At 34.7% G+C, this 144,179-nt stretch overlaps 5 protein-coding genes, 1 long non-coding RNA gene and 1 pseudogene across 7 annotated transcripts; 2 read left to right on the plus strand and 5 right to left on the minus strand.

Moving 5' to 3' along the window:
- Positions 1-28,947: 28,947 nt before the first annotated feature.
- LOC126722446 (nascent polypeptide-associated complex subunit alpha-like protein 1) lies at positions 28,948-32,134 on the minus strand (annotated as a pseudogene).
- An 8,142-nt stretch (positions 32,135-40,276) lies between these two features.
- Positions 40,277-41,424, plus strand: LOC126723438 (uncharacterized). The gene is made up of 3 exons (XR_007654299.1): positions 40,277-40,344; positions 41,214-41,292; positions 41,369-41,424. It is a non-coding gene; the product is annotated as an uncharacterized LOC126723438 (long non-coding RNA).
- A 22,163-nt stretch (positions 41,425-63,587) lies between these two features.
- Positions 63,588-66,900, minus strand: LOC126723436 (nascent polypeptide-associated complex subunit alpha-like protein 1). The gene is made up of 4 exons (XM_050426831.1): positions 66,734-66,900; positions 65,508-65,589; positions 64,213-64,346; positions 63,588-64,112 (listed from the first exon to the last, which is right to left on the minus strand). The coding sequence occupies exons 1-4, from the start codon at positions 66,791-66,793 to the stop codon at positions 63,780-63,782; spliced, it is 609 nt and encodes a 202-aa protein (XP_050282788.1). The 5' UTR covers positions 66,794-66,900; the 3' UTR covers positions 63,588-63,779.
- Positions 66,901-71,461: 4,561 nt separating this feature from the next.
- Positions 71,462-75,307, plus strand: LOC126723439 (protein FAR1-RELATED SEQUENCE 5-like). Of its 2 annotated transcripts, none has more exons than XM_050426833.1 (4): positions 71,462-71,677; positions 72,479-74,615; positions 74,723-74,829; positions 74,938-75,307. In XM_050426833.1, exons 2-4 carry the CDS (start codon positions 72,488-72,490, stop codon positions 74,971-74,973), a joined length of 2,271 nt encoding a protein of 756 aa, XP_050282790.1. In that variant the 5' UTR covers positions 71,462-71,677; positions 72,479-72,487; the 3' UTR covers positions 74,974-75,307. The 2 variants fall into 2 exon arrangements, with proteins under 2 accessions (XP_050282790.1, XP_050282789.1); XM_050426832.1 differs by having other exon boundaries at positions 71,463-71,677; positions 72,474-74,615.
- A 6,503-nt stretch (positions 75,308-81,810) lies between these two features.
- Positions 81,811-83,099, minus strand: LOC126722447 (uncharacterized). The gene is made up of 2 exons (XM_050425598.1): positions 83,080-83,099; positions 81,811-83,035 (listed from the first exon to the last, which is right to left on the minus strand). The coding sequence occupies exons 1-2, from the start codon at positions 83,097-83,099 to the stop codon at positions 81,811-81,813; spliced, it is 1,245 nt and encodes a 414-aa protein (XP_050281555.1).
- On the minus strand, positions 83,075-91,416 carry LOC126723441 (transcription elongation factor SPT6 homolog). Its single transcript, XM_050426834.1, has 15 exons — positions 90,665-91,416; positions 90,484-90,571; positions 90,309-90,390; positions 89,893-90,010; positions 89,473-89,734; positions 89,177-89,383; positions 88,970-89,092; positions 88,386-88,766; positions 88,182-88,292; positions 87,317-88,096; positions 86,659-86,800; positions 85,408-86,579; positions 85,099-85,308; positions 84,047-84,497; positions 83,075-83,640 (listed from the first exon to the last, which is right to left on the minus strand). Exons 2-15 carry the CDS (start codon positions 90,550-90,552, stop codon positions 83,195-83,197), a joined length of 4,554 nt encoding a protein of 1,517 aa, XP_050282791.1. The 5' UTR covers positions 90,553-90,571; positions 90,665-91,416; the 3' UTR covers positions 83,075-83,194.
- Positions 91,417-95,013: 3,597 nt separating this feature from the next.
- LOC126723442 (transcription elongation factor SPT6 homolog) lies at positions 95,014-106,294 on the minus strand. Its single transcript, XM_050426835.1, has 14 exons — positions 106,152-106,294; positions 105,540-105,657; positions 105,182-105,449; positions 104,856-105,077; positions 104,646-104,771; positions 104,178-104,555; positions 103,738-103,848; positions 102,881-103,660; positions 101,981-102,122; positions 100,749-101,896; positions 100,430-100,633; positions 99,275-99,758; positions 97,396-98,367; positions 95,014-97,140 (listed from the first exon to the last, which is right to left on the minus strand). The coding sequence occupies exons 2-14, from the start codon at positions 105,599-105,601 to the stop codon at positions 95,189-95,191; spliced, it is 6,849 nt and encodes a 2,282-aa protein (XP_050282792.1). The 5' UTR covers positions 105,602-105,657; positions 106,152-106,294; the 3' UTR covers positions 95,014-95,188.
- Positions 106,295-144,179: the final 37,885 nt, after the last annotated feature.

Genomic DNA, 144,179 nt, shown 5'->3' on the forward strand with positions numbered 1-144,179 from the left:
TCCATGCGTCAACACTGCCTCAATGTTTAGTCGATATGAGACAACTTTAGTCCCCAAAAATTCCCAAAATTACATTTTGGCCCCAAATTTTTCTAAAATTGTAGTTAAGCTCTCCATCTTTTCAAAAATTACAAAGAGGCTCCCAAACCCTTAGGAAGTTGTTTGAAGTCATTCAAACAACTTTAAGATCTTTTAATCATCTTTTAATCTACACTTTTTGCTTGTCTTCATTTAAGTTATTTGCTTTGCAACTCGTGAGATGTTTATGCTTATGGCTTCATGCTTACCTTTTGATGAGTTAATCATGTGCAATGCTTGAGTGCTTTATAGGTTTTAATATATTTGTTTGTGCTTCTTGCCATCTTTGTGTGTTTGGATCTACGTGTTCATGTGTTTAAAACCTTGTTTGGATGCTATGCCTAGTGCTTTATAGCTTTATATCTCTTGTTTATGCCTCTTTCTTATGTGGCTTTTGGATAGGGTGTAGATCTAGATCTAGATCTAGTGGTTTAAGCCTACGCTCATACACCCATTTTTCAATAAATGGTTTGGATTATTTCCTCTATGCATGTTGGTGCTTTGTTTCCCCTTTTTTCATGTGTTTATGTTTAGATCCTTGCTTGTATGCTTAGATCTAATTTCTTACATACTTGCCATGCTTCCTATGTCTTGTTTCCCTTTTGGGTTTGTGCTTGTTGGTCTTGGGGGCTTTCTTGTTTGTTTGGTTGTATCTATTCCCCTTTTATGGCTTGTTTGGATACAACCATGTGTGAGGATACATCTTCGTGATGTTTGGCTTGCTTGCCACTTGCCTTTTTCCTCCTTTGTTAGTTTGCATGTTAGGGTTTCTCGTGTTAGCCTTTTTATGTGCCTTAGAACATGCCTACCCCTTCCCTTTATGTGATAACATGCTTGCTTTATGCCATCTTGTTAGGCTTTCTATGCTTCTTTGCATCTTTACATCCTTACTTATATGTTCATGAATGTGTCTTTGTATGCTTGTTTGTGTCGTCAAGCTTAGTTCCTACATATAATCTCGTGTGGGTTTGCACTCGTCTTTTGTACAAGAGATCTTGAGTCCCTTTTAGGAACTTTGCTTGATGGCACGCGTGTCGTCCATACTTCAATGTAATGGAACTATGGACACCAATCCAAAGTTACATTTGTCCTTCTAGGACACCCTCTTTTGTGTGATAATATGTTTGTTTGATAATGTGGTTTCCAAACCTATGAGAGCTGTAATCTTGGGCAAAGGATTTGGGCCCCCAATTCATTTATTAATGGGCTTCCTAACAGTCCTATGAGTAGGGCTCCAAACACCAACTAGATAGTCCAAATTGTATATTTTTTGTGAACTTTTGGACCTATAAACCTTACCCTCTGGTAGTTCTTCTTCTTCCCTCTTTGCTCACACTACCTCTTTCTGTGTTTTCACTCTTTTCCCAGTATTTCCCCCCTTTTTTTCAAGTTTCCAACCAACCCTTCTTGTTTGCCTTCCCTTCCCTTTGCCTTCCCTTCCCTTATATAATCTCTCCTTAGTGGGGTACTAATCATTATTGTTTCACCAATTTTCTTGCATCTCCACTTTTGCCAGAATCCCGAGGAATCATCATGCCTTCTGAGGATTCTCTTGAAACTTGTTCCAGATATCAAATAGCATTTGGTAGCAAGTTCCCCAAAGGCACTAACAACTCTCAGCAACTGACTTTAGTTTAATCATTTATTCGTCAATTTCCCACCACCTCATCAATCAGTCGTAGGCCAAGCGCAATAGGATTCCCTTGAACGATAATTTTTATGTCCCAATACACATGTTGCCGAGTTGAGCTCACTCCAACCGAGTTCGAGGTCCACTTCCATCTTATGGGCTGGTTTTGGCTACTCAGGCCGATCTTGGGCCTATGTTAAATGGGTCAATACTGATTTTTTGGGCCCATACCCCTCCACAGATAACATGTGTGTTTCCCCCTTTATGTTCTTTCTTTGTTTCTTTGTTATCTCTTTTGCCTATCTACTGGCTTTGTGTTTCCTTCATTGAAGTGACGGTGCAACTTCTAAAATGCAAGTTAAGAAGGGCAAAAAAGTAAGCAAGAAGACGCAGGCCCAAAAAGGGCAATGTACAGTAGATTAGGAGGCTTAGTCTCTCCATGTAGTTATCTTTTTCCCTCTCTCAACCTTTTTCTTTAGAACCATGTATCTAGGGTAGGGTTACTCTCTTTGTATCTTGCTTGGGACACATTCCTAGGGTATGGCAATGTCTATTTTATCTTTTCAATATCTTGTTGGGCCATACCCTTTGGATGTAGGCATGTATGCTTTATCTTTCTTGTACCTTGCTTAGGCCGCGTTCCTTGAGTACGACATTTTCTGATTTACATTTCCCATACCTTGCTTGGCATACCCTTGGAGCGTTGGCAATATCTGGTTTGGAATTAAAGTATTAACTAAAAGAAATTAAAGTATTAACTATTAAACAATAAATCAATACAAGGCAGTGAAGGCAGACTACTCGCAAAGGACTAAAAAAGAAGAAAAGAAGAAGCAAAAAAGAGGAGAAGCTACCAGCTGTGAGGAGGTGGGTTCCTTCAAGAAACCAACAACGTGTAGGTGACTGCTACCACAGGATCATTTCATTCAGCAAAAATCGTTTAAAACGTAAAAAGGTATGTTCTTTCAGTACTGCCCGGAATTGATATATCGTCCAAAATTCAATGAAACAAGCCGGGCTAGAACAGGCGGAATGAACCAAAATTCAATCTGAGGTGGAACGAAGGGGTAATTGATACCGGCTATGTGACTGGAAAGAAATTTTGCAGCCATTTCGGCCGGTGCGAAACGAAATTAATCACAATGTTCCCAACTTTGTGTGCTTGCATTGTGCATGATATATGTGTGTGTGTATATATATATATATATATATATATGTTTGTTTGTTTGTGGGTAGTCATGCACTTTTTCTGATGGACTCCCATGGTTAGGAGAGCAGCCCTCTCGTGATCATGGGTGCTCTTAACCTTGTGGTGTGGGTATGCACTCAAGGCGACTGCTGTAGGCGCATATTCGTACTAAATCGTGTGCATGATCATCACGGTGTGTTTGTCTCGATCCATGTCAGCTAGTGACATCGGTTTCGCTGTATATGCGACATGCATCAACATGCTTGATGCTTTGGTGAGCTTCAGCTTGCCCTCGTACGAACATGCTAACACATGTTGTATACATAGGCACGAAACTCTGCTGGTGTGCCATAGCACACCAAACGCGAAACTCTACCAAATTTTTGCCATGAAAATGGGGCACCTTTGTTGTGATATTCTTACAGCGAAAGCTTAGTGAGGATAGCGTTTTGTGTGCAATAACGCACTAGAGGTGAAATGCTGCTAGATTTTCTCCATGAAAATAAGGCGAGATGTTGCTGGATTTTCGTCGTGGATATTTGGCAATAATTCCAAATGTACTAGTAAAACATTGATAGAGATCACACCTTTCCAAAATTAAACCTTGAAGCCCAATTCTTTGTAGCCTCATGAGCTAATGCCAATAGCTTGTTTTAAATGCCAATGTCTGAAAATTAAGATTTTACAAAAACAAAGGATTGTCTCCGGACAAGCACTGCGGGGTACCTAACACCTTCCATACACGTAATCGGATTTTTGAACTCAAGAATCAAGATTTTTTACTCGTCCTTATTAGATTAGTAAAAACAACTTTTTCTTAGCCTAGGATTGGTAATAAAATCAAATAGAGTCAGGTGACTAATCATACCTTAGAAAAAATTCAATGATTGGTGGCGACTTTACTTACCTTTGTAAATTATAGGTTAAAATTGACTAAATTCAAGTCACACACTAGAGGTACCCTTTTCACCTTCATTTCACAGCATCTAAGCTCAAACTTTCAAAAATAAGGGATTGAGTGTCACCGCAGTGGGTAGTCGGCCACTGTAAGGCATCAACACCACGAATTTTTGGGGAACCCTGAAATACTTGTCACGGGCGCTTGCGCCCACATGAACATGGGTAGTCAGCATTAAAAGAGCTTCCCATAAATAACATGGGTAACAGCTCACCTGAGAGACAGGCAAAAGCGTAATGGAGGGACCAACGTGCAGAAGGACATTAAATCCTACAATGCCCCAACATTTTTTCCCAACGGATACAAAACCATTAAGTTCAACATTTATCCCCATAATGAGGGACAAAGGCCTATAAAAAGGCATAAACAACCAGAACAAAGGTACGCAATTGTTTTGCAACATACGCACTACAATTCTCTAACCAAATAGCAATTCCTCTATACAGTTAAGCTTTGATCTTATTAACTAGCTCGTTGAAGGCCCTTTGGCATACACCACACCGTATGCTTTGAGAACCTTATCCTTTTCTGTAGGAGTTCGACTAAGGATTTTTTGCATCGTTAGTAACAATGAATTTTGAAACTAGAAAACTAAAGTGAAGGTTCAAATAAATGTCCTGTAACCTTTTATAATATATATATATATATATTTGTATTTTTCTATTTCAAATCTTGCACAACTTATTAGAAAGAGAGTGATATCATCTATATTCTCCATTGACTCATAGATATCCCTGAAAATTCCTAATTTCGTTAGTCTTTCACTAGAATCCATCTGGTGATGATCTTGTAGATGAACTTTCATAAATAAGGGATGCCAGTGAAGAAGGGGGAGTGGAAGCTCATCTAGAACTTTATTCATCTGCTTATCTTCGTTAAATAAATGGAAAAAAAATGATATTTTTCTTCTTTTTGGGTTCTCCAATTCCATATGCATTCTTCATCAAATTCTACATCTCAATTGATTTATGGTACTTGAATTTCACAACTTATAACCCTTAGAGCTTGGATCATACCTATAAACACATACTTCTCACTATGGTTATCTAGCTTGGACCTTTCTTGATCCGGTACATGCATATATGCAATGCTCCCAAAAAAACATAAGTGAGAAATTGTAGGATTCTTTGAGCTCCAAGCTTGCTATGTGGGGTTCTTCCTCATACAATCCTTATGTGAGACTTTAAATAGACTGCATGAGCAGTTTCATCCCAAACTTCTTTGGACATTCTCATGCTCTATAACATTCTTTTGGTCATTTTACCACTTACCACTACCTACCATACATGTTGGGATTTGAGAAACACCTTCCTTTAGATATTCCAATTATAAACAAATATAAAAAATTGGTAACCCATGAAAATTAAAAATGTTGCCATCTGGTTTGAAAAATGTTGTTCTCACAACTAAACTTCATAAGTTTCAAATTTTTTATTCAATTTTTTCATCTCTTAAGGAATAATGAGATTATCATAATAATAAAAATTCATCACAAAATTACAATGTTATCTTAACAAAAATTAAAATGAAAAAAAGGAATAAAAGACATACTTTATATAATTTATTACTCAAAATTGGTAAGTATATTCAAATTCATAGCCATGTAGAATGTGTTTTGACATAAACTCAAATTCCTATTTCTAAAAAACTAAGTATTAACCCAAATCAAAATTCAACCAAAGATTTAAAAGGGAGAGAGAAGACTCTGTAATGGGAAATTAAAAAAAAAAACCAAAACATATATTTAAAAATAAAAAACCATCAACCTTAATCAGAATTATAAGAAAGAACAAAAATCCACAAGAGAGGGAGAAAGAGAGTATTTACAATTTTTTTTGGGGAAAATATGGATTGAATGGAAGAAATGATATCAAATTTATACAAAATAAAATGGGGAGAAGAAGAGTCAAAATATAATATAGAGAAAATGATGAAGGAGGTATGACAATAAAGTAGAGAGTAGTGGGAAGATAAAGACAGTAAAGTAGAGAATAGTGGGGAGATAAAGAGGTAAAAATTTAATAGACCCTCACTCATACTAATTTCCATCAATGACCAAATTCTCAAACATGTGCCATTGATTCTACTCATGTCCACTACACACATTCATCAACGTGCCTATATACAAATCATCCACTTGCCATTACATTCATTTTATCAATGTTTTGAATTTCCACAAAGAACCAAAATAGTGCATATATGAATTGTAAGTATGTGAGTCACTTATATTATCATGATGTTGTGGTCAAAGTCAGTGGCAAACTTATTGAACTCAACCAATTGTTTTTGCCTTAGAAAAGATGGCTATTAGCATTCCAAGTCATGAAGTTTAAATGGCTATGGGAAATTATCATAATGTATCAGCTGCTATGCCCCAAAAATAGCAGTTGCTCCTACCTTCATTGCATCACATCAGCTATATCATATTATGTTTAATAAGGAAAGAAATAGAAAAATATGAAATTTAAAACTCAAGTATAGGAGTATTGTTATGTTTTGTCTAAAACTCATGTACACAATATTCTAGACTTTCAATAGGAGACAACTCCAAAAAGAAAATCAAGTAGTTGAAAGAAAGTAGAATAATCCAAAATCTAAAACTAAAAACCCAACTGTTGTTCATGTACACAATATTATAGATAGATATTCAAGAATCAAGAACCAATTAGTTTCTCCATTCGCATAACAATTAGCTTAAAGTTAGATACTAATGGAATTTTAAAAGAATTTAGTTCTTTGAATTTCCTCACTCCTAAAATCCCAAACGATTTCTCAAAATCTAAATAGTCCCCAAAGTTGTTCGTCAACCAAATAGGCCAACTAAGGTCCAAAACACAAAAATTCCGGCCACAACACAATAATGTACTTCAGCTGGTGTGCTTTGAAGAATTAGAGTTTCATTTAAAAAAGTTAAGATAAAAAGATTTAAATTGTTACACACCAAGTTCTATACAAAAAAATAAAAATAAATAATAATTTAAGCTTCAAACTCTACTTTGTTTTCTCTTCCATTGGGCCACAATTTCTGGGACACCAAACAGTCCAATTAAATAACAAACAACAAATTATTAATATAAGGAAAGAGAAATCTTATATAGCTAATGTGTGTTGAACCATAAAGAGCAAATTATCAAGCACCACCCAAGAAAAACAAAAAATTTATTTCCCTTTCCTTCAAAAGGTTCTAAGAAAAAAAATAATTACCAATTGATTGGTATGAACTTCAATAGAATAAAAAGCTTCTAGTGATTGCAAGGCTTAATTGTTGATATCTATCAAGAAATTGACAAACAAAACAAAGATAAAAATGAAACTTAGGTCAACATATAAAATGATAGGAAAAGGAGAACAATAACGATTTTTCTTTGATAAAAATGAATAACATGCTTACTATAAAATAAAGACCAAAATGGAAAACATCACATTAAAGTTAATTATCAAACAGAAAAACATTTTGGCAAACATATTGAAAGTAACATTCCTGCAATCTAGAGAAGGGCAACCATAAAGCAATTTATAACAAACATGATCAAATGCTCAATTCAAATCAATTTTGAAAAAGAAAAAACATATTTGAATAGTTTTGAGACCATGAAAACTCAAACTCATTCATCATGAAATCCCAAAATTGAATTACATTTTTTTTTCTAGTATTGAGATGGAAATAAATAAATAATAAGAATAATACAGCAATAACAAAAAGAACCATTAGTAGAAAAAAAAAAAGTGGTTGAAACAATTAAAAAAAATCAACCAAAAGAGAAACAAAATTGGAGAAAGAGAGAGAGTATTGACCTTTTTGTCATGGATAACTTGGAAAAAATAGGGGAGAGAAGTGTAAATGAAGTAAGAAGAAATTTATATGAAAATTAAGATGGAAGAGAAAGGGTGGAAGTAGATGAAAGGTTGAATGAAGTGAAACTATTGAATTTAAGAAGATTTAATGGAAAATTTTTTAAAATCTAAAGAAAATCAAATGAAAATTAAAAAAAATAAAATTATTGGAGGGGATGAAATATTGAACTAAAAAGACAATAATTGAAGAAGATGAAAAGTTGAACAAAGTTAGAATTGCAAATTAAAAAAAAAAAAAAAAGATGTAGTGCATAAAGAACTTTATAAAATTTATTACAAAACCCATTATTATATATAGTATAGATATGTATAGACATTATTTTTGGTTTTTTTTATTCTTCATTGATAATATTATTTAGTTATAATATCTAAATTAAAGTAGATAAATATGTGAAGGTAAAATTATATATAATGTTAAACCACCAAAGATGAATATATAAAGTCAATTATCTATTTATATTTTTTTTTAAATGTCAATAATATAAAAAATAGAAACGTTTTAAATATTTAAAAAGCATTTTTAGTAGATTGTAATATAAAAAAAAATAAAAATAAAAACTCAATATTTTATGTAACTTTTCCCATAAAATCAATATTGTTGACATCCTTTATATTCAAAAAACACTAAAAAACATAAACAAAGAGATTAATTGTGCAAAATTGCAAGAGTATATACGTGATATTAGTATTTCATTTACAACATATACATGATATATACATGATTCATGGTCAATTGGTATGAACCATAATAATTACATCATCTTTAATGATAGCAGCGGCAATTTCAGGTTGCATTAGTAACTTAATATCATCTTTAACAGTGAGGCCATCTCTCCCCTATAGCCTTTAATTTCATGCACACTTCAAGCATCGTAGTTGCTATGAACTGTAACAATTACATCCTCTTCAATGATAGCAGCAACAAATTTAGGTTGCATTAGTACCTCAAAATCTTCTTTAACAACGAGGTCATCTCTCTCCGATAGCCTTCTATTTCATGCACACTTTAAGCATCATTGGCCTTCTATAGGTACAAGGGTGAACACAGCTACAAGCAATCCTAGGGAACTGAAGTATTTCACCATCATATCCTTTCTACAACAAAGATTTATTAATGACATCATACAAACCAAACGGTGATTCCAAAAAGTTATGAAAATTAGTTAAGAATTATAAACCTAAAGCAGAGATGCAAGTAAAATAAAAAAATCAACAGAGAGAGAGAGAGAGAGAGAGAGAGAGAAAGAGAGAGAAATAACCTTTTTTTATGAGAAAAAAATATGCAAAGAATGGAAGAGAATGACAAATTTATAGTGAAATAGTGTGAATAAGAAGAGACAAAATAAGAGAAGATGAAAGGAGAGATGAAAAGTAATACTAAAGTAGATGGTAGTGGGGAGATGAAAAGGTAAGGGGGGGAGATGAAAAGGTAAAGGAGGGAGAAAGGTTGGAATAAGTGTAAATATTAAAAAAAATAAGTAAATGTTAAAAAAAATTGGAGAAAAATTGGAAAAAAATGGGATAATGATGTGGTGAAAGTAAATAAATAAGTAGTGGGCTGGATTTATTATAGGGTGATAATAGAAGTAAATAAATAAGAAGTGGGCTGTATTTATAGAGCTGAAAATTGTAAAAATCATTTTAAAATTGTAGGACAAATTACATTTATAAAAAAAAGAATGACATGGCAGTTGATGTGGCACAACGTGAGAGTAACAACATTAAACGCTAAGCTTCATATTTTAGTAATATATATATGAAAACACTTTCTACAAGAATTATGTTGTTAAGCATTCAGATAGCATACCAGGCTTTATTGAGTTTTACCGTGGTATCACTATGGCAGAGGATAAAGATAGTTGATGGCAATATGTAAGTCGAGCTCAATAATGTGAAATTTATTACTATTGAGGTTCTGTTTGTTTTGGAAAGGAAATATTTTTAAAAGATAATATTTTTAGAGAAATTTATTTATTTTCTGTTACTTGCTTGACATCCTAAATGTAAATATCTAGTCTGATAGTTTTTAGACCCCTTAAACAATTGATTAAACCTATGTAATTAGCCAAGTTGTTACTTAGTCCAATTAAACAAGTCTAGGTTATCACAATATAAAAGATCAAATCATGCAAAGCAGCGGAAAATAAATAAGACAATGATATGATCACCCAGGAAACCAAACCGGTAAAAACCTGGGGAGGATTTGACCTAGCTATCCTCAAGGTAAACTTGAATCCACTATCTTGAAAGAATCGAAGTTCATACAATAAGACTTACAAGCCCCCACGCTCGACTTCTTATTACTACCAACTAGTAGAACTTACTGACACGACCACGTACAAGCTCCGAATCCACAGACTCCTTTTTTCTTGGATTCCCACCAGCTACAAGCACACCCGCTTGTGTATTCTTTAAGCTTCAATGGCAGCAACTGAATTGATCATCAAGGTGTAGAAAATATCTCCTCCTTGAAAACCCTAAGTTTGTGTAAAGGAAAGCTCCTCTAGATCTCACAAGAGATTTACACAAACCGCAAATATGAGCAACACTAAAACGTGGCTAGGGTTTGCCTTTTATACTTAGGACAATTAAGAAATCCTAAAAATGTTTTAAAACAAATAGGGCTGAGTTGGACAAATCTACAGAAAAGTAATCTGCCCGAGCTTCGATCAGTTGAGCCTAAGCTTCGATCGATTGAGCCAGGCCGAAAGCCACAGTGCTTCCTGCTTTAAACTCGATTCCAAGTTTACATTGACACACAACTTTGAGCTAGTTTTAAACACTTCTAAACACATTGTTTTGATCATGGTTTGCCAACAATACACATTAGAGTTCTAAATACATAAAATCCTAAACTTTAGAACCTAACAAACTCCCCCTTTGGCAATCCGTGACAAAACACAACTTAAAAGCTCAAAGTTTACAAAATGAAAAGCCCTTTACAAAATAATGCTCATAAACCAAATTCAATCCTAACTACTATCCATCAGTTGCAAGTGTAGACAGCAGTTCAATTGAATCAACCTGTATATTTCCTGAAACACTAAACAAAATGCATAACCGCATGTGTGGAAATAATACAAGTAAACAAAATAACTTCTTGATTTCAAACACACAAATAAAGACATATATCAATGAATAACTCATAAATATAAATCAATAAGCAGTTTGAAACAAGAAACAAATAAAGTACCAAGAAAAACATAAAACTCCCCCTAACATAAATATCCCATCAAAAAACAAGGTAAGAGCTAAAAATGTTAAGTACACAGTGAAACACCTAGATACAATCTAAAACTCCACAAGCTCCAACCAAAAACAAATAAACTCCCCCTGAAAACAAAAATCCACAAGTACTCCCCCTTTTTGTGACGGAATGCCAAAGGGCAAACAAGATATCCATCATCAAAAGGGAGGTGGTCTAAACTGCGCCAACTCTACACGCAACGCACGGATCTCATCAAGCATGTCTGCCAAAATCTGTCCTTGAGCCGCTTGAACAGTCAAGACAAGATGCAACGTGCGACGAATGTCTGAATCATCCGAAACAGTCGGTGGAGGAACATCAGCATCAGCATTAGCAGCACCTGAAGTCTCAGCAGCAGCTGTACCTGTAGAAGAGGGAGGAGGGGGAACACTCAACTGAGCAGCCCTCTGACGAAGAAAGGTGGCACCTATGGGAGCAATCACATGAACAGGCTCACCCGACGGAAAACCATCTAGACCTAAGAAGAGCAAAATCCTATGAATGAAGATAGGATGAATCAGTGCATGCCCTACGGCAGAACTCCTATGAACCTCGTTCAAAGAACGAAGGAACAAGTGAGGAAAACTGATAGACGCTCTAGAAGCAAAGGCGTACAAAAACACACATCGCTCTAAAGGGATGGTGTGGAAGTGAGAGATAGGCCACAAGGAATGACGATACCAATTGAAAGTTCAAAAACGTGTACAAAAACACTTTTGAACGTTTAGACCCCCAAAAACCAACTTAACCAACACAAGCAATATGTCAAACAACAAGTGTGCGGAAACTTAACATATGCTATAATATGAAATTGGTTAAACAACTATCTAAGCCATAACAAAATAAACCACAGCAGATAATGTAAAGGCAGAGATAGAGAGGAAGGAAGATGCAAACACAAAGATAACACCCGATGTGTTATCGAAGAGGAAACCGAAGACCTCGACGAAAAACCTCTCCGCCGCCCTCCAAGCGGTAATCAATCCACTAGAAAATACAGTTGGGATACAAGGACAGCAATAGACCCTCCAAGCCTAATCTACCCAGTGCACCTAAGCCCTCCAAGCTTCTTGCTCCAACGAGGTTGCGCCGAACCTTTTTCTTTTCTAGCTTCCCGGATTCCGCTACTAGACCGTAGCATCAACCAATGAATATTGGCTCCTTCCTAACTGCTTCCCAGAACTCCAAACGACTGTCTCACAGAGATGATAATGGTGAGAACCAGGTTTGGTATAATGCCTCTCAAGGATTTGACAATGGAGAGGAAGAGAGTGAGGGAATTTGATGAGACTCTAAGGTATAGATTATGGGTGAAACAATCTGGTTTTTCTTTAGGGTTTCTCTCTCAAAATTCTCTCTGGAAGCTCTCTTTCAATCGTGGGTTAAAGGGGTATTTATACTGGAGTGAAGAGGAATGTGAAACGTCAGGTTTTTCCAAAACAGGGGTGGCTCGCGGCTTGACCTCGCGGCTTGACCAAGTCGCGAGATCCAGTCGCAAGTTAACCGTATGGCCAGTTGTCCTGTTTTGACCTGTAGTGCTCCAGCTAGCATGACTGTTCATCTTCCAGCATGCTTGGCACGTGTGCAGCTTCTGGCGGCTTGCAGCCGCGAGTCCACCCACGAGTCCCAGCCGCGACACTCTGTTTTCTTGCACACTCTTGAGCAATCTTCACTCTATCTCACTCACTACCCTTACAACAATCCCACCTAAATACAGGGTTACTAAATGCTGAATTACAAGCAAATTTGGCACGGAATAAAGCCAATTAGATGGTTGAATAAATTCAACCTTACAACACGCAATCCTAAAGAAGAGAGGTTCGAGTAGAACTCTCTAATCAGGGCGGTCGGGGGTGGATGATTTATCTCGAAGAGAGGCAACCAACCTCTAGACTTAAAATTGGCCCTAATGGCCAGATCAAGCTGATCTAACACAACTGCTCGCTCAGACCATATCTTACGCTTACAGTTCAAAGAGTCATAGGCTTCTCTACACTTATCATTCTTAAATAGCTCAACTCTAGTGGGAGACTTAGAGGAAGTGGAAGTGGTCCTATGAGCACTAGTTTTCCTAGGCATGGTGCTAAGATAAGGATCAAAACACAGAGCGAAAGGACAAAAACCACAAAACAAAAACTAAGGGCAGACTGCAAGTTAGCACAAAAAACAAAATATAGAATCAAAATCTATATGATGCATGAACAAGTTTAAATGTCATGATGCATGTTCTAATGCAGTGAATTAAGTCCAAAAGGTTCAAATTACAAAATTGGCTTGACCATTAAGAGTTTTAACACAAAACCCCCAAAATTTTAGAAAACCACTTGATCAATTTGAAAAATATTGAGAATTGATCATTACACATGATATAATAACAAAAATAATGACCAAATACATCAATTTGATAAGCCAATTTCATCAATTTAAGTCAATTTGACAAAATCCCCAATTCGGATCAAATTCAAAACCCTAGAATTTTCAATTTTTCAAAAACCACAAAATTGATCAAATTAAACTATAGGGAACATCAATATAACAACATAGCACAAAAACCCATTGATCAATTTCACAAGAATAGGCTCGAATCATCAAAAACCCCAACATGTTTGAAGATGCCGAAAATACCCATGAGAATGCATGAAAAATGCATGAAATAAAGAAATAAACTTGAAAAAGAAGGGCAAAAGGGACTTACCAGCTTCCAAAGACAAAAACCTTGCAAAAAACTTGAAGGAAAACGACAAAAAAATGTATGGTGGAGCCAAGAGCCAACGCGGAGAGAGAGAAAAGCAAGAAACTATTTGAAAAGTGACTTTGAAAAAGTCCAATTCTGCCTTTTAAAAAAAATTGATCCACGAGTTTCGATCGGTTGAAAATCAGCTTCGACCGGTCGAAACAGACAGAGACACCCTCTCTCAAATTTTAAAAAATTTTAAAAATTTCAATCGGTCGAAAAACAGAATGGACCGATCGAATCAGGCAAAGACTCACCATTTTTTTGGAAAAACACAATTTTTGAAAAAACAAGTTGATTTGACTCAAAGCATTGAATTTTAAGAACAAAAATGCATGAGTATGAGATGGTATGTTTTTCAAATCAAGAATTTTAAGTCCAAAATTCCCAAAAACAAAATTTTTTGTATTCTCCACAAATTTTCAAGCAACAAATTTAGTTTGCACATAATTCAAAGTAATTGCAATAACTTGGTTGGTCAGACCATAAACACACACAATAACATGTACAATGTTTAGCAAAGAGTAACTTGTGTAGTGTGTGCGACTAGCAAAGACTTGAGATACATGTGAGGTGATATGTGAATAGCAATCAATCAGAAAGTCTACAAAATTCATCACAAAGAATTTAAAAGAGACTATCACCTAAAGAGTTACATCATATAACTCCCACATCTCCTAAATCATAAGCTTGCAATCATGTAAGTTTCTTGTATTTATGCCTCATAATATACATTCCAATTTTAAGTTATGTGAGTTTGGAATCAAGCCTAATAGTACACACCAATTAGATTTTAAGAATTAAGCACTTTAACCGAGGCTTCACCTTATGTTCTTTTTGTGCATGTGCTACACTTTCTCGAGCACAAAATCTTATGATATGCACTAAGGTGTTCATGATTGGCTAGTGAACAGTGGTGAGATGGTTATTTATGCCTTTCTCTAAAAGTTCAAGTCCAACATTTAAAAACATGTGACTTCAAGATTAAGACATAGTAATCAAAAACCATACATATCTTTCCCACACAACATGCACTACAAATCTTCAACTAGTAAAGTGCAATAAATAAGCTCATCAAAGCTAAACAAGGTACAAAAGACATGTTTTGTGAAAATAAATTGACCAACCTTGTTCTCAAAAACCAAGAAGAATAGTGCAAAACAAAATGTGCTTCCTTTTTTTTTTTTTTTTTTTTTTTTAATAAAAATAAAAACCACCTAGAATGATGCTATGCAAATCCTAGAAACAAAAAGAACAACACAAAACCAAAGAACAATGGTCACAAAGGGTAGAGCAATGAAGCACAAGGGCTAAGAGGCCAAAGAGAAACCAGGGACACAGAATCACACCAATCACTTGACGAAGAGTCTCAAACTTACTTCTATTAAGAGGTTTGGTAAAAATGTCGGCATTCTGATGCTTAGTAGGAATATACTCAAGACACACAATTTTTCTCTCAACAAGATCCCTAATGAAGTGATACCTAATCTCTATGTGCTTAGTCTTAGAATGCTGAATAGGGTTCTTAGATATGTCAATAGCACTAGAGTTATCACAGTAAATCACCATGGTATCTTGGGATATCCCATAATCTGTTAAAACATTTTTCATCCAAAGAAGTTGTGAGCAACAACTTCCAACAGCAATATATTCTGCCTCGACAGTAGATAAGGACACAGAATTTTTCTTTTTGCTTATCCAGGCAACAAGGTTAGCACCAACATAAAAACATCCACCAGTGGTGCTTTTTCTATCATCAGCATTACCAGCCCAATCAGAATCGGAAAAGCCAGCAAGAGACAGATTATACTCTTTGCTATAAAATAATCCATAGTCACAAGTTCCAGCAACATATTTAATTATTCTTTTGACAGCATTTAAGTGTGAAACCTTAGGATTATACTGAAATCTAGAACAAACACCAGCACTAAAAGTAATATTCAGGCCGACTAGCAGGTAAATATAACAAACATCCAATCATACTTCTGTATAGTGTAACATCAACAGACTCACCTGATGGATCATTTGCTAGTTTTGCATTGGCAGCCATTGGTGTTCTAGCATGGGCAGCATGGTCCAGTCCAAATCTCTTGACTAGATTTTTTGCGTATTTGGCTTGGTTGATGTAGATCCCTGAATCCGTTTGCTTCACCTGTAATCCCAAGAAATATGTTAGTTCACCAACCATACTCATTTCAAACATTGCCTTCATTTCATCTGCAAAAGAATGAGCAAGAGAGTCATTAGTAGCACCAAAAACAATATCATCTACATAAATTTGAGCTACAACAAAACTGTTCTTATCCTTTCTTATGAAGAGAGTAGTGTCTGCAAATCCCCTTTTGAAGTCGTGCTCAGAAAGATATGCAGTCAGTCTATCATACCAAGCCCGTGGAGCTTGTTTCAACCCATACAGTGCTCTCTTCAATTTATACACATCATTCAGTCTATGAGGTCAACAAATCCTTTAGGTTGTTCAACATAAACTTCTTCTTGCAGCATTCCATTCAAGAAAGCACTTTTGACATCCATTTGATATAACTTGAAGTTTAGATGACTAGCTATAGCCAGCAATATCCTAATGGATTCCAATCTTGCTACTGGAGCAAAGGTCTCATCAAAGTCAATCCCTTCCACTTGTGTGTAGCCTTGAGCAACAAGTCTTGATTTATTTCTGATGACAGTGCCATGTTCATCTGACTTGTTCTTGAAGATCCACTTAGTTCCAATGACATTCACACCCGTTGGTCTAGGAGCTAATTCCCACACATCATTCCGAACAAATTGATGAAGTTCTTCATGCATAGAGTTCACCCAATCAGCATCTTGAAGTGCTTCATCTACCTTCTCCGGTTCAAATTGGGACAGATAGCATGAATGTGTAATTACACTTAAGGCTTTTGACCTTAATCTCATATTGTCATTCAGACTTCCCAATATATTTAAGGAGGGATGATTCAGCCTTACTCTAGAGGAAGGACCTTTAACCAGAGATCTGGATGTACCTCTCTGTTCTAATGAAGGACTAAACTCATGTTGAACCTGTTGAGTCTCATGAACTGGAGTGGATGGTTCAGGACTTGATGGCACAGATATTGCATCATTCAACACCATTAGCTCCTCATCACTATGTTTCACAACATAATCATTAGGGAGAGAGTCATTAACCTCCATAGGCTTATCTTGAACCTGAGTAGTACTTTCTGGATGTGCTTCTGGACATACTTCATCATTGATCACAACATTTGAAGATTCCATGACAGTTTTGGTTCTCAGATTGTACACTCTATATGCCCTACTAGTAGAGGAGTACCCTAGAAAATATCCTTTGTCACTCTTAGCATCAAATTTCTCTAGGTGCTCTCTATCACATAGAATGTAACAATCACTACCAAAAATCCTGAAATACTTGACAATTGGCTTCTTTCCTCTCAAGAGTTCATAGGGAGTCTTCTTGGAGTCAGGTCTGAAATACACCCAGTTTAGTGTATGGCAAGCAGTGCTAACTGCTTCTCCCCAGAAAGATTTTGGCAATTTTTTATTGTGCAACATCACACGTGCCATCTCTTGAATGACCCTATTTTTTCCTTCAACTATTCCATTTTGTTGCAGTGTCTTGGGTGATGAAAATTCTTGATGTGTGCCCTATTCATTGCAGAAAGTAACTAGATCGGTATTCTCAAATTCTCTTCCATGGTCACTTCTGATTCTGGCTACCACTGTATCTTTTTCAACCTGCAATTTCTTACACAGATGTATCATCTTCTCAGGAGCCTCAGCTTTATCCTTCAAGAGCACAACCCAAGTATATCTAGTAAAGTCATCTACAACCACTAGAATATATTTCTTTCCTCCCAAACTCTGAACTCTAGCAGGACCCATAAGATCAATGTGCAGTAACTCCAGAGGTCTTGAAGTTTGAACACTAGCCACAGACGGGTGTTTAGATTTTATCTATTTACATATCTGACATGGTCCACATATGCACTTATCTATCTTCTCAAACTTAGGTAAACCAACAACAGCATCACATTTTGAAATCTTTTCTAACTGCTTATGACTTGCATGCCCTAGCCGTTGATGCCACAAATCAACTTGATCAATCTTTGCACTAAAACACTTGTTGCTTATGCTTAGTGTCAATCCATAACAGTTGTCCGCTGTTCGTACACCAACACACATACAGTCACCTCTACCATCAAGTATCTCACATTCATGCTTAGTAAAGAGAACATTTAGTCCATTGTCACAAATCTGACTAATGCTGAGTAAATTTGCCTTTAGTCCATCAACATACCAAACATCTTCAAAGACCGGTAACCCTGGGATGTCCACAGTTCTAATGCCTCTGATGACAGATTTGCTTCCATCTCCAAAAGTGGCTGTCCCAATCTTTCCTTCAAAAAGAGTCTTGAATAATCCTTTGTTTCCTGTCATATGCCTGGAACAACCACTATCCAAATACCAAAGACAAGAATCACGTGCCTTTAAGGCAGTTAAGGCAGTATAACACAAATAATTATTACCACATATGATAAGACCAAGATGCTCAAGGAAAGATTTAACAAACTCAACAAGAGACAAATATACAAAGTAAGCAAGTTGATGAATAAGCAGAAAGAATTTCCAAAAATCCATACCAAAGGGGTCAAGGATCAGCTCAGTGATCAAAAGATCAACAACAAAAGAGCTACCCGCTCTGATACCACTTGATAGTTTTTAGACCCCTTAAACAATTGATTAAACCTATGTAATTAGCCAAATTGTTACTTAGTCCAATTAAACAAGTCTAGGTTATCACAATATAAAAGATCAAATCATGCAAAGCAGCGGAAAATAAATAAGACAATGATATGATCACCTAGGAAACCAAACCGGTAAAAACCTGGGGAGGATTTGACCTAACTATCCTCAAGGTAAACTTGAATCCACTATCTTGAAAGAATCGAAGTTCATACAATAAGACTTACAAGCCCACACGCTCAACTTCTTATTACTACCAAACAGTAGAACTTACTGACACGACCACGTACAAGCTCCGAATCCACGGACTCCTTCTTTCTTGGACTCCTACCAGCTACAAGCACACCCGCTTGTGTATTCTTTAAGCTTCAATGGCAGCAACTGAATTGATCATCAAGGTGTAGAAAATATCTCCTCCTTGAAAACCCTAAGTTTGTGTAAAGGAAAGCTCCTTTAGATCTCACAAAAGATTTACACAAACCGCAAATATGAGCAACATTAAAACGTAGCTAGGGTTTGCCTTTTATACTTAGGACAATTAAGAAACCCTAAAAACGTTTTAAAACAAATAGGGTTGAGTTGGACGAATCTACAGAAAAGCAATTCGCCCGAGCTTCGATCGATCGAGCCAGGCCGAAAGCCACAGTGCTTCCTACTTTAAACTCGATTCCAAATTTACATTGACACACAACTTTGAGCTAGCTTTAAACACTTCTAAACATATTGTTTTGATCATGGTTTGCCAATAATACACATTAGAGTTCTAAATACATAAAATCCTAAACTTTAGAACCTAACATAGTCTTCCATACCTTGTTAGATTGGAATGTTGCTTTTTACCCTTCTCCTTGTTTTACTCTTTTAGATTTGGTTGAGCATTGTAGTTTGAGAGCTGTTTGTAATTCTCCTAAATACACCCCCATTGTACCTAGTGCTGTCTTTTTTAATAAAATTTTCATTACTTTTCAGAAGAAAAGAAAAAAAGAAAAAAAAAAGCTTTGTTAAAACCAATAAAAACCACAAAAGGTTGGTAGGCAGTGATGTTTGTTGTTGTGGTGGGAATAGTTTTAGGGGTGGAGGTGGTGGTGGTGGTGCAAAGTTGGAGGGAGGAGGAAGTTGGTGGTTGCAGCAATATAGAGTAGTTGCGTGGAGGAGGTGGTGGTGTGGCAATGCAGAATACGGGGAGGGAGGTGGTGGTGGCAGTGTGAAGGAGGGAGATAGAGGTGGTGGAAGCATAGTGGAGGTGGGGGACAGGGTGGGTGGTGGGGGGGGGGGGTGGCACAGAGGAGTGGGGAGCAGGGGTATAGATTTGATCTGTAAATTGGTTCTCACTTTCACAAAGTGTAAACCAATTGTCACAATTTTGGTATATTTTTGGTTGACCACTAGAACATATCCCATTAGACTAATAATTCTCGGTTGCAACAAATATATAGGCCAATAAAAATGGGACATCTATATTTTGTTTCACATCATACTTTCTATTTTCTTGTTCCCATTCTTCTCTCTTCAATGTGATTGCCTGATATTATCTTGAATTTTATCATCTTTTTCATATACCCTGCTATTTTCAATGGTGATCATTCCCATAACCAATATATTGCATCAACCATTTATTTAGTTTCCTTTACTTGATGTGTCAACCTACTCTGTTCCAGTGTCAACTTTTGAAGCATTTGTTCCCATGCTAGTATAAATCAGGAGAACAATAGCTGAACAGTGAGGTCTTACTAGGTCCTAGACTAGTTGCATTTGAAGACTTATCGATGAACTCTTCAATTGATATAAGTATTTCCCGATATAACGTGGATTAAGTTTTGCTTTTTTGCTTACTGATGTCGCTAAGAATAAAAGATAATAACACCATATCAAATAAATTTACCAATTCATGAGTGGGTTCTGACAGATATTTTGATGTGGAGTAGCAGAAAAGAAGAAGATAAGCCACAGCTCCGCAAAACAACCTTGTTACTTGCTTACAAGCTAAATAAGTTAAAGATCTTCTTTGCACTGCCATTGTTTTATAAGCTATTAACATGTCAGTAATAGTTTTTTTTAGTATTATTGAGAAAGAGGTGAGTAGAAGACAAGAAGAAGATAAGCCCCAGCTCCACAAAATAACCTTGTCACTTGCTTACAAGCTAAATAAGTTAAAGATCTTCTTTGCACTGCCGTTGTTTTATAAACTATTGACATGTCAGTATTAGTTTTTTTTAAGTATTACTGAGAAAGAGGTTAGTAGAAGACAAGAAGAAGATAAGCCACAGCTCCACAGAACAACCCTTTTGTTTTCTAACAAGCTATATAAGTTTAAGGTCTTCTTTGCACTGTCATTGTTTTATAAGCTATTGACATGCCGGTATTAGTTTTTTAAGTATTATCGAGAAGGTGAGGGCAATTAGACATCAATATTTGCAAGTGGATATCTATTAAAGGAGTATGCAGACATGGAATCTGATGTAGTTTATATTAAATGGAATGCCATTAGAAACAAACAAAGCATCAGCAATTTTTTTTTCCTTGTCGTGCTTAAATAGTCCTCTTGGTGTGAAACACTACTTATTAGAGCATATTTTTAGTAACTCTGTTTTGCATTGTAGGCATTACAATAAGGACCCCCCCCCCCCCACCTTTGGCAAGAATATAGGATGAAATGAAAATGATTTTTCCAACAGTCTGGAGGATGGAAGAAGATGTGTCCTCAATGTCAGGACCGGTCCTTCTTTATAGGCTTTTGTCGTTGCTAATACCACTGGAGTTTTATGAGATAAAAATTACTGTCACAGAGAGCCATCTATGCTTCATGTGTTGATTATCACAGTCGAGTGCAAAATGTTGGAAGGTGAAACTGCTATGTCATGGCCGGGCATTTCTACATACAGAAGCAGTATATTTCAGGAATATGATAAAAACAAACATAAATGAGAGGAATGGTAAATTTCATTCTATGATGTCCTTTGATGCCTTGACATATGTAATATACTGACCTTCGTATTGTCCTTATCATTGTTTCCTCTCAGGAGATGGTTTCTGTTTTAGAGCATCAGTATTTTTCTTGATTATTTGCTACTGATTAACATGAGTTCCATAACCTCCTGATGTTGGCAATAAGTGTAATTTGTTTACTCAATTTTCCATTGTTGGCAAAGCTCATATGCTTGAATGCATTGAAATTGTATTTCTTCCATTTCTTATGGTTGTTAGAAGTCTCATTAAACTGCGTTTCCTAGATTTTGATTAGATATGAATGGTTTCAATTTTCAACTATATTTTGTGGATGTGATTTTGCCCTTTAATTTGGACATTGAAAAGTTTGTGATGGTTATCAATATGGATGCTACATGTTTTCAGTTTCTGAGGTGTGCTGGATCTTATTTAGGATGTGAGGGAACCTTTCAGAAGTTCATGCTTGGGACTTCTGATGATCTGTCATTGCTGATGCTTTTACACTCTGTGCAGTTATGATTAACCTGAAATCACTGGCTGCAAAATGACTATTGAAGCTATTGATGGCATGAATAGGAACATAGAATGGATTAATTTAGAATAAGAGCTTTGCTGTCAAGCTCTTTACGATGCATTCTAGAATTGTGAAGTTTGAATAGTGTGTCAAGATGAAAAACACATGATACATGTATAAAAACCAGGGAAATTACCCATCTTTAATCTAATTGACCTGCAATAGCTTAGTAATGGGATGTTTAAGCTTATCTCTCAATTTCATAGTATGGAGAATTAATTTGTATCTTTCTTGTATATCCTATCATATCATCTTTATGTTTTTTTTCTTTTTCATTTCTTTTCCCTCTTTCGGGAAGGGGGTCATTAAAATTTAAGATTTACCTAGGAACCTTTGGTACACAAAAATGATCTTTTACAATGTTTTGGGGTTTGATTATCATTTTAAATATTTTTTGTAGATTCTTCTTTCCCCCCGAAGAAACTAAATTAAACTTCCTGCTTGAGATCATAAATTGAGTTGTTTTTAAATTTTATGATGGTGAAACTTTGTCATTGAAAACTACTTTGAATCTTTTCATGTTATTGTATGGAAACTTTTTTTCCTTTTGGGCAAGAAGGAAAAATTCAGAGACTTTTTTTGCTACACAAGCAAAATAAGAAAGGCAATGGTTGAATGCTCTCACCCTCAAAAATTCCTCTTTCAACTTTAGTGTAAGGTTGAATTTATTCAACCATCTAATTGGCTTTATTCCGTGCCAAATTTGCTTGTAATTTAGCATTTAGTAACCCTGTATTTAGGTGGGATTGTTGTAAGGGTAGTGAGTGAGATAGTGTGAAGATTGCTCAAGAGTGTGCAAGAAAACAGAGTGTCGCGGCTGGGACTCGCGACTGGACTCGCGGTTTCAACCCGCCAGAATCTGCACACGTGCCAAGCATGCTGGAAGATGAACAGTCATGCTAGCTGGAGCACTACAGGACAAAACAGGACAACTGGCCATACGGTTAACTCGCGACTGGAACTCGCGACTTAGTCAAGCCGCGAGGTCAAGCCGCGAGCCACCCCTGTTTTGGAAAAACCTGACGTTTCGCATTCCACTCCTCTTCAGTATAAATACCCTTTTAACCCACGATTGAAAGAGAGCTTCCAGAGAGAATTTTGAGAGAGAAACCCTAAAGAAAAAACCAGATTGTTTTACCCACAATCTCTACCTTAGAGTCTCATCAAAATCCCTCACTCTCTTCCTCTCCATTGTCAAATCCTTAAGAGGTCATTATACCAAACCTGGTTCTCACCATTATCATCTCTGTGAGACAGACGTTTGGAGTTCTGGGAAGCAGTTAGGAAGGAGCCAATCTTCATTGGTTGATGCTACGGTGTAGTAGCGGAATCCAGAAAGCTAGAAAAGAAAAAGGTTCGGCGCAACCTCGTTGGAGCAAGAAGCTTGGAGGGCTTAGGTGCATTGGGTAGATTAGGCTTGGAGGGTCTATTGCTGTCCTTGTATCCCAACTGTATTTTCTAGTGGATTGATTACCGCTTGGAGGGCGGCGGAGAGGTTTTTCACCGAGGTCTTCGGTTTCCTCTTCGATAACACATCTGGTGTTATCTCTGTGTTTGCATCTTCCTTCCTCTCTATCTCTGCCTTTACTTTATCTGCTGTGATTTATTTTGTTATGGCTTAGATAGTTGTTTAACCAATTCCATATTATAGCATATGTTAAGTTTCCGCACACTAGTTGTTTAACATACTGCTTGTGTTGATTAAGTTGGTTTTTGGGGGTCTAAACGTTCAAAAGTGTTTTTGAACTTTCATTTAGTAATTGATGTATTATCTTGATAATACTTTGTTGCAAGGGACAATGTCAATGAGAGCATTAGTGAGAATAGTTCCTACGTTTTTCCTTTTGCTTTTATGACTTAATTTGCACGTCTGCTAATGCTTTAGGCTTCTAAGACCTTAAAGCTTAGGAGGAATTTTTAGTCCTTTCATTTTTTCACATTAGAAGTATTTCTTAGAGATATTGACGCAGGACAACCAGAATAAAATTGAAATAACGGAAAAATAAAAGATATGACCTAGGAGTCAGCATCTAGGCCTTGCTTGGAGTCAGCACCAAGTGGGGAAACCACTAGGAGTTAGCACCTAGGGTAGACCTGGAGTCAACACCAGACCAAAGAAAGACCAAACAACCATTGTTTTTATTCATCAAAATATCAACTAACTCCTTAAGGAGTACAATAGGTTGCTTATAATGGATTACTAAACCCTAGTTTTAATTGGCTAGGAAACCCTAATTATCTTATTACAAAAATACCCTTGCTTCTAAATTGAAATACTAATAACCCAATAAACTAATAGGACCTAAAACATAAAAATACAATTGACTAACAAACATAAATAATACTAAATAATAATTTTCTTGCATCTCCCGCATCATTCTCCTCTGGTTGGAGAAAACTCGACCTCGAGTTTTAAAACATTGAAGGATTAGGATGCTGATAAATAACACTTGCTTCAAGTCTAAAATCACCTTAGGGAGCACAGGGAAAACAAAAACCTTGAATTCCACCACATCAAACTCATTTGGAATAACAAAATTAATGTGTGGAATCAGTATAATCTCTTCTTGAACCTTATGAACCATAGGAAGCATTGTGGTTTTAACCTCTTCGACTTCCCCAAGATGTAGATCTTCAAGGACTGTGGAGGGTTGATTAGAAGCACATTCAACAACTTCAACTTTCACATCATGTGCACCCTCTAACATAATACTCTCTTTAGGCGCCATCTTTTCACCTTGCTATTTTTCAATAGATTCATTTCCTTGCATGCTTGTTAAAGCAACACTTGTCGAGGCATGGATGTCTATGTCAACATTAGGCTTTGGTGTTGCTGGAGGATTCTCCACGACCAAGATATCACCATCAATGATGTCTTCTATGGGGGCAGCAATAAGTTCATTGTGATCAATTATCCTTGGTTTCCCAATTGAATCGGGTTGAGTCTTCATTTGTTTCATCTGAGCAATCCTGTCTTGAATCTCTTTCATGAGCTTTACAATTAATTCTGTTACTTTCCTGGTAGATAATTCCTTGGTAGATTGTTCAAAAGTGCGCTGAGGACAAGATATTGGATGAGGATGAGGATTCATCGCATTTGCTTCAACTTGAAAAGTACCACACTGAAATTGGGGTAGATACTTAGCTCGATAGTATGGTGACAAATACTCATCACAAAGCTTTTCTTTCATATCTTCCCACACAGTAATGGCGGGTTCATAATCCATATAACGAAAATGTTCAAGATTCTCCCAAAACCTCTGTGCTTTACCTATTAACTTTAACTTGGCATACCTAACCTTTATGTTATCTGCAAAATTTTCTTGCTCAAAGAATTGCTCCATCCCATTCATCCAATTGGCAAAATCTCGTGGATAAGCTTCATAACCATCAATATAAGGTGCTTCTAATATTTCCATGATTCTCTAAAATAGTGTGTCATAAAATAGTTTGGAGTTGGAACAAGAACCTGGGCTGCTGTGATGTTCTCTGGACAGGTAGTGCTGGAACTGGGCTTGGACTGGTCTGTCATGGGCCTGGACTCTGCTTGGTCTTCTTTTTTTTTTTTTTGGGTGAAACACAATAAAGAAAGAGTTACAACTTAAAACTAAATCTGCCAAGTTCAAACGTTAAAAACACTAAAGCTAGAAACTAGAAACAAAAGAAACTAAAGAGAAGGGAAGCGGCGGAGCAATCACGAGCGGTGCTGGAGTCAATGGGTGAGAAGCGGTATGGGCTCATCGGCGGTCACTGTCGGCGGTGCTCAATGGTGTAGATCAGAGCTTGATGGAACCTGTGACGCATGAAGCAGCATGGTGGGAGCGGCCTGATCCCATTGGCGGCTCTTGTTGACTTTCAAACTCCTCTGTTTCTGGTCTGTTGGCTGATGGGTTGGCAGCAACTAAGTGCTAATCTGTGGGTTTCGGCGGCTAATGGTTCAATATCAGCGATGGTTGGTTAAGGTTGCCGATGGGTCTCGACGTGGGTCTCTTCTCTCTTTGTGGTTGCAAGGGATTTGGAAACTTGATTGTAGGTTCTGGACTAGAGGTTTCTGGTTGGCTTCAAAATCTGGTTTTTTTTTTTTTTTTTTTTGGGTGATATTTTCTGGCTCTTTCCTGCGGTGATGCGTCAACAGATCGGTGTTTGCTCTGATACCAAAACTGAAGCAGGACAACCAGAACAAAATTGAAATAACGGAAAAATAAAAGATATGACCTAGGAGTCAGCACCTAGGCCTTGCTTGGAGTCAGCACCAAGCGGGGAAACCACTAGGAGTTAGCACCTAGGGTAGACCTGGAGTCAGCACCAGACCAAAGAAAGACCAAACGGCCATTGTTTTCATTCATCAAAAAGTCAACTAACTCCTCAAGGAGTACAATAGGTTGCTTATAAAGGATTCCTAAACCCTAATTCTAATTGGCTAGGAAACCCTAATTGCCTTATTACAAAAATACCCTTACTTCTAAATTAAAATATTAATAACCCAATAAACTAATAGGACCTAAAACATAAAAATACAATTGACTAACAAACATAAATAATACTAAATAATAATTTTCTTGCATCTCTTGCATCAGATATGGCCTTTGTTTTTTGGATAAGTGGATAGAGGTCCCTTTTTTTTAATAGGGATGTATGGCCAATCAATGGTACTTGTAGGGATATTTGGCCCAAGAGCTCATTATCAATGTTTATATTGGGCCTAAGACCCAAGCCGAGGATAAGGTGTAAATACCCAAGAAAAAGCACTAGCCACATCTGCGCTATACCTCAAAAGGACTAGTCACAATTGAGACTCCTTGTAGTTGTTAATAAAGCCCAGATCTACCCAATAAATACCCGATGTGGGACTCATCACACACCCACACACATCACACAATCAATCAAATTGGGGCATCACATAAGGGTCGTCCGAGGAGGGGTAAACATTGTTAAGGGAGTTCGTGTTAGTAAATGAAGGAATTAGTTTTGATGACAATGACCCAGAAGGTTGGGCCGAGGATGAATGCCTCCTTGGCCAACCAAAGCCGAGGTCCATAAAGGTGGTCTGCCGTCTAGGGGAATGTTCCAGGAATTTCTGTTATCACGGATAAGCATTGCAGAAACAAAGGACAAAGGGGAGTCTTAAAATATCTACGGAGAAAGCTACTACCACCGCATTAAATGCTCTACAGCTAACTCTCTGACCGCATTAATGTGGAGGTGATACCTGAACAGTGGTTTTCAGCCTTACAGCTACTACACAAAGACTACAGGTAGGTGCTGATGGGACAAATATCAACACCAACCATCTAGACTGCACGTAGAGGGTAGAAATGAAAAGGGGAAGATAGTATAAAAGAAGGGGGAGGCAATGAGAGAAGGGGATGGAGAAATCAAGAAAGAAGCACTGTAGGAATCAGGAACCAAACTTGTGAGAAGTATATAAGAACTGATCTCCTCAGATTGTGTCGATGATGATTTTCTTTAGTTTAAATCAATCTATCTTTCTGTTCTTGTCATTTGAACTCACATTATTTGTTGTCCAACTCATTTTAACACAGTTTTCCAATCCACTCTCTATAAATTCATTGTTTTGGGCTTGTTGGGCCTGAGTCCTTCCATCGTTTGGGCTAGAGATCCAAATCTGGTCCTTAAAGTACTATTAGTATTTTTTGTTACTAGTTTATTTTTTTCATGAAGACTACCGCACCTATAGGTTGTCCAATATGGAGCCTACAATTTGACCTTGTTTGGCTGAACTAACACGGTTGCACCTTGCATGTGGATCTAAAATCATTGATTTGTTAAGTCAAAACTCGAAAAGAGAAATAACCAATTGAGTTCTACATCAAATACTTACTCCTTTCATTTCATGAGAGAGAGAGAGAGAGAGAGAGAGAGAGAGAGAGAGAGCTAATTCGTGTTGTTTTCTAACACATTTTTTTCACAACTTCCGAGTTTACAAGTTTTGAGTGGTAAATATATATATATATATAGTGATAGGTACATGTTACCTGAAATTGAAAAATAATGATACTATTCCATTTTGAGTGTTCTACTTTATACTTTATCAATTACATATTGTTATGCCAAACGTCTTGTAGTAGCTCAAGTGGTTAGCACCTCCTAATGTTTTCAATGGAAATATTCAAGGTTTAAATCTCTCTTATTCCGTTGTAATTATCGAATTATCAAACACAAAAAAAAAAAAAAAAAATCCTATTACACGGCTTTTTTCCTTATAAAATAAATAAAGTTTGAAATTGAAAAAAAAAAAAATCTAAAACGTATCATATTGCAATTAGTGGATTATAAAAGTGAAATAGAGGATTTTGTATTTAAAATTTTAAAGTGCTTGTCCAATAATCTAACTTGCCATCTCAACAAATTGTGAAAAAAAAATGTAATAATCGTGAAGTTTTCTTGAGGCTTGTGAGCAACCCGTTTATGAAGAAATACATAAAAATTAGTGGTACAAAATTTCCAATCACACACCACTTGTCCATTTTAAAACAATTCGGGCAGGACTTCATTTAATATTCTAGTGCATAGTGCATAATACAAGAACAAAAACATAGTCATTTTAGGACGCTGTCTAACTAGAACACCAAACACAAGCCATACCTAGACGATTATATCTGAATTCTGAAGTTCCATCAAATCAATGGGCATGATTGGGCACTTATCCAACAATCCTTCTCATTTGCCACTAAGAAATTCACATATCACATCCTATTCATCCAAGAAATGAAAGCATTCCCATGCTAGGAGTCAGGAACTTCTTTTGCTATATAGGAAAGTCTTTGAATTTCAATACAAGTTCTAACTTCTAGCAAAAATTCCAGGAATTTAATATGCATATGTAAACCTTGATCAGAATTGATCTATGATGAACCATCCTGGTTTAGTCTTGTGAAGGTTCACATACAATTTGTCTATACCAAAATCAATCAACTATTTCACGTGAATTCATCCAGACAAATATCCCCCAAACTTGAAAATGGATAAAAATAGGGTAAAAGAGCACAAATTTATCACTCAAGTTTGCATTTCTCAGTTTCGTTACTGGTACAACAAAGGATAAAGAAAAAGAGAAATTTTAATAAAATTGATGAAAGATACACCACCATAAAGTTCACATGCTCTAGAAACCACATAACTGCTAAAACATCACATTAAAAAAAAAAAAAACATGTAAATAACTTCTCAGTTGGTAAGATCCATGATGGCAGTAACTATGTCTCCATCTGCAGCCTTCAATGCCTTCACAGCCTTTGACCTAGTGACTCCTGCCTGTGTCATCACCAACTCTATGTCCTTGAGTTCCACTCCAGTCTCATATTCTACTTCTTCATCATCTTGAGCCACAGCCGAAGTCTCAGGTTTGGAAATCACATTGCTGAGATCAGGAGCCTTAAACTGCCCTGCAGCCAAAGATTACATACGTGTCTGAAGTTGGACTCTTGAAAACATCGGGTGTTTGAGATGACAAACAATATCTGATTTTAAGGGCAATATATGTTAGATCAAAAGAAAACTAAAGATAGATATATAAATTAAAACCACAATCAATAAAATCACAGTTCAAAAGGCACCAACATTCTTGCTCTTTTTGACAGTGACTCGGCTAACACCCGGGATAGGTTTCATGCCAAGCTTCAACATTGCTTTGCGACTTTTCTTTTCACTTCTGCTTTGCTTTGACCTACCACTTGCATCTCCATCATGTTGTCCTGATAATACAGAAAGCATCAGGAAAAAAAGAAAAGAAAATAAAAAAAAAGAACCATTATGTACATAATTAAATAAGCAAGGTTAATGTTAGCTGCAATTGCATCCTTACTGGATCCATCGATATTTTCACAAAAAGGTTTCATTAGGAGGGATCACATTGCACAACTTTATTCATTTAGTTCAAATTTAAAAAGAACTTCATTTCATTTCACTGAACAACCAGCCCAATGGTTGTATATCAGTTTAGTTTTTGCTACCAGTGGATATCATCCACAGATCCACTAGTATCACTCATGCACACTAATTTCAAGCAAGGGTGACTTTTTTTTTTCAGGAAAATGTTCTATAAATGCAACACATTAGTGATAAGCAAGCAGTAGAAAATAAAACAGATTTAGAATTTATTTATAAAAAAAAAAAATAATAAATAAAAAAATTAAAAAAAATTTAAAAAAAAAACCTGCAATCCAACTTGACACAAACATTTTATTATGAGGAATTTGTAAATGAAAGGATCCAAAAGAACTAGTCAAACCGAGACAGAGCGAGAATAACAAAATCCAGGATTTAAATTTAAAAATAAATGAAAAATCAACATCCTAAATCTATAGGTAAAATATTAGAAAGCCCTATATTTACATTCATGGACTTGATCTTCAATTTATTTGGATGTTGGCCAATCTAGTGGCGACTACCCTGTTTGTGCATCATAACATTCTTTTTTTTTTTTTTTTTTTTTGATAAGTAATAAAAATATATTAAAAAGAAAAAGGGTGTCACCTGAGTATACAGGAAGTATACATCAGGGACAAAAAAAAAATCTTATTGTACATCATAACAATCTTATAGTTCCAAACTATAGCAATGCACTGTTTTTTACCCAATCTGAACAAGAGAGATTAACGTGGTATCTACACAAGAGAGAGATTAATAAGTTGCAACAAACACCCCCCTAAAACCCATTTTCCATTTATATGGAATACATGGAACACATATGAATGTAATTTTTATGATAGATAATCTTTTACTGAAAAAAAAGGCGCAACTACAAAAAAGTTTCTTGTTAAATCACTAACTTTTTTATTTAAGTTATTTAAAATTTTTATTGGTTATCTATTATATCCAACCAATGAGTCTTCTTAAAGCCTGACCTCACCCTTCATCACATTCTTGTGGAAAGATAATGTGTAATTTGAAACAATGCCCATTGACTTAACAGGAAAAGATGTGAATGCATAAACACAAGGAAGAAAAAAAAAAGGAAACATAGATACTACAACAAACAACATTCACAGTGAACTTACCCTCAACTTCATCATCATCCTTGTCATCATCATCGTCATCCTCGTCGTCATCATCTTTGTCCTCAAGCACAGGCTCATCGGGCTGCCCACAAAACAAAGAGAGAGAGAGATTGAATTAATACAACTTAAGCCGACTTCTAAAAGAAAGAAACTTATTAGAAATACAATGTAATCAAAAATTAGTTCCAAAGCATTTACAAGCTTATCAGCATGGAAGTAATAGCCATTTGAGAGCAAAAATTGAGGGAATTTGGAGTAAAAAAGATATATACGGGCCCATTTCATCTAATGGAATTAAGAGGACATAAATAAATAGAAAGACTGAAAATCGCATATACAAAGAAGCCAAAATATGGCGGACACCTTGTATGTCATTTGTCTGTTATTTTGTTAAGTTCATTACGGCATATATCTCTCATACAAAACAGGGATGGGATGGTAAAGAAGAGAATCATGTTAAAGGAAGCACTGAAACTCAGAAATCAAAAATAGAAGAAGAAGACTCATAACGGCTAGTGTTATGTCTAACGGCTCTTAGACTAAAACGTTGCCGTTTTGTGTCTTAGTTAAAGTATGTAACTGAGTTAAGAAGAAACGGTGTTGTTCAACTTATTGAAACTGTGCCGTTTTATGTCTGCCTGTTATAAGTGTTCAACGGTGCCGTTTTGGAGTCATCTCTCCCAAAGGCTATCTGATGCGAGGAGTTTTCTCTCTGTGTGTTGAAGATATACAGTTATGGTTTCAGCTCTAACTGTCACTCAAGCCAGGCTGTCACACCGGAATTTGCGGAGTATATTTTGGGATTAGTTCTGAGTTTGTTAAGAGCAGTTGTGCTCTCTGGAATGCTCAATCTGTAATGTACTTTATCTATAAATAGAGTAGGTGCTATGTATTTTTCAATTAAGCTTGATGAAATAGAAATCAATTTTCTCTTGTTTCTCTTTCTTGTTTTACTCTCTCTCTCTCTTCTTCTTCTCTGTTTGTCTTGCTCATTTGCCATTGTTGTCCATCTTTCAAGCTTCAAAATTCTACATGGTATCAGAGCCAATGGCTTCAACATCTCAAACAGAGACTACTCAATACACACACACAGCTCCTGTCCATACAGTGTCCACTCCTTCAACCTCCATACAATCACCACTGCTATTACTCTCAAACATGTCCAATCTCATGTCAATCAAGCTTGACTACAACAACTACATTCCATGGAAGCATCAACTGCTCACCATACTTGGAGCTTATTCCTTAGTTGAACATATTGATAGCACAGCACCAAAGCCATCACCTTTTGTACTTGGTGCATCAGGAAACACAACTTCAGTTGTTAATCCAGATTTCCAATCTTGGAGAATCAGAGATAAGGCGCTCCTTTCTCTGATAAACTCAACTCTTACTCCACAAGTGTTTTCACTTGTTGGTGTAACTAGCTCAAGAGAAGTGTGGAACACTCTTGAACAGAGGTTCACTTCTACTTCAAGAACCAAAATCTTGAACATTAAGCTTGAACTTCAAGGTATCAAGAAAGGGAATGAATCAGTGAACTCTTTTCTTCAAAAGATAAAGATTGCACGTGATAAACTCCTAGTTCTGGGAGTGGCTATAGACAATGAAGAGCTAATTTGTATTGTGCTCAGAGGACTTCCTAGAGAATTTGCACATTTCTGTTCTACAATTCGAACTAGGAGTGATCCTATATCATATGAACAACTTGCCATTATGCTACAGAGTGAAGAACAAGCTATGACTGATCATCTTGATTCAGTCTCTCACTCACTAGCCATGTTTGCTTCTAATGGTAAAGCTGGTAGCAGCTCACAGAATCAATCACAGAATCATAGTTCTGGTAGAGGAAGAGGAAGGAATCAATCTAATAGAGGAAGAGGAGGTGGTAGATACAATAACTTTGGAGGAGGACAGCCACATTTTAGTGGTGGACAGCAACACTTCTCATCACCACAGGCACCTCATTTTTCTCCACAAGGATCTCCACACTTCACTCCTCAGAATTTTTCTTCACAAAACTCTCCTCAAGGCTTCAAGCATGAACGTCTAAGCTATCAGATTTGTGGAAAGTCTGGCCATGGTGCATTGGATTGCTACCATAGGATGGATTTTGCTTATCAAGGCAAAAATCCTCCTACTAAGCTTGTTGCTATGGTAACTGCATCTAATGCAGTGATCACTAGCAATCAAGACCCCTGGCTTGTTGATTTTGGAACCACTGATCACCTCACTGCTAATCTCAACAGCCTCTCCAGTCAGTCTCAATACAAGGGACCTGAGCAGATCACTGTGGGAAATGGTCAGTCTTTGCCTATCAACCATATAGGTGACACTACCTTACACACTAAATACCATTATTTCATCCTTAAAAATGTCCTTCATGTGCCAAGAATTGCAAAGAATTTACTTTCAGTTCATAAATTCTGCCTACATAATAACTGTTCTTGCTATTTTGATGCCAATCAAATTAAAATCCAGGATATTCCTACGGGGAGACTCCTTTACAAGGGCTTGAGTGAGAATGGGGTTTACCCTATCTACTCCAAGAACTTCATCAGCTCTCTTCCACATCCACATGTCAACTCTGAGTCATCTTCAATACAGAATCCCATATCTACTGAATTTTCATTTCCTACTGCTTTTACTGTAAATAAAGCCAATAATTGGTTGTTGTGGCATCATAGAATGGGCCATCCTAGCAATAAAATTCTTGATGTTGCTTTATCTTCTTTGAACATTTCTTGTCCATCACACAGTGATAATGGACTCACTCATTGTAAGCATTGTTTGAGTGGAAAAATGCAGTAGTTTTCATTTCCTGTTTCTACTTTTCATGCTTCAAACCTCTTGAGTTAGTGCACTCTGATGTTTGGGGTCCTGCTCCTGTTACATCCATTAATGATTTTCAATATTACCTCCTTTTTGTTGATGAATACTCTAAATTCAGTTGGCTTTATTTGCTTAAACATAAGTCTAATGTCCTTGATATATTCAAATTTTTTAAAGCCACTGTTGAAAATCAACTTGACTCTAAAATCAAGGTCTTAAGAACTGACAATGGTGGGGAATACACCTCTAATGCCTTCAAACACTTTTGTTCCACACAAGGCCTTATTCACCAATTTTCTTGTCCTCACACACTCCAACAAAATGGGGTGGCTAAGAGGAAGCATAGACATATTGTTGAATGTGCCCTTACCATGCTTTCTCATTCTCAATTGCCACCCTCCTACTGGTCCTATGCTTTCTCTACAGCTGTCCATGTCATCAATAGACTTCCTACTCCCCTCCTTAAGAATCTAACTCCTTGGGAACTCCTGTATAAATCCAAACCTGATATCACACACCTCAGATCTTTTGGTTGTGTTTGTTTTCCGTTACTTAAGCCATATAATTCCCACAAGTTACAACCCCACACCACACCTTACATTTTCCTTGGTTACCCAGCACATACCAAGGGCTATATCTGTCAAAATCCTTACACATCTCGGATTTACATCTCCAGGCATGTTCATTTCAATGAACTTGAGTTCTTTAACCCTCAGTCTTTAACCACTGGTCCTCCATCTGTCTCCTCTGTTCAGTCCTCAACACAGTGTCGTATCATTGTCCCTTTGATCACTCAGCCCCATAATTCTGATCCTACTCTCTCACAGCCTAGCTCTACTCACTCTACTCCTACTCCTACACTTGATTCCTCTTCCCATTCTTCTATTCCTAATGTTCCTGATCTGTCCCATTCCAGTCCTCTCTCTACCTCATCTATCTCCCCACCTCACCCTATACCTCCTTCCCTTCCTATCCCTAGTTCACTGGTTCCTGTTGCTATTCCCACAGCTGATTCACAGGTCCTTGCCACTGTTAATGCTCACCCTATGACCACTAGGTCCAAGGCTGGCATCTATAAGCCTAAGGCCCTTCATGCTGCATCTATTGCTCCACATGCTGTTGCTAAGGGTTCTCAGCCTCACTCATAGCAGTGCTCTAAGTCCACCAAGTCAGGTTCATCTTCCAAACTTGATTACACCACTACAAAACCTCCTACCTATAAAATTGCAGCTCAACATCCCCAATGGTGTTCTGCCATGGATGTTGAGTTTCAGGCTTTTCAGAGGCAGGGTACTTGGATTTTGTTGCCACCCTTTCCTTTTCAGAACTTGGTTGGCTGCAAATGGGTCTACAAGCTTAAGCACAACAGTGATGGTTCTATAAGTAGATACAAGGCCAGATTGGTGGCCAAGGGGTTTCATTAGCAGTTTGGGGTTGACTTTGAGGAGATTTTCAACCCAGTCATCAAACCTCCCATTGTGAGAATCATTCTCTCACTTGCTGTCCAGTTCAATTGGCCTCTAAGACAACTTGATGTAAGCAATGCATTCTTACATGGTTTTTTGAGAGAGGATGTGTATATGGTTCAGCCCCCTGGCTATGTTGACTTAGCTCACCCTACTTATGTTTGTAAGCTTCTCAAGTCTCTCTATGGGCTCAAACAAGCCCCTAGAGCCTGGTTTGAGAGATTTTCAACCCAATTGCTTCATATTGGGTTTCAGGCTTCTCTCTCAGACTCCTCCTTATTCACTCTCAAACATGGCACCTTAGTGGCCTTCTTGCTTGTTTATGTTGATGATACAGTCCTCACTGGCAACAGTCCTCAGTTCCTAAACTCTTCAATTTCTCAACTCAGTGCAGTCTTTGAGCTTAAGGATCTAGGACCACTAAACTACTTTCTGGGGCTTCAAATTACTAGAACTGACAAAGGCCTACTTGTGACTCAGACTAAGTATGCTCAGGACTTGCATCTCAGAGTCAACATGCATACTTCTAAACCAGCCTGTACCCCATGTGCTCCTAATACTAGATTGTCTCCCACTAATGGTGCTTTGCTTTCTAACCCTCATGAATTTAGGAGTTTGGTTGGCTCTTTGCACTACTTTACATTCACTAGGCCTGATCTCAGTTTTGCAGTCCAACAAGTTTGTCAGTTTATGTCCAATCCCAAATATTTACATTTAATTGCTACTAAAAGAATTTTGAGATATGTGCATGGTACCTTAAATCATGGTGTCTTTCTTCAACTTGGCCCTCTCTCTTTATCTACCTTCTCTAACTCGGATTGGGCTAGGGATCCCTATGACCAACACTCCATCACGGGTTACATTGTTTATCTGGGCTACAATCCTATAACTTGGAGTGCAAAGAAACAGGACACCATCTCTAGATCTTTCACTAAGTCTAAGTATCGAGCATTAGCCACCACTACTGCTGAGCCCTAATGGCTTCGCCAGGTGTTGCGTGATCTTGGGGTTTTTATTCCTGTCCCTCCTAAACTTTGGTGTGACAAAGTGTCTACACTTGCTATTGCCTCCAATCTTGTATTCCATGCCTGCACCAAACACATCGAGGTCGACTACCATTTTGTTTGTGAGAAGGTCTTGCGAAAGGATCTTCAAGTCAAGTATATTGCCACAAGTGATCAACTGGCTGATGTGTTTACTAAGAGCCTCCTACTTCCAGATTTGCCTTTCTTAGATCCAAAATCATGGTATCCGTTGAGCCCCTGGTTTTGCGGGGGGATGTTAAAGGAAGCACTGAAACTCAGAAATCAAAAATAGAAGAAGAAGACTCATAACGACTAGTGTTATGTGTAACGGTTCTTAGACTAAAACGTTGTCGTTTTGTGTCTTAGTTAAAGTATGTAACTGAGTTAAGAAGAAACGGTGTCGTTCAACTTATTGAAACTGTGCCGTTTTATGTCTGCCTGTTATAAGTGTTCAGCGGTGCCGTTTTGGAGTCATCTCTCCTAAAGGCTATCTGATGTGAGGAGTTTTCTTTCTCTGTGTTGAAGATATACAGTTATGGTTTCAGCTCTAACTGTCACTCAAGCCAGGCTGTCACGCCGGAATTTGCGGAGTATATTTTGGGATTAGTTCTGAGTTTGTTAAGAGCAGTTGTGCTCTCTGGAATGCTCAATCTGTAATGCTCAATCTGTAATGTACTTTATGTAAGGTTGAATTTAATCAACCATGTGTTGGCTTTATTCCATGACAAATTTGCTTGTAATATAGCACTTAGAAACCTTGTATTTAGGTGGGAATCATGTAAGGGTAGTGTGTGAGAGAGTGTGAAGAAATGCTCAAGACAGTGCAGTGAAGCAGAGACTCGCGGGTGGCTCGCGGCTTGTTAGCCGCCAAAAGTTGCTCACTTACAGAGCATGCAGGGGAGCTGAACAGTCACGCCACCTGGAGCACTACCCGACAAAAATCCAGACTGGCCATTAAGTTTGCTCGTGACTTGAACTCGCGACTCAGTCAAGTCGCGAGGTCAAGTCGCCAGCCAGCCCTGTTTTTTTTTTTTGGAAAAACTGACTCTTCGTATTCCATTCTCACACCAGTATAAATACACCTCATTCCCACAAGATATGTGTGGCCATTCAGAAAGAAAAACCCTAAGAGAGGTTTCTTCAAAACACCCACCCAATTAGAGAGAGCTACTCATTCCTAGAGAAATCTTTGTAGTCTCTTCTCATTCCCTCTCTCATTGTCATACCTCTTGAGAGGAGATTTCTATCCAAACACTACCCACACCCATTCAGAGTGTTGAGTGTTTTTGGAGCTTTGGGAAGCATTGGAAGATGCCAAGGATGGCGGATGCTACGGTCTAGTAGCGGAATCCGGTAAGCTAGAAAAGAAAAAGGTTCGGCGCAACCTCGTTGGAGCAAGAAGCTTGGAGGGCTTAGGTACATCGGGTAGATTAGGCTTGGAGGGTTTATTACTGTTCATGTATCCCAACTACATTTTCTAGTGGATTATTGACCGCTTGGAGGGCGGCGGAGAGGTTTTACGCCGAGGGCTTCGGTTTCCTCTTCGATAACACATCGTGTGTTGTCCTTGTGTTTGCATCTCTCTTCCCTTTATCTTTGCCTTTTATTTTCTGCTGTGGATGTGATTTATAATTGGCTTAGATTGATTTCCAATTCTGTTTATAGCTTATGTTCATTTTCCGCACACTAGTTGTTTGTCATAAAGCTTGAATTGGTTATTTTATATTTGGGGGTCTAAACGTTCAAGGGTGTTTATACACATATTTGAACTTTCACTTTATCTATAAATAGAGTAGGTGCTATGTATTTTTCAATTAAGCTTGATGAAATAGAAATCAATTTTCTCTTGTTTCTCTTTCTTGTTTTACTCTCTCTCTCTTCTTCTTCTCTGTTTGTCTTGCTCATTCGCCATTGTTGTCCATCTTTCAAGCTTCAAAATTCTACAAATCATCACAACAATTCCAGTTGAACTGACTTTTCAAAGTTCAGAAAATCCTTGCCATTCTCTATATAACCTCAAATCAGAGGTCGCCAAAAACATAATGCACCAATATACTCAATCTCAACTGGTCCCTCCTCCACATATAAACTCTAGACGGAAAATGATGTCGTGGGTTCAACTCCCATTGGGTTGCGCGTATCATTTATCATTCAAAAATAATAACCCATTCAAGAACAGCAATTTCCACACACAAACATACAAGCACAAAGTTCATTCTACATAAATTTCCACAAGACTCCCACTCTTAACACTCCCAAACCTCACTATTAAATAAAGCAAAATGCATTCATCCCAAATTTGTTATCCTTTCAATCTCATATAGCACCGAAACCATTAAAATGCAAAGTACTCTACCTTCCCCCATACTTTTGCTGATTCAAATTTCCCGGGTTTGCTTGCTTGCAGATTTAATTTGTTCTGAACTGTTTGTCTAATACAGCATGTGGCAATTTGGCATACTTCTGTTTCTTCCCTCTTGTAGAACTAAACCAGTGCTTGTAAAAGGTGGAAGTGCACTCTAGAGCTTCTACTATTTGAGGAATCAAACAGGGTATCATACTTTTTTTTTTGGGTGTGTATTTTTCATTAAATTGGGTTACTAATTTCCAAGTTGGGTGCTAAATTATGCTGTTTCTAGATAGCTGAATCCTGAATGTCAAAATTGCTTTCTGCATGGTAATCTTAAGAGACTTTCCAAAGCAACTTCCGGTTATTTACTACTCTTGTTAAGACGTGTATGTATTAGCCAAACCTTGAACTATGTTTAGAAGGTACATTTTCCTTAGCATTGATTTGTTATACATATTACCCTTTATTTGTTCTCACACTAGTTACAACTCCATCATACATATTCTTAGTCAATTTAATATACTTTAGAGGAACACTTTTCTTTTCAAAAACCTACCACAACCTCTCTAGGTATTCTATCATATGCTTTCTTTATATCAATAAAACCATCTGGAGATCTTTCTAGGATTTTTTATATTCTCAATTAGATATCTAAGAAAATTGCTTTTGTGGTAGACTGCCTTGACATAAAACTAAATTGATTATCCAACATTGTTGTTTCATGTCTTAACTAAGAAGTATGGACATAGTCATGACATGACACCAAACACAACAGCATGATAATTCTTGAAATATTAGCACATGACATGGTGGGAATATGACAATTAATTTTTTTTTTTTTTGGATTGGTATAGGGGATATAACTATTAATAATGTTATTTAATATACATTCTTAGGTATATTTTATGTTTATTTCAAGTTTTCAAAATAAATAATAACTATCAAAATCTTTAAAAGCATATCTAAAATCAAAGAAATTTTTTTTAAACAAAAAAAAAAAATTTATTTCCCCTCCCAACACAATGAGGACATGTGTATAGGAGTGTCCTTGGCATAGCCGGCATTGACATGTGTCAGATAGGGATGCTCAACACGAACATGCTGAGGATTTTGGAATGTCCATGCTTCTTAGTGTCTTAACCTATGTTTGATCATTATCTCCTAAAGTTTCATAGTTTGACTCATAAGTTTATTTTCATAGCAATTTTTTATAATTTCAAATATCTTCTTTGTTCTTAGATATAGGTGTTAAAATATTCTTCCTCCATTCTCTAGGAATTTTGTTAATACTAAAGATCCTATTGAATCCTAAATTTTTGAGGAATAAATTTAACTTATGTTGATTCTAGGGTTAGAAATTTTTTTTGAAGAATTAATAGGAAAATGTAGAGTTCTCACCTCTTTTGTTTAGATTCTACGGTAGTCAGGAAGGTGTTCTGAATATATCTCGTCATAAATACAACCTACACTTGCTTTTAGGTTTTATGTTGCTCCTGTACCTGGAAGGATGGGTTATCTTGCCGCTGTTGAAAGGTGACTACTAATATATTATTATTTTCTGATGCATAAATGATCAAGAAGTTGTATAGAAAAAAATAAATAGATGTCGTGAAACTTTTGGCCATTTTCAGATTCCTCAAAGTAATGGCCATGGTGTGGGCCGGAAGCCAAATTACTTAGCTTATAAGAGCTGGCGGGTGAGCTGCCAGAACTCAAAATTTCTTCGATTATTTAGTAATTTGTATGGACATCATGATGTTTCTTGATTCTTGAATAAGCAATTCAGCTGTATGATAATGGAATATTCTTTACTATTTTACTAAAAATGGAACGAAATAATATTGTTTTAAATTAAGTCATTTGAGCCATTGGTCAATATATATATTTGAGCTGTTTGGAATATATGCTTGTTGAAGTTATGATCGCTCAACTATACTGTTGGTTGAAGCAGATACAAGAACACAATAATGGGAGAAAAAGGGAAAAGCCATATGTCATGAATTGTTAAATCTATATCTAGTGCATGCTGTTGAAATAAGTTGTCTCTTTGATGCAGCAGAAGGGATTGTTTCTTTTCAATCTTTGCTGTAAATCTCGTGATCAACATTGTGAGAATGTTAGTATATGATGATATGATGATTCCAAGGCATGAATGTTATTAGTGTTTTCTTAGCTCTCTTCTTCTTTGTAATTAGTGTTTTTTTTTTTTTTACATTTTTGCTTTTCCATCTTTTTTTGTACATTTGATATGCTGGTGCTACTCTGCATTTAGCAGTTTTTTGAATATACATCTTTCTTACCTATCAAAAAAAAAAAAAGTTATTGCTGAAAAAATTGTTTTAAAATTTCTACTTTAGATACTGGCATATTATATTCAGTAAAAAAAACAAATTTTATCTATAGGTTATGAACATTGTTCTAGGTTTTTCCCATCTTTTATTTCGTAATGATATTGTTTAACTGCTGATTTCATTTAAATGCCATTGTACTCACTCTTATTGAATAGAAGTTCTTTTTGTGTTAAACTTAACAGTCTTTTGATTCTATAGAGGTTCTTTTTATGCAGAGCGCTTGCCCTTGCACCTTTTGTAGACAGAGGATTGTCATGGTTCACTGTGAAATTTAAGTTTGAGTCTCAGGGGAAGGTAAGCGACACTGAAAATTTTTAAAAATTCTTGTTTTGTTCAATTACAAGTATCTCATTCCTTTAACTGTTTCCAGGCTTTCATGGCAATTGTTGGGTTCTGTTTTGCACTGGCTATCATCCTATTTTTGGTTGTGACATTGCTTTGGGCCTGAAGCTATTCCTCTTGTTTGTTCTCGCCTGGCTAATACAACAGAGCCTTAATTTCTCTAGTTCTCTTTAAATATTTTCATTTTTGTTTTTCCTTTAAATCACACCATCTATATGTAGTTCATGTCCCAATTAGTTTTCTGTATCATTATTTGCTGCTGTTGCAGAATAAATTCAGCCTCTTGTTAAATCAAATTTTGTTGTACAGCGTAGATTTTGTTGCAAATAAAAGATACTATACAACTATAGATATGAGTACGTTCTCATAAATGAGTACGCTACAATGTACGATGGTGTCCGAAAACCTCAGGAAAGTGATTTTCCCTTGTCTTTTGATGATGCATTAAAAATGTTCTTAAAGCCTGGAGACATTTACTGTTTTTAGTTGTGATGATTTGGGGCTAAAGCTATTCTTGATGTTTGTTCTCACTTGGTTAGGTCGAGAGAGCCTTCTCTAGTTCTCTTTCAACATTGGCGTTTTTGGTTTTTCCTTTAAAAGTTCTGGTTTAGTTCACTTAATTTTATTTTGAACACAAGTTAAGCTTGTGTTCATCATCAAGCTAAATTATAAGTTCAAACTTGTTTTATTTATTTACCAAAAAAAAAAAAAAAAAACTTGTTTTATTTTCTTATTGAAAAAGCTTGAACTTGTTCCTAGGCTAATTGCTTATTCTATTCTTATATAAAGTAACCAACATTACTAAAAAAATTTAACTCTTCACAAATCTATACTAATAATTAGTAACTAAATTATAGTTGAGATTTTACTATTAGAGTTAACTAGATGTATTACTTTCATTTATAAACTAATATAATATGAATGATTCGTTCATATTGGCCATCAGTTTGTAAATGAAAGGCAGTGCTGAAATTCAATTTGGTAAACTGCTGATTTTCACTATCGAAATTAGTACTCCATGAGATCTTTTACTGTATCTTGGACATAACGGGTATACTTGATAGCTAGGAAGTGAGCTGATTTTTTTTTTTTTTTCCCCGAATAGGAAGTGAGCTGATTGAGTTAAATTGTTCTTGATAATCCATACTGCATCATTACTACTCTTACTCTCATGACAAAGTACATGGTCAACTCCAATTATTTTTTGTAACAACCTTGGACTTTGATGTTTAGCCTTCATTTGTTGAAACCAAAAACACTTCAAAACAAAATGTGCAACTTCTCACTTCGTACCCCAAAAAATCCCTGAACCATGCAATGATCACACAGTTTCCCTCGAGTTGTTTGTTCATCACAGTTCCAATAAAAGAGATGAAATGCAATTGGACTGAAAGGACAGAAATAAACCGAAATGAACCGAATGGACCCAAGTGGACTGAAATGGACTAAATAGACCGAAATGGATTGATTGAACAAAAGTGAACTGAAATGGACAAAAGTGGGTGGAATGGATGGAAGTAGACCAAAATAGGTTGAATGGATCGAAGTGGATGGAAAGAAGTTAAGAACATAGCAACTATAAATGCTACGTTTCAACTTTTAGATATTATATAGATAACTTCACATTTCCAATGTTTATTTGTTTATGCTTATGCTTATACCCTCACCAAGCAATATAATGTATTGTCTATAATTTGATAAGATCCAGAAGGTAAAGTAATCATGTGGTCATTCTAGGTTACATTGCAATTTAGAGAACACCTTCTGCTAACCTACCAATGATCTCTGGTTTTCTCAAAATTATTTCCCAAACTCAGAAAATACATTTTTTCTTTTCAAAAACACACTTCACTTAACCCATTTCATCCTTATGCATTATTTATAATGTAGAAATTCAAATACATTACAATGTGACATTTTACCCCAAAAACCAAAAGCCAAATTTATTTTACGTTCCATTGAGTAAATGACATACAATTTTAAGATTTTAAGATGGGCATTGTGAGAGTTCCTAACACATTTTCCATACATAATCGAACCTTAAAACTCATATTTTTTGTTATAGTCATGATTTTGACTCTCAATTAGGCTAGGAGACCCCGAGACTTTCCTTAACCTAGGTTTGATAAAAAAATCAAAAGAAAAAAAAATGATTGATGGATATTTCATAAATCATGAAATCCCTAACTAGCCACCAATTTAACTCCCTATATTTCAGAGCATATAGAAATTGCGATTTTTTTTCTCACGCATATACTTTATTCTTAAAAGGGAAAAGATTAGGTACCTAGTATAATTAACCAATATCTATAATTTCATTGTATTTATTTTTATTTTTAATTAGGGGTTATTTAACTTATTTAAGAAATTATAGTCCCATCTAGGTTGACTTAATGAGCAAGTCTTTTTTACAACTCAACACTCCGAGTCTATGAGTGCACTCTTTGACGGTTAAGTAATACATAACCTAAGTATCATAATGTGGTTTGGACATTGTTGGAGAATTTTAATATTAATTAATTAAAATGAATAAATATTACAACTTAAATGTAAAGATGTGGGAGTGAATATGGAAGATAAGGAGTTAGTGAAAATTTTTAATCCCACATTGAAAAGGAGAGAGACTATTTTATTCTTTTTAATTGTGATGATTAATGGGTTAATATGAATTGAATCAGATATTGGGTTAGATACGTGCGTTAGGGGGAGGTGAAGGGTGGAGGTATCAAAAACCGGTAACAAAGTTTAGCAGTCCCCTTTCGCTTTAAGGGAGCCCACTTCAAGAGGTGGAAAGGAAAGATCCTCTTCCACTTGAGTCTTCTCAAAGTCGCCTACATCCTCACTAATAAGAATCTATCAAAGGCTTCTACCGATGAGATGAATGAGGAAGAATTTTGTCTCCACCATGGAAAAATAGATAAGTATACAAAAAATGAATATTATTGTCGCTCTTATCTTTTGAATTGTCTTGCCGATCATTTCTATAATTATTATGATACAACTTATAACTCTGCCAAGAAAATTTGGAAAGCTTTACAAAGCAAGTATGATATTGAGGAGGTTGGTGCAAAGAAGTATACTACTAGTAGATTTTTCCATTACCAAATGGTGGATGGAAAATCGGTGGTGGATCAAGCACAAGACTTCCAAATTATTGTGGCAGAATTGAGATCCGAAGGTATAAAGATTGGAGACAATTTGGTGGTAGCTAGCATAATTGATAAACTACCATAATCTTGGAAGTAGTTCCAAAAGACTTTGCGGCACAAACAAAAGGAGACATCCTTGGAGAATTTGATTACACGCATCCGTGTAAAGGAGGAGGCTAGAGGACAAGATGCACTCATGACACAAGAAAGCAATGTTAATTCCACCACAAAGGTAAACTCTATTTCAGCCAATAATAATACGCCCAAAAATCATTTTTCTAGAAATGGTCAATTGAAGCCTAAAAAGAGAACCTTTAAAAATAATAATAAACCTCAAGGAAGGGGAAACCTGAAAATATATATATATTACAATAAGAACCAAGGACCCCCTTCATAAGATCAATTTAATAGATCCTATTTTGTCTGTGGCAAGAGTGGGCATATCACTTGATTTTGCAAATTTCGGAAACCTGAATCTGTCCCACAGGCTAACGTAACCAAAGAGCCTTTAGTGGCTATGATTACAGACATCAATATGGTGCAATATGTTGAAGGGTGGTGGGTTGATTCTAGTGCTAGAAGGCACATCTGCTATGACAAAAATTTGTTCAAGTTGTACACTCCTTTTGAAGAAGAAAAAACTATAATGCTTGGTAACTCTAGCAAAACCAAGGTTTTTGGGAGTGGTGAGGTTGATTTGAAATTCACTTCTGGATTTGTGCTAACATTGAAAGATGTACTTTACACTCCATCCATGATGAAGAATTTGATGTCAAGTTTTTTGCTTAACAAGGCTCGCTTCAAACAAACTATGGAATCTAATAACTATGTAATCACTAAAAAGGGATTAATTGTGGGCAAGGGTTATGCTTGTGATGGAATGTTTAGATTGAATGTTGAGAATAATAAAGCATCTACCAGTTCAGTTTATATGCTTTCTTCTATTAATTTTTGGCATGCTCGTTTGTGTCATATAAATAGTAAATATGTGGGAATCATGAGTAGTTTAGGATTAATTCCAAGACTGTCAAAAGATTTTGAAAAATGTGAAACTTGTAGTCAAGCTAAGATTACAAAAAGGCCTCATAAAAGTGTTGTAAGAAATACTGAATTACTTGAGTTAATTCACTCCAATTTATGTGAATTTGAGGGAATTTTAACTCGTGGGGGATATAGATACATTATCACTTTTATTAATGATTTCTCAAAATATACAACTATTTATTTGTTGAAAAATAAAAGTGTTGCTTCTGAAAAATTTTAAGAATTTTTTAAAAGAAGTTGAAAATCAATTTGGTAGGAAAATAAGAAGAATAAGAAGTGATTGAGGTCATGAGTATGAATCAAATGCTTCAACTCATTTGTTCAGTTTTTGGGAATTATCTATGAAACTACTGCACCATATTCATCTGCTTCTAATGTGTGGGTGAAAGAAAAAATAGAACTCTAATTGAGTTAACAAATACCATGTTAATTGAATCTGGTTCACATTTACATTTTTAGGGTGAAGCTATTTTAAATACATGTCATGTTTTGAATAAAGTGCGACATAAAAAGTCACATACCACACCTTTTGAGATGTGGAAAGGACATAAGCCAAATTTGAGATATTTGAGAGTATAGGGTTGTCTTGCTTATGTAAGGCTTATAGACCCTAAAATACCTAAATTAGGTATAAGAGCTACTACTTGTGTTTTTCTTGGTTGTGCAATAAATAGTGCAGCCTATAGATTTTTTGATCTTGAAAAAAAAAAGTTTGAATTTGGTGATGCGATTTTTCATGAAGAAAAATTTCCTTTTAAATTGAAGAATAGTGGGGGTGAAGGAAATATTTTCTCACAACCTAGTTCTTCTACTTCTCATTTACAAAATCAAGAAAATTTTGAAATGGAACCTAGAAGGAGTAAAAGAGCTAAAGTTGAAAAGGATTTTGGTCCTGATTATTATGTTTTTAACATTGAGGAAAATCTCCAAAATTTAAAAGAGGCTTTAACATCACCTGATGCTATTTTTTTGAAAGAGATTGTAAATGATGAGATGGAATCTCTAATTTCTAATAGAACTTGGAAGTTAGTAGATCTTCCACCAGGTTGTAAGACCATAGGTTGTAAATAGGTCCTTAGAAAAAAGTTGAAACTGGATGGATCAATAGATAAATTTAAAGCTAGACTTTTTTTCTTTTTTTTTTTTGATACAATAAAGCTAGACTTGTTGCAAAAGGCTTTAAACAAAAAGCTGATCTTGATTTCTTTGATACATTTTCTCCGGTAACAAGAATTACATCTAGTAGATTGTTAATTGCTATTACTGCAATTTTTGATTTGAAAATTCATCAAATGAATGTAAAAACTGCTTTTCTAAATGGGGACCTAGAGGAAGAGTTTTACATGGACCAACCTAAAGGTTTTGTAGAGCTTAGACAAGAAAGTAAGGTATGTAAGCTAACTAAATCCTATATGGCTTAAAACAAGCACCTAAGCAGTGGCATTAAAAGTTTGATTTCTGCATGATTGAGAATGGCTATAAATCAAATGAAAGTGATAAAAGTATTTATTCAAAATCATGGAATAATTTACATGTTATTATTAGCCTCTATGTGGATGATATATTGATTTTTGGCTTAAATATGCATGTTATAAATGAGACAAAAAAATATGCTTAAAAGCCATTTTGATATGAAAGATCTTGGTGAGGCTAGTTTTATTTTGGGCATGAAAATTACAAAAACATGTGCTAGAATATTTCTTGATCAATCACATTATGTTGAGAAAATATAATTTTCATGATCCCAAAAGTGTAGCTACTCCTTTTGATTCTAGCGTTCATTTATTTCCTGTGAATAATGATGATGAGATTTGTAATCAAAAGGATTATGCTAGTATCATTGGTAGTTTGCGTTATGCTACTGATTGTACTAGATCTGACATTGCATATGCAGTAGGACTGCTTAGCAAATTTACTAGCAACCCTAGTAAAGATCATTGGCTAGCTATTGAGCGAGTCATGTGATATTTAATTGGTACCAAAAGTTATAGCTTATTTTATAAAAAGTACCCTGCTGTGATTGAAGCTTTTAGTGATGCCGATTGGAATACTTTGTCAAGTGATTCTCTCTCTACCACTAGTTATATTTTTACCTTAGGTAGTGGTGCTATTTGTTGGAAATCTAAAAAGCAAACAATAATTGCTAATTCAACCATGGAAGCTGAATTAATAGCATTAGCTTTAGCTAATGAAGAGGCAAATTGGCTTAGAGATTTGTTATATGAAATTTCACTTTGGGAAAAGCTAATTCAACCTATATTAATTCATTGTGATAGCACTGCCACAATTGGTAGAGTTAAAAGCTGTTACTACAATAATAAATCCAGACCTATAAGAAGAAAGCACAGTACCTTGCGATCTTATTTGAGTACTAGCATCATAATTGTGGATTATATTAAGAGTGTGTTTGGATTGAACTTATTGTTGCTGAAACTGAAAATTGAAAACTGAAAACACTGTAGCAAAATAATTTTTAAATGTGTAAATAGTACCGTGGGACCCATTTTTAATATTTTTTAATGAATAAAGTGACTGTGGGTCCCATAAACAGTACTGCTACAGTATCGCTACAGTACCGTTTGTCTCCCTTTTCTGTAAAACGCGTGAAATGTATTAAAAAAAAAAAAAGTGTGAAAACGCAACGCAACGCGGAACCAAACACACACTAAATCTAATGATAATCTTGCAGATTCATTTACCAAGGCCTTGGCAAAAGATAGGGTCTAGAATACATCAAGGGGGGTGAGACTAAAGTCCATAGAATCATGAGTCATGTATAAGGATATCCAACCCAAGGACCAGAGATCTTGAGAATTGGGTTCAATGGGAAAAACGAATCATAGGATGGTCATAAGAAATGCACTATTTATTTTTTTTAATTATTTATTTTGTAAATAATTTTATAAATAGTTCATCCCTATGATGTAAGTGCATTTGTCCTGTAATCTGGAGAGGTTGAGTAAAAACTCTTAATGAAATTTGTAGCTCGTATGAGTGGAGTGTTAGAATTACAGGAACACCCTTGACAAAATTTCACAAATATGAGTGTGGGGGTGGGGCCGCTCCCTATGAGATTTGGACTTAATCTCAAATACACTCATGAAACTGGGATCAGCACACGGCCATAAAGTGCTAACTATAAAAGCTCATGTCAACACCTAGGTTATTATGTGTAAGCAGTGACGCTTAATTTCCCTAAAGCAGTTCTAGTTCAAGTCAGAGACCACTACGACTCTGGAGTTGAGATCTCTATTTTACTAAGTGAAGGTTCAATGTAGAGCATAACTTCATGATGCATATTGACCCGTTTTTTCCTAGTAATCTCTCTTTAACTAAAAATTTTAATATTGAAATGAGTGGGGGATTGTTGGAGCATTTTAATATTAATTAATTAAAATAAATAAATATTACAACTTAAATGTAAAGATGTGGGAGTGAATATGGAAGATAAGGAGTTAGTGAAAATATTTAATCCCATATTGAAAAGGAGAGAGACTATTTTATTCTTTTTAATTGTGGCGATTAATGGGCTAATATGAATTGAATCAAATATTAGGCTAGATACGTGCGCAAGGGAGAGGTGAAGGGTGGAGGTCGTTTAATTTCCAAACCTTCCAGCGAATATCCATATTTGTGGACATTAGGCTTATCATCCACGTTTCTTATGCGCAATTTGAGTATCATAACGTGGTTTGGACATCTAACATCTAGAACTTCTAGAGAATATTCAGAGTTGGGTACATTAACCTTCACAATTTTGTTAGGTGATACACAATCCTAAAGAGGTTTGGACATATGACATTTAGACCTTCCAATAAATATCCACATTTTTGAATATCACATCCACGATTTTCATAAGTTATACGTAATTTGACATCTAAACCTTCTAAAGAATGTCCAGATTTTCTAGCATTCAAAATCGCTTAGAAAATCGAAGAACCATATTCACTAATAAAATCACATCATAAACCAAATCAACATGAACCCAAATTTTCTTTTCAAAAAAAAAAAAAAATCCACATCATTAATCTAATGAAAACGCATGCTATCATATATCAAATACAAAAGCAACAACTCTATTAACAAAGACAAATTGATAATCACCCCTAGGAAAAAAAGAGAACCCAAATGACATGCTTCAGTCTTGATGCTGTCTTCAATATCAAATATACTTCCATAAAACCCCCCATCTCTTTAACTGCAATGGAAGCCTTTCTTCCCGACCCCTGGGGAAAAGGGAGAAGGAAGTGGAAAATAGGAAGCTGAAATCACTGTGTGTTTGGTTACATGATTAGCACATTCATGGTTAAAAGGAAAAATATATAGTTGGGTCAAGTTGGGATAGCTGATTGGATAAAATTTAATAGTTTTTTTTGGACTTGTGGCGAGGCTCAAGTAGTGTGTTAGTGTGAGATAATCAATGCTTGTTAAGAGTCCATTTGGTATATGCTTTTTTTTCAAATTTTTGAAAATCTATTGTTTGAAAAAGGTGTAGCTAGAAAGAAAAAAAAAATGGTTTCTCAAAAAAATAAAATAGTAAGTTTTAAAAAGTTTTATTTTGAATATATATTATACTCATCACACGTGTTTTAAGCGTACAATAATACTATTTTTTATTTATATATTGGTTATTGCTATAATGTTTAAAAGTGATGTATAAATAATCGTGTGTATATTATCAAAAATAACAATAATAATAATAACTGTGTATTTTTTTTTTTTTTATGAGATAACCGTGTGTATTTTGTTTTTTAAAGAAAAAGGTAAGGTAACGTGGAATAATGTTTAAAAATGAGATAGAGATAGTGTCCTAAATTTTAGACTGAATGGACAAGATAAAGAAAATAAATCTAAAATTTAAAAATAGTAAATTACTCTTTTAACCAATTTGTATTTTTCAATTTAAAATCATTTAACTAAAAGATAGGGATATTTTAGAGAGTTTAAGAATTTGTGTGAGGGTACTTTAGCATGCAAAATGTTAAAATCCATGCAAAGAATCATGTTATTACTAGTATAGATAATTTCAAAATAAACATGCTAGCGAAAATCGAAACACATATCTCTTATTCAAGAGTAAAAGATATGAGGTTTGATCTGTTATAGGTGGAGATTAAAACTCACATCTTTTGTTCAACAATAAGATATCAAAATTCAATGTTTCAACAAGGGATTTAAGAAATCAAGTGATATCTTAGTGACAATGACATTTTAAGTCTTGCTCCATTTAAAATAATAGTAATAAACTTTTTTTTTGGATAAATTTCATAAGCATGACCTGAAGTTTGGCCAATCAACTCCAGAACATTTAAAAATTGACCATCGTAGTCCATACCCCCAAACAGCCTATACCGATGTTACATATCTTAGTTTCGCATATTGTTCTCTTTCACCCCTCTCCATGTGTCTCACTTTATCTTCCCTTTCTCTATTTGAATGGATAAGAAGAGGAAAAAAATTGAAAGAACCTCTTTCTTAGTGAAAAAAAGAAAAAAACTTTAATGAACCTAGTGACCACCAACCATTTGCAAGCTAAACCTACAAGGCACAAACCCAGAACTACTGACCACTAACCATCAACATCGACATTGGCATCAGCATCGGCATCAACAAAACCCACCCACAAATCCATAACCAGTAACCACAAACCACTGGCATCAGCAAATTCACAAACAAACATGTCAAACTAAAACTCACAAAACTCCTCCACACTCACAAAAAACCTAGATCTCTAACGCCAATCCAAACCAAAATAGACCCATAAAAAACCCAAATCCTCTAACACCGACCTAACAAAAACCCATAAATCACCACAAGCCACAACAAAGACAAAGAGAGCAGAGAAATCAACAAACCAACCACCACGACGCCATAGCAAAGACAAAGGGAGAGAAGAGATCAACGAACCCACCACCATGTCTCCACCACAAAGATGAAGATAGAGAGGAGAAGTGAGTGAAAATAGAGATCAAAGATGAGAGACAAGAAACGAGAGAGCCGGAGGAAGATAAGAGAAAGGAAAAGGAGAAGAGAAATTAGAAAGAGAAGGGAGTTCAGAGAGAAACTAAAAAAGTAAGTGAGGAAGTTAAAAGGGCCAAACTGGGAAATTAACCCTAATTTTCAAATATTATAATTAATAAGCCACGTTTTCAAACTATATTTTTTACTAGCATCTTGAGTCTAAAAGACTCGATTTAAGGCCTATAAATTGAGTCCCAAAGACTCGATTTTCATGAGTTGATCATGTCTGATGTGGTATATTTTTCCACGTAGCGTCTACCTAGAAATCAAATCTTTAAGACTCGATTTATAACCCAAAAATAATTACAATCATTCATACTCAAAAGACCCAAAATGCAAAAACAGCAAAAATGCAGAAAGAAAGAAAAAAAGAAAGAAAGAGAGAGAGAGAGAGAGAAGAAGAAGAAAAAGAAGAAGAAATGGAGATGCAAGCTCAAGATCTAAAGCCATCCACCCGAGCTGAAGTGACCCACGCTGACTTGAAACCCACCCACCCATGGTCCTATGCCGATCTGAAGCCACCCACTCCGATCTTCGATTTCCTCTCCACCATTCTCCCTCACTGCATTGATCATGCCAACATCGAAGTCTCCGATGCCGTTGCCCCAACACCTCACTTCAGCGAGACTCGGCTTTTGCAGGTGAAAGCAATTTTGCATTCACTCTCTTCTGTGGATATTTTTGAATTGTTTGAAGATTTTTCTTCGTGTTAGTGGTGGTGATGGCGGTGGTGTTTGAGATTGGGAGAATTGGGGGAGATGTGGTGGAGGACATGGTTGTTGACTTTGTGTTTGTTTGTTGGATTTGAGAATTTGGGAATTGGAAAATAGAGAAAAAAAGAGGAAGAGAAGGTGGGTGTGCTTATAAAACTTGTTTTTTAAAGGGTGCGTATAAAATCGTGTCTTAGGGTCTGTTTGGGAGTTTATAAAGGAATGGAATGGAATGGTCATTAAAGGAATGGAATGGAATGGAATAGAATGGAATGGATTTAGTAGGGAAAGGAATGGAATGGAATGTGATTTAAAAATCTTGTTTGGATGTTATAAAATAAAGGAATGGAATGGAATGGAAAGTAAGTAACACCGTTTGGGAGTGACATTGGAAAGAATGGAATGGAATCATTTTATAATAACATTACTATTATACTCCTCATTTTAAAGAACATAAAAAATAATCAATGAGAACTTATAATTGCTTTGAAATGCTTAATATTTTGTGGATGATGTGAAACTAGTTAGCCACAATTGGGTCTGTGTTAGATTATTGAATTACAATATTGTTTTGTCAAGGTGAATAGATTGTATCACGCTAATCAATAATTTAACAGATGAAGATAATGGCATGAAAAATTGACAATAGTACAATTTCTTTATTTCGAAGTTCCCAATGCAACTAATAATGATTCTTTCACCACTATTGTCTTGCAGACATCCCACAATAACACTAGATTCACAGCCATGGCAGCAAAGAGAAAGAGGGGTTTCATACTTTTTTTGAGGAGTAATATGTCAAATACTTTAATAGTAGCAGACAAAGTGGTATAAAGTATATATCACAAAGTGGCATAAAAAAATTTATATTAAAAATAATCTACTCCAACTTATTAAAGTTCTAAACTACTATTATTTTAATTAAAATACTTTTCATTTTACTTTCTTCTCATTTTAAATTCTTTTTACTCTTGTTTTTTTCTTAACCACTCACCTGTCCTTGTACACTAGCTTTAACATCTTAATAAGTTGTAAACAAATGCATAAAATATATTATGTATATATTTTGTTTAGACAGAAAGGGAATTGACGTTGATAAATTATAACATAGATTGATGGATAGAAAAGGGAACTATCTTGGTTTGATATTGGTTTTGTTATTTGCATTGCAAGAATTCTGTTGTGATTTCATGAATAAGTAGTGGGCAATTAATTTGTTTGAATTATTTTTGGCTAAGAATATATTCAATGAAATGCCTTGATTTGAATTTGGGCAGAGTCATGTTACTCGGTCCTAAGCTGAATCATTTTCATGTTCAACATTAATAGTAAAAAAATAAATATCTATGCTAACTCAGTGTATGATTTTCTGCAACAGTGCATTACTTTCTAGTTTCTTCTCATTTAAATTTTTTTTTACTCTTGTTTTTTTCTTAACCACACACCTGTCTTTTGTCTAAACTTGTACACTAGCTTTTGTAGACATTTCCTTTTAACCATACACATGGTGAAGCCTTGGAGCTATTAACTAATTGGATGGTTGACTTAAAACTGCAAGTGTAACACACCACTTGCTTCGTAAATAACAGAAGAATCAAAGAGGAAACAGAGTAAAAAGCAAATTTGAGTTCTCCAACGGTTCTCAGTTTCAAATTCACAGCAGTTCTACAACATTTTTCCAGCAATTCTCACTTTCAAATTTCTAAATACAATTTTTTTTTAGCTGTACAGGTAATAGGAGTTTTCGTTTCTTTTCACTTTCAAGGTTTTTTCGTTTCTTTTCACTTTCAAGGTTTTTAGTTGTACATAAGGTAGTTTGTTTTGGTTTTTAGGTGTACAAAAACACTATATATCACTCTCATGAATCACTAGCAAACAATTCATAAAAATAAAAATTAAAAAAAAAAGAAAAAAGAAAAAAGAAAAGACTAGCAAACAACCGAAAAGAAAAAGAAAAAGATAGACATACTTGGTTTGAGCAATATCTGAAAATTGCAGCAAAAAAAAAAAAAAAGGCCAGCGGTAGCAGCTTCACTTTGTAGAGGACTGAAAATATTGTGCAAGAATTATAGCTTTATTTTTCTTACAGCTGAATGAGAAAAAAAAGGCTGATAGTAAAGGGGTATTTTAGGGATTTTAACAAAAATTTCATTAAACCTAAATTCATTCCCTCTCATTCCTCCCAATTTTGAGGGGAACAAAAATTTGAGGTTTTAAGGGAAAAGGGAGGAATGAGCATTCCCTCCTAACGATTCCATTCCCTCCCACTTAAACTCCCAAACAAGGGAATGGACATTCCATTCCCTCCATTAAAACTCCCAAACAAGAGGAGGGAAGAATATTCTAAAAATATTCCTTTTATTCCATTCCATTCCATTCCCTCCTCCCAAACGGAGCCTTAGAAACTCGATTTTCAAATGGTTGCCATGTGGAAAAAATGCCAGATCATACTTGATCAACCCATGAAAATTGAGTCTTTGAGACTCAATTTATAGGCCCTAAATCGAGTCTCTTAGACTTGAGATGCTAGTAAAAAAATATAGTTTGAAAACAATGCCTACTAATTATATTATTTGGCAAACAGGGTTAATTTCCCATTTTGGCCAATTAAAAGCCCATTTGGATTTATGCTACTATGAACTGAGATTATTAGTCCAAACTTTAGGTATATTTGTGAAATTTACCCATTTTGTTTGAAGGAAAATAATAATAGATTGAACACTCATTTATCCTTTTCAATTAATTAATTAGCACATTCTTAAATAAAATAAAATAATTTTAATTAGCAAATATACCAACACTTTAAGTTAACGAAATTATATGAAATATATTACAAAATCCCACATTTTTCCAACTAGTAAGTGTTTGTTTGACAAAAATTATTTTTACCAACTTATTTTACTATTTAATTTATTTTTGATATTATTTATATGTCTCATTATATTTTTTGATTCTATTCATGAAGTAGGATTTCAAATAACTTTTAAATACTTTTAAATTTATTTACAGCATCTCAGGCAAAAAATTTCAATTTCAACCAAATAACCGATCCAAACGGACCCAAATCGACACCTTTACTCCTTTTCCCCTTAAACCCTAGCAAAAACTCTTCTCCAGAAACATTGCCTGTGTATCTTTTCTTTGCTTGCACAACAATGGCTGCTAATCTTCCCTTCAGAAACCTGCTTTCTCTTATGCAAAATCGTTTTTTGACAACATCGGCAGCAAAAAATTCATCAACTTCTCAACTACTTTCATCCTCATTCACTGTTAACTACCTCATGAACTCATGTGGGCTCCCCTTAGAATCTACTCTCTCAACCTCACAGAAGCTCAAACTCGAAGAAAACAACCTCCAAAGGCCTCAAGCTGTGCTCGCTTTCTTGAAATCTCACGGTTTCGACAATACCCACATCGCGGAATTGATCAAAAAGCACCGGGATTTTTTAGAAAATAACTAGAAAACCCAAACAATATCATTAGTTAGGAAACGTTTCAAACTAATTTGGTTTCTAACAATTCGAGTTCAGAGGACTCGATTTGTGTTATGGTAGACTGGCCAGAAATCGAGTCCATTGGACTCGGTTTCTAAGCATAGAAACCGAGTTCATCGGACTTTGTTTCTAAGCAAAGAAATCTAGTCTACTGAACTCGGATTTCGTTCATGCAAACCAAGCCCAATGGACTCGATTTAGTAACGCAGTGGGCAGCCCAGACAAAACGAAGAAGAAAGAAGCAACGGAGAGTTCAAAACGAAGAAGAAAGAAGCAACAAATGAAAACTCAGGCGCCGATTCTGACCAAACCCAGCTGCCGATTCTGACCAAACCCAAGCGCTTGAAGCTTCATCGTTTTTGCATCGTCGCGGCTGCGAGACACGTCCGATCTCTGCGTTTTGCATCACCTGAAGCTTTCGCCGGTTGGGTTTGGTCAGAATCGGCGGCTGGGTTTGCATCGCCTGAATTTCTTCTTTGTTTTGAACTCTCTGGGTTGTTGGAAAATCTCAGCACTGCCTTACTAAATCGAGTCCAGTAGACTCGATTTCTTGGCTTAGAAACCGAGTCCAATGAACTAGGTTTCTATGCTTAGAAACCGAGTCCAATGGACTCGATTTCTAGCCAATCTACCAAGCCACAAATCGAGTCCTCTGAACTCGAATTGTTAGAAACCAAATTAGTTTGAAACGTTTCCTAATTAATGATATTGTTTGGGTTTTGTAGTTATTTTCTAAAAAATCCCAAAAGCGCCCAAGGATACTCCTATCCAAAGTGGAAGACAATCTCAAGCCCAAGATCGAGTTTCTCACCCAGAATGGCTTTGTGGGTAAGCTTCTTGCTGACCTCATTGTATTGAGTCCTGTCATTTTCAGGCGAGGCTTGAGTTCCCATATAAAACCAACGTTTCAATTTCTGAATACATACCTTGAAAACAATGAGAATGTTGTGGCGGCTGTTAAGCGGTCTTCGTGGCTTTTAACTTATGATCTTACTGGGATTTTGCAACCAAATATTGAATTTTTGATAAGGGAAGGAGTACCTTTACATAGCATATCGAAATTGATTCTAACGCAGCCTAGAACAATAATGCGGAAAGTCAATAGGTTGGAAGATGCAGTACAAACTCTCAAAAAATTGGGTCTAGAACTGACTTCTGAGTTGTTTATGCTTGCTCTTAGTGTATTGGTTTCCATGAAGGAGTCAAATTGGGACAGAAAAATGGAAGTGTTGAAGAGTTTTGGGTGGTCGGAAGAGGATATTTGGTTGGTTTTTAAGAGCAACCCGCTTTGTTTGGGTTGCTCGGAGGAGAAAATGAAGAGTGCAATGGATTTCTATGTGAATACCATGGAGATGGATGTAGACACTATAATTCGTTACCCCAGATTTCTTACGTATGCTGTTCATAAAAGGCTTCGTCCAAGGTATAATGTCTTGAAGGTTTTGAAGTCAAAGAATCTGCTTAAAGAGGGCAAGAATTATGCTTCGCTTTTTAATCAAGCTGAAAACACTTTCTACAAGAATTATGTTGTTAAGCATTCAGATAGCATACCAGGTTTAATGGAGTTATACCGTGGTATCACTATGGCAGAGAATAAAGACAGTTGATGGCAATGTGTAAGTTGAGCTCAATAATGGGAAATTTATTACTATTGAGGTTCTGTTTATTATGGAAAGGAAAATATTTTCAATAGATAATATTTTTAGAGAAATTTATTTATTTTCTGTTGCTTGACATCCTAAAAGTAAATTTCTAGTCTTTCATACCTTGTTAGGTTGGAATGTTGCTTTTTACCCTTCTCCTTGTTTTACTCTTTTAGATTTGGTTGAGCATTGTAGTTTGAGAGCTGTTTGCAATTCTCCTTAAGTAGACTCCCAGCGAACCTAGTTTTGTATTTTTTTTTTAATAAAATTTTCGTTACTTATCAGATTTAAAAAAAAAAATGTTAAAACCAATAAAAACCGCAAAAGGTTGGAAGTTAGTGATGTTTGTTGTTGTGGTGGGAATAGTTTTAGGGGGGAGGCGGTGGTGGTGGCGCAAAGTTGGAGGGAGGAGGGAGTTGGTGGTTGCAGCAATACAGAGGAGTAGCTGGTGGAGGAGGGGTGGTGGGGCAATGCAGAATATGGGGACGGAGGTGGTGGTGGCAGTGTGAAGGAGGGAGATAGAGGTGGTGGTAGCATGGGGGAGGTGGGGGGTCAGGGAGGGTGGTGGTGGGGTGGCACAGAGGAGCGGGGAGCATGGGTATAGATTTGATCTGTAAGTGTAAACCAGTTTTCACCATTTTGGTATAATCTTTGGTTGACCATGAGAACATATCCCATTAGACTACAATTCTCGGTTGCACCAAATATATAGGTCAATACAAATGGGACGTCTATATTTTGTTTTGCATCATACTTGCTATTTTCTCATTCCCATTCCCATTCTTCTTTCTTCAATGTGATTGCCTGATATTATCTTGAATTGTATCACCTTTTTCATATTGCCTGCTATTTTCAATGGTGATCATTTCCATAACCAATTTACTGCATCAACTATTTATTTGGTTTCCTTTACTTGATGTGTCAACCTACTATATTCCAGTGTCAACTTTTGAAGCATTAGTTCCCATGCTAGTATAAATCAGGAGAACAATAGCTGAACAGTGAGGTCTTTCTAGGTCCTAGATTAGTTGCATTTGAAAACCTATTGATGAACTCTTCAGTTGATGTAAGTATTTCCTGAAATAACGTGGATTAATTTTTTTTTTTTATTATTAATTTCGCTAAGATTAAAAGATGATAAGACCATATCAAATAGATTTACCAATTCATAAATGGGTTCTGACAGATATTTTGATGGGGAGTAGCAGACAAGAAGAAGATAAGCCACAGCTCCACAAAACAACCCTTTTACTTGCTTACAAGCTAAATAAGTTAAAGATCTTCTTTGTACTGTCATTGTCTTATAAGCTGTTGACCTTTCAGTAATAGGATTTTAAGTATTATTGAGAAAGAGGTGAGTAGCAGACAAGAAGAAGATAAGCTACAGCTCCACAGAACAACCCTTTTATTTGCTTACAGGCTATATAAGTTTAAGATCTTCTCACTGTCATTCTTTTATAAGCTATTGATACTTATCAAAAAAAAAAAAAAAAAAAAATTAAGCTATTGACATGTCAGTATTAGTTTTTTAAGTATTATTGAGAAGGTGAGGGGAATTAGACGTCAATATTTGCAAGTGGATATCTGTTAAAGGAGTATGCAAACATGGAATTTGATGTCATTTATTTCAAATGGAATGTCATTAGAAACAAACAAAGAATCAGCAATTTTTTTCATTGTAGTGCTTAAATAGTCTTCTTGGTGTGACTTATAAAAAAAAAAAGTTTTTTTGGTGTGAAACACTACGTATTAAAGCATATTTTTAGAAACTCTGTTTTGCATTGTAGGCATTGCAATAAGGACCCACACCTTTGAATTTAGCATGAAATGAAAGTCATTTTTCCAACAGTCTGGAGGATTGAAGAAGATGCACCCTCAATGTCAGGACTGATCCTCCTTTATGGGCTTCTGTTGTTGCTAATACCACTGGTATTTTATGAGACAAAGATTACTGTCCCAGAGAGCCATCTATGCTTCATGTGTTGATTATCACATTTGAGTGCAACAGTTGGAAGGTGAAACTTTTATGTCATGGCCGACCATTTCAACAAACAGAAGTAGTATATTTCAGGAATATGATAAAAACAAACATAAATGTGAGTAATGGTAGATTTCATTCTATGATATCCTTTGATGCCTTGACATATGTAATGTACTGATCTTCGTATTGCCCTTATCACTGTTTCCTCTCAGGAGATGGTTTCTGTTTTAGAGCATCAGCATTTTTCTTGATTATTTGCCACTGATTAACATGACTTCCATAACCTCCTGATGTTGGCAATCAGTGTAATTTGTGTACTCAATTTTCCAATGTTAGCAAAGCTCATATGCTTGGATGCATTGAAATTGAACTTCTTACATTTCTTATGGCTGTCAGATGTCTCATTAATCTGAGTTTCCTAGATTTTGATTCTTTTTAAAATATTAATGGTTTCAACTATATTTGTGGATGTGATTTTGCCCCTTACTTTGGACATTGAAAAGTTTGCGATTGTTATCAATATGGACACTATTTTCGGTTCTGAGGTTCGTTGGATCTTAGTTAGGATGTGAGGGAACCTTTCTTAGAAGTTCATGCTTGGGACTTCTAATGATCTGTCATCACTGATGCTTTTACATTGCGTGCAGTTATGATTAACCTGAATCACTGGCTGCAAAATAACTATTGAAACTATTGATGGCATGGATAGGAACATAGAATGGATTGATGTAGATCAAGAGCTTTGGTGTCAGACTTCATGATGCATTCTAGAATTGTGAAGTTCGAATAGTGCATCTAGATGAAAAACACATGGTAAGCATATTTGTATATTGCTATTTCAAAAACCAGGGAAATTACCCCATCTTTAACCCAACTGACCTGCAATAGCTGAGTATTTGGATGTTTAAGCTTATCTCTCAATTTCATAGTATGGAGAATTAATTTGTATGTTTCTTGTATATCCTATCATATCATCTTTATTTCTTTCTCCCCCCCCCCCCCCCCCCCCCCCTTCTCCCTCCCCTCTTTTCGGAAGGGGGGTTATTAAAATTTAAGACTTACCTTGGAACCTTTGATACACAAAAAGGACCTTTCAACAATGTTTTGGGTTTTGATTATCTTTTTAAATATTTTCTGTAGACTCTTTTTTTTCCCCCAAGAAATTAAATCAAACTTGTTTCCAACAGTCACATTTTTCCCTGTAAGTGCTCTTTTCCTACCTTATTCTACCACCTGGAATTTAAAACTCTTGCACCTTCTGTTTTCTGACCAGGAAATAGAGTTGATCACAAGCTTGCCACTTGGTAGAGGTTCCTCTGATGATAAGCTCATTTGGCCCCATGTATCCTTGGGTATTTATTCTGTCAAATCAGGATACAACTTTCTCTTGAAGGAAAAAGTTTCTGCTTCCCTAGACAACTTTCGGCCACCTCAACTTCAAGGGCTTTGGAAACAAATTTGGACTAGTAAAGTTCCAAACAACGTTAGGAATTTTCTTTGGAGAGGATGTAAAAATGCTTTGCCTGTCAAAACAAACTTAGTAAGGCGTAATGTTTTAGCCGAGGATGTTTGTGATCACTGTAAGCGACTTCCTGAAGACACACTTCTTGCCGTTTGGTACTGCCCAGAAATAGCTGCAGTATGGGATTCAGCCTCAACCTGGAATTTTTGCCACTGAACAGATTTCTCCAGCTTCACTGACCTGGTCCAATTAATCATAGAGGAAAATAAGAATTTACAAGATTTTGCTATGCATTTGGGCACTATGGTTTCGTCGAAATAGACTTCGAACTGAAGGTAAACCTGTTCCGATTGGTGATGTTCTACCTATGGCAAATCAGATTCTTACAGACTTCTTGAGAGCCAACCCAGTCAATTCGGGTTCGACCCCTACTGTCCAGAGAAGCCAAGTACAATTTTCTAAACCAATCCCTCCCTTGGTTAAGATCAATTTTGATGGCGCTGTGTTCCAAGATCTCAGCAAAGCAGGTGTTGGTGTTGTGGTTCATGATTCACATGGGATGGTTTTAGCTTCAATGTCCGAACAGATTCCTCTTACCAATTCTGTGGCAGAGGTGGAAGCCATTGCTGCTGTGAAAGCTGTAAACTTTGCTTAACAACTCTGTTTCTCTTCGGTTGTTTTTGAAGGTGCTTCCAAGGTAGTCATCAGAGCACTATGTAGTGAAGATGAGTCTTATTCCTCTTATGGTCACCTTATTTTTTAGGCTAAACTTTGTATGGCTTCTTTTAATTTCTGGCGCTTTTCTCATATTCGTAAACAAGGTAATTGTGTTACTCATAACCTTGTTAGACATGCTAGACATGTTAGCGGTCTTCTTGTGTGGATGGAGGATGTTCTTCCACACATCAACTCTATTCTCTTAGTCGATTTTGGTTATAGATTATTTTAATTGAAAGTATCTCTTTCTCAAAAAAAGCTTGAGATCATAAATTGAGCTGTTTTTCAATTTTATGATGGTGAAAATATTTTCATGGAAAACTACTTTGAATCTTTTCTTGTTATTGTATGGAAACTTTTTTCCTTTTGGGCAAGAAGGAAAAATCTAGAGATTTGTTTTGTTACACGAGCAAAAGAAGAAAGGCAATGGTTGAAATGCTCTTCCCCACAAAACACTCCTCTTTCAACTTTAGTGGTTGATGTATCATGATACTTTCGTTGTAAGGGAAAATGAGAGCATTTGTGAGAATAGTTTTTACGTTTTTCCTTTTGCTTTTATGACTTGATTTGCATATCTGCTAATGCTTCAGGCTTCTAACCTTAAAGCTTTGGAGGAATTTTTAGCCCTTTTCATTTTTCACATTAGAAATATTTCTTAGAGATATGGCCTTTGTTTTTTGGATAAGTAGATACATGTCCCTTTTTTTTAATAGGGATATATGGCCAAATAATGGTATTATTAGTATTTTTTTAATTTGTTAGTAATTTATTTTTGCATGAAGACTACCGCACCTACAGGCTGACCAATATGGAGCTTGCAATTTTCCTTGTTCGGCTGTACTAGCACAATTGACCTTGGATATGGATCTAAAATTATTGATTTGTTTAGTTAAAACTCAAAAAGAGAAATAAGCAATTGAGTTCTACATCAAATAACATTTACTCCTTTCATTATAATATGAGAGTGAGAGAGAGAGAGAGAGAATTCTTGTTGTGTTTTAGAAAATAAGGTCTAGTAACACATCTTTTTTTCATAATTTACCAATTTTACAAGTTTTGAATGGTAAAAAAAAAATTAATGATAGGTCTATATTATGCAAAAGTGAAAAATAAAGATAATATCCCATTTTGAGCGTTTCACTTTATACTCTATCAATTACATATTAATATACCAAGAGTCTTGTAGTTCAAGTAGTTGGCACCTTCTGGTATTTTTAATGAAGATATCTAAGGTTTAAATTTTTCTTATCTCGTTGTAACTAACAAATCATTACACGCAAAAACACATCCTAATATATGACTTTTTACTTATAAAATAAATAAAAATTGAAAAAAAGAAAAAAATCAGTATAAAAGTGAATAGAGGATTTTATATTTAAAATTTTGAAGTGCTTTGTCCACTAATCTAACTTGCCATCTCAACAAGTTGTGAAAAAAATAGTATAGTAATCATGAAGTTTTCTTGAGGCTTGTAGGCAACCATTTATGAATAGATAAATAAAAATTAGTCGTCCAAACTTCCAATCACACTCCACACGTCCTTTTTAAAAGAATTTGGGCAAGACTTCGGTCCAATATTCTAGTGCATTGTGCATAATACAAGAATATAACAGTCATTTCAGGAACGCATCTAACCAGACACAAGCCATACTAGAACAATTATATCTCAAATTCCAACAAATCAATGAGCATCATTGAGCACTTATCGAACCAGCCATCTCATTTTCCATTAAGAAATTCACGTAACACATCCGATTCATCCAAAAAATGAAAAAATTCCCAGCCAAGGAGTTTGACTTGTAGCAAGGGCACACACCATATTCAATACTAAAGTTCTAACTTCTAGCAAAAATTCCAGGAATTTAACACTCGTGTAAACCTTGATTGGAATTGATCTATGATGAACCATCCTGATTTCAACAGTCCCGTGAAAGTTCACATACAATTTGTCTGTACTAAAATCATGCAACTACTTCAGGTGAATTCATCCAGACACAGATCCCCTGAACTTGAAAATGGATAAAAATAGGGTAAAAGAGCACAAATTTATCACTCAAGGATGCATTTCTCAGTTTCGTTACTAGTACAACAAAAGGATAAAGAGAAAAGAGAAATTTTAGTAAAATTGATGAAAGATCCACCACCATAAAGCTCACATGCTCTAGAAACCACATAACTGCTAAAACATCACATTAAAAAAAAACATGTAAATAGCTTCTCAGTTGGTAAGATCCATGATGGCAGTAACTATGTCTCCATCTGCAGCCTTCAATGCCTTCACAGCCTTTGACCTAGTGACTCCTGCCTGTGTCATCACCAACTCTATGTCCTTGGGTTCCACTCCAGTCTCATCTACTTCTTCATCATCTTGAGCCACAGCCGAAGTCTCAGGTTTGGAAATCACATTGCTGAGATCAGGAGCCTTAAACTGCTCTGCAGCCTGAGTCTGTAGTTGAGAGCTCAAATCCTCGATCTTTGCCTCCCCAAAGATTACATACGTGTCTGAAGTTGGACTCTTGAAAACATCGGGTTTTGAGATGACAAACAATATCTGATTTTAAGGGCAATATATGTTAGACCAAAAGAAAACTAAAGATAGATACATAAATTAAAACCACAATCAATAAAATCACAGTTCAAAAGGCACCAACATTCTTGCTCTTTTTGACAGTGACTCGGCTAACACCCGGGATAGGTTTCATGCCAAGCTTCAACATTGCTTTGCGACTTTTCTTTTCACTTCTGCTTTGCTTCGACCTACCACTTGCATCTCCATCATGTTGTCCTGATAATACAGAAAGCAACAAAAAAGGAAAAAAAAAAAAAAAAAAGAAAGAACCATTATGTACATGATTAAATAAGCAAGGTCAGTACTAGATGCAATTGCATCGTTATTGGACCCATTGATATTTTCACAAAAAGGTTTAATTAGGAGAGATCACATTGAACAACTTTATTCATTTAGTTTAAATTTAAAAAGAACTTTATTTCATTTCATTGAACAATCAGCCCAATGGTTGTACATCAGTTCAGTTTTTGCTAACAGTGGATATCATCCACAGATCCATTAGTATCACTCATGCACACTAATTTCAAGCAAGACTATCTTCTTTTTTCAGGAAAATATTCTAATTCATATGAAATGTGACACATTAGTGATAAGCAAGCAGTAGAAAATAAAACAGATTTAGAATATAAAAAATTGCAATCCAACTTGACACGAACATTTTATTAAGAGGAATTTGTAAATGAAAGGATCCAAAAGAACTAGTCAAACAGAGACAAAGTGAGAATAACAAAATCCAGGATTTAAATTTAAAAATAAATAAAAAATCAACATCCTAAATCTATAGGTAAAATATTAGAAAGCCCTATTTTTACATTCAAGGACTTGATCTTCAATTTATTTGGATGTTGGCCAATCTAGTGGCGACTACCACCTTTGTGCATCATAACAATCTTATAGTTCCAAACTATAGCAATGCACTGTTTTTTACCCAATCTGCACAAGAGAGATTAACGTGGTATCCATGCGAGAGAGATTAACGTGGTATCCATGTGAGAGAGATTAACAAGTGGCCTCAAACACCCCCCTAAAACCCATTTCCTTTTATATGGAATACATGGAACACATATGAATGTAATTTTTATGATAGATAATCTTTTACTGGAAAAAAAAGGCACAACTACAAAAAGTTTCTTGTTAAATCACTAACTTTTTTATTTAAGTATTTAAAAAATTTATTGGTTATCTATTATATCCAACCAATGAGTCTTCTTGAAGCCTAACCTCACCCTTCACCACATTCTTGTGGAAAGATGATGTGTAATTTGAAAAAATGCCCATTGACTTAACAGGAATAGATGTGAATGAATAAACACAAGGAAAAAAAAAAAAAAAAGGAAACATGGATGCTACAACAAACAACATTCACAGCGAACTTACCCTCAACTTCATCATCATCCTTGTCATCATCATCATCATCCTCATCATCATCATCTTCGTCCTCAAGCACAGGCTCATCAGGCTACCCACAAAACAAAGAGAGAGAGAGATTGAATTAATACATCCAATTAAGCAGACTTCTAAAAGAAAGAAATTTATTAGAAATACAGTGTAATTATAGATTAGTTCCAAATAATTTACAAGCTTATCAGCATGGAAGTAATAGCCATTTCGAAGCAAAAATTGAGGGAATCTGGAGTAAAAAGATACATATGGGCCCATTTCATCTAATGGAATTAGAGGACATAAATAAATAGAAAGACTGAAAATCGCATATACAAAGAAGCCATAATATGGCTGACACCATGGATGCCATTTAGTCTGTTATTTTGTTAAGTTCATTAAGGCATATATCTCTCATACAGAACAGGGATGGGATGGTAAAGAAGAGAATCATCAGAACAACTACAGTTGAACTGACTTTTCAAAGTTCAGAAAATCCTTGCCATTCTCTATATAACCTCAAATCAAAGGTCGCCATAAACATAATACACCAATGAGCTCAATCTCAACTGGCCCCTCCTCTGCTTATAAACTCTAGACGGAAAATGATGTCGTGGGTTCAACTCCCCTTGGGTTGGGCGTATCATTTATCATTCAAAAATAATAACCCATTCAAGAACAGCAATTTCCACACACAAACATACAAGCACAAAATTCATTCTACATAAAATTTCCACAAGACTCCCACTCTTAACACTCCCAAACCTCACTATTAAATAAAGCAAAATGCATTCATCGAAATTTGTTATCCTTTCAATCTCGTATAGCACCGAAATCATTTACATTCAAAGTACTCTACCTTCCCCCACACTTTTGCTGATTCAAATCTATATATATATTTTCTATCCCCAAAAAAAAAAAAAAAAATTGGTTTCTACCTCAATACCCTACAATAACAAATTGATCTCATTTTTCGACATTTGGGTTTTTTTTTTTTTTTAAATATTAAAAAAAAAACCCAATATCAAGAAATGTCATTTTCAATGATTAGAAACGAAGCAAAATCATAAAATCTAAAGAGATCTAACATAATACTAATAGAGACTAACAAAATATAAGATCTTAATCATAATTAAAGAAATCAATCACTTCAAAGAAATAGCAAACGGATTCAATATATATATAGTGTGTGTGTGTGTGTGTGAGAGAGAGAGAGAGTATACATCGATGGCTTGCTGTTCGAGATGGGCAGCGAGAAGCTCTTCCTGGGTTTGGGCAGTCATGGCTGGTGGTTTTGAAGAGAGAGTGTTCGCAAAAACCCTAAAACCCCAAAATTGGTTGTCCAAAGAAAGAGGCAATCGATAATGGGGGATTTTATAGTCGTGTCGATTTCGATTACAGGCCTCGGTTAAGCGAAATTACGAAAATGACATATAGTTGACCAAATGGGCTCTATTTCATCGGTCGAGCTAACATGGAAGCCCAATCTCATTTAATTTTTTATTTTTTTAATGAGAGAGAGAGAGAGAGAAAGGTCTTTTTCAATCTTATATTAAAGCTTGTTAATTTGTACTTAGAGGATTCGTTAGAAACAAGCTTAACTTTATTCTCTTAAAAGTAAGTAGTCTAACGCTAACGAGTTGATTGAAGCTCAACCCAATATAACCTAACAGGATTTTACAAATGTATTTTGATTTAGTAATGAGACAATAGTTATAAAGTGTACAATATAAATTCAAATCTAATCACTTGAAATATATATATATATATATAATTTTTAAAAAATAAAAATTGAAAAACTTATGATATTTAGATCAAGTTTTTTCATTTCATGGTAGACAAAACTTAATGAGCTATTATAACAAATAAATAAATAAATAAAGAGGATGGTTTGTTGGTTCATCCATTGCATGTAATCAATATGCTTTGGACAAGCATTATATCCAAAGCTAGCATAAAATATTTCTCCAGATATTTTTTTTTGAGAAAGATATTTCTCCAGATATCGTATACTCAACAAACCAACTTACTAACATAAATAAACTTCACACCGCAAATGTTGTCTAGTTCATTTCAATGTTACAGCCAAACATAAGACAATGGGTAATTCTCTAAAAAAATATTTCCCAAAAAATTGCATTATTTTTCAATCAGAACATACAAAATGTTAAATGAATTTAATTATACTTAAAAATGGACAATGATTTCAACTACTGCATGTAATCAATATGCTTTGGACAAGCATTAGTATTAGATCCATATAAAAATGATATTCCCTTAATCACAATTTGTGACATCAAGAGATTGAGAAAAGAAATTGTGATTTTTTTCGGTTAAATCTCTAGTCTTGTTTGCATGCACAACAAGGTGGGAGTATCTCTTGCATCATACAAGAGATAATTGCTGGTAAAACAAAAGGTGCAATATAGTAGAGTGTGGCACCACTCAATCTATGTGGTAGTTTGTGGAGTGACTATATATAAACGTCCATATGACATGTGAGATCCACATACTATGAGAAAGCAGTCATTCCACAAATAAAATTATTGCACTCATCTAGCTAATTGAGAAAGTATCTCAATCTCACGCAGCAATAATAACATATTATCTTTTTTTTTTGGGTGGAGAAACTATCTAATGTTCCTGTGCCAGTAGGCCTCTCACAATCTGTGTGTTCTATAGGTGTTAGGTGTAATTACACTACAACCTCTAGGAGGCTTGCTTCATGAAGCAAAAACAGACACAAGATTTATATTGCTTCAAAAAATTGTTGGTATACAATTTATATGTAGAAATTTTGTGCTTCTCTTAAATATCTATTTAGAAGTACTTAGTTACTGGAGTAATTTCCTTCCACATAAGATATTAGATGTCACATTTTTAGGCTTTGAGAAAAAAAGTTATGATGGTTAAAGTTACCTCAACAAACTAATAAAAAAATCACTTCCATGAAGTGACAAAAGCTGTCATTCCAAGTCCATCAAAACAACTTTTTGTACTTATCAAAAAAAAAAAAAAAAACTTATTGTAGCGGTTATGAGAATTGAGAAACACTATTAGTACAATAAATGTTGGAAGGAAGTTATTGTGGTAATTTAAAATAGTTTACGCCCTAGACAATAGACCAATCCCCCCTCCCCAAATCCATGATCCTCTTGATCATGTCAATTGACTCATTGACACACTCCCATCCTTCGGTGATTTTATGCATGACCTTGACTGAAACCAAAAGTTCATGTTTATGCAGCAAAATATAAATTGAAATATTTTATGCTTGGATCAACTAGATGATTATTTTTCTATAAAGGTTTTCTTTTTAGATCATTTTAAATCGTAACTCTTTAGGCAATTTTCTTCATTCCATAACTAGGTAAGAGTAGGCTTCAAAAGCTTAATTTCTCCTCACCAATTTGACCCAAGTTTTTCCATTGGAAATATCTTCAATGTGACTCATAAGACACATGATGTCAAGCAAATAAAATATTTTTGCATAATTGTGGGAGAAAATAAAAACTATAATCATAGAATACAACGAACCAGAGAATTGTATGAATATGACTACAGTATCATGTAAATATACATTGCACTGTAGCAAGTTGTAAAATTCAAATGCAAAATGCCTCATGAAGCTTGTTTTTTTGTGCATTTGTGTGAATAGTGTTATGCATTTTCAAGAGCTTGCATCACCCAAGGGAATATATATATAGTGCTCAAACCCAAGATCCTCTAAAATTTCAGTACCACTTGGACTAATATTTTAATTTCCCTCATTTTTGTTTGGTTAGAAGTAGAAAAGTGGAAGGATGAAAAAAAGTGAGTTCATATAAATTTATGTATATACCCTTGTTAAAAAGTGAGTTTGTATAAATTTATTAATGGACAATTTTGTCCATTAAACAACCTCATTTTCTTTCCTCTCACCCAACCAAATACACTTCAAAAAAGTTTTCCTTCCCATTTTCTCTCTAAAGTTTTCCATTCACCCTATTTTACCTCCAAACAAACACACCTAGTCAGCTTATTACTTCTATTTCCTATTATTTGCGAGTCTCACTTGAGTCACTACTTATTTTATTTAACTTTTGCTTATTGTTTGTACTATTTATGGGTCCCATGTGAATCACTACTTATTTTATTTAACTTTTGCTTATTGTTTGTACTATTTATGGGTCCCCTGTGAATCACTACTTATTTTATTTAATTTTTTTATTTATATTTTTCATACTAATTGCAGGTTTCAGGTGAGTTATTTATTTATTTTATTTAACTTTTACCTTTTATCTATACATTTAGCAAAAAGTTTTTAACAAAAAGTTGGATAAACTAGTCTAAATGGAAAAAAAAAAAAAATTAATAAGATAGAAATTCTACTCTATCCTAATCTAAGTAGCATGTTTAGTAGCGATGTTTAAACAATAATTTTCAATATTTAGATACTGAAAACTATAGGCCAAAAAAGAAAAAAATGTGTTTGGTAGCGATGTTTTATTATAAGTGTTTGAATTATAATTATCAAATTATGGCTTGTAAAGTATGTATTTTGAAAACTCGTCCATATAAGTTTCTAGTTGTCTAAGAGCATTTGCAGCAGTAGAGCTAAAATGCTATAATGCTAAAATTTAGCTCCTCAAACCCAAAAACCTTGCTGCAGCAATGGAGCTAAATCTAAAAAATTTAGCTCCATTGCTACAGTGCACATCTATAAATAGATGTGCACTGTTCATAACATCTAAAAGAAAAAATATTATTTTATTAAATTCCTCTCTCCTCTTTTATTAAAAAAATATTTTTTCCTTTTTCTTTTTCTTTCTCTCTCTCCGGTGTCTCTTCTTTCTTCCTCTTTCTTCCTCTTCCAGTCCTCCATTTTAATCAAACCAACCTCTCTGCTCAGTCCGTTGCTCCAAAGCCCAACGCCGACCACTCCTCACTACCCAGCGCCGATCGCCGATCGAAGTCCATCCCAGCGCCGACTACTCCTCGCTGCCTAGCGCCGATCGCCGATTGAAGCCCAGCCCAATGCCGACCACTCCTCAGCACCGATCGCTGATCGAAGCCCAGCCCAGCGCTGACCACTCCTCGCTGCCCAGCGCTGATCGCCGATCGAAGCCCAACCCAGCGCCGACCACTCCTCACTGCCCAGCGCCAACCAAGCTCCACCCTCTCTCTGCGAGGCCCAGCGCCGACCGAGCTCCACCCTCTCTCTGCGAGGCCCAACGCCGATGTGGGTTTGTGTTTATGTTTTCCGATCTGTTGTGGGCAAGTGGGCTTGTGCTCGTTGTGGTTATAATATTTTATTGTGATGTTTATATTATTTTATTATGCTGAAAGCTAAAATAGATCCACTGCTGCAGTATGTGTGTAGGTAAAATAGATAAAGTAACTTTTGGTGGAGCTAAATTGCTAAAAATTTAGCTCCACTGCTGTGGATGCTCCACGACTTTGATAAATAGTCTTTTGTAAATAGGTAGAAAATGGTACGCACATTGACAAGACCAAACTTTTTTTTTTTTAATTTCTTTTTTTCTCACGGACTCACCTCTTTGTTCTCCTTAAATAAAATACTATTCTTTTACTATACACTTATCACTTAATATATATATATATATATATATACATACCAAACGCTTTTTTTTTTTTTTTTACATTTTAAAATATGTTATTTAAAATATGGTACAAATCACATTTTTGTTTGCATTATGAATACTTTAAATATATATTTACACAATATTTTTTAAATAATAACTTTCACATTATTTTAAACACTAATACTTAAACATTGCTATCAAACTGACTTGTCTCAGCTGTTTGTGTGAAATTCCTTTCTAGATCAATACTACTATCTTTGGTAAGTCATGGTATCTACACAAAAAGTTTTATTACTTTTTTTTTTGGGGGAAAATATAAGATAAAATGCCAAAAGGACAAAATATCAAATTCCATTCAGTTTCACCTTTTTCTGGGTCTCCACAAAATAAATGCCCACCAATTAACCGTCCAAAAAAAAATTTATCAATCCCGCTCAATTGCAATTTCCACACTCTCTCTCTCTCTCTCTCTCTCTCACTTCCTCCTTTTCACTCTTCTCACGTTTCTCTCGCTCTCCCAATCCACAATCCCAGCTTTCCTCTCTGCGATCGAACCCAGATCTACGCCAAAAACTCAACTGGGTATGAAAATTTCTCTCCTCTTTTTGCTTTAATCTGAAATACTATGCTTGAATTTGTTCATTCATAAGCTTAACTGAAACTAGGAAATAAAAGGGGTAAACTTTGTATTTTTCACTTTTTGAAGTATTTCTGCGTTTCATTTGGAACAAAATTTTCTGGGTTTTAGACTTTCTATCTTCTTTTATTTATATATCATGTTAATTTTTTTCTGGGGTTCTTTTATTTTATTGTTCCATATATATTTTTGGGTCTGTAATTGTAAAGTTTCTGTTATAGTTTCTTGAGGGATGTCAAGCATAGCTAATGTATTAAGGGTGCGTTTGTATAAGCTTGTGGAAAACGGTGTTTTGAGTTAAAATGAGTGTAAAAAAGTTATGAGGAGTTGTAATTGCAAAACAGAGTTTTGGATTTTAAAAACACTCTTTTAGGTTCCGTTTGGTACCCAAGTTTAAACATATATTTTCAGTTTTTAAAGAACATTACGCGTATTTTCACACATTTTTTCACCCATATATATTTCCAAAAAAACTGAAAACTATTGTTTAAACTCACGTATCAAACAGGCCAAAGCTCCCAAAACGCCTAAACGCCTAAACAAACAGACCCTAAATATTAACTATGTTTTTTTTGTTTATGCAATATGTACTTTTGGCGCTGTAATTGTAATTTTCTGTTGTTATAGGTTCTTAAGGGATGTAAAGTATAGCTAAAATATTAAAGATTAGCTCTTTATTTGTTGTTAATGCAATTTATTCTTAAATGTTTATGCAAAATGTGTTTTTTTTTGAATGATTAGGTTAGACTAATGTGATGGATCTTTCAAGAACTGCGCCAGATGTAATTGAGGAAGGTGATAATGGAGAAGATTGTCGGATTGTAAATTCACGTGAATTTGATGGGGAAATCAAACTTGGAATGCAAGTGAGTTCTGAAGAAGAAGCTTATGACCTTTACAATGCACATGCTTTTAAGAAGGGGTTTAGTATTCGAAAAGCGACTAGGCGAGTGGTTAATGGTGTCATTAGGCAGCGAGAGTTTGTGTGTTCGAAACAAGGGTTTAAAGAGTTTGAAGACCCTGTTAATGCGAAGAAGTTCAATCATTTAGATACTAGAACAGGATGTTGTGCTAGGATTCGATTCGATGTGAAAGATGATGTTTGGACTGTTGTTTTGTTTAATGACACGCACAATCATGAATTTGCAAGTCCTGAACAAAAGCTTAATTTGAGATCAGGAAGAAAGGTACTAAATGCAAATGGGAGTACAACTAGCACAAATGCAAAAGCAACGGGATCATGCTCATGCTCACGTTTGTCAAAGGAAGTTGATGGTGCCAATAAAATTGGGTTAAGCAAGCTAGATAGTCACAATTACTTGCCTACTGTGAGAAAAGAAATGATTGAAGCTGAGGATGGGCAAAGTGTTTTTAATCATTTCAGACATAAGCAAAGTGAAGATCCTATGTTTTTCTATTCATTGCAAGTGGACCAAGACAATAGGATGGCAAATTTCTTTTGGAGAGATGGTAGATCAAAATTAGACTATGGTTATTTTGGGGATGTTGTTATTTTTGACACCTTTCGAATCAATAGTTACAACTTAATTTGTGCACTGTTTGTAGGGGTTAACCATCATTGGAAGAATGTTTTATTTGGTTGTGCCTTTTTAATAGATGAGACAACTGAGTCGTTTATTTGGTTGTTTAAGACTTTTTTGGCAGCCATGGGAGGTCAACAACCAAAATCTATTTTTACAGATCAAGACCAAACAATGGCAAATGCTATCAATTTGGTTTTCCCCAAATCCCGTCATCGACTTTGCCCATGGCATATTAGTAAAAATGCTAAACAACATCTTGGTGGACTTTATACTATTAATGCTGATTTCAACTCGAGATTTGATAAGTGCTTAAATGGATGCATAAACGAAATGGAATTTGAGTCAACTTGGAATGATATGATTGAGAAGTATAATCTACAGAGTCACGAATGGCTTAATAGTTTATACGAGGATCGAGAAAAGTGGTGCACAGCTTTGAGTGTAGATTTTTTCTCAGCAAAGCTGAAATCTTCCCAACGGAAGGAGAGCTCAACTAGTATTTTTCATCAAATAATGCGAAAGCCTATGCAGCTTATTCAAGCTATTCAGTCTTTTGAGGAAAAAGTAGCACAAATGCGTCAAGATGAATCAAATGAAGATTTTCGTTGCAAAAATGGTGCACCCTCAAAAGTTACTCGTTATGGAGGTATTTTGAGTCATGCTGCTAGTGTTTATACTCATGCTTTATTTAGAGTGTTTGAAGAGGAGTTGAATTCATGTTTGGGATTGAGTTGTGTTGAAACTAATCATCATGGGAATAATTCTATCTATTCACTAACTGAACTTGGAAATGGAAGTGTTCATATTGTTGAGTTTGACCGATCCAAGCTGATTATTTGTTGTAGTTGCAAGTTGTTTGAGACATTAGGTTTGTTATGTTGCCATGCTTTAAGGGTGTTTGTTGTGAATAATGTGAACGTGATACCTGATAAATATATATCAAATAAATGGACAAAAGATGCAAAGAAAGGGTTGTATTGCTTTGATGATTCGTGTCAAGAAAATGAGAAATCTACCCGTGCATCACGCTTGAGCGAGTTATGTCATTTGGGATATATTGTTTTTGAAAAGGCTTCATTGACAAATAGCAGGACCAAAATTGTCAAAGATAAGTTAAGAGAGGCATTGCACCTGGTTGAAAAGGATGTGGCATCCATGAGTATGGTGGAAATTGTTGGTCAAGAATGTCTCCAAGAAGATCCCAACAATAATGATGATATGGAACCTTGTGTAGTTGGTGATAAACAAGTCTTTGACACACCGCATGTGAAAAAGAAGAGAAAAACAGTGAAAGATGCAATCACATTACAAACTCCACAACCTAGTCACATAGTGCATGGTAAGTTAAAATTTTTGTTATTTTCAATTTTTTTTTTCTTAGTATGACTTGTTGAATTTAACTGTATTTTTTTAATTTCTTTTTTGTTATTCCAACTGAAATTTCAGGAGATGGTCAATCATCATCTTCTTCACTTGAGTTGTCTTTTGATGATCACAATTTTAACCTCACAAGAACACCCCAAGAGAGTACCTCTGTGCCATACTTGAGTCCAGTAATTTCTACAACCTAATACTTTATGCTTGAGCGCACATGTATGAATTTAACATTTGCTTCTTCTTCTGTTTTTTCATCCCCTTACCTTTTGTTATATTTGATGTAGGAATCTACCACATCAAAAGATGGTATGCAAGGATGATACACAAGACTTTGAAGTAGGTATTTTTTGGAACATGATATAATGTCACAGTAAATTTCTTCTGATAGTTGCCAATGGTCTTTGGTCCAATTTGCACATCACCCCCCCGTGGTGGGACATGTTTAGAGGTTGAATCCTGTCAAAAACTTCACCTGGCTAGGAAAGGAAAAAATGCTTTTGAATGTTGACTTTCATGCATGTTTAAAACATCCATTTTGTGTAAAAACCTCCACATGTACTACCAGAAGGCATGTTTTGAAACATTTGCCCCTTAAATATTTGTTACTTGATGTGGAGTTTATGAAAAAAGTAGTCACCGGATGTGAAGTTTAAATGGTGCTTTTATCATGGAGTTTTGAATGGGCTGTGGTATTGGTTTTGAAATGGCTTTTGGGTTGAGAGAGTTTTGCTAAGAATGTTAGGTTTGATTGATGGAGTGGGCATGGTGTAACTGATTTCAGCTAAAAGGCTTATTTCAAACACAATGCTCCGTATGGACTTGAAAAGGCAGATTCTGTCCAACCAAAAAGGAAGATTATAAGTCAGGGTTATAATGGATCCTTTAGCTGAAACTTAAGAAGTATATAGTCTACTCATAAATCCTTCACATTGTAACTTTTGGTGCGATTTCATGATCATTTGAGGTGTTAGCAATTTTTCAAAGTTGTCAGGTCCACAGGATTGGCAAAATCATGCATTGACCTTGGAGTAATTAAAAACCCGGTAGTAAGGGAAAGTGCCTGGACTAACTGTAAACCCAGAAGTCTCTAGTTTGACCCCTAGCTGAGACATTTCATGATTTACCTGATGTCTGCTCAGTGGGGGTGTATAGGCATCCGGGGTTTGCCCCTCAAGGGTGGTCCCACTGTCCCATACCTTGAGGGGGGTTCCTCGTCATTAAAATAAATAAATAAATGCTAAGCATTTTACCACCAAAAAGCACACAAAGTTACATTATACCCACTGCTGTCTCCCCCAAAAAATTTAATAATAATAATAATAATAATAATAATAATGTTATAAATCATTCCATCTTAAAATGCTGATCGTTTCTTCTATATGTTTGGAAGCATGACTCACCAATTTGGTGACCTTTATTTTGCTTCATCTCTCTCTCTCTACCCCCAGCCTCCAACAGGAAAAAAAAAAAAAAAAAAAAAAAAAAAAAAAAAAAAATGAAGTACTTCAAAGTTTTAATAATCATCTTCCCATGGTTGTATTGAGCTATGCTGGGGAGATAAAACTTTTTTCACATTCTATTTCACAAGAACTTGTTGAGGTGCCAAATTATGACTTGTACAATATTATTTTCACATGTATCTTTCATTAACACCATAAATATGGTATCTCAGTAGTAGTGAAAAAAATTGTTATATCAGATTTGTTGTGGATGTACTCTTATAATCTTTGAATGCTATGCCTATATTCCTACCTCCAAAATCATCTAATGTTAAATAAAAAATTGGGCAAGCATTTAATAGGGTTATATGTGTGTGTGTGTCAAAGAAGTACCACAGTTCTGGCCCAAGAACTAGCAGAAAAGAATAGTTATAGAACTATGTAAATGCTATAGCTTTGACTTAATAGGTAACAATAATTACAAACTAGCATCAAACAACTTCAACCCATGATCCATTCCTACAAGCAAACCTTAATCTAAGAATCCAGAAGGGGTAACAGCAATGGCAACTTTTGTGTCTATCATGGGGCAGGTCACTTGAGGAAAACAGAAGACGATGTTGATGTTCAATGTTCTACTTATATGGTTCTCCCTTAATCGAAGGTCATTTTTGTTTATGCATTTCAATGTATATCTCACTTTTACTGATGCCAATTACCCTTGCAGTTAGCGGAATTGATAAGAAAGAATCTGTTAAAGTAGGTGTAAGCAAGGTTCTGTGTCAAGATTTAAGCAAATACTTTCATCAGACGAAGTGGTATTGAACCTCAAACATGTATTTCAATCCAGTGAACCCATCTTTCTTTTTCCAAAAGTATAAAAACAAAGTTGCTGGAATTCTTAAGCCACCGCTAGTTTGTGCCTCTTTACCAAATAAAACATAGAATAGAATGCATAGGGACTTAAATGGGAAGATTCAAATGATTGATTTCCATGTTTATTTATTGCAGTGATTCCCAGGAGGTGTATGGAAATGTCATGGATGATTGGATGCTTAGGTAAAAATCTCAGATAATGTGAAGAAAAATATGACTTGCATTCCAAATGAAGAAAAAAAATAGGTAAAAATAAGTCAATAATAAGGTTTGGAACTTTTGTTCTTGGTAAGTGATAAAATTTGGAACTTAGCATGTCATAAATTAGAAAAATCATTCCAATAACTCATGAGAGCACTTGAAAGTTGAAACACTGAAAAAATTTAGGGGGAAAATAGGTAAAAATGGTAAACTATTATATGACGACATAAAAAATAAAAATTAAAAATTAAAAAAAAGCATTCACATGCCCTTTTTATTTTGGGTAAATAAGGATAACAGAAACAAGCCCAGTGGGTCAAGTTATAGGCCAGTCCATTGATGGATATGGGGCAAAAGGAAAAAAGATACATCATCAAATATATAACAATTAGACTAAAATATTAGCAGTCATTCAATTATATAATATAATGTTAGTCAATGAGAACTCTTTTTTTAAGCTGACTAATTAAGTATCATTAAACAAAAATAAAAAGACAACAAAAAGTTAGTCATGAGATCCAAACTATCTTCATCCTCTAAGAGAACAGAAGGGATAAATGAGATCGTTCAAGAAGAATAATTCTAAGCAGGGAGTCAATCACATACCTAATTTCACAAATTGTTAAGTTGTGCAACTGTGAATGGTGGAAATTTTCTGCATTATGCAATCCACTACTTCACACACCACTCAAAATTACACAAGTCAGCAAATTGTGAAATTGGATGTGAGAATGATTGTGTACAAGAAGCCCAGACAGTACGTACAAGAAACCCAGATAGCTAGCAAATGGGCCTGAACATTACAATCCTTGTTAACAAAATGAATTTCCCAAAAAGAGAAATTGAGCAACTTCAACATGATATCAAGAATCAAAGGTGCTATTGAGTATACATGTGTGACTAAAATCCCACATTAAATAATAATAAATATTTAATATAACATAATTGGTCCAAACTCATAAGTTTAAGTTTTTGGAGTATGGGTTAATAACACAATATTTTTGCATGGAGAAAAATAATTAACTTTGTGGAAAAAAAAAAATGTAGAACGGTATCCATTACTTCCCTCTTTTGGGTTAAGTTGCTATTGGGCCCGAGCTATTTAAAGTCTTGAACACTTAGTGTTACATTTTAGGGCAATGATGCTCTTACACTTGTTTTTGACATCTAATTGTTTATTTATTTATTTCCACTTTCATGTTTTAAATGTAGACATTCTTTTCCTTGTTTTTTAAAATGTGAACATTTCCACATTAAATGTGGATATTTATGTAAAATAGTAGATATAAACGAATTAGAAGATATTTTTCCTCTATTTTATGCTTTATCATATTTGTATGAAATTTAAAATGCTTGCCATTTTTTCTGTGTTCACATTTTAAACATGTTTCATCCACTTATTCCATTAGTTAATTTTACATGCCGTATGGGTTCTGTTTTAAATGAGATTGAAGATATAACCTCTAAGCAGACCAATCTTTGAAACAAAGAGTTCCATGGTGCAAAACCCATCAATTGTTAAATCATCTATTTTGGTGAATAAACTACTACTATTATTATTATTATTATTCTATCAAACACAAAAAATGTTTTGGCTTACCTTTAGTGCTTTTGTGCAATGAGGCAACAAAGAAACAACACATATCGGTCTAGTGTCTTTATTTCTGTGCACTAACTAAAACGGCTGTCATGAATATTTTCATGTTGCATCGAACTTCAGAAGCAATTATATTTTCCAAACCTAGAAGCTTGACTTCTTTAATTTCTACTACTTCTCAATACCAAATGACAAACCAAAAACCATAATTTAACAAGTATCTGCACAGCAAATACTTTTAGCTGAAAACTGAAAAAAAGTACAAGGCTTCTGTTTAACACAACGGTTTAACCCCATTCATGCTTCTATTTTTGTTCATCAAATCTGGTTGAAACTGAAACCCTTGGGAGCATCCAATTATTTTGGCATGCAAACTTACTGAAAAGTGACAAGCAGCTATATTATTACATACTAAAGTCACACATGAAAATTTTGAATCAACCCTTTCTTCTATAGAATAAAAAATGGGGTACAACACTTACTAGTTCTTAACATTACCAATTCAAAATTGGTACAGATGTCCAGAGTTTTTAAAAATAGAGAAAAATGTGGGGTTAATTCCTCTTTTGGTGCTGAGAAAAGTCTAGTTCTCCAACAGTTCTTCACCTTTCTTAATCCAAACTTTCGGCCGCTTACTTCATATCTGTACAATTTATGAGAGAAAACTATCAATATATATATGCTCTTTTCCTTAGATTTTTTTGGTACATGATGTGTGTGGGTGGAAAGAACAAATCTGCAAACAGAAGTGCAAATAACCTCAGGGTCAAGGTGATGAGATGCATGAACCTGAATAATAAGATATTAACAGGTGTCCTTAAGGTATTTGTTAATAGACTATTTTAAAAAATTTATAATACGACTTTCATGAGAAATATAAAAAAAAATATGTTAAAAAGTTGGTTACTTTTTTTTCATTTCTCTCACAAAAAAGTTTCTAAAAATATTTTCTAAACAAATATCCTATAAGATAATACTTTTTCCTTGCATTTTTTTTGGGGGTTATAACTGTTCTGGACTTTGGTGCCCTATATTATCATAGGCTTCAAGTGCCTATGTTATGTAGTCTATGGCTATATGCAACATGGCCATGAACATGGTTATATTCATAGCTTATCGGGTCTTTGATCATCCAACCTTGCCTTCAATGAAGGTTAGTAAGTGAAGCAGATCAAGGGGAGTCTTTTGAGTCTTTTCAACTACTGTCCTATTGACGAAACCTGATACATGAGGTGCTTAATTAATTTGATCTCCAAAACTAAACTGAATGGTGAAAGACTATTCGACTAATCATGAGTGACACTTCATGCAATTTTTGAAAATATAAAGGTTAAAGATTTTGCAAGCAAAGACAACAACAAATATGACATATATAATAATGGTTTTACATTTTAAATTTTGATCCTGAGCTATGTCATAAGATCATAAAGAAATAAGGAGACTAAACTAAAAAGCTATACATGCATTTGATTATGGAATGCAATGTAGAATTAAGCCACGCATTCAAAAAAAAAAAAAAAAATGGTAAAAGGATCTAGCCCTGAACTCTCTAATATGCCCAGTGGGTGACCAAGTTGACATCACTAGATCTCAATCCAACCCCAGAGTTGCCAAAACTAAACTGAATGGTGAAAGACTATTCGACTAATAATGAGTGACACTTCATGCAATTTCTGAAAATATAAAGGTTAAAGATTTTGCAAGCAAACACAACAACAAATATGACATATATAATAATGGTTTTACATTTTAAATTTTGATCCTGAGCTATGTCATAAGATTATAAAGAAATAAGGAGACTAAACTAAAAAGCTATACATGCATTTGATTATGGAATGCAATGTAGAATTAAGCCACGCATTCAAAAAAAAAAAAAATGGTAAAAGGATCTAGCCCTGAACTCTCTAATATGCCCAGTGGAGTGACCAAGTTGACATCACTAGATCTCAATCCAACCCCAGAGTTGGCAACATGTGCCTCGAGTACCCACTTTGTGTGAGTACATGGATTTTAGTTGGTGAAAAGTCACCAATCATCACTCTAAGATGTGATTGGTCACATATGTTTATCAATTGGTTTTTTTTTTTTTTTTTTACCAATTCTAGGTCACGCACGATTCAAGATTTCGTAGCCTATGTAAAGCTCAAAATCATGTCTCGAACAACAAATCTGAGTTTGAGAGATTGATTAGCCATGAGAAAGATATTTTGCACTTCACAGCCATTCCATGGTGCAAAACCCCATCAATAGTTAGGAAATCTTCTTCAGTGAATAAACCACTACTAATATGATTATTATTGCAACACAAATTCAGTAACACAAAAAATAGGCGCACCTATCACTAACCAGCTGACATGAATAATTTCAGGTTGCATCTAACTTGGGAAGCAATTATAATCCTAGAAGCCTGACTTCTCTTCCTCCCCAACATCTCAATACCAAATGACAAGCCACAAACCAGAAGGTTAACAAAAATCTGCATCTGCAAATACTTTTAGCTGAAAACTAAACAGAATGTACATGGCTACTGTTCTACAGAGAAAATGCAGCAGGGGATGAATCAACAGTCATTGGTCATCAAATCAATTGGAGTGCTATCATTACTTAACTGAAGAGTTATCTGGGTTCCTTCAATTAGTAGCATTTCAGAAGATTATTGGAGAGAGAGAGAGAGAGAGAGAGAGAGCAATATAACCTCAGTCACAAAGAGTAGTGGGTACTATGTCATACTAAAAGCAATGACAAGCAGTATATTTTACTTCACAAGTAACAAGAGTAAAGCCAAGCTTGTTCGCATAAACCTTTTTTCCACTTTCCATAGATAAGTTAACAAGTACTAGGTGGATCTTGATCACAAGATCTTACCATTTACCTTATCTTTCAAGAAAGGAGAGCCATTTGAGGCCATGCTTGTTCACTTACTAAAACACAAAATATAAAAGCAACCCTTGATCCCAGTCTACACTAATAACATAATCCCACATATGGAAGGAATTTCACTAATCACTGCAAACTGAAATCCTACACTTCCCAAGATATTTTCATCAGCCACTGCCAGCATTTCTACTCCAGTCACCCCTAGATCCACGACCACGTCCATTGCTGCCGCCACTGTTACTCTCAGCTCCCCAACTGCCACCCCAGGTACCACCACCTGCACCTCTACCCTTACTGCTATCACCCCAACCACCTATACCGCCACTAGGTCCCCAACTTGTTCCACCAGCACTATCAGTTCCACCACTGCCCAACCAACTAAAGGAAGTATAATTGTTGTCCTCATCCCCTCTGTTATAAGAGTCACGTCCACGTCCACGCCCTCGACCTTGGCCACGGCCTCGTCCATAACCTTCACCACAACCTCGACCACGATTAGGACCACGTCCTCGTCCTCGTCCGTAACCATGCTCATTGGAGCAACCCATATTGTAACCACTAGTATGCCCACCTTCCCCATTGTTATCCCAATTGTCAAAACTGGCACTCCTACCCCCACTCCAACAACCAGTATTAGTTCCACCACTATGATTGTTGTCCTCATCCCCTATGTTATAAGAGTCACGCCCACGTCCACGTCCACGACCTTGACCACGACCTCGACCACGATTAGGACCACGTCCTTGTCCTTGTCCATAACCATGGTCATTGGAGCGACCCATTTTGTAACCACTAGTATGCCCACCTTCCCCATTGTTATCCCAATTGCCAAAACTAGCACTCCCACCCCCACTCCAACCACTAGTTCCATCACCACCACCACCCCAATTTCCACCACTAGCATTAGTACGATTATTATCCCATTTTCCTGGTGAATTTTTAATTTTGGCACAAGGAGAATTGCTCCATCCACTATCACTACCCCCATGGCTCCATCCATTACTGCCATCTTGATTGCCACCACTATTACACTCAGATCCCTTGCTGCCACCCCAAGTGACATCACCTGCACCTCCACCCTTACTGCTATCACCCCAACCACCTGTACTACCACTAGGTCCCCAATTTGTTCCACCACTGCCCAACTCACCAAAAAAAGTATTATTTTTGTTCTCATTTACACTCCCATGGCCACATCCATTATTAACACCTTGATTGCCACCACTATTACTCTCAGCTCCCTTGCTGCCACCCCAAATGACACCACGTGCACCTCCACCCTTACTGCTATCACCCCAACCACCTGCACCTCCACCCTTACTGCTATAACCCCAACCACCTGTACCACCACTAGGTCCCCAACTTGTTCCACCAACACCATCAATTCCACCACTGCCCAACTCACCCAAAAAAGTATTATTTTTATTCTCACTTGCACCCCCATGGCCACGTACATTGTTGCCCCCTTGATTTCCACCACTATTACTCTCAGCTCCCTTGTTGCCACCCCAAGTGACACCACCTGCACCTCCACCCTTACTACTAGTGCTATCACCCCCAATCACCTGTACCACCACTAGGTCCCCAACTTGTTCCACCAACATCATCAGTTCCACCACTGCCCAGCTCACCAAAGAAAGTCTTATTGTTGTTATCCCTTGCACCCCCACTCCAACTACCTGTACCATCACCTACACCCCCCCAATTTCCTCCATTAGTATTAGTACAATCACTATCCCATTTGCTGGGTGAATTCTGAACTTTTTCACTATGAAAAGTGCTCCATCCACCACCACCCCCATCTCCATCCTTCGAACCAAAGTCCGACTTTGAGTATGTATCATAACCAGAATCTTTATTTTCATGGCTGCTGTCATCATGCCCATGCCCACGCCCACGACCACGGCCACGACCACGTCCACGTCCACGTCCACTCCCAAATCCACGACCAAGGCCTTGGCCACTATCTCCAACATCATCTCCATAGTCATTTTTATCTGTCAATTAAATGGAAAAATAAAGAGTAAAGAAAGTTAATGCATCAAAATATTCTAAAAATTGGCAGGTTAGCCTATTGTGACCATATCATGTGTTCTACAACAAAATTATTGTACGTTACCATTTACAGCATTGATATTTGAATGCCCTATTTATATTTTATAGACATGCATCTTCATATATCAAACTCATCTACACATCAATTGCTTTGACTAACAAATACGCATTATTGTATGGTATTAAAAACTTCTAACATAACGTTAATCCAGGAATTTAACACCAGATCAATATAATAATCTGAAACTTGACAGAGGAGTCTATCAAATAATTTTCCCCAGGCTATTGTGTGCTTTATGCAAGGTATAAAATTAAAGAAATTGCAAAAAGAAAGTGAGTAGTTTTCACCTTTTGGAAAAGGGGTAGATTTGTCTAAGCCTGATTTTGGCTGGCTTTGCCAACCACAATCATTGCTTCCCCCATCACTAGTCTTTACAGAAGAACCCCCAAATGCAGATTTTTGCATTGGTGCTGACTCATGCTGCAAATCATCAATATGCTTCTGGAAATATGCCACCAATTGCTCAATCTTCCCAAACATTTGCTTCCTAAACTTGAATCCCTTGGGATGCAGACCAACAAACTCATGACGTAGATGTGTGGTTTTTATATAAGACAAGATGAAAGTTCCAGGATGCTCATAAGAAATTCCAAAACAGTAAACAATTCTAGTCGGATATTCTGATTTTTCTACTCTCAACACTTCATCAACCTCTGCTTTTGAACCCCTCTTGAATTTTCGGAAACTAACCATTGTTTTCAGGTGGGTTACCAGTGGGTCTACATAACGATCCACAACCTATTTTTGACACCATGAATAAATATTAGATGAGCAAAAACAATCAAAAGGGCAGATACATTTAGCAGATAAGCACAGACACTAAATTTTCTGTGTGTAAGTAATTTCTTCTCAACTTGGGGATTTATCAAGTAACCCATAAGATAAAACTTGCAATTATGTTGGGATTAATACAAAGGTCCAGCAACAATTAACTACTAGCAATAAGCATGATGTCAACTCATTGATGTTATAGTTCTGATCACTGAAAATTTTAATTCCAAAATATTCTCCACACCATGACATTAGCTAGCTTTCAACCTTTTCCTTAAGAAAACTTGATCAGTTTTTTGGCTAGTTCACTGGGCAAGAATCAGATGGAATTATGTTAGTGACTCACAGTTATATTTTTTAATTTTATCTATTTATTCAGTTTTACTACATAGGCAAATCTAGAACTCATTAGTCAACTCCCTGTGTAGAAATAAAGAAATTACATATATGATGAATGAGGACTGATTTAAATATAAAATTGGCAGAGATGACATACTATTGTAGCAACACAGACAATATAAGGTAGAAAGTTGTGAAGCCTTCCTGACCAGAAAAAAAGAATACAAACCTCATCAATATCCTCAAAGTAATCATCCCCTATTTTTAATGTCTTTCCAAGACGAAGCAAGCTTGTAATATTGCTGTGATCCTTTCCCCCTTCGATGATGTCTTTGTGCACAAAAAATCCATCACAGATTTTCAGAGTTAAAGTAAGATAAGATGGACCTCTGGCACTAGGGCGAAAAATACATTCTCCAGCATCCTTATTTGAGAGGAACTACTCAACAAAATACACAAATTAATGCCTATCACCAATTCAAAACTCCATGACAACGAAAAATTGAACAAGCTAAAAATTGCATCATGAATAACTCACCTCCATTGCTTGATTCAAAGTTAGATTCTGAAAATGAGGATGAACAATCATCCTTGGGTTGAAAGGCTTCTTTGCTAGCTCCCCATTGTGGGCTTTCCCCTGCTGACTTCGTAAACTGCTCTGGCCTCCATGGTAATAAGGGTCTGCTTCAGAAGAGTTTTGGTCTCCATTACTCTTTAATTCACTTTTTTTACAAGTCAGACACACCTGGAATTTGTCTTTTTCTACTTGTTTGATCTTGCAGGTAAGAATATCACCTACATGCAGCTTGTCTGCTAAAGAAATGTCATCAGCATTATCTGAAAAGTCTTCCTCTACGAGTACCCCAGTCAAGCCTGAGTCAAGCACACAGAATGCTCGATGAGATTGCAAATTGCGAACCATTGCCTGGACTATTCTTCCTTCAGCAAGAGCATTCCCATTTTTTCCAGATACCATATCAAATTCCTCATCCTGAGTTGGTTCTTCATAAGGCCTTCGAGGATCTTGAAATCCATGAAGAAGTTCCATTCTAATATCATAAAGAGTCTCTCTTCTGTTTTCCCCCATTTCTATTTCATATTTTTCTGAATAATCAGTAATATCAAAACTTTTTAGCAGTTGTGGATTGTCATTAATGTACTGTACAGGCTCTTCCAGGGAATCTGCATTAATTGCATCATCCTGAACATGAAATTTATGAACTGCCTTTGCCAAATCCTCTGCAAGACTATATGACTCAGGGTGAATTCTTGTATTATCCAACAGATTAGTATCTTTGCCAGTATAATGCAGTCCACTGCAACAAACTCGTAAAAAACCAACTGCATTATAGAAATCGTTCTTTCCTCTCAGTCCGCAACTAATTAAGTCTCTTCGATTTCTAATTTCTTTACCTCCAAGTAATTGCCTCTGTAATGAAGCCACCTTTCTAGGTCCAAGCCCAGAAATGAATTGCAAAGGCGCAAAAAGCCAGGCATGGCTTGCAGCCAAGTTCAAGTCTAGACCTACCTGGTTAGTAACATCCACCATAACCCGTTCTATCATCTCCCACTTCTCATCACCTGTAAGATAGTGATCCAAGGAGCTAAGTTTCCAAGATACTATCTCTCTTTGGGCCCCACATAATGTTGCAATCATAGCCAACGGGTTCTGGAGGTAACGACCGAGAGCCACAGCACGCTTTACAATGCCTAAATGATTTCCAAAATAAAGGCAACAGTAAACAATCAAGTTAATTAAAAGAAGATATCAAGAAACAAATGTAATTACCTGGTTGTCCAGGCAGCTGTTCTGAGGAAATCTGTGAATGTTCATAAATATGGGCAAAGGATTCATCCCCATAAACAACGCTGATCTCATCCATAACTTGGCTGATATCTCCAGTATTCTCCTCTACCCTTTTAAAAATGATCTGATCAACAGGAATAACAACTCACAATTTCATATTGTCTAACTAAGAAAGAAGAAATCAAAATGATTATAGAAGAATAGGAAAATATACATCATATGACAAGTCAGTGAAGTCATGAATGTTAAGTTGCAGTAGCATCCATCAAATAAAATATGAAATGTTAAGTCAGTGAAGTCATGATGTTAAGTCATGAAAGCAAAATACACGTTCTCTTTATTCTTTACACGCATACCAAATATATCTTGTTTACTATTTGACTCATGTTTTGTGTATAATTTTACAGTTAAAAAAAACTATTATGAAATTTTTATAGTTTTTGGATGAGATACTTATTGATGATATCTGAGAAGTAAAAGTTACACAAGGTTCAACTTTAACCTATGTCTCTTTCTCTCTCTCTCTCTACTTTTGACTACATCATGTAGTGAAAATATTGTTGTTCTAGATATGAATACTCAGTTCTTCATAACTAGCACAGCAAAAGTTACTATGTTAAATTGTTCTAGATATGAATACCTCTTTGATATCATCCTTCAACCGTGTGCAAGCCACATTAGCAGCACCTAAGACAATGACATGTGGATGATAATTTTTCATGAACTTAAGAACATGCTGTTGGTCATTCTTCCTCTGTTGCTGGTGAATAACATTTTGTGACCGTTTAGTAATTGACCCAGCATGCAACACATCAAGCACTTCTCCTGAAGAATCCAACATTACAAATGTAGTTTCTGGCTTTCCTGGACCCCAACAACAGGCCATTACCCTTGGTGCAATACCTTTATTCTCATCAACAACATTTTCCTTACAATGATATGGCGCCACAGAGACCCTGTTCCAGAACTGCTTCCCATATTCTATAAGTAACCAGTTTTTTGCTCGGGTGGTCAACAGAGCTCTTGCTTCCTTCTCCATAGAAGGAAGAAGAAAATTTTTAATTGCATCCTCTAGAATTATCTTGCGCTGTTCGTTCCAAATTTGAGCAGATCTATTATCATTGTCTCTAAGATAAACATCATAGGATGCACTAATCAACTCATCCAGGGCATTCTCTGGCAACTTTATGGTAATTTCAAGGAGCTTCTCTTCTTCCGCCTTCTGAATAAGAAGCCACTGCATGTCCTCAAATTTTGAGAGTGGTTTGTTGTGTAGCCACTTGACCCCTGCATACTGATGAAAACAATCTATTTCCTTGTTTCCTTTTGGGGTAGGGCTTGTTGAGACTAGAGCTCTATCCATGAAAATACCACGGGCATGTTTCCTAAACAATGTCTCACAGCTGATATCCACTGCGGCCTGCAAAAAACAAAAAAGGTTAGCAAACAAAACCAACCAGCCCCTCAAAGTTATGCAGGATCAAAGACAAACATCAAGAGCATACCATGTGCCTAGCACCTTTGAGCACTGCTTCAGGAGTTTCAAACATTTCACACATAAAATTTGAAGCTATCTCCTCTGGAAATTCCTCAGGATCCTCATCAAACTTAAATCCCTACAGTCAGAAGAAGCCAAATTATGTCTTACACATATAAATATTAAAACAAAAACATGGTAATAAAAGAAGTTTATACACTAGCGAACATACAGTTCTCTCTAAAGTTATTTGGAAGCCAAATTGCTTGGAGTCACCAAACTTGTGTGCAAGCTCCCACAGGCCAGCCTTATTGCAGTAGCTATATTGTGATTTCTTTGCAGGCCTCTTATATTTTCCACCATTGCCCCCCTCAGTTGGAGGAAAATGTATACTAAACTCCATGTCCACATCATCAACATCTCTCTCAGATTCAGCCTTCTTCAGAGACTTGATGGTGGTTTCAAAGAGCTCCTTAATAAAGGCAAGCCTTGCCCCACTGACTATATTGCTACATTCCTCTTCATAGCGCTTGTTATAGTACCTCTGAAGAGCACTCTTCCGCTTCTGAAGATGTAACCACTTTTTGTCAAGCTCCTTGATGGCCCAAAGAACCTGCACAGAATACATTCACTTGGATTATGGAAACAATTTATCCTGTTTATACGTTATATCCACTTCCTACTTTTCTTTTCTTCCTCTTCTACAATGACTCATGCTACATGAATAAGGTGGCAACGGCAACATGTAATTTGTATAGCCCCTCAATTTTACTAAGGTTATAATTAAAAGAAGAAAAAATTAAAAATAAAGAGTACCTTGTGCCACTTCAGTTTAGGCATTCTCTCAGCATCAACCTTATCCCTGCTTTCTTCATCTTGCTCTGGGTCTTTCAAGAGACTCAGGCACTGCTCCTTCCGATACATAGCAATAAACGGAATCTTGGAAAAAAACAAAAATTGCTAATTAAAAGGGGCAATTCAGAGTTTAAAATGGGATTTCACTTTAAAGCTACTGATACTTACATCACACTTCTCCACATGATGCAATTTCAAAAAGCTCATAATGTCTTCCTTACGAATTCTTTTACATAGGTCAAATCCTTCAGCTTGTTCCGGCATCTTGCAGAACAATGGATACACATACGTCCCAAGTTGACCAAGTATCCAAGAACACTCCTCTATAATGCTCATTTCGTCAACTGGAGCAGGCCCAATGACTTCCCCAAATATCTAAGAGTTGAAACGTAGGAAGAATTAATTCCAGAGTAAGAATAAGATGACATTTTGGCAATTAACTACCATTATCAAAGACAATAGACCTGCATCCTCTCGGGCAAGTCAATCTCCTTTATAATAGCATCCTTCTCTGTCATGTACTTGTCTTTGAGGATGAAAGGTGCAAAATCATTAGAATCATCAGGTCTGGCACTCTCAGCTATAACTTGGTCATGAAGATTCAGTACTTCATCAGCATTGCCAAAAGTGTAACTAGCTTCCCCTACTGCAGATGAAGCTTTTGATGCATGCCTTGACTTCTTTTCATTCAGATTTCTTTGGCAAGAAAGAGATTTGTAAGTAGAACTTGCAAAAAAGAAAAGAAAAAAAAAATGAATAACAAAACAATTTTTTTTTTTGAAATATGTAATTAACAATTAATCATTTATAAATAACAAAGTAAGCAGGTGAATCAAAATAAGAATTACAAGAGTAAATTCAAGGGGCTCATGCTGGCATAATACCTTATGGGGGCTCCCTTCCCATAAAATTTTCCATGATCCACTATAAAATTTGCCATTTCATCCTCTTCATCATCAGGCACGTATTCATCTTCTTCAGCAACATCACTAAATAGTGGTCCTGAAAAGACCATTTTAAATTTTTTTTTTTTAAGAATTTTATGATAGACATTCTAATGTTAGATTTTTAAAGCACAATTTTGAATCATTAACAATGTTATGGATAGTTTTTAACCAAAAGAAACGTATATTGCAAATGTCTAATAAGCACCAAGTGTTTTCAAGCAAATTGGTCCCTACTCAGGCAGTCCTCAAGCCAGGTAATGGACATCTTTTTTACTTATAAAAAAAATATAATGGACATCTTTTTAGAACATTGAACTAAATTGAAGAAGTTATAACTACAGAGAAACAATTACCATCGTCATCTGAAATGCTAGAGGGCCCTTCCAGTTCAGTGTCAACCCCAACCTTTTTGAGCCGCTTAAACTTTGCACCTCCCTATCAGTGAAACAAAACATGATCAACAAAATATGTATATACCATGTCAACAAGGATAAAAGGAACAAAAAAGATGATGGCACAAAAATTCACCTTCTCTGATTGAATAATGCTCAAGTTTTCATTCTCTCGAATCAGCTCAAGATCGTCGTCATCAAGCATAAGACTCCTCAACGATTTTCTAAAGAATTTCAAAGCAAAATACTTTATAACATGAAAGTAAACCACATACTTCAAATCACATTGCAGAGTGGGTGGAAAAGATTATCCTAACCTTTTCCTTTTCCTCTTTTTCTTTTGTTTGCCTTTATAGCTTTGTTGTTCTTCCTCCGATTCTTCTTCTTCTTCATCATCATCATTATCATCTACTAAAAACCCATCATCCTCAAACTCATCCAAATCTTCTTCTAATCAAACCAATCAAACCAAATTCAATAATTATCAACAACAATTAGATTATAGCAAACAAATACAACAGCTATACCAGCAACACCCAACTCACATTAAGTCACTAACATCATCATTACCGTAACAATACTAGAAACAATAATAACATATGGCAAAAGGCTTAAATCTTGTTATATACTCTCTCAAAGCATGATTTAAACCCACATCGTGGGGTGTGTGCATAAGATGAGTGTGCAAATAACCTGTGTGTGGTAATCATTACTCACAATATAAGCATAAAACAAATTATAGAGTTGAGGGCACAGAAACCGAGACCATATATTGCTTAAAGGAATATGTTACTCTTTAAAAGCAATTAAGTGGGTTTTATTGCATTGGAAAATAATAAAAGCAAATAAATAAATAACTCTTTAGCTCAAAATTGTGCGACTCCCTAAAAAACTAATCAATTGCAATAAAACACTCAACTTTAACTAATAAACATTAGCACTTGATAACCGGATTCTTACTTGACCCAATACTTGGACACTGAACTCAAATTGAGTGTAACTTTGACAATCAAAGAAAATGGGAGTGGAAAAGCAAAAATAAATAAACAAATAAAATACATTTTTTGAAAAAAAGCAGGGACACAATAAATTATAAAACGTTCACGTTCATAGAAATTTGAAGGCAAAAAAAGATTACAAATTTACAAACCCAACAGAGCGAGAAGAAAGAAAAATTATATAGAACAACAAAAGAGAACTAGCCAACTAGGAGCATTCAAAATATCGCATTATCACGTCAAATGAAAATATCGCGAGATAACATTAAATGCAGTGATACGAGACGATGATAAACATGTCTATATATATCGCATGCCGGAAATGATCATTTCGCCGGCGAAAACTCGCCGATAGTACGGACAAAAATATTTAAAAAAAAAAAAATTTAAGAAAACATTAATGAAAAGCACTTATTGATTATTAAGTAGAACAAAAGCTAAAACCAAAAAACCAAAACGAACACACATAGTGACAGAGATAACAAAGAGTCCGTACGGTTAGAGCTACATCAACTTTTCAAAAAGAAACGTATATATATAGGAAAGAATAAACCGTAAAAAGCTGAGATAAAACTATATATGTTAGTTATATTTATGTATACCATCGTCTTCTTCGTCTTCGTTGTTGGAAGCTACAGCTGGTTCGTTTTCGTCTGTGAAACCAAAAAAAAAAGCATAGAAAATATGAATTGGTTTTCGCATATAATGTGTGTATGTGAAAAGAGAGAGAGAGTATGGATTTTTAGGGACCTTCATCATCATCGTCGACAATGCGTGACCTTCTCTTCCTCGCCATATTGTATGTTGTAGGTGATTCTCAGAAACCCTAACCCAATGGTTTTAGAGAGAGAGAGAGAGATTGAATAGCAGTGTTGATGATAGAGTGGAGTCAAGTTTTAGAGAGAGAGAGAGAACAGAAATGGAAAGAGAGAGTACCAGACCTCAGGCTTTTTCTGTTGTTACTTGTTATGCCATTTGCGTGTGCTCCATACTACTAATTTACCAAAACACCCCTATTATGGGTCTGCTGCTGTGATCATGCCACGTGGAATAACAATGGAGATGGAGTTGGTGAATCTTGAGCTGGAGCTTGCTTCGGAAAAAACCTTATTTATGCTTGTTAATTTAGAAAATAAGCCTTAACTTTAAGTTCGATTATTAAATGAGCCAAGCTCAAACGTAGTAATGTGATTGTGAACAAACTCGTGAACATGATTCACATGAAGATTCAATTTAACTATATAGTATAATATTATATTTTATGACAAAATTTAGGTTCAATAATTTATGTATTGTTCTTTAAGTTCTTTTCCTAAAATTCATCTATATACTTAACTAAAAATATACTTCAATTTTATGAATTCTAAGATGAACTTAAAGAACGTCATCTAGGTATTGTACCTAAATTTTGTTCATATTTATATGCATATTTGTCTAAAAATATATTTATATAGACTTGAAATTATATTGAATAAGGTTTTCAATAGGTTCATATAATATTAAATTATTATTTAAAACTTATTGATATATAAAAAAATCTATTTGTAATAAAAATTTATAGAATTATAAAAAGTAAAACATTTTAGACATGATTTACAATATATATATATAATATTAATCAAGTAACTTATAAACATCATCGAGTTTGCTAGAAAAAAATATGAGCTAAGCTTGACATAAAAAAAGCCTTGTTTCATAAAATCTTGTGGGAGAGAGGAAGGAGGGGGGCATAAATGTCATTTGATTGGAACTGTTTTATTGGGGGTACTAATGTCTAATACTATATGGTACTAGTACAAGCTAGGAGAGCATATGGGCAGGCCACCTGGCAGAGCGTATCACAATCAGTATACGTTTTTGGTAAACAAGACAAGGACACTGTATTGCTGCTGTTCTCCTACTTTATTACCCTTCAATTTTATGGCCAATATTCCTCTACCAACTTATTTAAATTAATGTCATTGGCACATTTTAAGGCTACCCCTATGGTCTATTTATCTATTCCTTTCTTTCTTTTTAATTAGTTAGGAAAAAAAAATTATTTTTATTTTTATATTACATGGATTCGTTAACAGTAACACAGTTTCTATTCCACACTCTTAAGTAAACTATCTTGTACCATATATTACCTCTTTGATATATTATATGATTTCTTAATTAATCTGGTTTAGTGGTATATATGAAAAATCAATTACTTAAAAAGTAATAGAAAAGTATAAACTTACTCATTTGCCCATATCTTGGTCAAATTTGCTCTTCCAATCATAATATATTTGGTTCTTTTGATATGGGATGTTGTTCCTATTGTTTAGAGTTTATTATCAAGGTTGAGGCAAACAGTTCTGTTTCTTTGTAACTTCTCTTTTTCTTTTTTCTTTAATAAATACTTCTTTCTCATTAAAAAAAAAAAAATTAATTAACATGGGAGATCTTTATCTATTCCTTTCCTTTTTTAATTAGTTAGGGAAATAAATTTTATTTTTATATTACATGACTTTACTAATGACCCTATTTTTATTATGTACTGATTATAATATGTCTCATTTATTCCTTTCATTTTATTTGATTAGTTCGAAAATTTTTATTATGTACTAATCATGACATGTCACATCGACAATTATAAAACCCCTATAAGTCAATTTTACATTGTTTCTCTACACGTGAGTTCTAACTTCTTTCATAAAAAAAAAAAAAAAAAAAAGTTCTAACTTCAAACTTCAAACTCTTTAAAGTAAACTTTCTTATACCATATATTATCTCTTTAATATATTACACACAATTTCTTAATTAATTTGGTTTAGTTGGTAGAGATGAACAATCAATTACTTAAAAAAGTAACCGAAAAGTAAAAATATACTCATTTGCTAAATTTTATTTATTTATATTTTTTTATGGGACTCGATCATTTGCTAAATTAAGTTTTGATAAGATACATTAGTGCATTGAGTCATTTTCTTTTCCTTTGTGTAGTTTAATGTTGCACATATATGTCTTAGTATATGTTTTTTGGGTAACAATTAACAACAAGGATAGATATTAAATTGATAGGTCCCTAACAGATAGGGAAGTCGTTACATGTGAGCAGTCAGAAAGCAAAATCGATACATTTGAGTCAGATCAGCAAAATAGATACAAGTTGTAGAGGTGGACCGGAGTAAGTTACAAGTCTCTTATGAAACCACAGTCCTTTGGTTCCATATGTTGTCTTTTCTAAGAAATAAAAATTTAAATCGATTTGTTGTCACAGTAGTCATGTTTTTAAAGAGAGAAGAGAACCACAGTGTAGGGATGAAAAAGAAATGGAGGGAGGATCTAATCCAAGGATGACTGGAGGGGTTTAGCAACAAATGGCAATGAACGACTTCAATGAATGAAATAACCATCATTAGCTGACTCGAAAGTTTAGATTGTTCCTTCAATAATTACATTTTCAACTAAAATCAAAAGTTCTGTCTTTGCATTCATGATTCATTAAATATTCTTTCTACTATTTCTATAAGAATGATGTTAATCTTAAATGTTCAATATGACATGCAATACGAATGCACTCCGTCAATAGAATTTCTAATTGAACCTGGAATTATACAGCTAAGACAAACAGATATTACAATTTTGAAAATGGAAAGCAAAAATTAAACAAACCAACAAATAATATTTGGTCACGAGTGTAATAATATAAGAACTGAGATATATCCATTAAAGCATTAGTAATATAAGGTTTCTTCGTAAAAGACATCAAACTATCACTCACTACTCACTATCCAAGAAAACGGCAAAAACAATTAAAGAGGATCTCAGTACAGTTAACTCTCTGTACACATGATTTCACCACCCCAAAACTATTTACTTCCATCCAGAATTAGCACCCCATCCAGCATTTTTAGCCTTTGAATCAGTTTCAGCATTGCTCTTCTTCTTTCCCCATTCGCCCCAACCACCACTCTTTGGGCCATCTTTTGCACCACTAGTTCCCCAACCACCACTTGCAGCAGCACCTCCTTTGGAATTCCCCCAGCCACCGCTTCTTACTCTGCCCCCATTATCACCAGTACGAGCGCCACCACCACTTGGCCTACTACCACTGTCACTCCCATCCCAGCGGGTATTGTTCTTATTGCCCCGATTGCCACTCCTTTCACCCCGACTAGCATTTTTAACCTCTGAACCAGGTTCAGCAGCTGAATGCCAAGCCCTTCCACCCCCTCTACCAGCATTGTTCTTATTTCCCCACTCCCCCGTACCACCACTCTTTTTGCCAGCATTTTCACCAACAGCTCCCCAACCACCACTTGTAGCAGCACCTCCTTTGCAGTCCCCCCAACCAGCATTACTTACCCCACCCCCAATGTTAACAGTACCAGCATCACTACCACTTTGTCTACTACCCCGATCACAGCCATCCCAGCCAGTAGTTTTCTTATTGCTCCAATTGTCATTTCCTTGACCCTTTTTGCCAACATTTTCACCACCAACTCCCCAACCAACTTTTGTAGAAGTACCTCCTTTGCAGCCCCAACTGGCATTACTTACCCCAACCGCATTGTTACCAACACCGGCATCACTATTACTTTGCCTACTACAGCCCTCCCACCCAATTGTTTTCTTATTGCCCCAATTTTCATTCCCTAGACTCTTTTTGCCAACATTTTCACCACTAGCTCCCCAACCAACATTTGTATAAGCACCCACTTTACAGTCCCCCCAACCAGCATTACTTACCCCACCCCTATTGTTAACAGTACCAACATCACTACCACTTTGCCTACTACCCCTATCACAGCCCTCCCAGCCATTAGTTTTCTTATTGCCCCAGTTGTCATTCCCTTGACCCTTTTTAACGCCACTATTACCACTTTTCCTATCTTCCCATGACCCCCAATTATCACTCTTTTTGCCATCATTATTACTGCCGGATGCCCAACTTCTCAAACTGGTAGCAGCCCCATCTCTACTATCAACCCTACTGTTCCTTTCTGTGCACACATTACCACTAGTAACAGTGTCTTTCCCACTTTCCTTGCTACCTCCAGCACAGCCATCCCAGCCAGTATTTTTCTTATTGCCCCAATTGTCATTTCCTTTACCCTTGTTAGCACCACTATTACCACTTTTGCTTTCTCCCCATGCCCCAACATAATCACTCTTTTTGCCATCATTATTTCCACCGGCTGCCCAACTTCTCAAACCAGTAGCAGCCCCATCTCTACCATCAACCCAACTATTATTTACTTTGCATCCATTACCACTACTAGTAACAGTGTCACTCCCACTTTCCTTACTACCTCCAGCACAACCATCCCAGCCAGTATTTTTCTTATTGCCCCAACTGTCATTGCCTTTACCCTTGTTAGCACCACTATTACCACTTTTTCTATCCCCCCATGCCCCCCAATCATCACTCCTTTTGACATCATTATTACCACCGGCCGCCCAGCTGCTCAAACCAGTAGCAGCCCCATCTCTACCATCAACCCAACTATTATTTACTCTGCATCCATTACCACTACTAGTAACAGTGTCACTCCCACTTTCCTTACTACCTCCAGCACAACCATCCCAGCCAGTATTTTTCTTATTGCCCCAACTGTCATTGCCTTTACCCTTGTTAGCACCACTATTACCACTTTTTCTATCCCCCCATGCCCCCCAATCATCACTCCTTTGGACATCATTATTACCACCGGCTGCCCAGCTGCTCAAACCAGTAGCAGCCCCATCTCTACCATCAACCCAACTGTTACTTACTCTGCATCCATTACCACTAGTAACAGTGTCACTCCCACTTTCCTTACTACCTCCAGCACAACCATCCCAGCCAGTATTTTTCTTATTGCCCCAATTGTCATTCCCTTTACCCTTGTTAACACCACTATTACCACTTTTTCTCTCTCCCCATGCCCCCCAATCATCACTCCTTTGGACATCATTATTACCACCGGCTGCCCAACTGCTCAAACTGGTAGCAGCCCCATCTCTACCATCAATCCAACTGTTACTTACTCTGCATCCATTACCACTAGTAACAGTGTCACTCCCACTTTCCTTACTACCTCCAGCACAACCATCCCAGCCAGTATTTTTCTTATTGCCCCAATTGTCATTCCCTTTACCCTTGTTAGCACCACTATTACCACTTTTTCTATCTCCCCATGCCCCCCAATCATCACTCATTTTGACATCATTATTACCACCGGCTGCCCAACTGCTCAAACTGGTAGCAGCCCCATCTCTGCCATCAACCCAACTGTTACTTACTCTGGATCCATTACCACTAGTAATAGTGCCTCTCCCACCTTCCTTACTACCCAAGTCAATATTGAGCCGGCCACCATGGCTCTTATCACCCCAATCTTCATTTCTTGGTCCAACATCTTTAGTACCACTACCACCACTTCTGCTACCCCCCCATTCCCCCCAACCGCAACTCTCTTTGTCATTAGCATTACCACCAGCTCTACCCCAATTGTCATTACTTACTTTGCTCCAATTGCCACCACTATCAATGCCACTTCCCCTTTGCCCACTTACCCAGTCACGACCTCCCGAGGTATCACTGTTCTTATTTAAGCAGTTGCCATTCCGTTTGCCATCTTTAACACCGGTATTGCTACTTTTACCACCACCAGCCCAAGCATCATTAGCAGTAGCACTCTTACCTTCCCTGCCAACAATGTTCTTAACCCCCCAACTACATTTTGTAACATTCTCATCTCCACCACTCCAATTCCCATTACTGGTACTACTAATCTGATTGTCGCTCCACCCACCAGGGAAAGCTTCTCTACCAGGGGAATTCTGGATTTTAGCACCAGGAAAATTTTTCCACCCATTTTCTATCCCACTCCCATTTGTGCAATCTGAGCCCCATTGAAAAGTACTACCATATTCAGAACCCTTCCCTCCATTAGTGTTGCTTTCCCTCCTGCTATTATAATTGCAATGGCTTTGTTCAACATGAGGCTTAGTAGTCAAGCCACTTGGATGCCTATCTTGACTACCACCACTCATCGAATCATTTTTTCCTGTTAAAACAATAAATTAATAAACAATGGCAGCATAAGTTCAATGCATTACATTCCTATATGACACACTAGAGAATAGGTCTATCAGTGTTATCAGTGTATCTGTATATGATCCAGACAGGTATAGAGGAAACCATCTAATAAAATGAATACCTTATACAAAATATCACTTACAAATTAACAGAAGACAACCAAAATTTCATAGTCTTTTATTTGACTTAATCCTATAAATACCACCCAAAATATACCAAAACTACTCGAATAATCTTAAATATGCATTAGAAGTGTAAGCATGACACGTAAAATCCAAAACACCAAACCATCAAGTCCTTAAACATATAAAATAAGCATTTGATACAATGTATGAGGATTTCCATGCCATGACATTGTACTTGCAAAACTTAAATTTATTCTTCTGTCTTGCTTTCTTGTTGTCAAAGATTGCATGCTATGAGTTGCTGACCAGACACACAAGCCTGAATTCATCACACCAAATTCAGAATGGGAATTACAAGCATGGCACATAAAAACCTAAAGAGTGAAACATCACATCCTTGAAGGCAAAATTTAAGCATGGGATGCGACCTACATTTGTGCGTTTCTGTGCTAATTGTTCAATCATTCTGCAAGTGTGGGGATATGAAGTTAAGGGTTAAAAAGGTGTCCACTCCAAAGTAGATGCTTACCACATTCACTAATTCTTTCTATGCAGTAAGCCATATTCAAACTTCAAAATTAACTCTCAAGTGCTGCAATAACTCAATGAAAATAGACAAATTTATCTTTAGGATTTTCTACCCTTTTAAGCATACCAATGATGCGAAAACTAAGATTCCATGCTATAAAACTAAGACTACATATACCTATAAATTAATTAAAACAATTACTAATTAAATCAAAACTTTACCTTGAGAACCAGGAGCTGACAAGGTATCTCTTTCTGGACATGACTGTCCTCTCCTGTTGATCTCATTCTTTTCCCTCCTGCCACCCATGGGTACCCCACCTAAACAACTCCTGTAAGCAGTGCCGACCATTGGTACGATGGCAGAAGCTGAATGAGTAGACTGTGGAGGCAAATCATTAATGTGATTCTGGAAATATGCCACAAGCCGGTCGATGTTATGAAATGTATGTTTCCGAAATATATATCCCTTGTGGTGCAGCACAACATATTCATGATGCGGATTTGTATTTCTTATAAAAGACAAAATAAAAGCACCAGGATGGATATAGCAAACACCAAAGCAATAAACTATCCTCATTGGGCTTTCTGATTTCTCAACCTTCAAGAGGTCATCAATTTCAGTTTTTGAGCCTTTCCTGAATTTACGATAACAAAGGATAGCCTTCAAGTGAGATACCAAAGGGTCAACATATCGATCCATGACCTATAACAATAGCAAGAATTATTAGAGAGAGAGAGAGAGAGAGAGAGAGAGAGAGTCAATGCATGTATTTAAATGGTCAGGAGGCCCCAAAAAACATAACCAATATTTTTAAAAATATAGATTTAAATTATCAAACCCATCAGCAAATACCCTGAAAGAAGTCTAGGGCTTGCACAAATTTTGAGGATCATACGAGTAACCATAGCACTTTAAGCATGACCCCAATTCATTGCTACTTTATAATTTTACAACTAAAAGTAGTAAGCTATATGATCAAAGTCATAGGTTAATATGCATCGAATGGTCTACAGTGCAAATGTGTGCACGTGTGTGCTTGTTATAAATTACCATCAAGATTCTCTATCCATATAATCAATGGTTCAAACTCAAACCACAAATACATTGGTGAATTTTATAAAATAATTTCGTTTCTCTAAAGGATTTCCACACAGAATTAGCCAAAAAAAAAAAATCAAGAAAATTGACAAATAACATGTGCACATCGTACAGACTACACCTTATCAGAGCAAATTTAAGACAAAATGAGAAGCCTCAGAATTTAAGAACCCTTTTTCAAAAAGATGAAAAAGGGAAGAACAAATATGGAAGCAATGAGGTGGATGAATGGAAAGAAAAATACAATTTTCAAGATTTCTAAGAAAAGCACTCACCTCATCCAAATCTTCAAAACTGTCCTTATCAATTCTCAGTGTTGTTCCAAGGGTAAGCAAACTAGCCTTCTGATCCTTCCTATCTTCAACTATTTCTTTCTGAGTATAAACTCCGTCATAAATTTTCAGAGTTAAAATCAGACAAGATGGACCTTTTGAGCTTGGACAAATAACACTTGCTCCAACATCCTTGTCTGAAAGGAACTACACAACAAAGCAGGGGGGGCAGGGGGAGAGAGAGAGAATTCTTAACCACAGACAATATAAATCACCACACTTAGGAATATATATACATAGTAAATAGATATCAAATACATACCTCCTTTGCTTCATCAGCAGTCATATTCCGAAAATGGGGATGAACTATCATCCTTGGTATAAAATTCTTTTTTGCTACCACCGCTCTACAGGACTTCTCCAGCTGACTTAAGGCATGCATCTGGTGTTCACGGTAATAGGGATCAACATCACATGAGTTTTGACATTGACTATTGTTCAACTCACTTTCTTTGCAGGTTATTATCAGCTGGTATCTATTCTTCTGAATCTGTTTAATCTTGCAGGCAAGCACATGACCTGCTTGTAATTTGTCTGTTAAATCAACGTCATCCAGTTGATCTGCAAATTCATTTTTGTACAGTATTCCTGTCAAGCCAGAGTCAACAACACATATTGCTCGATCAGTTTTTACATGCCGAACTGTTACTTGAACTATCTTTCCTTCAACAAGTGAATCCCTATTTTCCCCAGACAAAATATAGAACTCCTCATCCTGACTTAATTCCTTAAAAGGACTACGCCACTCACAAAATCCATGAAGCAACTCCATTTTAATGTCATAAAGAGTCTCTCGTTTATCTTTGTTGTTATCCTCCGCATAGTTATGAACTATGAAATTTTCTAGCAGTTGTGGATTGTTCTTAACATATTCTATAGGTGTCTCATCATAATCTGCAGTTTCAGCATATTTTGTGTGAACTTCACTAGCCAAAGCCTCAGCAAGAGGATATGACTCTGGATGAATTCTAGTATCATCCAAAAGATCAAAATCACTACTAGAAGCAGCCAACCCACTGCACCTTACACGTAAGAAACCAATTGCATTTGCAAACACCTTTTTAGTACCAAGTCCATGAGCAATCAAGTACATTCGAGAGGTAGCTACTCCAGCTCGAACTAATGCCCTCTGTAAAGAACCAGCCTTCCTGGGTCCAAGCCCAGATACAAATTGTAAAGGAGCAAGAAGCCAGTTATGGCTTGCAGCCAAATTTATGTCGACACCCACTTGGTTGGTGACATCCACCATCACCTGTTCAACCATTTCAAACTTCTCATCAGGAGTGAGAAAATGCTCTAAGGAGCCAAGATTCCATGATAATATCTCTCTCCCAGGCCCACATAATGTCGCAATCATGGCCAATGGGTTTTGAAGGAAGCGACCAAGAGCCACAGCTCTCTTGACAATCCCTAAAAGCAGCAATAAGCAATTGTAAGAGTGTAATTAGACAACGAGAAGATCAAATAAAAATAAAAATAAAAAGCTGAATTCACCTGGTTGTCCAGGTAACTGTTCTGAAGAAATCTGTGAGTGTTCGTACAGACGAGGCAGTGATTCATCCCCATAAACAATGCTAATTTCAGCCATTTCTTGACTAACATTTCTAGGATATTCCTCCACCATGTTATATATGATCTGATTGGGAAACCAAAATGCAAACATGAGAAAACATAATTTAAAGGTAGTTGGAAAAAATCAAGAAAAACATATAAATTCCTACAGCTCAACTTCCTGACACAATATAGAGTTAGGCAATGACAACCAGAAAGGTAACAACATTTGCATATATTACAAGAATAAAAGTTTCAAGATTACAAAGATATAAAACTGATTGCTGAATCATTGCATAAAATTCAAGTTCAAGCACGATTAAGAGATTTCTGATGCATTATCTCCTGAATTTATGGTCAGAAGACTCAGAACCAACAAACAATTTACATAGTATAAAGAAAGCAACCACAAAGCACTGCCCCCTGCCCTCCACCACCCCCAACACAAAAAAGGGGTGGGGGGTGCTACATTTTATTAAGTAATGAAAGCATAATAGGAACAGAAATAGGATAAAGAAAATAAACAATGCAGCAGCTGGTCAAAGAGAACCAGTCCACTGCCATAAATATGTGATATCACAGGTACTCAAGAAAGTAGGGAAATTTTTGAAAACCTATATAAAAAGAAAAGATCATAAACAATATGAGGAAACAAAAATGTCAGGCAATTTTCTTCTATTGTCATAATTTTTCTGAGAATACAGCTGAAAAGGATAAGAATGGCAAAGTCATCACACCCTATACCAGAAGAAAATGTTCCATTATGGCTATCACAGCATTCAAGCACCATTTTGAATTTGTTTGAAATACTAGCACAACTAAATTGGGTTTCAAGATCTAAACCTCATATATCTCATCCTTCAACCGCTTACAAAACAAATTTGCAGCCCCAAGAACAATGACATGAGGTTGATGATCTGTCATGAACTTGAGAAGACGTTGTGCTTGATCTTTCTTGCACTGCAAGTCATCAACATTCTTTGACTGTCGGCTAAGGGACCCAGCATACATCCAATCCAGCAACTCTCCTGATGAATTCAACATCACAAATGTGGTTGCAGGATTTCCAGGACCCCAACAACAAGCCATTATCCTTGGCGCAGTTTCCTCATCTAGCCCAACATCATGTTCCTTTCGCTGATATGGTGCAACAGAAGCCTTGTTCCACAACTGCTTTCCACACTCCATAAGCAGACATTTCTTTGCCTGGGCTGTCAAAAGCACCCGAGCTTCCTTCTCCAATGAAGGGAGAAGAAATTTTGAAAAGGCATCCTGTAGTATTAACTTGCGCTGTTCATTCCAGAGTCGTGCAGATTTGCTAACACCATCACTGAGATAATAATCATTACACTGCCTAGTCAACTTCTCTAGGTGAGTTTTTGGTAAAGTGATAGAAACTTGAAGAAGTTTCTCTTCTTCAGCCTTCTGAATAAGGAGCCATTGGGCATCCTCAAATTTTGACAATGGCTTCTCATGTAGCCATTTGACCCTTGCTAGCTGATGGGAAGAGTCTATCAACTTAGTTCCTACAGAGGTGGGGCTTGTTGAGACAGCGGCATTATCCATAAAAAAGCTACGGACATATTTCCTTAAACATGGCTCAAAGCTGATCTCCACTGCAGCCTAAGGTCAGCAAAATATCAGTAAATAAAGAAACCTTTAAAATGGAGCTGGACCAAATATAAACATGAAATGCATACCATGTGCCTAGCACCTTTAAGAACATCTTCTGGAGTTTTAAACATTTCACACTTATAGTTCAAAGCTATCTCTTCAGGAGTTTCCTTTAAATCCTCCAATGCTTCTGTCATCTACAATTACAAGAGCTGAACTCACACTTTTATCCGGGGGAGAATTTAAAAAAAAAGAAAAAAAAGGAGCATAATAGTTAATAACTTAATATACCACTTTCTTTTGAAGATGTGGAAGTGTCAGAAATGCCATTAAAGCTTTCTTTTCTTAGCTAACTCTGTGGATGGTCCACTGTCATGGGTCTCAACGGCAGTGGCACCCTAACAGAATTTGCTAATTCAATTTCTTTTTGCTAATAATTCTTTGGGCAATATTGTGCTATGTAACATTCATGAGCTAGTTTCATTGCAATAAAATCTATTACTTATCAAAGAAAAAATATATATACCACTTCTTTTAGGGTGATTTGCAACCCAAACTGCTCAGAATTCCAACCAAATTTACTTGCAACCTCCCATAGGCCAGCCTTAGAGCACATGCTATATAGTGATTTCCTCTTAGGTCTCTTAAACTCCCCTTCAACTTCATCTGGTGGGAAATGCAAATTAAACTTCATGTCAACGTCATCGACTTCTCTCTCTGATTCAGCACTCCATATAGATTTCAGAATTGATTTGAAGATTTTTTTATTCAGATTAAGCCTTGCTTCATCATAAATTCTGTGAACTTCTACTTCATAACGCAGGTTGTAGTTAGAATAGAGAGCACGCTTCCGCCTCTGCAGAAGTAACCACTTTGTGTCCAAGTCCTTGATGGCCCATAGTACCTGCGTACAAAAGGATTACTTCATCTATGCAACACAAAACCTATGTTTTCAATCTCCACATTGAATCCAGGGAAAGGGAAAACACAATACCTTATGCCACTTCATTTTTGGCACTCCCTCTATCTCTTCCCCTTCATTGTTTTCCATTTCACCTTCCTCTGGATCTTTCAATAGACTTAGGCATTGCTCCTTCCGATACATTGCAATAAAAGGAATCTGGGGGATAAAAAATCAAGTCAAATACAATGGTGTACTTTTAATAATTAGAGAGAAAAATTTGAAAAATGTTAAAAGGCTTACATCATACTTCTCCACATGATGCAACTTTAAGAACCTTATGATATCTGCCTTAAAATATTTTAAGGCATTAGATTCTTCGCTAGTCCCTTTATTAGTTTCCTCTGTAACTCTCTTCAAGAACCAGAATGGTATCATATTTGTTGGAAGTTGACCTAGTATCCAAGAACTTTCTTCTTCTATACTTTCTTCATCAAGACGTGGCTTAGTTTTTTCCTCAGATATCTACAAAGAACGATAGTTGGCAAGTTCAGTCCAAATCATTACACCGAGGCATTATTTTTTCCAACCCAATGCAATTAACCATAATTAAAACAAACAAAAACAACCTGTATCCTCTCTGGCACGTCAATCTTGCGAATTCTATCGTCCTTCTCCGTCAGATACTTCTCTTTGAGAATAATGGGGTCAAATTCATCTTCAAGTCTCTTTCCCTGCAACTCAGCAGAGTCACGAGATCTGGCACTCTCAGCTAGACTTTTTTTGCGGAGTCTCAAAAGTTCATCAACATCACCAAATATGTCACGTGCTTCCTCCATTGCAGCAGTTGAAACACCAGCAATCTCCCCTAACTTCTTCTTCCTTGACTTCCTTGGTCTGGGAAGAGGGTTCATAATCAAGAAGAATTTAAAGAAGGAAAAAAAAAAGAAAACTATTCTACAGGAAATCATGACAGATATAACAAACCTGATTGAAGCTCCACCAATAACAATTCCATCATCTTCATCACTAACAATAAAATCCGCCATCTCATTCTGTTCAAGCACATCCGCATCCTCTTCAGCAAAATCCTCAAGTTGCGGTCCTATGACATTAGAACTTGCTACATAAGTAGGAAATTCAGCATGCAATTGTCAATAATAACTAAATTCTGTACCCCCCCCCCCCCCCACACACACACATTTATAAGGCTCTGGAAGCCAATCCATGTAACTACAACAACCAGAAAGTTGGCTTAGTATCAAAATATACCTATTTGATATCTCTAAAAATGTACAGGCAAAAAAGCAGATACATTTTAACATGATTATACAAGCATAACGAAATAGTAAGAATAATTGATAAGTATCTAAATTCACCATTTACTATCACCTTAAATATTTGAAACAATCAATAATTTATTATGGTATTATAGCAGGTAATTTGAGTTCAAACCATGTTGGGTCCCAGCCTCATATTGGTTAGCGATTAAATTCATCCTGTTTATTTATTTATTTTTTCTATCAATTTAAATTTTTGTGTCAATCAACAATTTATCAAAACCTAATAAATTTAATGTTCAAGTAAAAAGATGATTACCCTCTTCATCTGAAAGCTCTGTGTGATCCTCCTGTATGTCAAAATCGTTCCTAGCTTTTTTGAGCCGCTTGAATTTCGGTCGCCGTCGGTGAATACCGTGCTCTTCAAGCAACTCATAATCGTCTTCATCAACATAATCAAACTTCCAGGATTTCCTGAAGTGCAAAAAACACTTCAATAACAGTTGATTGAAAGTTACAGTGTCCTCAATATATAAACAGGAGATAAGAAGAGTACAAATGGACCTTCTCTTTTTCCTCTTTTGCTTTTCTTGCTCAACACGTTCTTCTACTTCTTCTTCTTCGGGATCTTCCTCCACTTCATCTACTATAAACCCATCCTTCTCATACTCATCCTGACCTAGCTCTAATCAATCCAGTAATAAATAACCCAAATTTTTTTTATCAATAATAGTAAATAAATAAATAACCATAATACAAAAAAAGCAGAATGAACATTTTTTTTTTTTTTTGTGTGACTACAATCAATATTTCAATTTGTTAAGAACTAACTAAAGTACTTTCGGCGTTTTTTGAAAGCAAAATTGGCTTTAAAATTGTTTGAAGAAAACTAACACATTTTCCCAAAAAGAAAAAATAATGACACAGAGAAAACAATGAAAATACAAGAGATGCAAGTGCCTAAATCTCGGCACGAGACGAAATCGGAAACCAAAATAGCGTCCTAGATTGACGCGAAGTAGTAGATCTAAAATCCCGTGAGTTCAAAAGCAAAAATATCGAGATATCTCGCGAGATAAAAGTCTTCCGCAAGCTCTCGGCAATCTGTACCAAATAATCGCCGGCGAATACAACTCCGTCGCCGGAGATCGCCGGAAACCACTAAAAATACGAGAAGACGAAAAGTTGCAAAGCTTTAAAAATATATATATATATATATATATATGTTATTGATTGATTGATTTATAGTATTTATTTATTAAACGATGTAATAAATTAATATAAACGTTGACCAAGCTCCTTTGAAATTAAGAAACATTGTTAAAAAAAAAAAAAAAAGAAGCTATATTAGGATCAGAACTAAGCAGTAGTGTTTAGAGAGAGAAAAAAATGGAGGTTCCGTACAGTACGGTACGGAAAGCGAGAACTCCGAAGAAGATATTTTCGTTATAACTCGAAAACGAAGGCACTAAGAAATGGCGAAGAAAACCTTACCTTCTTCGTCTTCGTCGTCTTCGTCAATGGCTTCGCGACTCACGAGTTCACCTTCTTCTTCTTCTGCTTCTTCACCATCTTCCATGTAAACAAGTTTACCACATACCAAAAAAAAAAAAAAAAAATCAATAAATTAAAATTGCATATATAAAAAAAAAAAAAAAAAAAAAAAAAAGAAGCTAAAAAATGCAGAGGGAAAGAGAGAAAGAGAGAGAGATGTACAAGCTTTTCCTCTTCCTTTGCTGACAATGGCCATGGCTGACTGAGTGATGGTTTTTAGTAGAAACTAGAAACCCTAGATTTCTTGTATTGGAAATGGTTTTAGAGAGAGAGAGAGAGTGGGGTTTTAGTTTTGAAGTATTTAGTTAGAGCTAGAGTTGCAGTGATTGTGGATATTAATTATTGGGATGATGGTGATGATGAGGAGCGGAGGGTCTATTTAAGTAACGGAATTAGGAACGTGAGACGGTTCATTAGCATGGCAGAGGGTCAGGCTCAGGCTCAGGCTCTGTCCTTTGTACTTTTTTCACTTTCTTGGCAGTACCTTCAAGGAGAAGTTATAAAATGGTTTTGGATGCTAATGCTATTTCCATTTTTTTTTTTTTTTTTTAAATGGTATGCAAAGAATGTTTTTCTTATTTTCATAATTTGGATTTAAGAGGAATACTTTAATATAAAATAAATAAATAAATAGTTGGGGTTAGATAAAAGATTTGAAATTCAAATCGTAAATTTCTTTGTTGGAATTACCAATAAGTGTTTTTGATGCTATACAACTTTTGGTGAAATCGAGTCTTTTTATTTTGGGTAAGTTAGTTGTAGATAAAAATAGTGTCATCATAAATGGGTTGTAAGCGAGTTAAGTCGTTCACTTTATAGGATTGACACCAATTTTTTTTATAAGGATTAAAAAAAAAAAAAGCTAAATGTCAAAATTAAAAGTTAAATAATACATAAATTATTAAATTTGCACAATTTCAATTTTACTAATGATATCATAACCATGAACAAATAAATAAATAAACCAACTAACAAACTAACTAAATGTTTTAGACCATGTCAAGATAGTGGTCTTTTTAGTTGCACCAATTTTTTTTCATGTAAAAAAAATAAATAAATAATATTACATAAAAAAATAACTAAAAAAAGCTTTAAAAATAGAACATAACATATTGGATAAAGAAAAATAAGTAAATTTTTAATATGAATTGTATCTCAATCTACTCAATGTTAGTAGTAGATCCAGCAACAAAAATCTTCATACTTGAGAATCACTATCTACCATATAAATTTTCTCACACCATTTACGCTTAGTCCTTCATATCCCATCATCCTTAAAAAAATATTAAATATATATATATATTTTTTAAAAGGTCGGTAATAGATCATAATTTCGAGTTTGATTCGGGTATTTTCTCTTCAGGTTATTGGGTTGAGTCCAATTTTGTAAAGTTAGGTATAAGCACCAATTATTTCACATAAAAAAAATCACCTTCTCTCACATATTTATCTCATTCAATCCCACCACAACACAAAAATAAAAGTTATGGTGTGATGTATTAGGTGAACATGCAAATTTTTTTTTTTTTTTTTTTTTTAAAGGTGAACATGCAAATTGGTGCCATATAGACCTTTCCATACCTAATTTTAATAGTTATTTGATGTTTGCTCAAAAAAAAAAAAAACTTATTTGATGTTGTTTGACCATTTCAGAATCTAGTATAAAATTTTAATTTTAAATCAATTTATAGGGATTAATGTATAACAATTTTGATTTTATAAAGAAATTATAAAATTCAAATAAAAATTAGTACTAAATTACAAAAGTATCATTCTGCATGATATGGTCATTAACTTATAATATCATTTTTTTTTCACTTTTATTTTATTTTTTTACCCTACGTATCTTGTATCATGTATGATGTATCAATAATGTAAACATGAATCATATATATGTAATTTCTCAATAAGAAGAAAATCAAGCAAAATCATTGAGTTATATGGTTTTTTTTTTTTTTTTTGGTTGCTTTCAATATAAACTGTACTAGAGTTTTTCACCTCGAAAGAAGAAAAATTATTCATATGTTTGGTTTTAGAAATTAAGCACATTTTTTTTTTCTTTCTTGAACTAATTCAATTCCCAACTATGCTTCATGTCTCCCTCTTACTTTGTTTGGTTATGAACTTTCCAAGAAAATGATGTAAACGATTTGGTCAATTACTCAATTCTTTTTTAGGGAAAACGATTTGGCCAAGTTGGACTTGGTTGGTTGTATATGACCTAGGAAATTACATGAGAGTTCACACATATACCATATCCTCTTCAATGAAATATAATGCATCCTTACTAAATCTTTAAATGTGTTGCCTAGAATAGCCCAAATGCTTTAGAGGCTGTAGAGCCTAATGGACAATACGTTTTGCTGATTTTATGAAAATACAAGTTTATGTTGTATCAGCAATACACTATCGTCTTCCATTACTCTATCAGTCAATACAGCTTGAATGAAATAAATGCATATTTGCGCACCCAATACTATTAAGACTTAAAAAGGAAAATTTGGGTTACCAAATGGCATTGAACCAATTTATAATTAAAATTAAATTTTTTACCGATAAAAAATATTAATTGAATATCTTACTCTTATAAATTTGTAATAATTAAAAAAAACACTTAGATGATATAGGTAATATATAACTATATATGATTTGTTTGGCAGAAAGAAGAAGTACAATATGACCACATCCACAATTTAATAAATAAGTTTTTTACCTATGTTTTTGTCTGTTATTTAAAAGTTTTTTTTTTGGGTGAAAAATCTTATATTTAAAAGTTGACACCTTAGTATTGAAACTGATCCAATAAAATTTGTAATATCATTGACATCACTTGTTGACTTATTAGTGAGATATAGTAGGAAGAGATGAGGGTTTTGGGTATCTTGCTAAAAACAACATTAATTTTAGAGAGAGTGAGTTAACAAGTCTTATACCAATTTTGACAAGTCTAATCAATTTTATTACTAAAATTCTACCACACCAATTGATCATGTTGTCACATTCAAGAAATCAATGACAATCTCTGTTCTAACTTCTAATCAACTGGCTATGAAGACCATGAATTAAAATATTTTTAGAGTTTTTAATTAATTCCACCATATATGGTGTTCCTAAAATTATATTTATTTGTTTTCAAAATAAGTATATTAGATTTTTCAGCGTATCAATACTTAGATTTTGCAGCGTATCAATAATTTAAATAGATACAAAATGGTAATAGATGATTTTTGTTTAAATACTGATAATGTGGCAAAAATCCAGTCTACTCATTTTAATGAGATTGAATATTTGGGAACTTTATAGTAGAGTTACCCTAGAAATTCTTGAGATTATTAGTATGAATACTATCTAGGGTTGACTTAACATGAAAAGACCCCCTATAAATAACATGTTTTGTAGTGTAAAAATTTTCTATATCACTTTGATATCCCCCAATGACCAATCAAATGTATTGTCTATTTGTCTGGTAGCATAAAAATTATAGGAGTAATTAATACCCAAAAATTTTAATTGACAAAAATTATTTTTAGAAAATTATCCTCTTTTCAAATGATGTGCACTTTGTAAATGTGTTTTACTCTAGCAATTTAAGAGTAAATTTATGATATACCAAACACATGAAAGGTGAACAGACACTCTCTCTCTCTCTCTCTTAAAATTAATGATTTTCCTCACAAATTTATTACTAAAATCTAATGATTTTTTAGAAAAATATTGAAATCTAATGATAGTTATTAAAATTTAAATAAATATTATTTAATTACTAAGTTGTGACTCAAGATCCCAAAACGCATTGAGCTTAGTTGTGACCCAAGATCCCAAAAACGCATTGAGCTTACTTTGGAACTATCATGATAAAATCTAAACATTAGGGGATTTGGGCTCTAAATGTCTCAATTAGAAATATTTAGAAGTGTAAACTAGTTTAGCTATAAAACTCTGGATAGCAAATTTTTTTTATTATCCAAATTGACATGATTATTTTCTATAATAAAAAAATTACATTGACACGGTTTATTATATGATTATATCTCTAAATTGGCAAAATAAATTACCAATTACAATTTACAAGTTCGAATAAGATTGTTAGGTGTGAATCATACTTTGAGTCTTTGACAGACAAGACATTACATAAAGATGATACCAATTACAAGAATTCGAATAAGATTGTTAGGTGAGGATCATACTTTGAGTCTTTTAGAGAAAACTAACCTACACGCATTTCTAGTTTTGGTATGAAAGTAAATTGATGGAATATATTCATAGTCCTTTTCGGCATGAAATCAAATTGCTTTGATCATAAAATGGCAAGTAAGGCATGTCTAGCATGATGGGAAATTGGGAATCTGAGGAGGCCTTTTTTATTTGGTAGCTAATTGTAATGTAATAAAATACCCTTTATTTTGTTTCCAAAATTTTCATAAATCCTAGAATTTGTTTCCAAAGTTAATATTAGTCGCATGTCACACGTTTATTTTCTGTCGATGTTTTTGGGTATAAATACCCTTCATGCTAGCCCTGCCTACCAGCCATCTCAATTCACAAATCACAATTCTTTTGCAATGGCTATCCCTAATTTACTCATCTCTCCTCTATGGCTCTATCCCATCTTCCTTTGCCAATTTCATCCAATCCTCCTAATTATCTATCCCTTCAAAAATCAAATATGAGTTTGATCTCAAAAGAAATTAATAGATTGTCAAATTGGATCAGTGATTTACTAGAAGAAATCCACATTGCATAGCTATGAATATCTAAATTTGAATTGTAACAATGCCTTCTCAACTCAATTCTCAATGCCTTTGCTATGGCTTCATCCCTAGCATGATGGGAATCAAAGGAGGCCTTGATTTACTAGAAGAAATCCACATTTTCATAGCAATAAAACATAAATTTGAATTGTAACAATGCCTTCTAAACTCAATTCTCAATTTTTATTTATTTATTTGGGAGCTAATTGTAATGTAATAAAATACCCTTTATTTTGTTTCCAAAATTGTCATAAATGCTAGGATTTGTTTCTAACGTTAACATTAGTCGCATGCCACACTTTTATGTATTTATTTTGAGAACGCCACGCTTTTATTTTCAGTATATGTTTTTGGGTATAAATGCCCTTCATGCTAGCCCTCCCTACCCATCTCAATTCACAAATCACAATGCCTTTGCTATGGCTTCAGCCCCAATTTGCTCATCCCTCTTCTATCCCATCTTCCTTTGTCAATCCCATTTTTGTGCTAGGCCAATTGAAATTACAGTTCCAATTTCAGGAACTTGCATCTACACAGGGGCAGAGCTAGGAATTTTTGTTTGGGGGGTCAAGTTGCAGCACTAATATATTTATCAAGACAACCCTCCACATACACATATATATACATGCTTTTTTTTTTTATTATATACGCATTTTTTATTTGATAAGTTATATACATACACACACCCAACAACAACAAAAAAAGTTTAGTATTTTCAATCAAAATTATGTTTGATGGCGATATTTCATAAAATTAATAAAATTTATTTTTACCATTTTCATAGTGAAATTCTAAAAAAGTTTCATTTTCTATACAAATTATCAAATTTTATACTAATGTAAATAAAAAATCATTCGATTGAACTAGTGAAATTTTCAAAAACATGAATGATTCAAAACTTGGAGGAACAAATTAGGCTCCAAACATATTTGAAGCTATCTTACTTTAATCCATTATGTGACATCTAAAGAGACATTTCATGTGTAGTTTTAGTAACAAGATTTTTTTAGTAACAAGATTTTTTTAATAAGTCAATAACTTGTTAATCACCCCATAACGGGTTAAAAAAGATAAATTCAAACATGTTTGGTGCAAAACTTTATCAAATATTTAACAAATATAAGAGCACATTGTACAATAAAAAATAGAATTGCGAAAAATAAAGTTATGTCTCTATAACTATTAGACCAATTATTTTTTTTAAGAGCATCATTGAACTAATTCAAATACTTGGGGGGGCCAGCTCTTATTTTTGTAGACTAAATTTTGAAAACATTAAAAAAATTATATATATATTTTAAAAAATTTCAAAATTTTGGGGGTCCATGGTCCCCCACCCTTCAACATAGCTTCGCCCCTGGATCTGCATGCCATATGACAAAAGCCAATGGGTGCTGAAATTACCATTTCCAATTAAAAAAAAATTTAAAAGTGACCATTTTATGTATCTTTGTGTTTTTCCCCTTTTCTTTCTCAAATACTCTTAAGAGCCTTCTCAAAGTGACCATTTAATGTATCTTTGCGTAGAAACACATTCAGTCAGCAAACAATGCCACTTGGAGTGGTAAGTCCTGCTTATTAGGTCTCTTATTATTGTTAAATCTAATGTATTATTTCTGCATATCAATTTTTTGTCACATATTATTCAGCTTGGTTAATATTTATATGTGAATATAATTATAATCCATTAGTAAAAAAAACTTGGTTAATATTTATATGTGAATATTGTGAGGTGTCCAAGGACTGAGGAGAATAAGGAACGGGATGTCATTCATAAATTCATTGGTAAAGCGCCTTTGAACCGAGAAGTTGGTCTACCCGAGGTGAGGATGGGGAAGGTGCGTACTGTCTTATGAGTGCCTGAGTGGAAGAAATAGCATTCTAGGAGAAGAGTAGTGTGGGGGGAGAAAGCTCCCTAAAAGGGTATACCTACCACTCCCGCATTGAATGTTCTATAACAACATTATCAGTTGCATTAATGAAAAAGTGATCCCTAAACAGTGTCTTCACAACTAGCAACCCTTTCTACCACCTTTAGTAGAGCCTTGATGGGATAAGTATCAAAAGAAGAGTTTTGGGGCATACAAGTAGAGGGCTAGGATGCTAAGAAGGAGGATATATAAGAAGAAAGAAGCTCTACAATGAGGTGACTTTTGAGAGAAAAGAACAAAAAATAGAATAGTGTACAAACTAATATAAACCTGAGAAAGTCTTATATAAGAACACTTCATCAAAAGAGACCAAGGAGAGTTTTTCTTTAGTTGCTTGACTCATTTTTCCTTATATGTGACCCATTTCATTAGTTAAAAGCCTTAACGAGCACCTATACTGTGATTGCCTTTCCATCTCTACATACAAACAACTTTATTGTTTGGGCTTGAGTTGAAATATAAGGCTCCACTATTCTAAGTGGGCTTGGGTTTCAAAATCTAGTTCTCACAAATATAATTATAATCCATTAGTAAAAAAATTTGTTGATTTTTACAAATGTAGAATCTTCAATGCGTGGGTTGGGCCATCCGTGTTGTCATGGTAAATCCTAGGTTCTAAAGCATTTATTAACTTGAATATTGAGTTCCTTTCAAAAAAATAAAAAAATAAAAACTTGAATTTTTAGTTTGACAATCTCTGAACCTGTTTTATGTACCTGATCTATACAGGGAATAATATATTTATTCAATAAAAAATAAAAAAATCACTATTTAAATACTTAACCTTATCTCAAAACCAAAAATAATAATGTGTGTAAAGGAAACAATGGATACACATTGGAACAATAAGACATCAAGGCTCAAAGTTGGTCATCCCTTTCGAAAGGGACAAATGCCTGTCCTTCAAAGATCTGATATGGAGATTGCTTATGGGAGAGGTATCTCGGATAGAAGCTGCAGCAAACGTGATCGCCGGTGCATGGAGTCTATGGAACAACCGGAATGAGGTTCGGGTTGGTGGTACAAGGAAAGCAGTAAGGGGCTGACCTGATGAAGAGGGCAGTGCAGTATATGGAGGAATTTAATGCAGCAACGGAGTTACCTGTGAGCACACCAGTTCCAGAGGCACAAGTCCTAGCTAGCATGGGTCCCTCCAACAACATCTTATTTCAAGGTCAATGTGGACGGTACGTGCAACTTTTGCGAAGCAGAAGGCTGCAGGGGTCGGGGTAATTATTCGGGATGAGTCATAGCGGCGTTAAGCAAGAAGCTTCCAGCACCTTTAGGGGTGGTGGAGACTGAAGCGAAGGCATTTGAAGCTGGGCTGCAGTTCGCGAAGGACATAGGCATTCAAGATCTCATTTTGGAAGGAGACTCGCTTACCATTTATCGCGCACTGGTGGGTTTGTCACTACCCCCAACTTCAGTGGATTCTGTGGTGAAAGGCTTGCAGTCCTTTTGTGGAGAGTTTCGTCAGATTTCTTTCTCACATGTACGGCGTTAAGGAAATAGACTGATCCACCTTTTAGCTAAACATGCCAAGAGCATTGTTGATTATTCTATTTGGATGGAAGAAAACCCTTGCTTCTTAAAACAAGTTTTGCTCCAAGATGTACTTACTTTTATTGCTAATTAATAAAGCCGTAGTCTCTCATTAAAAAAAAAAAAAAAAAACTTGCGTTCATCTATCTTCTAATTGTGTGGAAGACTTTCTAGTCATTTTGTTTTTGTCAATCTAATTAGTTCTCTCTTTTAGGAGATGATTGCATATACATTGGAACCTTTTTAAGTTGAAATCTTTTTGAACAACATAGGCTCTCTAATTGTACAATAGCAAACACTTTGAAGTGCAATCTTGTTTGCTTTTAATTTTTAATTTTTTTTTATAAGTTTGGATATTCTGTCTTGTGAAAGGCATTGCCATAATTCTTTTTAGACTGAAAAAGAAACTATTTTCTTGCTGTTACAGCTATCATATATGTGTGTCATTGATTCAATTATTCAATTATTTGTATTCATTGAAATTTCCCTAGGTTGTATTTGAAAACTTTAATTTTTTGGATTTGGATTTTAAATTAATAAATTTAAATTGCCTTGATTTCAAATCTATTACTAATTTTAGAGATCATCTCAAATTCAATAATTTTAATGGATTTTGTCAAATTCAAATTCTTAATCTTTTAAAACTATCCAAATAAAATATTTGGATTTCAATCACTCAAATGGTCGAATCCAAATCTACATGCACAAATTTTGCTATCCAAGCACACCATTAGTTTATCTATCAGAAAGATGTTTATCTGTAAATTAAGTTTAAGGAGGGTAGGACTCCGTCCTATGAACTCCAATAATAGGAAAGCATTATAGAGAGATTATTTTCTGATTCCATTCTAAACAAAAAGGTTGAATATTATATCCAATGCCTACTTCATATGGGCTTTGAGATGGCAGGTCTTAGAATAAAATTATTCATCACAACATTGAACATTCCTACTATTTCTGAATATACTTCTCTTTTTAAAGAAAATCTATTTGTTTACCATTTATTAGTTTCTTGGTCCTAAATTCCTAATGACCAAAGATTTTATTTTTAGGTTATATACTTATATTTGATAAATGCTTGAGGGCAAAAATTGAGAATATCACCCTAAGCACTAAATTGTGTTTAGAAATTTCATATATATTATATTATATTATATTATCATTCTCAATGTCATATATAGCCTATTGATCTAAGTTAAACATAAATATTTTCTAATTTTTTAAAGAGGATCCACAACTTTCATTGTGGGTGGGCCGAAAAGAGTGGGCCCATTCCTAGAACAATTTAGGCCTATTTCGGGATTGTCTTGGCCCAAGATAGGCCCATGCTAGCTGAGTGGATAACAAAGCATCCTAGGTGAGGGAGCCCACCTTGGCGAAACTTTCCAACAATCATCCATGTGAGCCAAGGATGTAAAGCAGTGCCTTGGGAGAATCCGTCCGCCAAACATAGGATCTGGCATTGGACATAAGTTACTAGTGTCACCTCAATGGTAGGAAGTGGGGGCCCCTCTCTGTTACATGACATGACACAATAAAATAGTAGACAAGACCTAAGAAACCACCCAAACCTCATGGGTGGAGGGACCCAATGTCAGACTGAATATTCCCTCATCATGACTAACCCATTGAAGTATAAATTAGAAGGGAGGGGCAGAAATCAGGGGTCGGAACAAAAATTGAAAGAGTGATAAATAAATAGAACTAGGGTGTGGTCCATCGTAGCACAAATAGCTTCAAGGATCTCCTATTGTGGGCTAATTCCAACCCAAAATATAAACAAATTTGGGGCTTGAGCCCAACAAGCCCAGGGTTGTTGGAAAAACGCAACCACAAGTATATATATAGTTAATTTGTTTCAATCCATTGAGATACATTGGTTTCAATTCCACTACATATAGCAACAAGGAAAAAAAAAAAAAAAAAAAAAAAAATAGTTTTTCAATTTTTTTTTGCATCCTTCCGATATTGATAATTCCAACACTTGCGTCTAGAGCACAATATAAACTACACACTGTTTAGATATAGCCAGGCATGATAAGCTCAGAAATGTGGGCAAGAAGGAGTGAAAATGTTTAAAGCTAATGCTTTTAAAGATGAGATAAGCCCGGAAATACCATTGAAGGAGTGATCAAATGCCTGAAGATGTGTGATAAAATTGGAAAATGTTTAATTTTTTTTTTCTTCCCTTAGTGAATGTAATGCTTTGTTACTTAAACTAGCATAAAACTTGTGCTTACACATGAGAATGTTCAATTGTAGAGGTACTATTAATGTTAAGCTTGGATTATTAAACATATAGAGTATTAATTCAACCAAGACTTTTATATTTTGGAGTAGTTATGTTTTATAGTACAATGTCAAATAAATAATGAAAAATGTATGTTTATGAAATTATAATGATCATTTGATTCAAAAAAAAAAATGATCATTTGATTTTGCTATAATAATAATAATAATAATAATAATAATAAAGAAGAAGAAGAAGACATTTAAAGATATTAAAATGGGTTTTCTTGCAATTTTGATGATATTGCTTTCGTTATTGTGATACATATTGAAGACATCATTTGCTAAATAGTTAAAAATGAACATTTAACAAATATCATATAAACATTAAAGTAAGGAAATTCTTAACCCATTACACAATATATATTAAATGTTATTGAAAATTTTTTTTTTTTTTTATTCTATTAAGGATCTTCTTAACCTATTACACAATATATATTAAATGTTACTGAAAAAAATTCTTTTTTTATTCTATTTCATTAATAGATTGTACAAATTTCTACCAACTATATTTAATTGGTGAAATATTACTGAAACTAAACATAATTTACCCTCAAAAACCAAATATTTTTGAACTTTCAACAAATATAAGAAATTATTATCCCCTTCTCCACCTTTATTTCATTTTTTTTTAAAGAAGGATTGCCTTAAAATAACTTTCATTACCCAATCATTAATGAAATTCAAATAATGTAATTCAAAATCAACCAAATATTAGCAAAAAGAAAAATCATTTCAGTGATCACCCTCATTCTCTGATATCACAATTTACAACATCATTAATAACACTAGTTTCATCACATGTGCTTCGTGCATGCAATGAGATTTTTACTTTTTGGGTTTACACGTTTTACTCATGAGAGTTTTATTTTATTTTATTTTATTTTATTTTTTATTTTAAGAAGAAGTTGTATTAGTACTTGGCTACTAATGTGAGAGAGAAATGTAGAAGTAGGAAAAAAATAGTTTAGTGATAATAAAAAATGTTACATTTGTGGAAAAAAAAATAGTTTTATTTTTTTATTTTTTTTTTACAAAAAGAAGAAGTTGTATTAGTATTGGACAGCTAACGTGAGAGAGAAATGTGGAGGTGAGAGAAAAAAACCATTATTTATTATTATTTTTTATTTAGCTAATAATTAGGAGTTTTTAAATTACTAATTTTACATATTTAACCCTATGATTTAAGCCTTAGAAACGGATGAATTTGAAAGTATTTTGAGCCTCTAAATTGAGAATCCCAAATAGGAGAAACTCTTAAATGATAGTATAGATGAGATCCCTTTATCAACAATATATATTCGCAAAGAACCGTAAATGGGAAAATATATATTTTTATTTTCCTTTGTGTTTTAGCAAGCAAGCAAATAAAACGCTACTAAAACAAAAAATAAACTAATAAAAAAAACACCATTAACAGATCGAGGACAAAACCTTTTTGTCCTATTTGTTTTCTCACAACCAAACAAAACTTTACCAAAATTTCATTAGAAGGTATTTGTATATTTTTTTAAATTAGAAGTGAAAATGCATCAAATCCTACGTGGTGTGGGGTGTATCTCTATATCTGTCTTATGTTTTTCCCCTTGTATCCTAAATCAGTTAACTTGCCCCGTTGCCGTAATCATTTCTAATCAAAGCCAAGAATACTATCACATGAGAAACTAAAAAAAAAAATTTGATTTTTCCAAAATGACATGATTGAACCATTACTCAAATTTGAAAAACAGCCAAAATATTTATTAAAATAATCGAAGAGATAAATGATGAGACTAAAAGGGCTGACCTTGTAAGTTCTGTCACCAAAGAAATGGATTTCACGAGAATCATTTAGGTATCTCAAAGCCACTCTATAGCCGTGTTTTTGTAAACGTGGCTTAAAAAAATGCAACTAAAAAACGCGTTTTTTTAAGTGAGGTCTCATCCCAACCTTGAGGGAAAAAGATGTTACAGAAATTATGGACCAGGATTTGATCCAATCAATGGGAATTTACACTTGCCTTTTAACTTACCATTATTCCAAGAATCATCAAAGCATAATGAAGCTTTAGTGTAACCTGAAATACTACTCACATCAAAACTTATTTGTCGTCCAATGGAAAATGTCAGATTAAATTTTGCAAACTTCCCGCCAAGCACAGATACCATTTTTGCATGGAACTTGTGAACCTGAAACTACATTTGTATGTTTTTATTTATTTATTTATTTATTTCATATTACATACTGAAAATCTGTAACACAAAAGCTATAGTATGATAAAAGAAAAACTTAAAATTTAATATTTTAGGGGAAAAGGAAAGAAATAAATGAAAAAAAAAAAAAAAAACCAAAAGTATCTTTACCTTGTCATACATTTCAAATTCGACTTGCTCCTTCCAATTTCTATCTTTGGGCATAAGGATAAATGCAACTTGCTCCTTACAATATTAAAAAAGGAGTGAATATATTCAAACTTTTTTTTTTACGTAAGTTTCCTAGCTATGAAATATAATGTAAATATGAAATTTTATAGCTAAGCAAAACATGTCTTATTGGAAACCCCCCCAAAAAAAGAAGAAGAAGCTAAAACCCAAAAGGCTAAAATATTTGTATTCAACTATATATTTACTATTGTAAGGCATGCATTATTAACCGTATGAGGAGAACATCGAAGAAAAGCAATTCATTATTGTAAAAAGTCCAACCTAACGTGAATTAGAATAAAGCTAAAACTTTTTGCACATGAAACATAAGATATTAGTGACTATTTGGCTTTGGCATGACCTCCATTGAATTGCTCTGAGAGTAGAAGATAAAGAAAAACTTCATGAGGCATATCCTTAGAAGATGTACGGGCACCTTGTGATACTATATTAGTATTAGTGTGGTGATTTTTGTTTAGTAGATATGATTGGTTTTTTGAAAGTTCATAAATTAGACTTTAATTGAAATCCAATTGGATTTGAACTCTTCAGTTTTTGCATCTTATAATTCATTGACATGGAAATTTAAAATTTAGATATAACACATAGTAAAAAATTAGACTCCAATTAAAATTCAATTTTTAATCTAATTAGATTTTCTCTAACTTTTGGCTATTAATATATATATATATATATACATATATATATATATATATATATATGTTATTGAAGTTTTGAAAGGACTTTTTCTCTCTCTCTCTCCAATGCATCATTGCGACGTATTCTTTGCTACGTACAACTTGTCACTTACCTTATGGATGGGATTTGAGCATAGATCTCATATTCAAGGATAAAAAACTTAATTAGTTGAATTAATTAAACTTTAATGAAGCCTTATTCAAATCAACTGGTGTGTCTGGGATAGGGGCGGTGGGACTGTAAGACATGATTCAGGAACGTCAACTCAAGGATTAGATTGCACACCACCGATGTTACATAGAAAAATTGAATAGATTTTCATATTTTACCTTAGGTTATGTTAGTTTCTAGAATCACTATGGGTTTGGTTGAGTTGGGGATTTATCAACTTGAAAAAGAAGTCAAATTCAATTTAAAAAAAAAAAAAAAAAAAAAAAAAAAACCTAACCCAACTTGACCCATATACCCATAGTGGCACGTGTATGTTAGACAATAAGGTGTTTAAACTTTGACGAGGTGCGTTGGTTATATGCTCATGTATTTGACCACGAGAAAAATGTTAAAGAATAAAGATGCAATCAGTTCAACAAATAAAATGCTTACAAAGCAATTTAATGATAATCATTATTGGACTATATCAATAATATTATAAATAAATTTCTTAACTATGTTTTCCTCCTATGTTTAAAAGATATCACCACAGTTTATAAAACTAATTAAAATAGTAAAATTTATAATAACCTTAATTTGTTGTCTAAGTGTGGATTCCAATTATTTTAATTGGTAAAGTTTTTGATAATTGCATAAGAGATCTGAAGTAATGTTTGGAGAAACAATGAAGTGAGAGTAAGAGTGTGAGAACACCATTTATATCAGTGTAATGGAGAAACAACGAAGTGAGAGTTTACAAATGTGAATGAAATAGGTCAATAAAATTTTTAAATTTTATGATTATGGTTTTTCTTTAAGTAAATTAAATATTACCTCCAAGTCTAAATTTAAATAAATTTAGTTATTTATTTATTTATAAAAGAAAAAAATGGGCCAATCCATGTCGCGTGCATGTCAGCATGATCCAATCTGTTGTTTGAATGAGCAAGGTATTGGTTGGCCCTTTTTTTGTTGGATCCAAAAATCCCTTACCATATATGGTTATATACTTTTTTTTTTTAATCTTTTAGATTTTTTTTTTTGAGGGTTTTAACCTATGATTTCCGCTCTTGATGATAACTCATTATTATTAGACTAAGCCACCAATTAGTTTTTGGTATAGGCAAAGACTGAACTCTGGGTCTCTTATTAATCTTTTGGATTTGGGTAGGTTAATAAGTTTGATTCCAATTTTGACAAGTTAATCAAATTTACTAGTAAAATTTCTTCTACTTACTAATTGATCATGCTATCATTTTCAAGTAGTTAATGACAACCACTATTCTAATCAATTGGCTATAACTGTGAATTAATATCTTCATAGAGTAATTCTACCGAGGTGTTCTTAAAATTAATACATTTATTTTTGAATCAAAAGCTTTGATTTTGACACTTATCAATAATTCAAATAAATACTAGAAAATAGTGATAGGAAACATTTCTTTAAATGTTGATGGTGTGACAAAATTCAATCTATTTATTCCAAAATGATTGAGTAATTAGAAACTTTGGTAGAGTTACCTTAAAAACTCCCGAGATTCTTAATTAGCATAAGGACTATCATGGTAAAATAAAAAATGCAATTAGGTTTTGAGATGCTCACATATTTTTATCATCTAATTAGAATGAGAAGTGGCTTTAGATACTGTGAGAGCATATCTTGATGAATATTTAGATTTTAGAACTTATACTTTTTTTTTTTTTAGAACTTATACTTGATGAATGTTTAGACACTACAAAAAAACGGACCTCCGGCCGCGTTTTTAAAACGCGGCTACATGACCAAAAACCGTGGCTATAGCCTATAGCCACGTTTTTTTAGGCCACGGTTCCTAATGTGGCCTTAAACCCGTGACTATAGGACTGATGGTCCTATGGCCGCACTTTTTAACCGCGGCCTAAGCCCGGGTCCTATAGCCCCGTTTAAAACGCGGCCTAAGACCGTACCCTTAGGCCGCGTTTAAAACGCGGCCTAAGCCTTTCAACCTTAGGCCGCGTTTTAAACGCAGCCGAAGGGTAAACCTTAGGCCACGTTTAAAACGCAACTCAAGGTTCAATCTTAGGCCGCGTTTAAGAAGTGCGGCCATACCTCCCATTGTGATGGCCTGTTACACTCACTTGGGCCGCATTTTTGAAAACGGGGCTTTAGCCTCACCTTGGGCCGCGTTTTTTATGGCCGCGCCTTAAAAAACGCGGCCCAAGGCCCCCGCGTTTTGTAGTGAGAGGACGAGATATCATAATATATTATATACTATATAATAAAAGTTTGGCTTAAAAGCGGTAATTGTGCCAAGTGACTTCACCAAATTGCATAATTTTTTTTAAAAAAAAATAGATATAATTTTTTTTCATTCTTATTTTCTTATCCTATAATTTCTAAGTTGATAAAAATCTTAATTTGATTACAATCCAAATTCTTCATCTAATTCTTTTTTCTTACATAAATTATATTACTGCACATCAAAAAACATCAACATTATTAGTATTTTTTAGATTTTCAAAAAAAAAAAAAACATAAATTATATTACTACATGTAAAAAAAAACAACATTAATAATTCATATTTTTTAGATTTTAAAAAAAAAAGATATAATATTTTGTTCTTATCTTCTTCTTCTATAAGTTACGCTTCCACAAATTATACTGATACTAGACTTTTTATTTATATTAACTTCTTCAATGTGGAGTGTGTGTGTGTGTATCAAATAAATCATTATAAATACACACCATACGGTTTTATTTCCTTTATTCTTTTCTTCTTCTACCTACAACCTTGCAGGTATGTATTTGTTTACACTAATTTTTTATATATTTGTTTACTCTAATTTTTTCCCATCAAAACGTTTTGTGTATTTTTTGTCTTTTGTTTAACCTAATTTTATTAAGTTTTATCCAATTTAAATGGTTATAATTTGAGAGTTTCATTAAATATACTTAGACATGTTTTTTTTCTTTTTCTTTTTTTGTATATTGTATATGAATTAAACATTTATGACATGGGTTCTAATGGTGATATGTTGTTACACATTTATGCTTAATGTGGTTAGACATGATTTTCTATTATTTTGTATATCATATTTTAATTAGACATTTAGGACATGGGTTCCAATGGTGTTATGTTGCTTCCATCCCTCAATTTGACTTAGAAAACAATCTTATTTATAGCTTATTATTAAGCATGTTTTGATATAAATTTGATGATAAATTATTCTATCTATTTCATTATTTAATTTTATGTAAATTAGAAAGTGTTTTCTTATTTTCTTGATTATGTTGTGCATCGCACGGGCATAATACTAGTTGTCAAGTGTTTTTTATTATCTAAATTAACTCAATTAAATCTTCAAATTGGCAAAATAAATTACCAAATTACATGTGAGAATAAGGTTGTTAGGTGAGAATCTTAATTTGGCAGACAAGAGAGTACAAATATGTTATACATGGGGAAAAACTAACATGCATGCATTTTAGCTTTGATATGAAATTAAATTGATGGAATATATCTAGTCTTTTTGGCGTAAAATCAAATTGCATTGATCACAAAATGGCAAGAAAGGCATGTCAAGCATGAGGTGAATAAGAGGAAGCCCTTTTTTTATTTGGCAGCAAATTGTAATGTAATAATGTACCCTCCATTTTGTTTCCAAAGTCGTTAAATGCTAGAACGTGTTTCCAAAGTTAAAATTAGGCGCATGCCACACTTTTATGTTTTCAATATATGTTTTTGGGGTATAAATACCCTTCATGCATGGCTAGCCCTGCCTGCCCATCTCAATTCTCAATGCCTTTACTATGGCTTTATCCTCAGTTGCTCATATCCCCCCATCTTCCCTTGCCAATCCTCCTATCCATCTGCCCCTTCAAAAAAAAGATTTCAAAAGTGATTACTAGATTGTCACATCGGATCAATGATTTACCAGAAGAAATCCATATTTCAATGATTATAAATAGTACCTTTGATTGGTAGGTATATTCTTTCATGATTAAGAAAAAAATTACTACCACTTTGAATAATGAGGCTTTGCTAATGTTATTGCGTAGTCTTTAATTTTATTCTTAGTTTCTTACCTTTAAAATGAATCGTATGCCAAGTATTCTGTCAACCTTTTTGATTGCCTCTCATTTTTAAGCTAGGCCAATTGAAATTATAGTTCTGATTTTTGGAACTTGCATCTGCATGCCATATGACACAAGCCAATGGGTGCAGAAATTATCATTTCTAATTTAAAAAGTGACCATTTTTTTTTTGCATCTTTGTGTTTTTTTCCCTTATATCTTTTTCTTTCTCAAAAAATTATAGGACCTACTGCAACTTGCAAGTCAACATAAGTTTTCACAAAAAATCTTTTCTGTGATAGTCATTGATTCATTTCCGAATTATTTATCCAAAAAATGGGTGTATTATTTATCTTTGCAGTAATCAGATGAAGATAAGCAGGTGGCTGTGTAGAAACACAAATTCATTCGGTGAACATTGTCACTTGGAGTGGTATGTCATGCTCTATAGTACTCCTAAATTCTGCATATCATTTTTTGTCTCATGTTATTCATTTTGGTTTATATTTATATGTGATTATTTATAATCCACTAGAACAATATGGAGCTTTTACAAACATAAAATCTTCAATACTGGGGTTAGTCCAATAGTATTGACATAGTTATTTTGGGACCCAATTTAGGAGTGAAAAAGGAGTACCATTTGTTATGTACTGACTTGTGCCTTATGTGTCTCATCTATATGGGAAAAATAGAAAATTATTAGTTATTTCTGGAATATCATAAATGTGTACTCCCTCCTCTCACTTGAATTGTGGGTGAGGGATGGCAATTCCTTCTCCCCCCCCCCCCCAGCCACTTGACCCGCTCCTTCCTATTTCGCCCCGCGCGGGTTTTCCACACCCCACAAAGGTGATGGGGAGGGGATGGGGTAGGACGGGGATAGGTTTAGATCTTTTAGACCCAACTCGCCCTGCCTTGTATTGATAAGGTTAAGTTGTAAAATTTTCATACCTTAAAACCATACTATTTAAACAAACATATCATTAACTTTTTTCATTCTACCCAACAAGGTTTTCTGTCTCTTTTTTTTTTTTTTTTTCCTCTAGCAAGGTTGGAAATAAGTTAACAATTTTAACATTTTCTTTTGTCTTTATTATAAAAAAAAAAAAAAAAATTATATACTATTGAATCATTAATTTTGTATTATGAGATTTTTGTTTTTGTTGGAATATTGTCTTGTTAAACACTTTAATAATATTATTTAATTTTTGCTAAAAATTAGTTTGATTTGATGGGATAAATTTATTTGTAATTTTAAGTATATTTTTATTAACAAAACAGGTTTTATTAAAAAAATAATTGTAATAGCTATAGGTAAATTAACAAAAAATAGAGTTTTACAGGGTGAGCGGGTCTTCGCAGGGCCCCAAGGGGCAGGGATGGGGCAAGAAAATTGTCTCTGTCATGTGGGGTGGGATGGGGCAGGAATGGAGTAAGACAAAACCATGCGAGCCGGGGGCAAATACCCATCCTTCGAACCAGCCCCGCCCCATTGCCATCCCTTAGTGGGTTCCACCATAAATTTAATTAGTGAGACCTACAATTATGTGAGAGGAAAGAGTATGCATTTATTGTACTCCGAGAATACTCAATAATTTCCCAAGAAAATATATATTTATTCAATTAAAATGATGTTATTTTAATAACGAAACCTTATCTCAAACCCAAAAGTAAAAAATCTGCATACATATTAATTTCAACCTTTTTAAGTTGCAATCTTTTTTAACAATTTAGGAACTTTGAAGCGTACTCTTTTTTTCTTTTTCCTTTTTCCTTCTTCTTCTTCTCTCTTTTGGTAAGTTTGGACATTCTCTCTTATGATAGGCATTGCCATAATTCTTTGTAGATTGAAAAATTGAACTATTATATTGCTGTTACAGCCATTATTTGTGTCATTGATTCAATTATTTCTTTGCACATTGAAATGCCCCTAGTAACTAGTAAGATACTGTCAAAAAGATGTTTACAAGCAAATTGAAAGAGGGCAGGACTCAATCCTATGAACTCCAATAAGGGAAGGTTGGAATATTATTGTGGGAAATCATTATAGAGAGATCATGCTCTAATATTACAACCAATGCCTACTTCATGTGCTTGGTTTTGAGATGGTCTAAGAATAAATCTATTCATCAGAACATTGAAAACTCCTAGTATTTCATATTTTACTTCTTATAGCGAATCTATTTGTTTACCATTTATTAGTTTCTTGCTCCTAAATCTAATGATCAAAAATTATATTTTTTGGTTATATTTGATAAATGCTGAGGGTAAAACTGAAAACATCAAACTAAGCAAAAATTTGTGTTAAGAATTTTTTTTATTTATCATTCTCTATGTCTGTATGTCATATTTAGACTGCTGAGTGCTGATATGAGAACTACATAAATATTGTATCATTTTTAAACAGGATCCATAATTTGTATGCACTTCAATTTAGTGCTAAAAGTATATAGCTCGTTCTAATCAAATTAGACACATTGATTTCAATTCCACTACATATGGAAACAAGAAAATTTACTTAATTTGTTTGTTTGTTTTTGGGTCATCCTTTCAGCATTGATAATTCCAGCACTTTCACCTAGAGCACAATATAAGGTACACACCATTCAGATATAGCCAGGCGTGATAAGCCCGGAAATCTGTGGAAGAAAGGATCACAACGTCTAAAGCTAAAGCTTTTAAAGATGCGATAAGCTTGGAAATATCATGGATGGAAGGGTCAAATGTCTGAAGTTACGTCCAATAAGTGTGGTAAACCTAGAAAATCAGGCAGAGAAGGAGTCAAAAAGTTAAGAACTACTTAGCCATTGTTGGAATTTGGAAATACTAGTCTTTGTTAAGCGAGGTCCTTCTATTCATCTAACTAAAGTAAGGCCATCAATTGTGGGAAGTGGGATGAAGATCTCTGCAAGCCTCAAACTTAGGTGGAAGATTTATCTCTCTAATTAGCCAGGACCAAAAATTACCAAGCAATTAAGAAAATTTTTGCCACGCCAATGTTGGAGATTCTTTTGTCTAAACCATTTCAAGGATTCATTGTTCAGTTACTTTCAGTAGATAATTGTAGTTTTGAATTGAGTGTCCCTCTCTCTCTCTCTCAAATGCAACATTTATCTCTTATGAATTATGTTGAAAAACTTCTAACTGCTTGCCATCAAATGTTGAATGTGGACCATTATTTCAAATCAAAATTACTATTCTAAAGGGAACTCAGTGACACGTAAAAATTTCTAGTAAAGATAAAAATTGTTTGCTCATTGAAAGTAAAAAAAAATGAAAACATATGTAGCCAAAAATTGTTAAGAGAAATTGGTCTAAATAATTATAAAAATGTGTGGCCAGAAAGAGCCAACATTGTTGGAGAGATTGGTATGGTTTTTGGGTTCATCAATTTGAAGTTTACACATTTATTCACTAAAATTACATATCTGTGAATTATTAATACAGCCATGAGTGTCATAAAACTAGTTTCAAAATTAACAAATCCACATAGGAACATATGATTTTGATTTCTTCATTTTTTAGAGCTAGCATCATAATACTCTAGTTGTATCATTAGTTTGCAAGTGTCTAATATTAATAGAAAAAAGTGTAAACTTTGAGTGACTATTTGGATTCAACATTTTACGTCTGTGTCAGGTGCATTTTGCGTTTCACGCCTTTTTTTTTTTTTTTACTAACTCAGCACCTCTTGCACTGTTTATGGGACAATATGAATAGTGCAAGAAGGCAAGTGAACAATGTTTTCCTTGTGAACAGTACTCTGAAAAAAAAAATTATTGTTTTCAGTTTTCAGCGAAATAAGCTGTATTTAAACAAACCCTAAATTGAAATGAATGAAAAATTATGACACTAAACCCAAAAAAGAAAAAAAAAAGTAAAAAAATGAAAGAGCCTCAGCCTGATCTATGAGTTACACTCAAACTGTTAACTGTAAGCAAAACTGATAAAACCCATAACATTGGGAAGACTAAGAGGGAAACAATGAAGGGGGAAGTTTTTCTTAGGAAGTTTATTTTTTTGTGATAAGCATTGGGTAAGAACTTTGTATTTATCTACTATCTATTGGGGAGATTTTACCAATAGAGTTTTTGTTTTAAATTTTTGTTAATTTATAATTTTAACCTCATTTCTCATGTTTTAGAAATAAGGATTAATTAATTAATTTTTAGAAGTCAAAAGTCGGAAAACAATAATTAACTTTTAAAATCCTTTAAATATATAGAGATAAAGAAGAGATAATAATAACTAGAGGTTACATTTAGTCGGGTATTAAACAATGAAGCCTTTAAGATTGGTACAACTTATCCAAATAGCCTGATAAATTAAAATCTCAATTTTGGGGTCTTCTCAATCAAAGATGGAGAGTTCGAGGTGGAGGTGGGGGTGAGGTCGAGAAGGTAAAATAAACAAGGTCAAGAAGGTTATGTTCTGTTTGGATTAAGAGAGAGGAAGAGGGAGTAGAGTAGAGTTGACCCAAAATTAACTTATTTTTAACCAACTCTACTTCACTTCCCTCTACTCCCCCTCAATACAAACAAGCCTTTAAGGTTATTAAGGTCAAATAATAATATATTATTACCTGAAGAGTTGTTGGAAGAGATCCTATCAAGGCTTCTAGTGAAATCATTAACACGTTTCAGGTGCGTTCAAAAATCATGGTCGATCCGCTACTCTTCTCCAAAACCCTACTTTCATTGCCAAACACCTTCTCCAACAAACAAATGCAAAGTTCCAAACCCAACTCTTTTCTTCGAGAGCTTTGACATAACTATCTTGTCTTTGAACCCTCCTCCTCATCCTGATGATGCTGATCATCATCAAAGAGTACCCATTAATTTGAATTTGAAGAACATTGGAATGAAGAAACATCAATTTTGCGACATGATTGGTTGCATCAATGGTATTATTTGCTTCGGTGGTTACTTCCTTGACGGCTTTCATGGCTTTGTATTATGGAATCCAGCAATCAGAAAATGTAAAACTGTTCGCTATCCCTTACTTCCTGACTATGCTGCCCATCTTCTCCCATCATCAAAACCCTTTAAAACATACCATGCATTTGGTTATGATCAATATTCTAATGACTACAAGGTTGCTAGAACTGGCACTTATCACAAGCTAGATACATCTACCCGAACTTCATTCTTCACAGACTACCGCAATTTTTTTCATGTTTACTCTCTTAATGCTGATTCGTGGACCCAAATAATTGACACCACTATTCATCATTCAAACATTAGGTTGTCTAGTCGTTTTGAAGGATCTTACTTTAATGGAGTTCATTACTGGAACGGTTTCCTTGACTTCGGGCGACACAAACGAACTCGAGCAGGCTTGTGATTGTGAGATAGTTCTAGCCTTTGACATGAGTCGTGATGTGTTTCGAGTAATCAGGTTGCCAGATGAGGTGTTTCGAAAACTAATGTTCCCGGAGGGCGATATGTATGAATAAAGATTTTGCTATGTTCAATGATTGCCTTGCTTTTATTGTATATAAGGATGGACATATTTTGACAGAGAAATACTTTGATATATGGGTGAGGCGTGAATATGGGGTTGAGGATTCTTGGACCAAACAACTTCTTGTAGGACCACTGTTAAGAATTCACAGGCCACTACCATTTTCAAAGAATGGAGAGCTTCTTCAGCTTGGTGACCACTACACCCACAATGCATTGTTACTGTATAACATTGTTTCTCAAGAAATTAAGATTCTTCAACCTACAAGCTTTCCAAAGTCATTCGTCCCAACAAAAGCTATGGTTTACGTGGAGAGCCTTGTTTCATTCGCAGGTCGAAATGTGTTTTAGAGTTATTTTTCCTGAGCTCCTACTTATTTGTATACCATAGGTCTTTATTTTCCTTCTTAAGAAGAATTTTTTTTGTGATTTATGGAAGATAATATCGCATCTTATATGGATGATGGGATTATCTATTCTCTTCAATCTCTAAAATTTGTTGATGCCTTGATGGAACAGTAAATTTTTGTTTTTTTTATGCAATGGAATTGTGATAGTATTTTGGGGAGGTTTGGTTATTGATCTATTTAGAGTGAGGGCTGTTTAAGGGTTTGGGATGACTTTTCTGCAATAATATCTCAGCTATTGCCTGCCTTGATGTCTATTTGTTGTAGGGAAATTCACAAATACTTGGTCACTTTAGGACAGTGAGGGTCCTGTGACAAACTAAGTTTCATATACTTTGATGGAAACCATGGTCAGCGTAGGTAGATGAATATCAATAGATACTAGTATTAGTCATTTTGATTTGCCAGATTCTAAATTTTTAAGATTTCCCATATATAATTAACGCTCTCTGTTTTGCCAATTTTATTCATGGATATGAAATTCCTTGGTAATTTCTGTTAGATCCTAATCTTATCTTTTTCCACAAAACTCATTTCATTGCATTTGAATTCTTAGAAGGTCAGCAGTAATAACTCAAGCTGAAGTAACTGCATGACCAAGAGAACTAGAGAAATTTTATTGTTTTTTTCTTCGTCGCCTTGCCAACTTAAAGTTGGTTTTGGTTTTAACTGACCAAAGGCAAAGGTGGTTAGGTTGAAGACAAGAAATTGAAACAAGATGAAGAATTATACTATAGACTGGACATTGTACCTTGCACATAGCAAAGGCTGCTTTTTTGTAGCAATGCAATGAAAGTTGACCAGTACATCCAACCAGGGCGAATTGCCGGCCCCAATCGGCTTCCCTCCCAACAGTTTCAAGCAAGGTTGTTATATGAGAATCATAATTTGACAGACAGAGATTACAAACATGCTATACATGGGGAAAAAATTACATGCATGCATCTTAGCTTTGGTAAGAAATTAAACAAATGGAATATATGGTTGGCAATTTCTGGACAATCAAATTGCATTGATCATAAAATGGCATGTAAGGCATGTCTAGCATGGGAATCAGAGGGGGCCTTTTTAATTTGGTAGCTAATTGTAATGTAATAACCCCTCTTATTTTTGTTTCCAAAATTGTAATAAATGCTAGATTGTGTTTACAAAATTGACATTTATAGGTGTGTCATGCTTTTAATTTCAGTGTGTTCTAAGGGCATAAATACCCTATATGCTAGCTCTGCCTACCCATCTCAATTCTAAATGCCTTTGCTATGGCTTCATACCCAGTTGCTCATGTTCACTCTGTTTCCCATCTTCCATTGCCAATCCCATCCAATCCTCCTATTTATCCACCCCTTCAAAAATCAAACGTGAATATGATCTCAAAAGAGATTATTGGATTATCAAATCGGATCAATGATTTACCAGAAGAAATCCATATTTCAAAAAGCAGTAAACCCACTATTGAAATGTAAGTACATTTCTGTTATGATTAAGAAAAAAAAAATCCAATATTTCTATGAATTACAATTGATTTTTTCTATTGTTATTGGGATAGCCTTTTATGTTATTCTTACCCCAAAGTGAATGGATTAAACAAATCTTTGCTTTTTCCACGATAGTTCTCCAAATGGCCTCAGGTTTTTCTTTGGGTTGCTATGCCTATCTCAAATTTCTCATGCATCTAGTTTTATAGTCTAAACTCTAAAAATGCTATTTTCCCCCAAAAATGATGGTGCGACATAATGAAAAAAAGAAAAAGGGTACGTAGTGTATATTTTTGGGAAATTGAAGAGTTTTGTTTTGTTTTTGTTTTTTATTATTTTGTTTTTTTTTACCATTCAATCCTTTCGACAAATGGAATTGTTTTTGTTTGTTGGACCACATCAATAATGTCCCAAGTAATGGGCTCAATTTTTTTAATTCTCTTATTTTTAGGCTAGGCCAATTAAAATTGCAGTTCCAATTTTCAAAATTGCATTTGCATGCCATATGGCACAAGCCAGTGTGTGCTGAAATATTGTTTATAATTTATAAATAAATAAATCTTGTTACATACTTCTTGTTGCACAATCCTGCATGCATGATATCGTGTTTTCAAAACACCATTTCAGCTGAAGTGGTATTGTCTGCCTCGTACACATGATGTGTAACCATCATCAATCTTTAAAAAGTGACCATTTCATGCATCTTTGTGTTTTTCCTCCATCTTTTTCTTCCTCAAAAACTCTTGAGAGTAGTTACTGAAACTTGTAAGTGAGTAAGTTGAATTATTTATCCAAAGAATTGGTGTCTGATTCATGTTTGCAGTAATAAGACGAAGATAAACAGGTGATTGTGTAGAAAGACTCATTTGTTCAGGGAAAGAAGAGACCTGCGGAGGTATGTCCTATTCCGTAGTTCTCTTATTAATGTTAAGTTGTTAACTTTAGTGAATCATTTCTTCATATCATTTTTTGTCAACTGTCACATATTGTTCAATTTGGCTTATATTTAGATTCGATTAATTATAATCTACTAGCAGAAAAACAAGGAGCTTTTACATACACAGGATCTTCAAAGCAGGTGCTGGTCCAACAGTGTTTATATAATAAATCTCGGGACCCAATTTAAAAGTGAAAAAGGAATTGCATTTGTTAATTTATAAATGATAATCTTTGAACCTGTTCTGTACTAACTTGTGCCTTATGTGCTTGATTTATGCAGGGAATAATACATTTTTATTCAATAAAAACTCTGTATTAAACTTTTCTTTTTGCTGATCCTCAATATTTAAATTATAAATCTTATATCTAACCCAAAAATAATAATCTATATTAAAAAATAATAGTTGGGTTCCTCAATCTTTTAACTGTGTGGAAGGCTTTCTAATCATTTTATTTTTGTTAATCTAACTCTCTTTTAGGCTTTAGCAGATGAATGCATGCATATGTGACCCTTTTTTAGTTGCAATCTTTTTGAACAAGGCTCTTGAGTTGTACAATACATAGCAAACACTTTAAGTGCAAAAGTGCAATAATTTTTATCTTTTGGTAAGTTTGGACATTCGGTCAGTTGTGATATACATTGTCCTAATTCTTTGTAGACTGAAAAATGAAACTATTATATTGCTATTACAGCAATTATGTGTCTTTGATTTAGTCTATTCACTGAAATGCCCCAAATAAGACACTGTCAAAAATATGTTTACCTATGATGCATTATAGAGCGATTATTTTCTAATTCTATTATGAACTAAAAGCTTGAATATATATTACAATCAATGCCTACTTCATATGCTTAATTGGTTTTGAGATGGCAAGTCTTATAATTAAATCTATTCATCAGAACATCGAAGATTCCTAGTATTTCTTATTTTATTTCTCTTTGTAGCAAATCCATTTTTTTAACATTGATTAGTTTCTTGATCCTAATGATCAACACTTTTTTTTTTTGGTTATATTTGATGAATGCTTGAGGGTGAAAACTGAAAACATCAACCTAAGCACAAAGTTGTATTTAGAAATTTATTTCTCAATCTCTCTGTCATATTTAGACTATTGATCAGAGTACTAGAAAAATATTTTTCTCATTATTTTTTAAACAAGTTTCACAATTTGTATGCACTTCAATTTAGTGCTAACAGTATGTAGCTCGTTTCATTGATTTCAATTCCATTACACATGTCAACACTAAATTTTCTTGCTTCTCATTCTTTCAGCATTGATAATTCTAGTGCTTTCATCTAGAGAACAATATAAGCTACACACCGTTTAGATATAGCCAGGCGTGATAAGCCCGGAAATCCATGGAAGAAGGGATCACAATGTCTAAAGCAAAAGCTTTTAAAGACGCGATAAGCCTGGAATACAATGGAAGGGAGGATCAAATGTCTGAAGCTATGGCCTACGGGTTTGGTAAAATTAGAAAATATGGATGAGAAGGCAAAAATATTTGACAAGCCTCAAGAATACAGCCATGTTAAGAACTACTTAGCCGTTATTGGAATTCGGAAATACAAGTGTTTGTTTGAGCAAGGTCCTTTGATTAATCTAAACTAAAGTAAGGCCTTCAATTGAAGTGGGATGAAGATTTCTGCAAGCCTCGAACTTAGGTAGAAGATTCATCTCTCTATTTAGCCAAGGCCAAAAATTAGCAAGCAATTAAGAAACTTTTTGCCACGCCAATGTAGTAGATTCTTTTGTATCAACCATTTCATGGATTCATTTTCAATAGACAATTGTAGCTTTGAATTGACTCTCTCTCTCTCTCTCTCTCTTCAATGCAACATTTCTCTTATGAATTATGTTGAAGAAACTACTAACTGTGCGTAATCTGGACTTGCATCAAATGTTGAATGTGGACCATTATTTCAAAGCAAAATTTCTATTCTAAAGGGAACTCAATGATACGTAGAAATTTCTAGTAATAAAGATAAAAATTGATTGCTCATTGAAAGTCAAAAACAGGAAAGCTTAAGCATATGTAGCCAGAAATTGTTAGAGAGATTGGATCTGTAAATCATCGTAAAGGAATTTTGAGATTGAAAATTTGATCTCAAAATTTTGGGGATTGACCTTTAATAAAAAAAATATTGAAAAATTCTTAATATGACAAATTGACAATTAATTAGCACTAAGATGAAGATATAATTCTAAACTTTTGCCAACGGGGGCTTGGCTCAGCTGGTAAGGTTCGGTCACTTCGTCTAACCCACCTAGGATCGAATCTCGCTGCCAGCAGGCTTTCGTTGGTGGGCATCCTTAGTGAGAGTTAGCCCCCTCACACAGTGTGGTCACCCACCTGGCGCCCTACCCGCGGATTTAATATAACCATAAACACCCCATTCTTTTCAACCCAAAAAAAAAAAAAAAAAAAAAAATTCTAAACTTTTTGAGACACAAATATAATTCTAAACTTAAATTCACTACATCAAACAATGAATTTAAGAAATCTGAATTTTTGAATTTCAAATACTTTTGAGCATATGAATGAGCAAACAAGAGATTTTCAATCAATAAACATTATTACATCAAAAATCCAAATTTACGTTCGTAAAGACAATAATATTCCATATAAGGGAAGAACAACCACTGAAAGGAGGCTTCAATTAATTGAAGATTTTTTAAAGGGTATTTTTTTTGAGAAAATTATAAAGGGTAAATTTAAGTATGTATATATATATATATATATAAGGTTTTCCAATTAAATTCAAACACGTGTTGCATTAATCAATATAAACAATGTTATTTTTTTAGAGAGTTTCAACTTACGGTGTCCACCTCTGATGATTGTGTTCTTTATCATTAGAACAAGACAACAATTGGTTTTTTTGTGTAGGCTAAACCTTAGATCTCTTATTCAACTATAAAAGACTTTATCAGTTGATTTAATTAGAACCCACTATAAATAATCTTATATCTTTCAAAAATAATTGAATTCAATACAGCTACCAGTTTGGATTTAATTAAAGAACCTACTATTATGTACCTAAGAGCTAAGAAATTGTACCTAAGTTTCATCCTTTTATTAATTCCTAAAATTATATATATTTATTCTGAAATAAGAAGATTGGATTTTAGCACCTCATCAATAGTTTAAAAGATATTAAAATAGTACTACCAAATGTATATTTAAATGTTGATGACGTGACAAAAATCAATCCATTTATTTCATAGTGATTGAATGTTTAGAAACTTTATGGTTGTATTATCCTAAAAACGCTTGAGATTCTTATAAGTATGAGGATTGTCATGATAAAATCTAAACTGCAGTTAGGTTTTGAGACACTAACATATTTTATCATTTATTTAGCATGAGAAGTATGTTATAGTGAGCGTGTACCTGATGAATATTTTAGAAGAAAAGCTTTTATCGAGAATTTTCTGTTATCCATATCTACAGGATTTATATCTCTTAGTTGGCAAAATAAATTACCAATTACAAGTTAGAAATTCTAAAAAAAAAACTACTAGTTAGAATAAGGTTGTTATATGAGAATCATAATTTGGCAGACAAGAGATTACAAACATGCTATACACGAGGAAAAACTAACACACATGCATCTTAGCTTTGGGTAAGAAATTAAACAAATGCAATTTATGGTTGGCCATTTCTGGACAATCAAATTGCATTAATCATAAAATGGCATGTAAGGCATGTCTAGCATGGAAATCAGAGGGGGCCTTTTTAATTTGGTAGATAATTCTTCTTCTTTTTTCTTTTCTTTTTTTGAGAAAGTTTGGTAGATAATTCTAATGTAATAAAACTCCCCTTATTTTTGTTTCCAAAATTGCAATAAATGTTCGATTATGTTTCCAAAATTGACAATAATACACATGTCATGCCTTTTATTTTCAGTATGTGTTCTTGGGGCATAAATACCCTTCATGGCAAGCCCTGCCTACCCATCTCAATTCTCAATGCCTTTACTATGGCTTCATACCCAGTTGCTTATGTTCCCTTTGTTTCACATCTTCCATTTCCAATCCCATCCAATCCTCCTATTTATCCGCACCTTCAAAAATCAAACACTAATATGATCTCAAAAGAGATTACTGGATTGTCAAATCGGATCAGTGATTTACCAGAAGAAATCCATATTTCAAGAAATATTAAACCTATCATTGAAATGTAAGTGCATTTCTTTTTTGATTAAGAAAGAATTTCCAATACTTCTATGTATAACAAGTTCTCTTTTTTGCTATTGTTATTGGGATAGTCTTTTTATGTTATTCTAGTTTTTGAGTCTAAACTCTAAACGTTCTGTTTTCCCCCCCAAAAATGATGCTGTGCCATAATGAAAAAAATGTACCGTAGTGTGTATTTTTGGGAAACCTAGTTTCATTCCTTTTGACTAATGGAACTGTTTTTGTTCGTTAGACCGGGTTCGACCATATCAATAATGGCCTATATAATTTGCCCAACTTTTTAATTCTCTCCCATTTTTAGGCTAGGCCAATTAAAATTGCAGTTCCAATTTTCAGAAATTGCAATGTATGCCATATGGCACAAGCCAATGTGTGCTGAAATATTGTTTATAATTTAAAAAGAACTAAATCTTGTTACGCACTTCTTATTGCACACTCTTGTATGCGTGAAATCGTGTTTTCGAAACACTATTTCAGCTGACATGGTATTTTGTGTCTCGTACACATGATGTGTAATTATCACCAGTCTTTAAAAAGTGATCATTTTATGCACCTTTGTGTTTTTCCTCAATGTTTTTCTTCCTCAAAAACTCTTGACAGTAGTTACTGAAACTTGTGAGTAAGTCAACACTACAAATCTTTTGTGCGATCAAATAATAAATTATTTATCCAAAGAATTGGTGTATGATTCTTGTTTGCAGTAATAAGACGAAGGTAAACAGGTGTTTGTGTAGAAAGACTCATTTGTTCAGGGAAAGAAGAGACCTGCGGAGGTATGTCCTATTCCGTAGTTCTCTTATTAATGTTAAGTTGTTAACTTTAGTGAATCATTTCTTCATATCATTTTTTGTCAACTGTCACATATTGTTCAATTTGGCTTATATTTAGATTCGATTAATTATAATCTACTAGCAGAAAAACAAGGAGCTTTTACATACACAGGATCTTCAAAGCAGGTGCTGGTCCAACAGTGTTTATATAATAAATCTCGGGACCCAATTTAAAAGTGAAAAAGGAATTGCATTTGTTAACTTATATGTGATAATCTTTGAACATGTTCTGTACTAACTTGTGCTTTACGTGCTTGATTTATGCAGGAATAATACATTTTTATTCAATAAAAACTCTATATTAAATTTTTTTTTTGATGATCCTCAATATTTAGACTATAAATCTTATCTCTAACCCAAAAATAATAATCTATATTAAAAAATAATAGGTGGGTTCCTCAATCTTCTAACTCTATGGAAGGCTTTCTAATCATTTTATTTTTTGTTAATCTAACTCTCTTTTAAGCTTTAGCAGATGAGTGCATGCATATGTGACCCTTTTTTAGTTCCAATCTTTTTGAACAAGTTAGGCTCTTTAGTTGTACAATAATAGCAAACACTTTGAAGTGCAATAATTTTTATCTTTTGGTAATTTTGGACATTCGGTCTTGTGAAATGCATTGTCCGAATTCTTTGCACCCAAATAAGACACTGTCAAAAATAATTTTTCTCAAGGTTTCTTACAACCATTCTGTGCCTTTGATATAGTTATTTCTATTCATTGAAATGCCCCAAATAAGACACTGTCAAAAATATGTTTACCTGTAATGCAAGTTTAAAGAGAGCAGGACTCCTTTCTATGAACAACTATAATTAAGTAAGAGAAGGTTAGAATATTGTTATTGGAAAGCAATATAGAGCTATTATTTCTAACTCTATTATGAACTAAATGCTTAAATCCATTCATCAGAACATCAAAGATTCCTAGTATTTCTTATTTTACTTCTCTTTGTAGCGAATCCATTTTTTTAACATTGATTAGTTTCTTGATCCTAATGATCAACACTTATTTTTTTGGTTATATTTGATGAATGCTTGAGGGTGAAAACTGAAAACATCAACCTAAGCACAAAGTTGTGTTTAGAAATTTTTTTCTCAATCTGTGTCATATTTAGACTATTGAATAGAGTACTACATAAATATTTTTCTCATTATTTTTAAACAAGATTCACAATTTGTATACACGTCAATTTAGTGCTAACAGTATGTAGCTCGTTTCATTGATTTTAATTCCATTACATATGTCAACACTAACTTTTCTTTTTTCTCATTCTTTCAGCATTGATAATTCTAGTGCTTTCATCTAGAGAACAATATAAGCTACACACCGTTTAGATATAGCCAGGCGTGATAAGCCCGGAAATCTATGGAAGAAGGGATCACAATGTCTAAAGCAGAAGCTTTTAAAGACGCGATAAGCCTGGAAATACCATGGAAGGAGGGATAAAATGTCTGAAGCTATGGCCAATGGGTTTGGTAAAACTGGAGATTATGGCTAAGAAGGCAAAGATATTTGACAAGCCTTAAGAATACAGCCACGTTAAGAACTACTTAGCCGTCATTGGAATTTGAAAATACAAGTGTTTGTTTGAGCAAGGTTGTCCTTCGATTAATCTAAACTAAAGTAAGGCCAATTGTGGGAAGTGGGATGAAGATTTCTGCAAGTAAGCCTTGAACTTAGGTAGAAGATTCATCTCTCTATTTAGCCAAGGCCAAAAATTAGCAAGCAATTAAGAAATTTTTTGCCACGCCAATGTAGTAGATTGTTTTGTATCAACCATTTCATGGATTCATTTTCAGTAGATAATTGTAGCTTTGAATTGACTCTCTCTCTCTCTCTCTGTGCATAATCTGGACTTGCATCAAATGTTGAATGTGGACCATTATTTCAAACAAAATTACTATTCTAAAAGTGAATTCAGTGAAACGTAGAAAAAAAAAAAATATATATATATATATATATCTATTTGGTTAAACGACGCATGATATTAAACTAAGGAACAATAAGTCTATTACAAACATGGCCACCTTTGTCCATAGCCACCAAATCAACCACCACAGATGGTGGATTACACAGAAAAAAGGTGGTCTAAAGTAAACTCAGCTGCCATCCTAGCTAATCTGTCAGCACAGCTATTAGCCTATAAACGGAGAAATTTCTACTAATAAAGATAAAAATTGTTTGCTCATTGAAAGTCAAAAACTTGAAAAACATATGTAGCCAAAAATTGTTAGAGAGATTGGATCTGTAAATCATCGTAAAGGAATCGGGACCAAAATTTGATCGCAAAATTTTGGGGATGATACCTTTTATAATAATAAAAAAAAATTCTTAATATGACAAATTGACAATTAATTAACAATGAGATGAAGATATAATTCTAAACTTTTTGAGAAACTGATATAATTAGAAACTTAAATTCACTACATCAAACAACGAATTTAAGAAATCTTAATTTCAAATACTTGCGAGCATATTAATGATCAAACAAGACATTTTCAATAGATAAACATTATTACATCTGAAACCTAAATCTAAGTTTGCAAAGACAATAATATTCCATATAAGGGAAGAACGGCCAGTGAAAGGAGGCTTCAATTGATTGAAGATTCTTTTAAAGGGTATATTTTTTATGAGAAAATTATAAAGGGTAAATTTAAAGTACATATATAAGGTTTTCCAATTAAATTCAAGCATGTGTTGCATTAACCAATAAATTATAAACAATGTTATTTATTTAGTGAGTTTCAACATTGGTGTCAGCTTCTAATGATATGATTGTGCTTTTTATCATCAGACCAATACACTAATCGATTTTTGATGTAGATGGGGATTGAACCATGGATCTCTTATTTAATCATTAAAAACTTTATCAATTGAGCTAATTGGAACCCACTGTAAATGATGATATATCTTTAAAAAATAATTAAATTCAGTATAGCTACCTGTTTGGATTTAATTAAAGAACCTAATATCATGTACCTAAGAAATTGTACCTAAGTTTCATCTTTTTATTAATTCCTAAAATTATATATATGTTATGAGATAAGAAGAGTGGATTTTAGCACCTCAACAATAATTTAAATTAAAAGCTATTAAAATAGTACTACTAGCAAACGTATGTTTAAATGTTGACAACTTGACTCCATTTATTTCGAAGTGATTGAATATTTAGAAACTTTATGGTTGAATTATCCTAAAAACTCTTGAGATTCTTATATGTATGAGAATTATCATGGTAAAATCTGAACTATAGTTAGGTTTTGAGACACTAACATATTTTTCATTTATTTAGCATGAGAAGTATGTTATAGTGAGCGTGAGTGTACTTGATGAATATTTTAGAAGACAAGCTTTTATCAAGAATTTTCTATTATCCATATCTACAGGATTTATATCTCTAAATTGGCAAAATAAATGGCCAATTACAAGTTAGAATAATGTTGTTATATATTAGAATCATAATTTGACTGACAAGAGATTACAAACATACTATACATGAGGAAAAACTAACATACATGCATCTTTTTTTTATTATTATTTTTTTTAATTTTTTTATACAAGATAGAATTTCTACTTTAACCTAATCTAAGTGTATATGTGAGTGAAACTCCTTCTTAAAGACTTAAACCCCGACTCTTACCCCCACACCCCACAAACACTTATACTTGTGGAGTACTGACCACCTCATCAAGGATGTGCGGTGGTACATGCAGTTTAGCTTTGGGTAAGAAATTAAACAAATGCAATAAATGCTTAGCCATTTATGGATAATCAAATTGCATTGATCATAAAATGGCATGTAAGGCATGTCTAGCATGGGAATTAGAGGGGTCTTTTTAATTTGGTAGCTAATTGTAATATAATAAACTGTTCTTATTTTTGTTTCCAAAATTGCAATCAATGCTAGAATGTAATAAACTCTCCTTACTATTCTAAAAGGGAATTCAGTAACACTTAAAAATTTCTAGTAAAGATAAAATTGTTGCTCACTGAAATTCAAAAACATGAAAACATATGTAGCCAGAAATTGTGAGAGAGATCGGTCTAAATCATTGTAAAGGAATTTGGGGCCAAAAAATTGATCTCAAACTTTTGGGGACGAGACCTTTAATAAAAATAAAAATAAATTCTTAATATGAAAAATTGACAATTAATGTACACTAAGATGAAGATATAATTCTAAACTTAAATTCACTACATCCAAAAATGAATTTAAGAAATCTAAATTTCAAATACTTGTGAGCATATCAATGATTAAACAAGAGGTTTTTAATCGATAAGCATTATGCCATTTGAAATCAAAATCTAAGTTCCCAAAGAAGGGATCCAAATGTCTAATGCTAAAGCTTTTAAAGACATGATAAGCCCATAAATACCGTGGATGGAGGGTTGGAATCAAATGTCTGAAGACTGAAGCTATATGTGTGATGATGAAATTGGAAAATCTACAAAAGAGGGTTCAAAAACATTTGACAAGCCTCGAGCCTCAAGCCTCAAGCCTACAACCATGTAAAGAACTACTTATCCATTGTTGAAAATTCATAGGGGACGTTTGGTTTGTTGTGATGTGCCATCAATGTAACATTAAGGTTTTTGGTTTATTTTATAATTTCTAACAATACCATAATTCAAAATTACAAAATATTTCACATCATTTTAATCTCATCACCTTCCTAAATAATTTAATTTTGTTTTGAGAATATATTAATGTAAAACTACAATAACGTAATATTATGGCGTAATGTAATATCACGGCGAACCAAACGCCCCCTAAGTGTTCGTTAGAGTGAAGTACTCATATTCATCTAGCTAAAGAATGGCTATCATTTGTGGGAAATGGGACGAAGATTTCTGCAACCCTCAACCCTAGGTGGAAGAACCTTTTCTCTAAATAGCCATTATACGAAATTTACCAAGCAATTACGAAATTTTAGCTGTGCCAATGCTAAGATTCATTTGTATTAACTATATCCATGGTTCTTGTTCAGTAGATGATGCATACAAATTGTAGTTTTTTTTTTCTTCCCTAAGCGAATGTGATGCTTTGTCACATAAATGTTATTGAAGTTTTGGAAGGGCTCTCATTCTCTCATGCAACTTTGAGACAAATAATTTTGCTACGTACAACTTGCCACTTCAGCAAGTTGTTGATAAAAGTTGTGTCGATTGCAAATTGGTTTGTTGTAGGTGAGATTCGAACCTAGGTCCCTCATTTAAGGATAAGAGACTTTATTAATTGAATGAACTAAAACTTAAACATGTTATGTATTTATAAAATCAACTTATGGATCAAATCGCACGTTACTAAAGTTACATAGAAAAATTGAAGTCTTTTTTTTTTAGAGTTTCAATTTATGACGTTTACTCTTAATAATAAGAATTTATCATTAGACTAAAATGTTAATCGGTTTTTAGTGATAAAAATCTTTACTAGTTAAGCTAATTGGAACTTACAAAAAATTGAAATTAGTTCAATTAGGAAAATTGAAGTTAATCCAACAAATGGTTTGATTATAAAATGCTTACAAAGCAGTGTAATAATAATAATCATTTTAAAAAAAAATTATTATTATTATTAGAACCACATAAAATAAATAAATATCCTATCTACGTTTTTGTCCTATGTTTAAAAGTTACTACCGGAGTTTAT

Source organism: Quercus robur, chromosome 4, assembly GCF_932294415.1.
Source record: "Quercus robur chromosome 4, dhQueRobu3.1, whole genome shotgun sequence".
Taxonomy (NCBI): domain Eukaryota; kingdom Viridiplantae; phylum Streptophyta; class Magnoliopsida; order Fagales; family Fagaceae; genus Quercus; species Quercus robur.

Bases quoted from the DNA above. Each gene is read 5' to 3' on its own strand.
- LOC126723436 (XM_050426831.1), bottom strand. From the start codon at position 66,793: ATGACTGCCCAAACCCAGGAAGAGCTTCTCGCTGCCCATCTCGAACAG. The intron at 65,590-66,733 runs GTATACTCTCTC...TTTTGTGGGTAG, and splicing joins TCGAACAGCAAGCCATCGAT to CCTGATGAGCCTGTGCTTGA. The intron at 64,347-65,507 runs GTAAGTTCGCTG...CTGTATTATCAG, and splicing joins GGATGATGATGAAGTTGAGG to GACAACATGATGGAGATGCA.
- LOC126722447 (XM_050425598.1), bottom strand. From the start codon at position 83,099: ATGTACGTGGCCATGGGGGT. The intron at 83,036-83,079 runs GCAAGTGAGAAT...TGAGTTGGGCAG, and splicing joins ATGTACGTGGCCATGGGGGT to TGGTGGAATTGATGGTGTTG.
- LOC126723442 (XM_050426835.1), bottom strand. From the start codon at position 105,601: ATGGCGGATTTTATTGTTAGTGATGAAGATGATGGAATTGTTATTGGT. The intron at 99,759-100,429 runs GTGAGTGCTTTT...CTATTGTTATAG, and splicing joins GTTTTGAAGATTTGGATGAG to GTCATGGATCGATATGTTGA. The intron at 98,368-99,274 runs GTAAAGTTTTGA...TTGTTTTAACAG, and splicing joins GTCAGCTCCTGGTTCTCAAG to GAAAAAATGATTCGATGAGT.
- LOC126723441 (XM_050426834.1), bottom strand. From the start codon at position 90,552: ATGCTTGATGACGACGATCTTGAGCTGATTCGAGAGAATGAAAACTTG. The intron at 86,580-86,658 runs GTAATTACATTT...GAAATCATTTAG, and splicing joins ACAGCTGCCTGGACAACCAG to GCATTGTAAAGCGTGCTGTG. The intron at 85,309-85,407 runs GTGAGTTATTCA...TTTGTTGAGTAG, and splicing joins CTTTGAATCAAGCAATGGAG to TTCCTCTCAAATAAGGATGC.
- LOC126723439 (XM_050426833.1), top strand. From the start codon at position 72,488: ATGGATCTTTCAAGAACTGCGCCAGATGTAATTGAGGAAGGTGATAAT. The intron at 74,616-74,722 runs GTAAGTTAAAAT...CTGAAATTTCAG, and splicing joins ACCTAGTCACATAGTGCATG to GAGATGGTCAATCATCATCT. The intron at 74,830-74,937 runs GTAATTTCTACA...TATTTGATGTAG, and splicing joins CTGTGCCATACTTGAGTCCA to GAATCTACCACATCAAAAGA.